The sequence below is a fragment of the Mauremys reevesii genome, linkage group 10 (genome assembly GCF_016161935.1).
Source record: "Mauremys reevesii isolate NIE-2019 linkage group 10, ASM1616193v1, whole genome shotgun sequence".
NCBI classification, from domain to species: domain Eukaryota; kingdom Metazoa; phylum Chordata; order Testudines; family Geoemydidae; genus Mauremys; species Mauremys reevesii.
Window position 1 is genome coordinate 34,844,739 of NC_052632.1, and position 121,571 is coordinate 34,966,309.

The 121,571-nt window shown below is 42.9% G+C and overlaps 2 protein-coding genes across 2 annotated transcripts; both read left to right on the top strand.

The window, feature by feature from the left end:
• The first annotated feature begins 19,629 nt into the window (after window positions 1-19,629).
• On the top strand, window positions 19,630-101,449 carry UBE2Q2 (ubiquitin conjugating enzyme E2 Q2). Its single transcript, XM_039491829.1, has 13 exons — window positions 19,630-20,090; window positions 46,016-46,120; window positions 64,275-64,379; window positions 68,349-68,405; window positions 70,719-70,859; window positions 82,884-82,968; window positions 86,070-86,130; window positions 88,633-88,723; window positions 89,453-89,511; window positions 91,153-91,201; window positions 92,328-92,423; window positions 95,425-95,491; window positions 99,730-101,449. The coding sequence occupies exons 1-13, from the start codon at window positions 19,905-19,907 to the stop codon at window positions 99,759-99,761; spliced, it is 1,134 nt and encodes a 377-aa protein (XP_039347763.1). The 5' UTR covers window positions 19,630-19,904; the 3' UTR covers window positions 99,762-101,449.
• Window positions 101,450-103,644: 2,195 nt separating this feature from the next.
• On the top strand, window positions 103,645-117,479 carry FBXO22 (F-box protein 22). The gene is made up of 7 exons (XM_039492961.1): window positions 103,645-103,905; window positions 105,014-105,146; window positions 107,551-107,638; window positions 111,182-111,277; window positions 112,517-112,666; window positions 114,191-114,356; window positions 116,361-117,479. The coding sequence occupies exons 1-7, from the start codon at window positions 103,700-103,702 to the stop codon at window positions 116,785-116,787; spliced, it is 1,266 nt and encodes a 421-aa protein (XP_039348895.1). The 5' UTR covers window positions 103,645-103,699; the 3' UTR covers window positions 116,788-117,479.
• The last annotated feature ends 4,092 nt before the right edge of the window (window positions 117,480-121,571 follow it).

Below are 121,571 nucleotides of genomic sequence, written 5' to 3' on the forward strand. Positions count from 1 at the left end.
TGGGCAGCAACAAAGTCAATATAGGCCCAGGCCTCTGGAGCAGGGGCTGGGCGGCAACAGAGTCAATATGAGCCCAGGCCCTGGAGCAGGGCTGGGCAAAGTCAATATGAGCCCAGGCCTCTGGAACAGGGCTGGGCAGCAGCAGAGTTAATATAAGCCCAGGCCTCTGGAGCAGGGGCTGGGCAGCAACAAAGTCAATATAGGCCCAGGCCTCTGGAACAGGGGCTGGGCAGCAACAAAGTCAATATAGGCCCAGGCCTCTGGAACAGGGGCTGGGCAGCAACAAAGTCAATATAGGCCCAGGCCTCTGGAGCAGGGGCTGGGCAGCAACAGAGTCAATATGAGCCCAGGCCCTGGAGCAGGGCTGGGCAACCGCAAAGTCAATATGAGCCCAGGCCTCTGGAACAGGGGCTGGGCAGCAGCAGAGTTAATATAAGCCCAGGCCTCTGGAGCAGGGGCTGGGCAGCAACAAAGTCAATATAGGCCCAGGCCTCTGGAACAGGGACTGGGCAGCAACAAAGTCAATATAAGCCCAGGCCTCTGGAGCAGGGGCTGGGCAGCAACAAAGTCAATATAGGCCCAGGCCTCTGGAACAGGGACTGGGCAGCAACAAAGTCAATATAGGCCCAGGCCTCTGGAACAGGGGCTGGGTGGCAACAGAGTCAATATAGGCCCAGGCCCTAGTTCAGGGCGAGGCAGCAACAAACAGAGGGCTCAGACCCTTAGGCAGGACTGAGCAATAGTTCAGGTAAGCCTAAGCCTGAGCGCTGGGGTGAGGGGGAGACTGCCACCCGTGAGTGGGGTGGCAGGGGGAACACAGGCCCACCCACTCCACTGTGTTCCAGCCCGGGGCCCTATTAGCGGCTCTCACGGCCGCTGGTCGGTGGGGTCCAGACCGAAACACACCGACATGGGTACCTCACTGTCCGTAGCCTGACAAGGGTCGGCTACTGGCTACACTCCATATCCCCGGGCCTACCTGCACACTTGTATCCGGTTCGCCAGCCAAAGGTCCTCGGCTCCTCCGGGTCTGGGCTTGGGAGGTCTGGTAGTGCCTCCGAAAGTCCGCCAGGCCTGCGTTCCTCCGGGAAGCAGGGCCGGGAAGCCCCTCCTCTTCAGGGGCGCAGGGGTGGTCCGTGGTCCCAGTACCTGTCACGGGCGGCTCGGGCGGCTCCTCCTCCTCGTAGTGGGCGCGGAGGCCAGTCTGGGCAGCTGCCTTGGTTGCTAGAAGGCTCCCGGTCAGGAGCTCCCGCCAGCACGTCTGCTCCCGGCGGCTGCTGGCTCCTGACTGAGCTCTGGTGTCTTCCTTTTATACTTCCTGTCCCGCCCCTTGACTTCCGGGGGGCGGGGACAGGAAGTGGTGTCTCAGCCCACTTGGGCGTCTGGCAAGGAGCTCCCTCTGCTGGACCGGAGGGAAGCCACACCGACTCGCTACATAGCCACACTTAAATTTCAGCCTTATACTCTCAGGCTGATATATGTTGTGCCAGGGACTAAAATGACCTCCAGGAGGGACATAAAGGAAGGCCTTGCACTGAGTGGAACTTGATTAGGCCTGAGAATCAAGCCCATGGTATTTATCTCTTTTAATCTCTCTTTGAAAATTTGTCCATCCAAGCCCCATGATAATTTTTGTTGTTGTTCTCTGATCTCTTTGCAATTTGTCAATAACTTTCTGTCCAGAACCAAGTGCAGTATTCCAGGTGGAGCTGCAGCACAGTGGTGTAGAGAGGGACCATCCCCTCTCTGTCCTATGATGGAATGACCCAGCATTTGCAGACTAACATTGCACTGACCTTTTTTTTACTGCCATGTCAAATTGCAAATTCATGTTGTTGTAGAAGCAGCAGTGATCTGTATGCTCTGTATAACTATGCTATGTATAATCTGTATACTCAAAAGGTCTGTTATACTTCCCCCACCCCCCTTTGTCTCCTCTCCCTCTCTGAATACCTGTGATGTGGCTTTCCTCCTCTCTCCTGGAATGCTTGAGGGATGAATGGGCTGGTTGAACAGCTGGAAGATTAGAAGAGCTTCCAGGTAGACAAGGTGTTTGAGACTCTAATTAGGTAGCATTCACACATCCAATGCATGGACGCTGCATGGACCCTGCCCGAGGTGGAATGTGACCAACCAGATGTGGCCAAGTCATCTCTAGTCACAGGCCATGAGGACCAGGTCCTTAAAAGGGGAAGGGGCCATGTGCTCAGGAGTGAACTCACAAGCTTGTACCTCCCATGAAGGCCTTTCGCCCAGACTGCCTGGCCAGTGGTTCACTGCATTGCATTCCATCGTGCCTCAGGAAGACTTACCTTCATCGCACCATCCATCGCTGTGCTGTGGGACACTTACCTTGAAGAATCCTGACATCTCCAGTGCTATGCCTGTCCTGGGAGCGTGAGTATGTGAGTGTGAGTGTGATACCCCCGCCCCCACATCTCTAAGCTTACTAGCTGGCCCAATTTCAGGTAACACATGTCTAATTTCTAGCCCAAAAGGACTTGTCTACACGATAGTTTAGTCCACACCAGAAACATGTGAATTTTTGTCTACGCTAGCATGTCATGCATTAACTGTCCTTTGTGGACCCTGATGTCATGTACTAAACGTTCCCTAGTGCATGTTAATGTAGTCCCATTTAAAGCAATACTACATTCATATGCACTAGGGAACATCAAGTATGTGCCAGCAGGGTCCACAAGGGCCAGTTAGTGCATGACATACTAGTGCAGACTAGTAGACAAACCCTTGGTGTCATCAGGCATCATTCTTTCCCAGGTTTCTACCTCCCTTTGGATTAATTTATTTTCTTCTCCTGTTTCTGATCTCTCTAGATCCCTTTGTGTTATTTCTCTGTCCTCACTAGTATTCACACTTCTACTCACTTTAGTATCCTCTGCTAATTTTATCAATGTAATATTCACTCCCTCTCACAGATCATTAATGAAGACATCAGATCAAACCTAACACAGATCCCTTCAGTACTGGACTAAACACCTCTTCCAGCTCAATAATTTGCTACTTATCGTCCCTTGTTCACTGTTCTTAAACCAGCTTTCAAGCCATGCAAGTGCTCAGTTATGTCCTAACTGATCTGAATTAAATTTAGTTAGATTTTTGTGAGTCAGTCTCAAATGCTTTATTAAATCCAAATATATTACTTCTGCCACTTTCCTTTCATCCACTGGTCTTGTAAATCTATCAAAACAAACATTAAAATTTGTCTGGCAAGATCTGTTCTTTATCAACTTCTAGTGCCAATATAATTGCTTGTGGTTCCATTATCCTGCAGATGTTTAGTGGAGATGGGAGGATTCTCTCTATATTTGTTCCATTGTTTTAGTTGGGAGAGAGATCAGATTTACAGGATGGTGATTACTAGGATCATGCTTCCCTTTTTCTGAAGATTGGCATTACATTTGCTTTCCTGTGACCTCTCCAGTTTTCTGTGACTTTTTTTCAGTAACACAAGAAAATAATTGGATCCTATACTTTTCGTATCATCCTATAAACTCTCTGTATTTAGACCCAGTTGTAATATCACCCTGATTTATAAATTATAGGGGCTAATTTTCCAAATGTTCTTGACTACACTTCTATTGCTACACTTTACAGGGCTAGTTATCATGCATTAGATACTTAAAAGTTGGTTGTAGCATGGTTATTGTGATTTAACATGTATGTACCAGATGTATTTTTATTACCTACTTAATTACTGTCATAATTCTGAACAATGCAGTGTGGTTTAGAGGAACGAGAACAGGAAGTTCTTCTTCGAGTGTTGTCCCTGTAGGTGCTCCACTTCAGGTGTTGGTGTTTCCCGGTGCCACTTTTTTGGTAGCAGTGCCTGGTCGGGACATGCATGCGCAGTAGCTGTCCCACAGTACCATTGGCACTTCATCTAGCGCTCGTGCATCCCGACCCACTCAGTTCCTTCTCAGACGTCCTCAGTTGCAGATGGAGCTCCAACGGCAGTGTCAGAAATTTACCTAGAAAAGATTTAGAAATAGTTATTGTTAAGTTTAGTTCTTAGTAGTCAGTAAATAGTTAGTCTTAGGTTTCCATTTAACCACTTAGACTTTCCCTGTTTAAAAAAAAATCCTCAGAGAGCTCTCCTATCCGTTTCTATCTCCTTGTACCATGACAAAATTGAACAATGAAAATGCCAGGCTTCCCTGGTTTTAAACACTACACTTCATGTAAGGATGCTATGCCTGTCTCCGATGGACACTCACACTGTGTTCATTGCCTGGGGAAGGCGAACATCCCTCAAAAATGCAACCACTGCAGCAATCTTAAAGCCAAAGCGAGGAGAGAGAGGGATCTCAGACTTTAAATGATCCTTATGGAGAAATCCCTAACGCCACAGTCAACCTCGGGAAAAACCCCATCAGGGGATTCCCCGGGTGCCTCCTCACTGGACAGCGCAAGTTCCCTTTCTCACGGAAAACTGAGGTAGAGAGAGGCATCTCTGACCCACTGAGAACTATTGAAGAGAAAACGATCTTTAGCACAATCACTACTCTCGGTGCCGACGGCCAGCATGGGGAGCATGTTTGATGCTCCGGGCACCTCTGGCACCGTCCGTACCAGAACCTCTGCCAGCAGAGATAAGGAGCCGAGTAGTAGGCACAAATCAGCCTCCTACTCCATGGCACTGAATACCCCGAGGAAGGACACGATGCCAGCAGCGTCTCATGCCACCTCCACCAGTGCCCCGTAATATGGAGCTGATGCCTGACTACATTAAGTTGACACCAGCAGCCAAGGCCACACAGAAGTGGACAGCATCGACGGGATCGACCTCCCAGGTGCCTACACATACAAGCACAGCACCACTGCCCATGGCACCATGCTCCCTCACTCAATCAGCTGACATTGAAATTTCATCCATGCCGGGATAGCCTATATTCAGCACCAACAGTTCTCCGGTGCCGATGGCACTGGTACAGCCAGACTCATCGACTGCTACACGATTCTCCAGTGACAAGGAAGCTGATCTGGATGAGGCAGTCTTCTACTCCGGACATTCCTCTCCACCACCGCCACATGCAAGTGCCAGGGACCATCTGCATAAGGACATGCCCCCATGGCTGGCTAAACCGTGGATATGCCCCCCATGCCATTCCCAATGCACTGGGCACAGTGGGACCCATGGGTGGTCTACAGAGCTCAGGTCCAAAAGCCCCGCAGAGGCAACAGATACACCCTCCTAAAGCTACAGCAACTGAGCCTCGGAGACATATAAGGATTCTGTAGAAGACTTGGATGATTCCAGTACACAAGACACGTCACCAACCCACAACTCATCTTCATCTCCAGATGAGGTGGTACTTCCACTCCCGCCCATCGTTGCAGATGACTCAAAGCAATCTCAAGGCTTATTCCAACGGGTGGCACAAAGGCAGAACATCCCACTGGAAGAGGTGGCTGAAAACCAACATCAGCTCCTCAAAATACTACACCCAGCATCCTCGACAAAGATTGCACTGCCAATTAATAGTGTCCCGATGGAGCTGGAAAAATCAGTGTGGCAAACACCATCTACCATACCTCCAACGTGCGAAAGGGTGGATAGGAAGTATTATGTGCCAAATAAAGGTATGGACTTCCTATTTTCGCACCCTTAGCCAGACTCCTTGGTGGTGGATGTGGTGAACCAATGGGGGAAACAACCCCATTTTAAACCCATCCCATAGGACAAGGACTCTAAGAGATTGAATTTGTTTGGCTGCAAAATCTATTAGTCTGCGACCCTTCAATTTCACACAGCCAACTACACCACTGTACTGGCTTAGTATGACCATGACAATTATGAGAAACTTAACGAGTTAACTGTGGACATCCCAGAGGACAGAAGGGAGCAATTCCAATCTATACTAACCAAAGGACAGCTAGTTGCAAGGACAGCACTACAAGCGTACCTTGACATCGCGGACATGTCCGCTCGCATGACAGCTACAGCTATAGTCATGAGAGGGGCGTCATGGTTATAATCCTCCAGAATCCCAAAGGACCTCCAGATTAAAGTCAAAGACCTTCCCTTTGACAGAGAAAAATTATTTTCTGCAAAGATTGACAATTTCCTACACTCACAAAAGGACTCTCGAATGACGCTCCAAACCCTGGGCATATATACACTTCCTAATAGACATAGGAGATACCAAACTCATAACCGAAACTGGAACACATCGGTTCACCGACACAGAGACCATTTGACAATTCATGCCAAAGACAGCAGCCACAGAGACACCAACCACCTCAGTCCCAGTCAACTGCATCACAAGCATTACCGGCCAAGACGCAATTTTGAAGATTTGTCGAGGGTCTGATTGACCTCCCCTGACAACCAGAGCATGTTACACAACCTGCCCAGATGTTTGGCTACCGACTACAGCCATTTTACCAAGCATGGGCATCCATCACCACAGATCACTGGTTACTGGAGTTAGTATAACCAGATCATACTATCTCCTTCATCTCCATCCCGCCTCCCCATCCCCACTTCCCTGTCCCTCTTCAGGGACCCATTTCATGAGCATCTTCTACAACAAGAAGTAAACCATCATGTACAGCTAGGTTTCAAGGAACATGTTCCAGTACAACACAGGGGGAAGGGATTCTACTCAACTACTTCTTGACTTAGAAGAAAAATGGAGGATGGAGACCCCATTTTAAGATCTCAGAAAACTCAACAAATTTATATGTTCCCAAAAATTCAGAATGGTCATGCTGGCATCAATAATTCTGGTGCTGGAAGAAAGGGGCTGGTTTTCAGCCCACGACCCACAAGATGCATATTTCCATATCACTATACACAGACGATTCCTGTGGTTCACAGTTGGGAGAGACCACTTCCAATACAGAGTGTTACCATTAGGACTCTCGACAGCTCCAAGAGTCTTTACCAAACCCTGGCCATAGTAACAGCACACCTACGCAGACAAGGGAATTATGATATTCCCATACTTGGAAGATTGTCTATTGAAGGGTCGTACTCAAACAGAAGCAATACATGTCACACAAATGACTATGACACTTTTCCACACCCTAGGGTTACAAGTAAATGAGAAGAAATCTACCCTAGATCCAGTTCAAAAACTAGAATTCATCGGCGCTTACCTAGACTTGATAGAAGCTAAAGCTTCATTACCAATTACCAGATTCTCCACAATGACCACGCTCATATCGGTATTCACAAACAGTTCAAGGGTCTCTGCATGCACCTGTCTACAACTATTAGGACACATGGTGACCTCTAGCTTTGTGGTCAAACACGCATGACTACACATGCATGGTCTCCAGGGATGGCTGAGCACAGTCTACATACCATGCAAGCACAGTCTAAACAGACTCCTGTCACCACCACCAAAAGTCATACAATCACTACAATGGTAGATAAACAAATGCAATTTGTATGCAGGGGTCCTGTTTCACCAAGGCCCAGCATCCATCCTGATCACTACAGCTGCATCACTGATTGGAAGGGGTGCACATTTGAACCAACACACAATACAAGGGAAATGGTCTCCCGCGGAGTTGTTATTACACATCAATCTACTCAAACTAAAAGCAGTCCGAAATGCATGCCAACATTTCCTACCAATGATAAGAAACAAATCAGTAAGAATAGTGACAGATAACATAGCCTGTATGTTCTACATAAACAGACAAGAGGGAGCTTGATCTCATTCCCTGTGCACAGAAGCCATACAATTATGTAACTGGTGCATTACCCACAATATTACCATTACTGCGTCGTACCTCCCGGGCCAGCAGAACACAATGGCAGACACATTGAGCAGACAGTTTTCCCACAAATGGGAACTAAACGCTGACATTACACAACACATATTCTGCATGTGGGGGTCATCGCACACTGATCTGTTTGCAACTTCACGAAACCACAAATGTCCAAGGTTTTGCTCACAAGTAGGACTAGGACTGCAATTCCTAGGTGATGCCTTTGTCATCTGATGGAATGCTCCCTTCCTGTACATGTTCCCACCGATACCGTTATTATTCAGAGTGATACACAAGATATGGCCCGACAGAGCCTGGATCATACTGATAGCTCCGACATGGTCCAGATAGACGTCGTTTCCATACTTGAACTGCATGGCACTTTGCACCCCTTCCTCTCCGGCAGGATCTTCTCTCTCAGGACAAGGGTCATGTTCTTCACCCAAATCTAAGAAAACTCCACCTGAACGCATGGCACCTCCATGGCTCCATCATGACAAACTAACTTGTTCGGAAGAGATGTTGCTAAGCAGCAGGAAACTTACCATGCATATCATTACCTCCATAAATGGGAAAGGTTCTCCTCGTGGTGTCACGACAGACACATACCAGCACTTACAGGGCCAATACATTCGATTTTGGAGTACATGTTGCATTTGAAACACTTGGGGGTTATCTATTAGTTCACTTCAGGTACACCTCACAGCCATAGCTGATTTTTGCCACAAGATAGATGGTTTTTCAGCCCTTGTGCACTTGATTACAAAATGTTTCCTCGCAGGCATTCAGAACATGTACCCTGAAGTCTGCAACCCTACACCAGCATGGGACCTAAAGCTAGTCCTTGGAGGCCTTACTAGAGCCCCTTTCAAACCATTTGCTACCTGTTCTCTACTACATTGATCAATGAAGGTTGTGTTCCTGGTCACGATCACCTCAGCATGTAGACTGGGTGAAATTGGGGCCCTCATGGCCCATCCTCCTTACACCATATTATTTAAAGACAAAGTGACTATGTGACCACATCCTAAATTAATACCGAAGGTACCTTAATCATTCCATCTCAATTGACCTATTCATCTGCCTATGTTTTACCCTAAGCCACATGGGTCTACACAGGAATCTATTTTCCACACTGAAGGGCACTAGTATTCTACCTAGATATAATGAAACTTTTCCATAAGTCACCAAGACTCTTAATTTCCACGACTGAATGATCAAAGGGTGCAGCCCTTTCGAAACAAAGACTATTGAAATGGTGTGATGGGTTGGATCACAGAAACCCCCTTGGGAACTGCCAGCTGATGTGCCAAGACTACTTCTGCCCGAGCTTTCCCTGCCAGCCTGGGACTCCAGCACCCTGTCTTGTTGAGCCAGACATGCCAGTCTGCTCCAATACAGACCCAGGATCTGAACTACGTCCCCTAACAGCTGTAGGCTTAAACTGAAAGCAGCTTACAGAAGTGTTCCTGTCTTTAACACTCTGATGCCCAACTCCCAATGGGGTCCAAACCCCAAATAAATCCGTTTTACCCTGTATAAAGCTTATACAGGATAAACTCATAAATTGTTCGCCCCTCTATAGCACTAATAGAGATATGCACAGCTGTTTCCCCTGCCCCAGGTATTAATACATACTCTAGGTTAATTAATAAGTAAAAAGTGATTTTATTAAATACAGAAAGTAGGATTTAAGTGGTTCCAAGTAATAGCAGACAGAACAAAGTGAATTACCAAGTAAAATAAAATAAAACACGCCAAGTCTATGTCTAAGAAAACTGAATACAGATAAAACCTCATCCTTAGAGTAATTCCAGTAAGCTTCCTTTTATAGACTAGTCTCCTTCTAGTCTGGTTCCAGCAATCACTCACATCCCCTGTAGTTACTGTCCTTTGTTCCAGTTTCTTTCAGGTATCTTTGGGGGTGGAGAGGCTATCTCTTTAGCCAGCTGAAGACAAAATGGAGGGCTCTCCCAGGGGTTTAAATGGACTTTCTCTTGTGGGTGGAGACCCCCTCCTCTCTCCTATGCAAAGTCCAGCTCCAAGATGGAGTTTTGGAGTCACATGGGCAAGTCACATGTCCATGCATGACTCATTTTTTACCAGCCAAGCCACATTCCTAGGAAAGCTCAGATGTGGATTGGCATCTTCAAGTTCATTGCTGGCTTAAGTGGTTCTTGATTGGGCACTTAATTTGCACATTTCTTTCTCAAGAAGCTGACCAAATACTCTACTAGGCTAGTTAAAATCAAGCGAGTACACAGCCAATATTCATAACTTTGAATACAAAAATGACACATGCATACAAATAGGATAAATATATTCAATAGATCATAACCTTTACATAGATTCAGTAGATCATAACCTTTACATGTTACATGGCATATGTAGCATAAAACATATTCCAGTTATGTCACATATACATTCATAAGCATATTTCCATAAAGCCTTATGGGGTGCACTGTCACAAATGGATTTTGAATTGCATCCATTGATATTACCAACAACAAAATATAGAACCTCTGACAGGGATCAGAGCCCATTCAACGAGATCAATTTCTACCTCAACCACATTCTTACATAACGTTCCAATCAGAGAACTATGCCAAGCAGCCACTTGGGCTTCCATACACACATTCATAAACCGCTACACAATAACTCAGAGTTCAGAGGCTGATATGATAATTGGCCTTACGGTACTAGCCTCAACTGTACAGCCAACTCCAAAACCTATCCTTCCATAATGGAGTACTGCTCTAGAGTCACCTGAAGTGGAGCATCCACAGGGACAGCACTCAAAGAAGAAGAGAAGGTTACTCTTCTTGTGCAGTAACTGAGGTTCTTTGAGATGTGTCCCCCTCTGGGTGCTCCACTACCCTCCCCTCTACTTCAGAGTTCACAGAAAGGACTCTTCAGTAGAGAAGGAACTGAGGGGATCGGGACATGCAAGCGCTAGATGAAGCGCCAATTGTACTGCAAGATAGCTACTGCACATGCACTGCTACCTAAAATCTCCAACCAGTGGCGCCAGAACGCACCAACACCTAAAGTTGAGCACCCACAGGGGGACACATCTCAAAGAACCTCAGTTACTGCACAAGGTGAGTAACCTTCTCTTCTGTTGTGGTGCTGGTGAGAGCAAGGAGCACAGAGAAGCACATGTGGTTACAGGAGAGGGTAAGAGCTGTACTAATGGTAACCCAGAGTTATACAGAAGAACCAGCACTATCTCTAACTGGAGTGAGACCTTCTACATTAATCCTATAAGGCCCAGTCCTGATTCCTGTTCAACTCCCTTGTAATCAAATCTCCTTTGCTGGGGGTTCCCAGAATGAGGGAACTACCAATAACCATAAAGCATGAATAGACAGCTTCTGTGGTATCTTCTTGACAGCCTTTGGCCTAGGGCAGTGGTCCCCAAACTGGGGGGCATGCTCTCTAGGGGGGTGCAGAGGAACATCCAGGTCAGCCCCCATGAAGGGGCGGGAAGGGAGAGCCACCCAGCCCTGCTCTGCCCCGAGCTCCACTCCAGCCCCACCTCTGGCCACAGCCCCCAGCCCCAGCTATAGTTCCAGCTGCAGTCCCAGCTCTGTTCCCAGCCCTGGCCCCCGCTCTTGGCTCCCGGCTGTAGCTCTGCTTCCAGTCCTGGCAGCGGCCCCCAGCCTGGCTGCGACTTCAATCCCAGCCCAAGTGGGGCACAGACACATTCTATTACTGGTAAGGGGGGGACGCAAGAGGAAAAGTTTTGGGGACCACTGGCATAGGGGGTGTGTTGGAGTGGGGGGTATGATTTGCCAGAGACTGCTGGTGTAGTAGAGCAGCTACTGCTCTTATCTATGATGAGGCCAGGGCTGGGACTTGTGGAATTAGGGATCCTCTACCAACTGTGTTGCACCCTCCCCTCAAACAGAAGCAGAGCACAGCTGAGAAACTGGGACTAAGTTTCCTTTAGCATGAATCCCAGCTTTGCTCACTGAGTCAGATTCTCATCTCACTGTCAGGAGCCACTCAGATGGAATCAGCTGAGTTACACCATTGTTAGTGAGATCACAGTTAGACTCTTTGGATCTGATTTTCCCCATCCAAGAATGGGATAGTAATACATGCTGTGACTGCTTCACAGAGGTACTGGAATGATTAGTGTTTGTACGGCACTTTGAACACGTACATTCAGGACTTGGATTAAGCCAGTATGGTGACTGGCACCTCATTCGTGCCACAACCTTATGCTCCAAAATTGAAGCTTACTCTTGTTTTTTTTATGAGAGATCCTAGCTGTTTTGGTTGCTGAGCTACATTCAGTTCATGTTTTCAAGGCTAACTGATGCAGTGATGTCTGGCTGCATTTGCAGAACTTGAAACAATAACTCTGTGATCTGCCTCATTCATCTCAGTGGGCACCAGCTCAGATGTCCGAATATGATACATGGTTAACTATTTCAGTGCTCATCAGAGCGTATAAGAAAGGAGAGGGATGATCACAGTATGAAGAACTGCATAGTCTACTGTGCAACAGCTTATTTTGGCACCTCCCCTTCCCCACCAGTCAAGCCCAAGGAATCTAACAGAACCCAGCATCACATCTGAGCTCCTCCTTTCTCCTCTTTCTAAACTCAATAAGCCCCACTGGAGGTATGAGCCTCACCAAGGGGAAGACAAGCATGAGGAGTCTAGCAGAGCCCATGTATGTAATTTGGAACCCAGGGAAGAGGAGCCATGCCTGAGGAACCCAGATGGCATATGTGATAATATTTTGAACATCTTTACAATCTGTTGTGAGCAGCATTCCAGGTGGTTATTATGGGGGTGGAGTTTTTCTTTTTTCCATTCTACCTTCTGATTACATTATTACAGTATTAATCCGCACACTTAGGATACGACTGCATAGTCTTTGTTGTTACAGAGCATTTTTTATCCACTGTTGAGATAGTGCATCAGTTTTTTAAATACTAAGGGAATACTGGGCATATTTGATGGCAAACCTGCATTTTTAAGCTGGAACATGCCCAGTTAGGTATATGATACATTTATATAAAGGGGTCTAATCCACATCTAAAGCATCTTGATATTGTGAGTAACATTGCTTTGCATTTCTATAACACCTTTCTAGTAATGAATTAAACTCCACAACCTTCCTCTGGGGCAGAGAAGTATCATTAGCCCCAGTTTGCAGAGACCTACTGACTATTTCAGCACTTCACAAAAAATAGTCAGAGCTACAAATCTAGGGGTACTTATGAAATCTTTAAAAAATGTTTGATGTTTCCTACTTAGAGTTGTGGAGTTTACAAAATTCTTCCATATTCTGAGCAAAAACTTCCTAGCTAAGGAGATACTTGACACTATTACTGTTAGCCACAGAAGGAGCAAGAAAGGGCTAAGAGAAAGTGTAACTGAAATTGTCTTCTGCAGTCCTTTGACCATTCTGCCTATCTGTCTCTCTGGTTTTTATACTGAGCTCATCACCATGGTATCCAAGTGCTTGCTGACATCTCCCCAACACCTCTGCATGAAAGCCTGGGCAACAGCAAAACCAGCTGCCCTAGCTGGGTGAAGATGTAAATAGGTTTTGAAATGTCATTTCATTAGAACTATATCCTTTGTGAGTAATCCAGTTATTTGAGGGGCTAAGCTATTGCATGTCCATCATATGCATGGAGTCACCCAGTGTTTTTTGGAATTACATTGATGCCCTGCGCAGTAGTTTCAGTGCCTTTTATGCAGGGGCGGCTCCAGGCCCCAGCACGCCAAGCGCGTGCCTGGGGCGGCAAGCCGCAGGGGGCGCTCTGCCAGCGCCACAAGGGCGGCAGGCAGGCTGCCTTCGGCGGCTTGCCTGCGGAGGGTCTGTTGGTCCCGCGGCTTTGGTGGACCTCCCGCAGGCATGCCGGAGGAAGCCTGCCTGCTGTGCTTGTGGCGGCAAAATCCCTAGAGCTGCCCCTGCTTTTATGTCTTGATCAGTTGCATTGGTGTCCTCAGATTATTTGAAAGTGCCTTCAGTATCCTGGCAGAGATTTTGATTCTCCGAGTCCTGGGCAGCGGTTCAGAGATTTCAGTGACCTGGCTAAAACTTGAGTGCCTGAAGTGACCTGGACAGCTTGAATCATCATAGCCTGAGCAAGGAGGATCTTGGCACTAGCCTTCTTGGCTCCAAGTTGGGCTTGTTCCACTGCTTTTCTGTCCATGATGGAACCTTCCTGTGCCCAAACTGCTAGGTTCTTGGCTTCGTCTGTTTCTACATGGGCCATAGCAATTATTTTTTTCTGTCCTCAGGATTCTGCTGTTGCCTCCATAAAACCATAATAGTGTGTGTTCATGTTCTGGGATCCAGCTATTAGCAAGTGGTCTGATAAATAACCTCCTCCTTCATTAAAACCAATTTACTCCTCCTCAGATCCCATAATCCTCTCCCTTCCTCTTCTCTCCCCCTCCTCCATGACTCAAAGGTACTAAGGGAGGGAGACTTGTTTCTAAAATGGCAGCTCTTTCCTCAACAACTTCTGTTGTTGAAACTCACCAACCAATTCAACTCTCTCATAGAGCTGCATTGAGGTCCAGAGTGTGGAAACCTTTCTAGAGGCTGGGGAGTGATTGGACAAGCAGCAGCAATCTGTAAAATACTCCCAGAGAAAGAAATAGATTCTGTGCCAGGTTGCAGAGTCTCAATAAAAAGAGCAGCCGCTCTGCATAAAATGTGTAGGAGGTTGAGGGGTAAAAGTGGAAATGCAACAGAGCTGGCAGAATTCACAGGAAAAAAAGACTGACTAACCATGACATTCATCCCTTCACTGATAATTCCCTTCCCAAAGTCCCCTGAGAACCCCCATAAAGCTGTGCTACTCTGCCTCTCGTGTCTACATCCACTCACCTCCTTCCCATGGCACCCCAGATTCCCATCTCTTTCCCAGAGATTCCCCTCCACAAACCCCTTTGCTGCCTAGCCAGCCTCATTTGCTCATTAGAGATATGTGCCACTGATGAGTCAGGGACAGAACTGGTTGTAAAATTTTGATGGAAAGAAAATTTAAACAAAAAAAGAAAAAAGAAACCAAAATTTCTGATGATGTTTTTCCTGTTTTCTGGTCAGCTCTAGACAAGAAAGCAACAGCAGGAAAAAGTAGCTGATGGAGCTGAGCAGTTTCTTTGGCTACTCTTAGTGAAATTCAGTTAAATTACCTTAAATAAGGGGAATTACCTTTTTTGTGTTTAATTTTGGGTGGGGGCACAGGTTGTGGCGTCTGTAGCTATTTAGCTGGATGAACCCAAAGAAACGCGATGAAAACAGGACAACATTTCTCAAAGGGAGAATTTCTAAATTTAACCTCTACAAAAATTAGTAAATATTTACTTTATAAATTGTATAATTGTTCTATGAAGTCAAAACTGTCCACTGTGCTAAATTTTGAGACTAAATTCAATCACTGAAGTGTGCAAAAAGGAATTTTAGTCTTGCTTAAAATAATCTCAATGCAGCCTTGACTATGGAGTTAGTAGAGATGTCTCCATAATGCCAGGAGTGATTGATAGAATCTCACACAACATTCCTGAGGATCTCCTCATGGATAAGCCGCCCCCATTCACTATCTATCTCAAGGCCTATCTCCTCATGCGTGCTAACTTTAGACACCAAATAATTAAAGGCTTCTGTGTTACCTAGATGTGGCTCTCAGCACACAATCCCAGCCCAATAGGGATGAATCAGACACGATGAAGAACTTCATACACCTCTAAAGCAGTATACTTTATTCCAGAGAGCAAAGGATCCCTGATGTGTTCTGAAGGTCTTTATCACAGGAATGAATTCACAGGAGGTCCTATTACATTGCAGCTTGAACAATGTAGAACTAAATATAGATAACTGTGACGAGAGATTTATAGAAGAGTGGAGTCTGTGTAGATGTGTATTGTTTCTTTAAATCTGTAGCAGGAAGGCAGGCAGAAGGGGGCCAGGAAGGATCTAGGCAGAAACTCTATAACAAAGCTAAATAGATCAGCTTTAGAGATAATACGGTTTTCCTTATTCTAATAAAGTTCCATGTTCAGTCTTAGAAGAACTCAACTCTGTGATTCTTTTCTATTGTCATATGGCTGGACCAAGGAATGGGGTTTCTTTCCAATCCAGTATTGTGGTTTGGCCTGCTAGAGAGAGTTTGTATCTAGATCTAACTTTCCTCAAAGTTTGGGAGTGTTTAGAAATGGAATTTGGTTTGGAACTTTATTTCAAAATGGGACATTTAGAAATCTCAATTTAAAATAAACCCTCTTGTGTATTATTTATATGGAGCATTGCCCCCCATGTACTAGGTGCTTTCAAAACACTCAGGAAGTTTTTGACTTGAGGGGCTCATGATCTAAGGAATTTATATAGATTGTGAAATATAATAATCTAATGTATTCATATTGTCACAGCTTCATACAGTGTTAGAAATACAAATGAACCTCATCAGATCCGAAGGTCTTTCAAATGAAACCTGAAAAATTAGGTCTTGTCCACACTCTAGATGCTAAAAAACTCCATGCCACCTTTTTTAAAAGTAGGGGTTTGCCTTTGGCCAACATTGCCCTGTCCTGCTAGTGTAGAGAAGCATGCTGGGTACTAGTTCCATGCTCCTCTGTATGCTGGAGACATATCTGTGGTGGAAGAATATAAAAGTGCTGAGCACTCTGGTCCTAATCTGATCTGAGTTCAATGGGACTACTTATATGATTAAAGCTAGCCAGGTGCGCAGCTGTTTTGTTTGATAAGCGCTAGAGTGCTCCTCACTTTACAAGATTCAGCTCATAGTTTGTAGTGTACTGTCAGACCCTTTTTCATTCAAAATTTGAGACCTTTACTTCCCTGCTTCTGCTGGAGGACCTTTTGGAAGACTAGAGAATTAATGGGATAGTGAAATCAACGTAAAACATTAATTTTGCTTGAAAAGCTGCAATTCAAGTCCATTGAGAAAGGAAGATTATGGGCTTTTTGATGGAATGGGGAAAGCAGTGGGAGAAACAAACATGTTATGTTAGACAACAATAACTGTGTTTAATAAAGGATAACTGAAAAGCTGCTAATAAGCAGAACAGGATGGGGGGGGGTGTAACTGGGAAGCTTGCAAAAGCAGCCCAGTAGAGAGAGAGAGAGAGAGAGAGAGAATGGGGGAGCAGTTAGAGGGAAATTGGCAACCTGGTGGGATTAGCAGAGCAGAGATGGCTGGGTGTAGGGTGACCAGATGTCCCATTTTTAAGACCTCCTGCAGATGTCCTTTTTCTTAAAAATGGGCAAATTGCCCTATATTTTCTGTCTCCCCCTATCAGTACTGGTGGATCCTGCTGCTGGCCGGATCCCTGCTTGCCAGCCGCCCTCACACCAGCAGTGAGTGGGGGTGTCCAGTGGCTGAAGATGATGAGGGTGAGTGTGCAATGCTGGTGGCGGGTCCGGACTCTCCCCCTGCTGGTCCATCAGCGCAGCCCCAGCTGCATGCCAGCTCTTGGCCAGCAGGGCCTTGCCCCCGCCCCCATCCCATTTCTGGCTGGAACTGGCTGTGCACTGCAGTGGCTGGTAAGTGCAGGCAGGCTCCAGACAGCAGCTGGTTACGTGTGGCCTCTGCTGCCCACCCATCAGCCCTTTATGTGCTCCCCCCCTCACTGTCGTCTCCCTGCTTTTGCCCCTTTGCCTCCCCCAGCCCTGCTGCTCCTCCATTTCCTCCCTCTGCCCCCCAGCGGGGCGCATCCTGCTCCCAGTGCTGTGCGGAGAACCAACCCTGGGTCAGAGTGCTCAGCTCACTAATAGCCTGGCCGACAGGCTCCTTCTTTCCCCCACTGCCTCTGGCTGGGCTGATGCCCCGGAAAAGCCCAAGACCCTCTGGCCTGGGGTGCTGGCCAGGAGGAGCCAAGCCCTGCATGTGCCAAAGCCCCACACAGTGCTGGCTTGGGGAAGCCTCTCTGTCCCTCATCTAAGCTCTGGGGTGCTGGGGGGAAGCGATTTCTAGCCTGTTCAAGCTCTAAGCCTGCAGTCTCCACAGCAGCCCCCTGGGGCAGGGGCTTAGCACTTGCTTCCCCCCACAACCGTCTGACCTGGGTCCTGCCGCCAGGGAGCATGGGTCTGTTCCATCCCCTAGGCACCCTGCCCTGCTGAGCCCCTCTCTGGCCTGGTTTGCTGAAGCCCCTGCAGTCAGGTTCCCTGGGCCCTGGTGCACAAAGCTTCTTTAGGGCTTAACCCCTTCCTGCCTGTGCTATAGCCAGGGGACAGGAGGCAGTTGGGTTATGTCGGTGGCCAGCAGCAGCCTGGAGGTGTTAGCTGCCTTTCAACACTGTGTGGGCAGGAAGGGACAAGCTGCTTCCAGCCATGGGAGGGTGGGGGTGGGAAGTAGGGGGAGGAAGAGATGAGCTCTGCAAACACAGGGGCCAGGTCATCCCTTCCCCCTTCCCTCCACCCCTGTGACTGGAAGTAGCTTCCATCCCTTCCCTCCCGCACGGTGCCGAAAGGCTGCTGCTGGCCACATGCTGGTGTGAACCCTGGCAGAAATCTTGGGGGGGGGGGGGGATGCGAATTGCAAAGGGAAGACAAGGTGCCAGGTACCGGGAGAGGCGGGTCCATCCTGGGGGCCCAGACAGGCATAGAGGGCAGAGAGTGCCAGGCAAAGAGGTTCAGCTCGGTCAGTCACCCCCCCCCCCCCAGAGAGGTGTACAGGAGTGTGTGTGTGTGTGGGTAGGGGGGGGTGTGTCACCCCTCCTTGTGTGAACCCTAAAGCCTTAAAGATAAGAAGGTAAATAAAAGAATGCAACTACACAGTATTTTTTAATGGGGGCTCAGTCAACTTAATGTTAATTTGAACGTTTGTACTGCATAGTTCTTATTGATTACTGTTGAACTCACTTGAATACGAGTAATTTACTAGGTGGTCCATATTCAGTATAGGAAAATATGGTTACCATAGCTGGGGGAGAGAGTGGGAGGCTGGTAAGGCTAGTGAGTTTGTCAGGCATGATAGGAGTTGCTGTTACAGAACAGTGAACCCTTTGCTGTTAGCATCAAGGGGTTCTTGGGAAGCTGGTAGGGCTAGTGGATGGGGATGGAGTAGGGAGTCAGGTCAGCCCTGATGTGTGTAGCAGACCTAGTGGACCAGGTTGGACCAGACCTAGTATATATGTCTTTGGAGTCGGAAGGCAAGTAGGGACCCCACTCTGCCCTGTGGCTGCTGGGTGAGGGGGGGTTGTAAGTACAGGGCTAGCCCTACTCTGGTGTGTATGAGTAGAGAAGTAGGGAGGCAGGTAAGCTCTGGTGAATGTGTCTGGGAGGGGGAAAGATTAGGGGGTGACACAAACTTGGCACATATGAGAGTGACTAGAGAACTGGATCTACACTGGTGTGTGAGTGGGAGCGGGGAGGTGAGCAAGGAGGATGAGCCCTGCCCTGGTGTGAGGTGTGCATGGGGCAGGGCTGGAGTGAGTAAGGGCCCTGCCTTGTTGCCTATCTGGGATAGGAGGAAGGAGGCCAATCCTGCCTGCTGGGTCTGTGGTTGGGAAAGTGAGCAAGGAGGGTGGCTGGGCCCTGCCCTGGCGAGTGAGGTGTGTGTCTCGTTCAGGGTAGGGATGAGTTAAGTGCCCTGCCCCAATCTGTGTCTGGGGTAAGGGGCCAAGCCAGCCCCAGCTTGAGGGATGAGGACATCTGGGGGCAAGGATGGCCCAGCCCTCTGGGGGGCAGGGTTGAACCCTGCCCTGCTGGGGAGGAGGAGGAGGGTGTGTGTGTGAACCCTCTCCTAGGGGAGGGGAGTGAGTAAGGGGCTGGCCTAGTGCTGTCCTGGGGGAGGGTTACAGACCCTGCCGCTATATGTGTGGCGGGTAGGGAGGCCCCGTGTGGAGGGAGCCCTGCCTGAAGGCAGCGGAGCGAGGAGAGGCCGCCCTTGCACTGTTGCGTGGGGCGGGGTAGCTGGTGGGCCCGGCCCAGCACGGTTGGGGAGGGGGTGGCTGGCTCCGCTGTTGCCCTTTTAAATGTGTGAGAGGGTGCTGGAGGCTGGTACAAAGGGAGCTGCCGCCGCTCCTGCTCCCTCCACCGGCTCAGGCTGCTCCCCGCCATCTTCCGCCCAGCAGGCGCGGCCGGGTCAGGCCGGGCCGGAGCCGAGCTGCGCGGGGCGCGTGAGGCGAGGTGGCGCAGGCCCGGGCCCGGAGATGAGGCCAGGATGTCGGTGTCAGGGCTCAAGGCCGAGCTGAAGCTCCTCGAGTCCATCTTCGACAAGGACCACGAGCGCTTCCGCATCGTCTCCTGGAAGCTGGACGAGCTGCACTGCCAGTTCGTGCTGCTGCCGCCGCCGCCGGGGAGCAGCCCGCCGCCGCCGCCGCCGCTCACCATCCACTGCAACATCACGGTGCGGGCCGGGCCGGGCCGCTGGCGGGGGAGGGGGCGCGGCACCCGCCGTGCTGAGGGGGGCACTTGGCACCCACTTAGCCGGGGGCAGGCAGCGCTCGCGCAGGGCGCCCGGCGCCCACGGGAAGGGGGTAGAGGTACCCGTTGCCCCTGGGGTATGGGGCACGGCCCCCTGGCAGGGGGTGACTCAGCACCCCGGGGTATGTCGTCCCCATTGGGAAGCGGCATATGGCACCCAGGTGAATCCATCGCCTGCAGGGGCGAGTTTACCCAGTGCCTAAGGGGGCACAGCACCTAGCAACCAGTACACGGGGGCATGCCAGCTGTGTGCCAGCGGCGTCTTGTGTCGGGTCCTCCGAGCTCGGTCCTGAGACACACGGGCTGCCGCTGGCGAGACACTACGCGTGTAGCCTGCCTTCTTCAGAGCCTCGTCTGTCTCTGCCTTGATTTCCCCTACAGATGGGGAGAAACACCCCTTTCTCCCCCCCCCCCCACGGACTGATTCGGGCTGCCCCTTTCTTTCCTCTTCATAAAGTATTGAATCAGCACTCCTGCTTTCTGTTTCTCAGCTGAAAATGTCGCCTCTCTTAGCCTGGGGGCATTCTGCGGGATGAGGGGAGAAAGGGGTTTTGCCTACCACTTGATTAGTTATGCTGCGTGTCTGGTTCTTAGTTCGGGAGTTAGAGAAGCTGGGAGCCCTAAACAAAGAGAGTGTAGGCCCTGGAGAGAGCGAGAGCCACCCCCTTGTGTATCCCCACCATTCCTGCTGTTAGTTTTGTGCCCTAAAATCCATGGGGTGAGGAGAAGGAAAAAGGAGATTGCAGGGGAGAAAAGTACCTCTCCCTAAAGGATTTTAGTGGGACGTGTTAAGTATTTTGCTCCCTCCCCCAAAAGGTGGAAGCCCAGGAAGAAGGTGGAGTGTGTGCACATTACTGAATACGCAATACAAAACCAAGGCCTGAGCTGAGCAACTTGCTTTTCTGTGTGACCCAGCCAAGTGAGTGCCACAGAAAAGCTAACTGTTGTTTTGGGGCTTGGAGGGCAGAAGGCATGCAGATCTTTTGGTTTTCTTCTAGGGCCTGGTATTTACTTTATCTGCATTTCTAAAATACAATTTTAAAATGTGTGTAATGGTGAAAGTGACTGAATTAGCAAGGAGGCTGAGGAAACTTAATTATTGCCCATTTAAAGAGAGAAAACTGAGTGCTTGCTGAATAAAATACTTTTCTTGCATAATTTATGGAGGGGGATGTGTTTTGAATAACTTATTTGTGGGGTTTTTGTTTGTTGTTTAAATGAGTGAGTAAAACTGGGGAGCAATCTCCTTATGGTAAAGATAGATAAGTAAACTTTTTTTGTCTAAAATACCCCTTACCAGCTTTAGAAATACTATAGACCCTGAGCATGCAAAAGGATTTGAACATATGGTACTTTTACTTCATGTGGAATGCCATTCTAGGTTCACTTTGCAGCATTGGGACCACGTATAGGTAAATGTACCTGTCTATTTGGCAAGACTGTTCTTAAAGGTAGACTGTTTTTAAGGCTTGACTGGGTGAAATTGGGGTTTAGTATGTTGGGGGTCAGAGTAAAGATGACAACATAATTCATTGTCTCTCAGAAAAGGATGAAAGCATCTTCAAACAGATATCAAAGGGTCTGACTCTGCAAATGCCTGAGTACTGAAAGCTGAAAATGTAATTAAATTACCTGTATCATCATTAAATTAGCTTAGAATAGGAAAAAAACCTAACTACATATTTTTAAAAGAAGGATTTGCAGGTTTGACAGTTAAATGTCATGGAATTTGTTTTGTACTTACAAGTAGCTGAATAGAAGGGCACTTAATCCAAGTCTACTAACTTTTTAAAAAAACAGTAACTTTTTATAATGCAATAAGCAACATGTTTTGGAGCCCTATGTCTAGAAAAATCAGATGAGTTGCATGACTTCCTATAAATAACTTTACTTCAATAGAAAACTACTGCTCTTTTGCTGAGGAGGTTGATTGCTACTTTCCACAGAGCATGACCTCTTTTTCATAAGTTTCTGAGAAGAATATAAAAGATGATATTACATGGTGCAGAAATACTAATTCAGGATAATGGGTTGTTTTTCCTGTCAAATTATAAGTAGTAAAGCAGCCAGTAGCAATGCATTCTGGGTTTGTGCTGTGGTGTTTCTAGTCTTTTTCTACCTCTAAGGTCACTTTCGGCAGCAGCACATACATCTTTTTATTTCAGGTTGAAATATGGTTAGTACTTTTTGGTAGTTGCTTAATTGTCTTATGTCAGAGCATGAAACCAGTAATGTAAAGTGTGACCTAAGCTTTTCCCAGCTTATAGTGGTGTCTGTTTACTGCGTTGTGCTGTTATGGTCACTTGCCCCAAAGGGCTGAAGCCTCAGTTATGCTGGTTTAAGTGGCATGTGACCTTGCCACAAAGGAACTGAAAATGGCTGTTTCAGACCGAAAAGCCAAGGCTTCTGCTTTGCACAGTGGTAAGAGTTGAAGCATCTTGGAAGTTATATTTTGCACTTCTGCCTAAGGAGGTTGGTGCTGTACAAAACTAATTAAATTCTCACAGTATGAATAGAGTGACTTATTCAATCAGTTTTACAAATCGGGGATGGAAACTGAGGTACAGAAGCTAACTTTCACAAAATCAAGTGGGAAGTCAGTGGGACAGCCAAGAATAGAATCCTGGTCTCCTGATTCCCAGGCCTGGTGCTTTGCCACAAGTGTACACTTGCCTTCCTATTAAGGCTTGAAGTGGTGAAGGGAATTCCCTGTAGCAGACTCATACTCACTCTTGTGGTTTTAATTCCGAAGTGCTGCCAGCTTTGTCTCTAGATGTTGTATCTAGTTATTCTTACCCCTCATCCTGCATGGGCTCTAGAGAGCTGGGTCAAGGCATTCTAGGATCTAGAATATATTTTCTGATAAGTGTTCGCACACACAAACTTGTAATGTTATAAAAAGCTGACAGTAAACATGTGTGGTTCTCTGGAGAAACTCAGCCATTGCTATTGGAGGAGTTATCTCCAGGCTCTGAAATTACAGTGCAAATATGTAACTTCTAGTCTGTTTGCCTTTCCTAGAAAACTTAACCCTCACAATACTGAAAATCCTCAAGGATATTTTCTTCCACTTTGGAAGAGGACTCCTGGCAAGTGCTACTGTAGTTCCATAGGCCATTAAACATTTATTTCCATCCTCCTTTGTGATGTCACAGACTAACATTAGCTGATTACTTTTTAAAAGGTGGTGGTAAAAACTTTCTCAGCTAATTAGTTTGGAATATATGCTTGCTACTTAACACAGTAGTGGGTTTCTGAATGCCCAAAGACTCCTATTTATAAGAGAAAATAAATAGCAACTAACCATGTGATCCTTTGCATAGTGTCGGTTAGCAAAAACATTCTACCTTGTGGGACCATCATACCACATCTACAGTGTGGTGGTTATATAAACACTCGTGCATTTTGTATGGGCATGAAAACTATTAATATTTAGAACAATCTCTCTCTTACAAAGGAACAAAGTTCTTTCAAGAACTTCTGGACCAAGACCTAAAGGAGATCTGATAACTTACATTTCTTTCTAATTAATCTTAGATAATTTCTTTCCACTCTCCAATCTAAAGAGAGACAGTAGAGGGAATACAGCTTAAAAAAAATTACCTCTGATTAAGAAACATAGGTTCTCACAAGGAATTCAGTGTGCTGAGTTAGCATACTTTGACTAGCAGAGTATCTCCTGGAATTTTCCACTGAGATGACATTTTCACTTTGAAGGCCTGGAATAATATCTCATTAGAAAATCGGTTTGTTGAACTATCAAAGCTCAGTGTTTTCTACAACTTCCCAGGAATGTTATCCATCTAATTCTTAAAGACCCCTGAAATAAAATCAAGATCTAACTAAATTAATAGCTTGCCCACTCCTATCCTATATCCAAGAGGTGATAAGTAGGCATCCAGTCACATTTCGAGGAAACTGTTTGTTTGCTTTACCCTTGCCAGGAGAGTGATCTATATTGGACCTTAAATAGTTAATCCTATTAGTTTCAAAGAGGCATTTTAGGGTGGAGTCATCCTTGTCAGAAATACTGATTCTTAGGCCTTAGAACTATCTAATTATTGAACTTGTTCAGGCTGTGTACCTTTACATTCCCACTTGTTGTGCCAAGAGCAATATCTCTGCTCCACAGTTGTCATCTACCTTTTTTGTGCTCCCTTACTGGTTAGCGACAGCACCTCAGTTAAAGTCAGGCTGAACAAAATTTGCGTGTTACAAGTTCCATGTGGATTTACTCTTCTCCCCTTGGGGTGTTTTGTATAAAAAGCAAATCAATGGACTTAAAATCAGTAGTTTATTGCATTTTTTTTATAACAGTGCTTCTAACTTAAACATGTCTTTATTTGAGAGCTGTAGAGTTTCAATTCAAGATGACACAGCCTAAGTCTGGTAAGGTACCAAAAGTTAAGTGTTGTGACTGGATGTTCTGCTTTCTTTTCACGGAAAGAGAAGGAACTACCCATATGAACCAGTATCTGAAATGCAGAGACTGAATTTTAGGTAGAACTCTTTATTTTATTTTCTGCAAGTGTGTGTGTTTGTGTTTAAGGATGCTCAGTTTATACACAACTCATTTCATAATGAATGAGCTACCAACTCAAAAGAAACTACCAAACTTCTCGTACGATGGTAAATCCTTATAGTGATGGTTAGAGTTCAGATTATTTCCTGTGCAGCATATAAATACCAGGAACAACCTGGAAAAAGTTACTGGATATGTTTCCTTTTCTTCAAAAAGGAAAATTGTAATACCCAAATTCTAAAATGTATAAAACTCCAAAGAGCTAGACATGTTGCAAGGAGGCAGAATAATCTTATTTATGCAACAAATTATGAGAATAATAAATTAGTAAGGTGTTCCTCCTTTAAGGAATGAACTTCTGAAAAAAAAAATCAAGAATGCCGAGTTTTCTAGCTGCATAATATACTTCTACACTGCAAAGCTCAAATTGGAAAAACTAAACTTTGCTAGAACAATATTTTTTGGAAAAAAATCCAACTGCACCAGAACTGAGTGAAGGCTTATAAACTTCTATGGTTTCTATAATTTCTGTTTTGTTATTTACAGCTGCTCTGTAGCAAGAATCCATGGCCTAAAGATTATATTAAGAGTTTTGCAGATAAATTGCTCTCATTCCCCTCTATACAATGTACCTCTAATAATATGATAAATTGCCCCTAACATATCACATGATGTCACAGTGACAGGCCCCAGTGCTGCAGATGTTTATTCCATGTGTTGAATTGTAAGCATCTGAGTAGTCCCATTTAAGTCTAGGGAACTACTCATGCATGTGTGAACTATAAACATGTAAATATTTTCAGGATTGGGGCCACCTGACCCCCCAAAACAGGCATTTTAAAAAAAATGCTCATTGAAATTAATGAAATCAGGTGACAATGTAAAAGTTTGATCTGCCTTAGGTACTTATATGGCCCCCATCACTGTAGTATCTGAGTGCCTCACAATCTTTAATATAGTTATTTTTTAAAGCACCCCAGTTTGGTAAGGAAGTACTACTATCCCCATTTTACAGATTACAGGGGAACTGAAGCACAGTGATTTTCCCCAAGGTCACACAGGAAGTCTGTCCCAGAGCAGAGAATTCAACCCTGGTCTCCATGTCTTGGGTTAGTGCCCTAACCTTTGGATCATTCTTCCTCCTAGCCTACATACTTGCTCAATCAGATTAGAATTAATGCTTCCCAATGTTAACATGGACAAAGTGGTCTCTGTAAAACTTAGAAGAGTCAGTGGTAATCTTTGCAAGTTTATTAACATTATTCACTGTTCCTACAGAAACTAAAATGTAGTTTAGGATTACTTCATTGGATAACTAGAAAACATTTAGTGGCCTAGGGTGGCCATTTGTTTCATGTTATCAAAAACATTGCATTTGAGCCAGAATTTGAGCAATAGCTTTATGTGCTCTGTGGCCCTACAAGTGACACTCTCTTTGTAAAGAGTATTACTATTTCTCCATTTAATTTGTCAAGGTGTACACCGCAAGGATGTCTACTTTTGCTGCTTCTGTTTGATGTGGTATTGGAACTGATAATAGCCCTTATGTCAGAGAACTAGCAGTTTTATTTTACTTGCCACAAATCATTCTAGTTGACTTCCAAATAATGAATCTAATAAAACAGTTATTTCCTACTTTGTTTCAAGGAAACCTATGATATCTTGGACACCACTGTGTGATAACTGTTGGTAAATGTTTTTTACATAGAATTAACCCCTCTATACTTGTTCTTCATAGACTAGCTGCTTAAAATATCTAACAACTTAAAATGCTTTGGTCAAAAAGTTTAAGTAACACTTAACTTTCAAACGCCTGAACAGCAAATGTAACTTTTCTTATCTGCATAGTAAACACTGGCATTTTTATCTGTTCTGAATAATCAAAGTGGTGCTTTCTGTGCCTTCTTGGTTACAAAGATTTGAACTGCTTCCTGAAGGTCCACAATCTGGGCAAGCTAATGCTCTATGGGGATGGTTGCAAGGCCGACCAGCCTGTCCTGTGTCATTGTGGAGCATAGATGTGTTCTTAACTTCAGCTTGGAGAAGCTGCGTTCTCTACTGGCAACTGTTACTCTGCGCATACTTCTCACACTTCCTGTAACAAAAGCATTTGGAAAGAGGGTGGTCATCTTATTTGTGCATATATATTCTTCAGGTATAGTGAGGAGTTTTGGAATATCATACAACATCCCACATATACTGTGTGTTCCTTGAGCTGCATGAAATGTTCTTCAACTGACTGTATTGCACAATCTAGCACCTAGTTAAAGAATTCAACTTTGAATTGCTGTTTGGGGTCTCTTATGGGATTATCTTGTGCCTTGTAATCAAAATGTCGTCGTCTTTGGTGACTCTTGTATTCTTGAATGGGTGGGAAAATAGCCTCAGTTTGAAGTTCCTTTGCCAGCTTCCGTGCACTCTTCAGAATGTTTTGAAATCTGACCAGTAAGACTATAGGTATGACTTTGCTTTGTCCAGTTGTTCCATTGCTCCAGATATATCAAGGTCACACCTTGGAATCTCTTGCTTACAACATTTATTTCAAACAGTGTTCTGGCATGACATAGTAAGCCACACAGAAATTTGAAGTTATGTATGTTTCTGGTGATTCCATTTCCCTTGGCCACTGTTCTCCCACGAACAGTTCCCATCATGGCATTATCCTCCATAATGGAAACTATGGCATCCTCTGTCTTCCCAATTTGGTGTTTGATAGGCTTTATCACCTCCACTCGACTTTCCCATCATGTGGCATTCAGTGGTTTCAGTGTCAGAGAGGATGTTTCCAGATGTTGCTTCAAAATTTGCCATCGATGAGTTGATGCAGAGAAAAATGCATAGATGCTTTGAATTACATTAAAAAATTCAGCAGCCTCACTAGAACCTGATGCCTCATCACTAACCACCAAGTTCAATGAATGAGAACTGCATTAGACAAAAAAAGCTCAAGGGTTTAACTCTCAGATCTGTGTTTGCACTTCTCTGTTCTTTCCTCTCATATTGGCACCATTATTGTAGCCCTGACCTCTCATGTCAGCTATCGCAATTCCCACATCTTCCAGTTTTTTAAGAAGCATATTTGTCATACCAGCTCCTGTAGTATCATCAGTGTCAATACATTTTAGAAAATAGCCTCTGACAGTCACCATTGCAGGGACATTTTCACTAGATTCTGTTGTTGTGTTTGTTACAAAACGCCCCATTAAAGTAATTTGTTCCGTATGGCTGATGTCAGGTGTGCAGTCCAGAATAACAGAGTAATATCTTGCTGACTTCAGATCTGCCACAATCTTCTGTTTGACTTTTGTTGCCAGTAACTGTATGATCTCATTTGGAATTGTTTTTCCAAGGTAGTGGTGTGTGTACATTTCTTGGGTGGTGACTCTTCTTAGTGCTCCTGGAGTACAGCATCAAACTCGGTCATCAGCTCCACAATTTTAAGGAAGCTTCCATTGTTTGGCACATACAGCTGATCTGAAGTGCCACGCAGTGCTAGGTTTTGGGTAGCAAGCATTCTCACAATGGCAATGAGCCTTTTCAGAACACTTTGCCAGTAAAGAGACTCTGATGCAATCTTCTCTTGATGCTGATCATCTGTGGTGGCCTTTAACCTTACTCTCATCTCAAGCTCTTTCCACCTATGGAATGCTCTCTGGTGATTTGCTGCCTTCTCATGGCATGCTGGATTTCTAGCCAGATTTTTCCAGTCCTTTGTTCCGGTAGAACCCAATGTGGCTGGAACATTAGACTGGAAGAGTTTGCAGCAAAAACAGTATGCAGCATTCTGGGGTTTTGAGTACATAAGCCATGGCCTCTCCACTTTGTCACCATTGGGGTTTTCATGCCAGTAATGTGTTGGATGGAAACTTCTATTTTCATTGTCTTTGGGGAACATGAAGTTTTTCACTTGCTGTGGCCCATGCAGTAGGAGGAAGTCCCTCAGGCTACTGCTCAAGTGGGTCCACAGTCCTGGATCATCTAGACTTCAGGAACTAAACTCAGCAGCAGCTGTTTCTTGTGCCTCCATCACACTCTTCTCTGATCTACACTTTTCTTCAGGAATGTGCATGGTTACATCCATTTAAGATGGAGATATGGATGTTGCAGTAGCTGCCAGGTTACCTGCATTCTGACTAACTGGAAGATCTCCTCACCACTCACATCCTCACTGGGGATGGAAGGCTCACCGTGAACATTTGTGTCTATGTATCTCAGGAGAGCTCCTTCCTGCTTAGATAGAAAAGCTTCCTTTGCTTGCTTTCTTTTTCTGATTGCTGCCCCAAAGGGCATTTTCTTCTTTCATTCATGACTGCTGTTCTGTGCCAGCTATAGTGGCTCTCTACACTCAGTTGAAGGGGATAAATAAGCAGGCTGATAGCAGGGCCTGAGTGAGGAAAGATATCAGCAACTTAAGGGTCTTACTGGCTCCTACTACTTCAGTTGACTGCGTGTTCTCCTCCAGTGGGTTCAGGGAAGCAGCAGGAAATGGGAAGCTCTCTGAGAAGCTGGTGTTAATCAGTCCAGGCTCCTGGGGGTGCTAGAGAGGTAGATAAGAGGCGGCTCCTCCTCCTCCTCCTCTCTCTCCTGCTGCTTTCTCTTATTCCCTCTCACCTTTTTGCCTGCCTGCCTGTTATGTCTCTTGTGCCTTCCTTCCTCCAGCACAGCACTCCACCATCTCTGTGCATCTAGAGCAGAGATAATACATCTGCGCCAGCAGCAGACACAATTTTCTACACTTTGGGTCCGGGTGGGGTGGGGTGGAGTGGGGGAGGAGGGAAGGATAAGGCCACACTGCACTTCAAAACTTATTGAATGCCAGCCTTCTGTTGCTTGGACAGCCCTCTGGGGTGGAGTGGTTCGGTGCCCAGAGGGCTCCCCCACCCCACACGTTCTTGGGCATCTGGGTGAGAAGGATATGGAACTTAAACCGCCGCTGCAGCCCCTGTGTGTGCTCCTGCTGCCTTTCTTGCAGCTCAGCCATACACTGGAGCATATCAGTTTGATCCTCCAGTAGCATCAGCATTGCATCCCGCCACCTCTCCTCTTGCTCCCACCACCTGTCCTCTTGCATGTCCCTCCGTCCTCACATTCATTTTGTGCTTTCCTGGACTCTGACATTGTCTACCTCCTTGCATTTTGCTAAGCTCTTTCAGTGTGGGAGGACTGTATGAGCTCAGAACACTTCATTGCAAGTGCTTTCCCCCCCCCCCCGCCCCCGCCTTCTTATCTAGCCTCTGGGACGAAGATGATAGGGGGAGCGTTGAAACATTTGCAGCTGCAGGAGGGAGGGGAAAAGGGAGAGTAGTATTTTAAAAGACTTTTTTTTTTTTTTTAAGAGAATAATGGGTAGACTCTTTCACGGTGAACCAAGCTGTTAACATTACATAGCACATGTACTTTCGGTACAAGGTTGCATTTTGCCTCTGAATGTCCCCTTAATAAAATTCCCATATTTCAACCAGGTGACATGAATGATATCACTCTCCTGAGTATCACACAGAGATAAAGAACGGATGTTGCCTGAATGCATTCCAGTAGCTGTACTGGCCGCGAATCCATCCCAAGTCTTCAGGGCAAATAATCATTAAACACGTTTGCTTTTACACCATGTATTATATTTACAAAGGTACACTCACCAGAGGTGCCTTCTCTGCCTTCAAGGTCTGGGAGTCCACGTTGGGAGGGTATTGTCTCCAGGGTGATAAAAAGTTCCTGGTTGTCGGGGAGAACGCTTTCTCTGCTTGCCTGCAGTGCGCTACCCTCATCTTCCTCATCCCCAAAATCCTCATCCTTGTTGCGTGAGACACCCCCCCTTGTAGGAGTCTACAAACTGGGGTGGGGTAGTGGTGGGGGCACCCCCTAGAATTGCATGCAGCTCATCATAGAAGTGGCATGTCTGGGGGTCTGAACTGGAGCTGCCGTCTGCCTTTTTGTTAGACTTGCCTGAGCTCCTTAACTTTCACGCGACACTGCTGCAGATCCCTGTTATAGCCTCTGTCCTTCATGGAGATTTTTTTTCAAATATTTTGGCATTTTGCTGTTTGGAATGGAGTTCTGATAGCACGGATTTGTCTCCCCATACAGCGATCAGATCCAGTACCTCCCATTCGGTCCATGCTGGAGCTCTTTTGCAATTCTGGGACTCCATGGTCACCTCTGCTGATGAGTTCTGCATGGTCACCTGTGCTGATCAGCTTGCCACACTGGCCAAATAGGAAATGAAATTCAAAAGTTTGCGGGGCTTTCCTGTCTACCTGGCCAGTGCATCTGAGTTGAGAGTGCTGTCCACAGCAGTCACAATGGAGCACTCTGCGATAGCTCCCGGAAGCCAATACTGTTGAATTGCGTCCACGCTACCCCAAATTCGACCCGGCAATGTCGATTTCAGCACAAATCTCCTCCTCATCGGGGAGGAGTACAGAAATCTATTTAAGAGCCCTTTAAATTGACAAAAATGGTTTTATTGTGTGGACACGTGCAGGATTAAATCGATCTAACGCTGCTAAATTTGACCTAAACTCGTAGTGTAGACGAGGGCTAAGAGGGTTGGGTGGAACACTGGTACAGTGGCAAGAGAATGTAGAGAACCTAGTGAGCATTACTCACCAGCTCAAGTGGAGATAGTGTCTCATGGATCACCTCCACAGACTAGCAGGATATGGTCCACCCATGGAAAAATCAGAAATCCTTGAGGAAGAGATAATAAAAGTGAGAAGGCATGAATGTTAGAATAAGAGCAGAAGGGAGACATCTGACTGAATGATGGATGAAGGAATTGTCTTAAAGCAGGGGTTCTCAAACTGGGGGTTGGGACCCTTTGGGGGTCATGAGGTTATTACATGGGGGGTCACGAGCTGTCAACCTCCACCCCAAGCCCTGCTTTGCCTCTAGCATTTATAATGGTGTTAAATATATAAAAGTGTTTGTTTTTAATTTATAAGGGGGGGGGGTTGCGCTCAGACTTGCTATGTAAAAGGAGTCACCAGTAAAAAAGGTTGAGAGCCACTGTCTTAAAGGGTGGGGAGAAGATGAGAACATTGCCCAGTTTCTTGAAATCCGTAAGGTACAGGGAAGTGAAGGGGAACTGGATACCAGGTATATAATGATTCAGCTTTCACCACTGAAATGGTATTTTGACCTTTAAACCTGATGGTGACCGAGTAAAAGCCAGGCTTAGCTACTTCGCTACTGATATGGCTAATACTTCTCTAGTGAAAGCTGTTCATGTGGCCATAGAAATAAAGTGTGAATAACTCTTAAATATACAAAGAGTTGACTATTCATTTCAGGTAATCTTTTTTTCTTCCAGACATCCAAAAATTAAGCTGTGTGGTATTCACCATGTCACAGACTGAATCATACTAACTCCTTTAGAACCTGATACAAAAATCCATGCCTTAAGAATAGAGCTTAAAAGTTAATCAAAATGTTTATTAGACAACCTAGTGACAACACACATGCAATTGGATAACAGACATTAAGCAAGAGGAATACTTGTTGAGGCGCCTGAAACAAAAATTCCCTGTCAAAATTGCAGCATCAGGATCAGGGGTTCTCAAACTGGGGTCAGGACCCCTCAGGGGGTCATGAGGTTATTACATGGGGAATCACGAGCGGTCAACCTTCACCCCAAACCCCGCTTTGCCTCCAGCATTTATAATGGTGTTAAACACTTTTTAATATATTTTAATTTATAAGGGGGGTCATAGTCAGAGACTTGCTGTGTGAAAGGGGTCACCAGTTTAAAAAAAAAATAAAAAAGTTTGAGAGCCACTAGTCAAGATTGTCGCACAAACATGACAAGTCAGAAAATTCAGGGCTCAAAATTCCTACTGGGTAATGAGCTTTCTTGTATTATAATTTGATCTGGCTGACTATTTTGTAATACTCTATTGGCATATAAACTAAAGCCAAGATTCTGTGCATTTGTGAAGTCTCTCTATTTTGTAGGATGATATTGTGGTTAATAGAAAAGACTGAGAGTTGGAGATCTGGGCTCTCAGCTCTGCTACAGGCTTCCTAGTAGTCTATATGCTCTTGGGAAGTCACTTAACCTCTCTAGTCTTGTCTACACTGACAATCATCTGTTGCTGACAAAAGTGTTAGCTAAAGGGTGCCCTTGAACCTGATTTAATTACAGTGTAGTTGAGGACTAATTCCAGTTTAAAAGCAGTATTTGACCTTGACTTCTGAAACTGCATAACACTGTTCATCTTTGGCTATACTTGATGGTAAACAAACTTCAGCATGAAGCTGCATCTCTTGTAGATGTATTAGCAGCCACAGCTTAATTACTTATTTCCTGCCATGATGGGGGAGAAGTGTGCGTGTGGAGGAGGGTTTTGTTCTTTCACAAAAGTTTAGTGGTATCCACCTGAACTGTGAATATCTTTTGTATGAACAGTATCAAAAGCATAATATTAAAGTGTACATTTTGGTGACTAGATGTTACAGAGAATAAATATATTTTGCTTTACCTCCTCAAAGTGTACCTTTTAAAAATTCCAGTTACTTTTTTCTTCTAAAAAAAAAAAAAGTGACCTTTCATTGTTCAAATGAATAAGAATATGCTCTTCTTTTAGGTGTCCTCCCCCCCCCCCCCCGGCAAAACCTGGCTTGCTTTAATTATACCACTCAGTATTAAATTTCCTGTAGCACTACTACAAACCCATAAGCAAGATACTTTTCTTTTGTTTATTGTTTATAATCATTTAGCAAGGGGATGTGCCAACTGAAATGTGTGCAGTCTGGCAGACTCACTTCCTAGATTGGTTTACCCAACCCATAATCTCCCCAAGGTTGATGTGGTGTTTCACACATTGCATTCATTAAAACAGTAGGTATTAGCCTGAATAATAAACCCAACTTAAGGGGCTATAGAACTCTGCCTACAAGAAGCCTAATAACTGTATCCTATGACATATGTCTACGTTCACAACCATGACAATTTAACTGAAATCTATTCTTTTTTGACTATTACCTTCCATTGCACATACCCTGGCTTATTGTAAGATGTATTTATACTAGAGAACTGTGGGTGGTGTTTTTTTGTGTGTGTGTTTTTTTTGTTTTAGGAAAAGCTTATGGGCTGGGGTGGGAGGTTACATGTGTGTCTACACAAGGTAGAGAGACAAAGCTGATTGCAATTCTGAATCTATCCATTTTATTTTACAGATTTCAGAATTATTACACTTTAGACCATCTTAAATTGAAAACCAAGGTTTTTGAAAAGTTTTTTCCTTTGGCATAAGGAAAAGTAATCTTGATCTCTAAAATATTTTACTTACTGCCTTAACTTTTTTTTTTTTTTTTTAAATTCAGCTACACTTATAGATTCTGTAACAAATCCAAGAAAATTCTGTAGAACTAACTTGTACTTGCTATAAGCTGCATGGTTTTGGAATAGCTTCCAGCACATATGAGAACTCTCACCCAAATATTAGCCCACTTAATGCGTGTATATATAGTTACTCTGTGGTCACTGTCCTGTGAATACAGCCCTGGCACGCGCCACTGATAGGGTGACCAGACAGCAAGTGTGACAAATCCAGATGGGGGTGGGGGCGGGGGGGGTAATAAGAGCCTATATCAGAAAGACCCAAAAATCAGGACTGTCCCTATAAAATCAGGACATCTGGTCACCCTAGCCACTGAGTTCACCAGCTGCTGCAGAACTGTAATCCATAATCTAAGCTTTCATTTTACTTACAAAATATTTCTAATCTATACGCTTGCAAAAAAACCACTGAAATGTGTACAGTGAGATAATGGTCTGCCTGAATCTATAAAAGGCTGAAATGATAGCTGAGAGGTGTGAACTGCTCCAGTCTTCTTAACAGGGTTTTAATTGTGAAACTTAAAAATGATTTGGCTAAATATTTGCTGACTATTTTCTGCTTATTTCAAGCAGAAACATCTAACTAATGTTAACAAAACTTTCTACAAGAGTAAAGCTTTTCTGTGTGGAAGTCAGATCTGACTCACATAGGCTGGCCCAAGACTGGAATAAACTCCCCCAGGACCCTGAGTACCATCACAGACCTCACCACGTCCCACTTTTAGTGCAAGGTACATTTCTTTGACCCTTGACTTCTCAAACATATAGCTGAGTGTGGATTTTTTTTTTTTAAATGAACAAAACACTCTACTACACACACTTCTCCCCCTAGGGAGAGAGTAAGAACAAATACGTGACAGATATTAGTCCCATTGCTTAATGCACTACTGAAAGGTGCTTGGGTACTATCGTGATGAGCACAGTATTAGAACCTATATAGAACAGGATTATGGGATTCTTCTCTAACATGCCTCCTACACCTCCCCAGATGACTAAAGCCCCCACTGTCACCTGCATAACTTCAGAAACCTCCAGTTACCTTCATGACTCTCTTCCAGTATAGTTATACCTTGTCAATACAAAATCTGTATAGGAACAGCATCATATTGAATTTTTTATAAAAATTAATGAACTGAATATGAACATATGAAACAATTACTATAATCTATATTTTTTTTATCTTAAATGAAGCTTTAACAGAACTTCTAGTCTTCTGCACTCCTGCCACACAATCCAGGGAATCTCCCACAAAACACTCTATGGCGAGCAATATATATGTGGGCTTTTGACTGTAGGGAGGGTGAAAGAAAATAACATTTTTATTGTCATAAGCATTCTGCCTATATTATGTGAATACTTTTAAAATATCTATATATATATCTATATATCTATCTGCTTAACTGAAATTGTATGAATACAGTTGGATTTGTATATTGTACATTAATGGAAAGGTAGGTGGTAGGTATTTATATGGCTTGTGTAAGGGAACCCTGATGGAAAAGCAGTTAAAAATCTCTGCCTTTTTCAGGGCGGATACAAATCAATTTTTTAAATTTTGTTTTTTTTACACATGCCTCTCTTCTAAAAAATAAATCTGGTTAAAATTTGAAATGAAAACCTATGTTAAGGCCTAAAGCTATTGTAATCTATTAAAAACAGTTTAATGAAACATAATACACTACATTAATGAGCACACACGCGCACGCACACACCTCAAATTGTAATGAGTAAAAGATGCTGCTTTTTTAATACAGAATCGAGGTGGAAAATCTCCAACTTTTGAGGTTAACTCAAGGTTTATAAATGTCATTTTCCATCTGTCAACTCACTGATTCTACAGTTAAAACTTTGTTTAATCAGTTTTTAATTTTTGATTTTTTCCTAATGTATCAGCACATTTAAAGTAGTTTTAATTAATAAAAACAGTTTTAAAATGTTTTTGTGCATCCTCAATTGAATTCCAATTTCCATCTAAATGTAACTTACACAAACTAGATGCCAATTTTCAAACAAGAAACATTAATATTCTAAGTTATGTTAAGATATATAATCTAATGATCAGAGGGGTAGCCGTGTTAGTCTGGATCTGTAAAAGCAACAAAGAATCCTGTGGCACCTTATAGACTAACAGACGTTCTGCAGCATGAGCTTTCGTGGGTGAATACCCACTTCTTCAGATGCAAGTGGTGGAAATTTCCAGGGGCAGGTTTATATATGCAAGCAAGAAGCAAGCTAGAGATAACGAGGTTAGTTCAATCAGGGAGGATGAGGCCCTGTTCTAGCAGTTGAGGTGTGAAAACCAAGGGAGGAGAAACTGGTTCTGTAATTGGCAAGCCATTCACAGTCTTTGTTTAATCCTGAGCTGATGGTGTCAAATTTGCAGATGAACTGGAGCTCAGCAGTTTCTCTTTGAAGTCTGGTCCTGAAGTTTTTTTGCTGCAGGATGGCCACCTTAAGATCTGCTATTGTGTGGCCAGGGAGGTTGAAGTGTTCTCCTACAGGTTTTGTATATTGCCATTCCTAATATCTGATTTGTGTCCATTTATCCTTTTCCTTAGAGACTGTCCAGTTTGGCCGATGTACATAGCAGAGGGGCATTGCTGGCATATGATGGCATATATTACATTGGTGGACGTGCAGGTGAATGAACCGGTGATGGTGTGGCAGACAACCTGCCAACCTGAAGCATATTCTCACCAGTAACTGCACACCGCACCATAGTAACTCTAGCTCAGGAACCAACCCATGCAGAGCTAGAGTTACTATGGTGCGGTGTGCAGTTACTGGTGAGAATATGCTTCAGGTTGGCAGGTTGTCTGCCACACCATCACCGGTTCATTCACCTGCACGTCCACCAATGTAATATATGCCATCATATGCCAGCAATGCCCCTCTGCTATGTACATCGGCCAAACTGGACAGTCTCTAAGGAAAAGGATAAATGGACACAAATCAGATATTAGGAATGGCAATATACAAAAACCTGTAGGAGAACACTTCAACCTCCCTGGCCACACAATAGCAGATCTTAAGGTGGCCATCCTGCAGCAAAAAAACTTCAGGACCAGACTTCAAAGAGAAACTGCTGAGCTCCAGTTCATCTGCAAATTTGACACCATCAGCTCAGGATTAAACAAAGACTGTGAATGGCTTGCCAATTACAGAACCAGTTTCTCCTCCCTTGGTTTTCACACCTCAACTGCTAGAACAGGGCCTCATCCTCCCTGATTGAACTAACCTCGTTATCTCTAGCTTGCTTCTTGCTTGCATATATAAACCTGCCCCTGGAAATTTCCACCACTTGCATCTGAAGAAGTGGGTATTCACCCACGAAAGCTCATGCTGCAGAACGTCTGTTAGTCTATAAGGTGCCACAGGATTCTTTGTTGCTTTTACATAATCTAATGAGTTTATATTGCATCCTCCTGGTTTAGTGCAAAATCTAGTTTGAGTATATTTAGTTTCAAATAAACAGTGGTTAAACCAACCACAAAGAATGAACCTTTCTTTAAGAAAGTAACTAAAAAGTACAAATGCAAAACCAAGATTCAACTTGATGACTTAAACTAAGGTTTTTTGCTTGCTGACTTAAATTTAGAAATCACCAGTTTTAATCATCCACCATGGCTTTGGTAATAGTACAATAGTTCTAGTGAGGGATAAACCCTGTGCATTTTAAGGGTACATCTGCACAAAAGCTGGAAGGTGTACTTCTTGCTCAGGTGGATGTATGTATACCTACTCCGCTGAAACCGATGCACTAAAATTAGCAATGTAACTGTAGCTACAAGGCAGTGGCTAGGCCAGCCTTCTGCCTATGTAGCCATGGCTTCACAGTGTGAATTTTATCACACTAGTGAAAGCAGTAAAGAGTCCTGTGGCACCTTATAGACTAACAGACGTATTGGAGCAAGAGCTTTCGTGGGTGAATACCCACTTGCTTTTACAGATCCAGACTAACACGGCTACCCCTCTGATACATCACACTAGTGGTATCTCAGTGTAACCTCTCATCCTTCCTTGTGCGGTGGCTTTATGAAAAAGCATTATACCAACTAACAGACATGTAGTTCTAAAATTGTGCTTCAGTGGCAAGCTCCTAGGAGCTCTTCCCTCTCATGTCCTGGGCTTTTATTAATGGGCCAGATTTAACAGCTATCTTGATATTGTTTAGCTATTGGATGCTTTATATAGCATGGGAGCTAGACAAAGGTTTGGGGTTTCTCACAACAAATCTGGCCTCTTGTTAGTACAAAGGCTCTCCCAAATGTAAGGATACTATGACTTGTAACTATCTACGTTGGCTGTGAACATTGAGCCTTTGTCTTCAGGCCTCAGTACACTTTAGGTGTGACGTAATTGCTCAGTATGTCAAGTGTTGTTGTTACTGAGCAATTTTTACAGTACACAGATTAGCTTGTAAAAAGCTACACAAATTTAAGCATGCAGGCTTTACTTGTAACAAATTCATGCTCTCATTTTTAATAATAATAATAATTGGAGATATACCAATCTCCTAGAACTGGAAGGGACCTTGAAAGGTCATCAAGTCCAGCCCCCTGCCTTCACTAGCAGGACCAAGTACTGATTTTTGCCCCAGATCCCTAAGTGGCCTCCTCAAGGATTGAGCTCACAACCCTGGGTTTAGCAGGCCAATGCTCAAACCACTGAGCTATCCCTCCCCCCAAGAAATTGCTCCCTTCCAGAACTGCTATAATAAGACAACCAACCATTTAATGTGAACAGTAACTCTGCATCTAAACAGTATACAACCTCATCTCGGGTGAATTGTATGGCAAAAGGCCCAAGGTAAAGTACCCTTCAGCCACCTGAGAAATAACAGTAATTTATAACAGTTAGGTATCAATACAGTGGTATTTCTCAAATTGAAGGGTTGCTTTCCTAAAATGTCATAATTGGGCAATTTTTTTTTAAAGAGATGCACAGGTGAAGCTGTTGTCCCTATACCACTTGGATATTTTTTCTTTTCTTCATCTTCACACCCCAATGCTACCCCTCACCCCCTTACAAAAAACAAAACACCAACCCTCTCAGATCAGCTGCTTGTAGGTAGGTTTAGTCATCTAGTAAATTTTACAAGTCCCGGTTCTGCTGAGTAGTTCAGATGACCTCCCAAACCATGAGTACAGTTGAATTTTTTTTGCCATATCCTAAGTACCATGGCTTTTTGTTTCATTACAAATCTCAAGTGGGCGTCTTTATATTTACAGATTGAATGTTTGAAATGCTTGTTTATATTCCATATTCCAAAATGGGTGGTGACTCATCTCTAATATAACACAAATGATGTCACAGAATAGTTAATATTATCTGCTCAGCTATAGAATCTTTTGATGCTATTTATCTTTTTTAAAAAAGCTGTTACACTCACACAAAATTGTGACTATATCCGTCAAGAGTCAACTTTAAATACCTTGATTATGTGCCAGACTGGAATATACAATAAGTGTGTGCATGCACAATTAGTTTAAAAACTAAAATGTTAACTCACTAAGTTTTTCTCATGCACTGACTGCATAGGACTAGTATTGAACTTGAACATCCTTTTTCCTTTTGCATGTTCAACTCCCATTAATACTATGCTTAGTATATGGTCACTGTAATCTGCTTTTTCCACTCTTTTAAAAAAAAAAAAGCGAGTAACACAGAGCTTGAGAATATAGAAGAGAAAATAAAAGTACCTAATGACAAGTGTATCGTGCCATACAAAAACAGGACTGGATTTCTTAACATGCTTCCTCACATAGAGTGAGATTTACTTTACTTGCAGAAAATCCAGTTAGTTGAGTTAAATGTTGGAGTGGGAAGGGAGGATGAGAAGGTGAAAATCATCCAATGCAGGATACCTGCATATCCTATCAGCCACTCAACCCAACTTACATATTAGGACCACCAGATCCACAAATCTAGTGTTCTCCTCGGAGGCTGCCCTGCTGTCATTTCTCCTCCCCAACACACTGGTTATTGTAAATGGTGCAGAAGGTATTGCATGGGTCCTCCAGACTGGGGTTATTTTGCTCACAAAGCTGAAGAAGTCTACTCTGGATATCTTAGTACTGCTGGGGGCATGCGGTGGGGTGAGAGAAGAGCCTTTAGAATTCTAGGGAAAGAATATAAATAAACTACTGTCCCACAGATTCCAAATCCATAGTTTGGAAGAATGAATTGTGAGTAAGATGTTGTCTCCTCCCATCCCCCTTTGCACCCAAAGGCAGGTTGACACAACTCTGGGCAAGTAACTAATCACTCTGATATATGGAAGATAATTAAATAGGGAGATTCATATTTAAGATTTGGATTAAATTACTTAACCAAATGCCCAGCTTCCATGGAAGTTGACAGTGTCTTTGTCATGAGCTCATTTGCCTGGCTGGAATAAACATGTATATCATCCAGGTCTCTCAAATAGCATTTAATGTTTCTAAAATCTTTCCTTCTCTTTACCAAGGCAAGAATACAATTAGAAAGGTTCAGTAAATCCAAAAATTTTTGGAATTTACATGTCTTCTCTGCAGTTTATAATGAATGACTTATTGCGATCACCCATGGATGTAAAGAAAATACAGGACTTTAAAAATTTCCATTTGTTCAAGAACTCCTATCTGTATGTACACTTTCAATTGTAAACCAGGAGACCAGTGGCTAAATTCAGTTACAGTGGGTGCATAGGGGGCCTGGTGGAAGAAAATTCTAAATTCTGCAGACTTGTAGCAGCTATTTTAACAATTTCTAAAACTTGGTAATATAGGCTATATTTTCAAGCTACGCTTCTCAGTCCCCTCCGTATCAGATAGGGAATGCCCTATGGTGAAGACACTCTCTGTGGCACTTGGAGGCAGACCAGATCTTTGCTCTGAGCCAGTGCTTAGGACTGCCCCTCAGAAAGAACATCCCAGAATAGTCTGCCTCCAAGCAGAATACATTTTTCTTTTCCATATAATCAGATTGAGTTACATGTCAGAATCAGTGCAGACCTCTAGCCCTCTTTTGTTCCACCTTCAGTGGGTTGTCTTCCCCCTCATTACAATGACAGATGGATTTCTAATGTGCTCATCTACAGAATCTAAATGATTAGTTTTTTCATGGCGTTGTATCAGAATTTTCTGGAATAGAATCACTGTCTAGCTTAGTATATGAAGTCTGTGAAGAAGACAGTGACATCAGGTCTCTTCTTGGCAGGATTTTTGGCATATTTACTTCTCCCATAGGGATTGTTGAAATATTGTTGACCCCTCTGTTGGTTGCTCAGATCTTCCTCTCTATATCAACTTTTCTGTTAGGGTTGCCAACTTCCTAATTGCACAAAACCGAACACCCTTGCCTCGCCTCTTCTCCAAGGCCCCGTCCCCCACTCCATCCCCCCTCCATCTGTCACTTGCTCTCCCCCACCCTCGCGCACTCATTTTCACCGGGCTGAGGCAGGGGGTTGGGAGTGTGGGAGGGGATGAGGGCTCTGGGCTGGGGGTGCAGGCTCCAGGGTGGGGTCAAAATGAGGGGTTCAGGGTACAGGAAGGGGCTCTGGGCTAGGGCAGGGGGTTGGGGTGCAGGAGAGGGTGTGGGTTCCAGGTGGCACTTGCCTCGGGTGGCTCCCCAGAAGTGGCAACATATCCCTCAGCTCCTAGGCAGAGGGATGGACAAGGGGGCTGTGTGCTGCTCCCGCCCTGAGCACCAGCTCCACAGCTCCCATTGTCCAGGAACTGCAGCCTATGGGAGCTGTTAGGGTGACATCTGTGAGTGGAGGCAGCGTGCAGAGCCACCTTGTCCGTCCCTCTGCCTAGGAGCTGAGGGACATGTCATCACTTCTGGGAAGCTTTGCAGAGTCAGGTAGGGAGACTTCCAGCCCTGCGCCAACTGAACTTTTAGTGGCCTCGTCAGCAGTTCTGACCAGAGCTGCCAGGGTGCCTTTTTGACAGGGTGTTCCAGTCAAAAACTGGACACCTGTCAATCCTATTTTCTGTAATTACTTAATATAGTAATTAGTGGAAGCTACATCTCAAGTCACTTAAAGCTAGAGTAGGCAGACCCCTGGAAAATATTCTGCCGCAGGAAAAGCTTAAGGCTTCATCCTGCAGCCATGGTCATGTAAATGCAGATTCCAGGATCAGTCCCTTGCATTGTGTCTCTACCTCACAAAATGCTTAACTCATTCATGAAGCACTTTGAAATCTTAAAATGGAAGGGTGTTATAGAAGGGCCCAATACTATTGCAGGAGGATGGGACTATTACTAAAGAGATCTCCATTACTACAAAGTAGAATATTTTAAATGCAGTATAACTTCTGATTTTATCAGTTTGTATAGTGTGGTATTGCTTATCTTCCGATAAAATTGCTTGTCTTATGATAAAAATTGTAACCCTTTGCTAAAAGGGTGTCTAAAATATCCTTAAGATAGGAAGACATCTGACATATGATCAAAAACTACCACATTCAGTGGCTTTAATCTTGGAAAGAATTGCATCTTTCTCCCTCCCACTTTCAAATTGAAATTGGCTAGGTTGCCATTGGCTGAGAATGTCAGATGTAAGATGTTGGGGGGAGGAAGAGTGCTATGTGGTGCTCAATAATAAACTTGCTCCTTAATTGGAGGTTAACAGGCTCCACAAAGAACCTGTTTGTGGATGAAAAATTGAATTAAGATGACCACTAAACATACAAATATCTTGAGAAAAGGAAGAAAGTGAATAACCAAACCTGACTGTTTTGGACAATTTATTTAATAAACACAAATCTACTTTTGGAGATTTGTTGGCCTGATTTCACCTTCGCTCATTCCCAGAAAGCCCCCCAAACTCTGGGTGCCTTGGACAGAGAATTATTTCTGTATCTTGGAAAACACTTTCAACTATTTCTGGGAGCTAAAACTTGATAGACGTCTCAGGGACCCTGCTTTATTTACAGCATGCTTGAAAACAAAGTGAAAAATGACTTTTTTTTTTTTTTTAAACACTGCTTCTCACTATGTAACATACAGTCTTCCTGTAGGATACTCTTAAGCAATTCCTACATTTAGGGAAAAGTAGCTTCTCTGGAGTCTTATAAAACTGAGTTTTACAAAACTGTCAGTTACTAGTAGAATTTTGTTGCTGTGAATTTGTCTATAAAGCAGTCTTATCTACTGACACTTTATAAACTCTGAGGTTGGAGTCTTTTTGTTGTATGATGTTGGGGATGAATTCTGCACTCAACTATCTTTATTGCCAAAACCTGCTGCACCTTGTCTAGTCCGATGACCTCTTGAAAAAATCGGCTTTTCTTCAATTAGAAGGGTTATCTGTGAAGCAAGTCTAGTGTTAATAAGAGCCAATTCTACTATGCTAGTATTTCTCTATTTAAAAGTCTGGCAGTCCATACTCTGCACTTCTGTTTTAAAAACATAGTGATTTTGGAAATGATCAAAATGCCTAACCCTAAGTAGGAAGATCTAGAAAAGTCTTTTTATCCATGATATTCACTTCCAAAGCTTGTTCAAAACTTTGGGGTTTTAATGACTGAATGGTAGCATTAGATTCTAAACTTCAGAGGCAGGAATCCTGTCTTCTGTAAAAATTCCCGGCACACTCTGGGGTACTGTAAAACAAAGAATAAATATCACAAGAAGGAAACCGTGTAAGGACATAGTCATAGCGCACATTTGAATGCTACCATTAATTTCATTAGTCACTAAAACAACCAGTAATCTTGCAGTAGCAATGGGAATCTTAACTGCAGTTAGTAAGCTGTGAAATAAACTTTTACTTAAGCATAGTGATTGTGCGGATACTGGTGCACTCACAGCCTGGAAATGATATTTTGTGGTGTTTCCATGGCGCTTCAGTGAATAAAAAAACCTTAATCTGTTTTGTTGTACAAAACTGGGTGGGGGAGGGGAAGGAGATGTGTGGTGTTGATAGGTTGCAGATGACAATGTCTGGATGTCTAAACTAGTGAAGTTCAGTGACTGGCTGAGGAGGTGGAGCATGGAACTTGGCCATCAACAGAGGTCTCCTGGGCACAATTTAGTTGTGCTTAGCCATGTGCTCATGATCAAGGAAATGGGGATGGGTGGGCAAAAGTTTACTACTGACTTGCATAATTTGTCTCTCTTTCTGGGAGAAGCCACTGATTTCCCCATATCTCAAAGACTTCTGAAGAATGGCAGAGGATTGAAGTTAGGCCTCAATATTTCATTACTTACAAATGCAAATACACTTCAAAAATATTCTAAATTTTAAAATTAAACTACAGTTGTGTAAGTGATGATAGTGTCTCAAAACTTATTTTGTTATTTGATTTATTTTGTTTACTATGAGGTTAAATTGTGGCTTTGTTTATTTTCTGAAATATGTGGGAGATACAGAAGTATACTGAAGGTGCATGTGCCTATGCATAGTGTATGTCCACAGGGTTAGAGGCAGGTAGAATGCCTTGAAGCACTGGGGTATGTGCTGTATAGTGTATAGCATTTATACACCTTCTCTTGGAGTTTCTCGCACCTGCCTTCTCTCCTCATTCCAACACCACATCTACTGTAAGATGCTGTCTTGCTTTGGGCTTGGCAGACCCTGGCAGTACCAGCCTATGGCTTTGTCTACCTTGGACTTTCATCAGTAAAACTTTTGTGGGGGGAAAAAAACACACACCCCTGAATGACAAAAGTTTTACTGATGAAAAGTGGCAGTATGAACAGCACTTTGTCGGCCCGAGAGTTGTCCCACCAACAAAGCTACCACTGCTCATTGGGGGTGGAAGTTTTTTGTCTGCGGGAGAGCTCTCTCTCTCCTGCCAACAAACAGTGGCTATACTGCGCGCCTTTTAGTGACACAGCTGTAGCGGCACAGCTGTGTCACTGAAAGTGTAGTGTACTAGACATAGCCTTAATTGTGCCTCTGTTTTGTGGGGAGTGCACAAAGCTGAAGAGACTCCTCTTTTACAAACTTATCTATGCTGGGACAGATGATCTGTTGATCCTAACTACCAGGGTTATTCAGTAACTCACAGCAGGCTGCTTCTGAAGATTCTGAGAATTTCCTAAAAAGCTGCAAAAACAATTTGTAGGAATATTGAATGTTAAGTAAGTGGAGGATGGAGTGGTAAACTTGTCTTATAAGTAGCGTAGCAGTTTTAACTTTGAGTTAGCTTTGGTAGCCTCTAAATAGCATAAAAGACTTGCTTTATGATTGTGCAGAATTCTTTTTATTCTAACTAGCTATCAAACAAAACAAATTTAAAACCCTTTTTGGGTCATAGTGGTGTCTTGAAATGAGCCTTGAAGGAGGTTTTTGAGACCCTGCTCTCCAGGAGGCAGTCCTTTAAACTCTGTCTCTGGAGGGCTTTTCATAAGCCCACAGTAGCAGAAGCATAGATAAAATTGGTGCCTCTGAAAGTCCTGGTCTTGGAGGACATAATGGGGACTTGTTACATGAATTATTTACTCATGTACACTAGAGCACACTTCCAAAGCAGTTAGGAGAAACTTGTTCCAGGTTTAAATGTTGTTTCCTCTTCTGCGGTACTGTCAGTATTGTGAATAGGTACCAAATGCTTTCATGTTTTTATTTCACTTACTTGAGTGAGTCTAAAACTTTGACAAACAGGAAATTGGGATGTAGGTATATTTGACTCTTGTCCCAAAATATAGGTCTAGCTTATAATATGTAATGACTCTGACTGTACTAGGTTCATTGACTTTCTGTAGTGTCCACTGCCCTCCAGATTTAAACTTCAGAAGCGAAGGAAAATTACTTTTAAACCTCAGTCTTATCTCTGTCCATTGTTGGACTGATAGAAAAACAGGCTGAAGTTTAAAACTGCAGGAAAAGGCTTTAGTAACAAGTTGAGGTAGAGGTGTTGGGGAAAAGGTGTGGGTTTTTTTTCTCTTTAAAGTAAATCTGAGGTAAAAGCTATAATCTAACAGTTTTAAATGAGTCTGACACTAATATTACTTAACTATTGGTATGGCTGTGTGTTAACTATCATTTCTATTACAGGAGTCTTATCCCTCTTCATCACCAATATGGTTTGTGGAATCAGATGACCCAAACCTGACTTCAGTGTTGGAGCGATTAGAAGATATTAAGAAGAGCAATACTCTGGTGAGGAACTAGTGTTTTTTTTTTTTTTTTTTAACTTTAACTGCAGTTCAGATTAAATAAAAAGTGGTTTCAAATGGGAAGGCTCCACTCCCACCACAACACTTTTGGCTGTTTTGCATATACTTTCACATCAGAATACAGGCAGCTCTTTTTAAAGTACTTGAATAGTAATTCCAAAAGGCTTGAGTTTTTTGCATGACTTGAAACTGTCTGAGAGAACATTTGTTAAATTGTCAGTGATGTAACTTATGCACTCAAAAAATAGTTAAATAGATTTGCACATAAGAACTTAAAACCTATTAAAATTTCTTAATGGAAAGCATTTGAATATTAGTCATTGGTATTTCCATTATGCAGAAATTATAATTATTTCATTACTTTTCGGGGTAGTTTAATGTGTGGTTTTAGAGTAAATGTGCTCCAGAATTCAGCTGGAACTATGGTTTCAACAGCTGTAAAATTTCTCAAACTTAAACCTGAACATTTTTCAGACTCTTTGCTTTCAGTAGGAAAGATTTTAACAGATAACTAATTTGTCCTAGACAGGTGGTAATGAAATTGGCCACTGACGTGATGGACTTGGAGGACTGTAATGTACAGATTGTTTAAATTGAAAACTGCTGGAGTAAAAGTTCTGTACCAGTAAAGGCTGTTTGGTGGCATTATTTCTGGCATGAGAACCCTTTGGTGCAATTATTAGAATTGTATGGAATCAAAACATTACTTTCTTATACTGTGCAAGGAAGGAATGGCTTACTTTAATATAATTTGGAAGAACTATTAATTTTTGATACATATATGCTTAGTGTTTTTTGTAATGCTATGAACTCTCTCTACAATACAGTGAAGAAAAACCTGATGATATGCCAATCAAAATATATTTGTAAAAATCAGAAAACATTATTTTTCAAGGTACACCACTACCCCAATATAACGCGGTCACGGGGAGCCAAAAACCCCTACCGCGTTATTAGTGAAATGCTGTTATATCGGGATAGCGGTGGGAGGGCTGCAGCGGTGATTTAAAGAGCTCTGGGCTCCGGATGCTGCAGAGAGCATTGCAGCCAGCCCAGCCCAGCCCCGCTGCCTCAGCCCGGGGTGGCAGCAGGACCCTTTAAAGCACCGCCGGAGCCCTGCTGCTACTGCACTATATGTGAACCTGTGTTATATCGGGTCACGTTATAGCGGGGTAGCGGTGTATTTAGTAAGTTTTCTATAGGCTAAAATATAACTAACTGCCTAACAAAATGAAATTTTCTTGTATTTTAAGGAAGGTGACTTTTGATTGCTACAGCGGCTTTTGATTGCTACAATGTTTTTGTTTTTAAAAAGGGGGGGTGATCCTAATTTTTTTTGCAGGATATTAGTTGCCGTGTGGATTAATATTGGTTATATATGATTCATCATATATTCATTTGTTTGGGGGTGGGGGGGAATAGGGAAATATTCATGTAATCTGGCTGAAATGTTCAGCATGTAGACTTGGTTCTTGACATGTGACTTTTTTAATTATCTGGATGTAAAAATGCACAGTATAAATTACATTTAGGAGACCGTGCAGAACTAGCAAGGAAATTAACAATTGAAAATGAAATTTATCATATGTCTTCCAATTAGACATAAAGGGTATGTCAACACAAGCATTTTGGAACCTGCAGGAAGAAGGCTCCCAGCTCAGGCCAACAGACTTGGGTTAGTGAAGCTTGCATTAATGTACTAAAAATAGTCTAAGGGCTTGGCTACACTTGAGAGTTACAGTGCTGGTGGTGGCTTTACAGCTCTGTAACTTACTCCCCGTCCACACTGGCAAGGCACATACAGCGCTGTAGCCAGGGAGATACAGCGCTGGCTGTACTCCTCCTCGGCCTGGGGAATAGCTCTTGCAGCGCTGGGCTGCCAGTGTAAACAGTGATTAATCTTACTACGCTGTAACTGACCTCCGGAACCTTCCCATAATGCTTTTTAAGTAAAGATAACACTCTGTTTTGTTTTTGTTTTGTTGTGAACTTGGGGCTCCTGGAGCTGCTTATCTAAAAAACAAACACAGCTCCTGTTTGCTCGAGCAGAGGCAGGCAGGGGGATCCCCTAGTGTTTGCTTGAGGAGAGAAGCAGCCCGGAGGGGGGGTCCGTTTTGGAGCAGCTGCTTATCTGGTCTGAAGGCTATTTGCATTTAGTGAATGAGAGAGGGGTGGGGGAAGGGGTCAAAACTTTTTAAAATGATTGAAGGTTGGTGCTGTGCATCTTGAAGTCCTTAGAACTTGCAAAGCAGGGAGCTGACACAATGTCAGCTCCAAAAATCCACTCTCTCTCTGTCTCCCCCACGCTCCCTGTCACACTCCACCCCACCCCCCTCTTTTGAAAAGCACGTTGCAGCCACTTGAACACTGGGATAGCTGCCCATAATGCACCACTCCCAACACCGCTGCAAATGTGGCCACACTGCAGCGCTGGTAGCTATAGAGTTGTACAAAGACAGCTTTAACTCCCAGCGCTGTACAGCTGCAAGTGTAGCCAAACCCTAAGGAGGGGGATGGGCTTCAGAGCCTAAGGTCCCGCCCAAAGTGCTGTCTATATGGCTGTATTTAGAGCGCTAGCATGAGTCCTGCTAACCAGGCTGATGCAGGCAGCAAGGTTCACTCCTGGAGGCTCCAAAATGCTATGTGCCCATGCCTGAAGGGGCACCCCCTTAACGACTTAATGCACCCTGTTTGACCTACTTATGGGAGGAAACATGGTAAACTTCACCTTCAGTTGTGGATTTCCTTGTTGTTTTTGGTATAAGTGGAACATTCTTCTAACTGTAGTTCTTGGTTTAGTTTTGAATAATTTAGCTTTTTAATACAACCTTTAGCAGGAGGGGTTTTAATGATGGTTATGTGTTCAGGTTCTGGCAGTGATCATCAGTAGACCATATGGCCAAACAAATGGTATCCTGGGATACAATTGAAGAACTTTCCAAAACTTGCTTGGCTTGTTTAGTCTCTTTGTGAATTCATCATTGTTCAATAGTAACAAATTATTCAGTAAGCATGGAATACTTTTGCTTTTATGTTGAGATTCGGGCTGTCAAGCGATTAAAAAATTAATTATGCTGTTAAGCAATAATACTATTTTTATATAAATATTTTTGGATGTTTTCCACACTTTCAAATATATTGATTTCAATTATAGCACAGAATACAAAGTGTACAGTGCTCACTTTTTTTTTTAATTATAAATATTTGCACTGTAGAAATAAAAAGTTGTATTTTTCAATTCACTTAATACAAGTACTGTAGTGCAATATCTTTATCATGGAGGTTGAATTTACAAATGTAGAATTATGTACAAAAAATAACTGCACTCAAAGCCAAAACAATGTAAAACTTTAGAGCCTACAAGTCCACTCAGTCCTCCTACTTGTTTAGCCAATCACTCAGACAAACAAGTTTGTTTACATTTACAGGAAATAATGCTGCCCGCTTATTATTTACAATGTCACCTGAAAGTGAGAACAGGTGTTTGCATGGCACTGTTGTAGCTGGTATTGCAAGATATTTACATGCCAGATGCACTAAAGTTTCATATGTCCCTTCATGCTCCAACCACCATTCCAGAGGACACGTGTCCACGCTGATGATGGGTTCTGCTCAATAATGATCCAAAGCAGTGCAGACTGACGCATGTTCATTTTCATCATCTGAGTTAGATGCCATCAGCAGAAAGTTGATTTTTCTTTCTTGGTGGTTCGGATCTGTAGTTTCCGCATTGGAGTGTTACTCTTTTAAGAATTCTGAAAGCATGGTCCACACCTCGTCCCTCTCAGATTTTGGAAGGCACTTCAGATTCTTAAATTTTGGGTTTAGTGCTGTAGCTATCTTTAGAAATTTCACATTGGTACCTTCTTTGCATTTTTGTCAAATCTGAAGTGTACGTGTTCTTAAAATGAACAAATTGCTGGGTCATCAGTCTAAGACTGCTATAAAAGGAAATATATATGGCAGAATGCGGGTAAAACACAGAGCATGAGACATACAATTCTCCCCCAAGGAGTTCAGTCACAAATTTAATTAGTGTATTTTTTTTTTAACAAGTGTCATCAACATGGAAGCATATCCTCTGGAAGGGTGGCTAAAGCATGAAGGGGCATACAAATGTTTAGCATATCTGGCATGTAAATACCTTGCAATGCCAGCTACAAAAGTGTCATGTGAATGTCTGTTCTCACTTTGGGCAGCATTATCTCCCATAAATGTATACAAACCTGTTTGTCTGAGCAATTGCCTGAACAAGAAGTAGGACTGAGTGGACTTGTAGCCTCCGAAGTTTTACATTGTTTTGGCTTTGAGTGCAGTTATGTAACCAAAAAAAATCTACAGTTGTAAGTTGTGCTTTCACAATAAAGATATGCACTCTGGTACTTGTATGAGGTAATTAAAAAATACAGTTTCTTTTGTCTATCATTTTTTACAGTGCATATATTTGTAATAAATAAAAAGTGAGCACTGTACACTTCTTGTATTCTGTGTTGTAACTGAAATTGAAAATGTAGAAAAACATCCAAAATATTTAAATATATTGATGAATTTAAATTGGTATTCTATTGTTTCGCAGTGTGATTAATTTTTTAATTACAATTAATTTGAGTTAATCACGAGTTAACTACATTTAATCAACAGCCCTAGTTTAGAGAACTACATGAGAACTTGTGACAAGGCAGTAAACTTGTCACAAACTTGTCCATGGTTTGTCTTGTTGAATTGCACTGCATATATGCACAGTGTCTGTTTGTGTGTGCAAATAGAAAGCTCATGGCTGGAGGAGTGAACACAGATTTTTGGTTATGCACTTCATCAGGAATGCTACCTTCATAGGGAAAGAGTTACTTATTTTGTTAGTCACACCTGGCAGTGACCTGTTCATCTCACCATTGTAGTTTTATAGGATATACTGCCTGTCTAGGGCCTCAGAGGGACAGGCGAGTGGTTTAGTCAGACAGCCAGGGATTCCAAGCAGGGCCCAGAAGTAACTGGGGCCCGTTAGCGTCTGTGGAAACCATCCTGGACCACACAAAAGAAAGGAGCTAGCTACCACAGGCAGGGAGTGGCTTAAGAGTAAAGTAGCCATGCTGAAGAAAATCTGCAGGGACTCTAGACATGGTAGGGAGGTGGCCCTAGTGTCAGGTGTGTCTTTTGCTGCTATCCCTGTGTAAATTTTCCCCCAACTCTGGTCAAGTTGTAAGCCTCAGAAAAAATGCAGTTTGTACATGCACAGGAGAGGCTTGTTAGAGTTAAGTCTCTAAATGTTCAGTCAGCACCAGGCATGCTCCAACCTGGGGTGAGCAGGAGTCTTCCTGGCAGCCAGAGGGTACTTATCTGGGCAGAGGCACTGAGAGCAGGGAGACAATTGCTCCTGTGTTTTCAGTGCTCCTCCTGCTGGTGCCCAATCAGAAAGGAGGAGGAAACAGCATGACTCAAATGCAGGGAGTGTGGGGGTGGAGGCGTTCATAGGAGGGGAAGGTGCATGAGTGGGTTAGCTGGGGTATATGGCAAGGGGCAGAAGGATGTCTGAACACACTCTCCTCTGGGGCTCCTGGGTGCAGTTCTAGGTCCTTAGTCTCTTCTTTCCTCTGTCAGTCCGTAGCTGTAAAACCCACTGACAGTCTCTCATCCCTTTCTAGTGCCTTATCTACATAAAGGAAAACAGACTACTAGAGCTACTAGTTAGAGTGGTAGTATGCTGTGCATCTGAGGATCTGGACCCTGCTGATGACCCAAATTAGGCATCAATATGGTTCCACATGATACCAGTTGTTTGTTTGTTTTTTTCAGTTTGTTTCTTTAAAAAGTGGGAAACTACTATTTATCCAACTATACTACTTCAAAAATTTGTGATTAAAGACCATCATAATTCATATGCACAAGGGAGCCGAATGAGGGTTGCATGAACAACTTTATTTCTGGCATTTCTGAAATTTTGAGTGCTTGACTTTGCAACCTTGATTTTTTTTTAAAATATTTTTGATACATTAACTTATCCACATTACAGACATCTGTATTGTAACTATGAGCATATTAAAACGTCCTGATTTATGAATTAAAACACTTTTTAAATGAATTTTCTTATTTCAGTGAGGAACATATAATCTCCCTCATACAAATTATTCAAACAGTAGCAACTGTGTTTCTGCTGGGATCACTAAGGGTATGTCTACACTACAGTTAGATGCGGCTGGCCTGTGCCGGCTGACTTGGACTTGGGGGCTCAGGATAAGGGGCTATTTAATTGCAGTGTAGTCATTTGGGGCCAGGATGCAGCCCAGGGTCCAGCCAGAGCGTGAATGTCCACACTGCAATGAAACAGCCCCTTAGCCCGAACCCGAGTCATCTGGCATGGGCTAGTTGCAGGTTTTTAACTGTAATGTAGATGTATACTAAGGGATCATGTAGAATGGAAGCTTCATTTTTTGTTCTGCTAAAACTTTAAACATCTATGGAACATGCTTGGACACAATATTTCAGTCATAGTAAGAGTTGATGTTTCTCTAAATAGTGTGACACATATGAAGCAAGATATTTTCTACTTTTTTTTTCTCCCTCTTCCCCTTCATGCTGTCCCTCCCCATCATATTCTCTAGCTATTTCCTAGAGTGGAAGGTTAGCACTTATTGCTGCATTGCTATGTATTCTTTTATCCAGTGTGTTTCCTAGGTGGTCAAAGGCACTATGCTTCCCAGTGGAGCCAGGGAATACATTAATTTTACAATTAAGGATCTCTAAAATTCCTTGTGCCTTTGTGCTGTAATGGAATATCTCTAAAGAACATATAAAAGGGCCTCTTGTGTGGGCCAGAGTTAAATAAAACTTATTGTCATATTCATAAAATGTGAACACAGGAATTTGAAATAAATGTCTCTAAACACCTCTTAGAACTATAACACCATCACAGCAACTGCAAAAACAAGTTTGCAGAACCCCAGAGGGGTATAAATAATTTCATAGCTCTACTTGGAGTCACTCAGTTACCATGATATAACTCAGGTGTGTGCAAGACTATTTCAGTTCTCCTGTGGTGTTTGTGTTTTTAGGAAAACATCCTAATGTCCTTCTGCCTCCTGCAGAATCTTTTTTGATGTAAGATTCTGCTAGCAAGAAAATCTACTTTTTGTTCTTTTAAGTTTAATATCAGGATTAACAGTCAGGTATTGAGATATGAGAGGTGTCTCAGTCAGCCTACAACTGAAGTTTCCATTAAAATGGTGCACAAGTTGGGGTAGGTAGGTCTCATCAGCTATGGTCATAGCCCTCCAAGAACTTCTAAGTCATCCTGTTATGGCACCTCTCTCCTGAAGATTCTCTGGCTTCTCAAATCTAGACTGTACTCAGATACCTGACAGGGAAGAGGAATCTAATGCCTTAGAGATTGCATCTTTCTTGGATAGCCTGGATCTATAATATCTAGCCCAGATTTTCTGAGAATTTGGGAGCCGTACATTTAAAAAAACAAACAAAACCCCCCAAAACAAACAACTCAGTGACACTAAACATAGATTGACTTGGACAAAGCAGATGATAGACTGGAAGGTCCGTTCTCTCTCTCACCTGAAAAATGGCTTGACATGGCAGCCAGAATAGCGCAGGATGAAAGCTGACAATGATTGTTTCAGAGTAGCAATTTGGGGCAGAGGGAGTGAGGGGAAGGTATCTGACTGTGGCCAGAGTTTCTCTTTAGTGTGTGTTAGCAGGGAAGTCTCTCAGAATACAGCTTCCTCTTTGGTTTTGAGCTGTTACCCTAAGAGGAAACACAGAGTTATGTCTACACTACGAAATTAGTTCAATTTAATAGAAGTCGATTTTTTTTTTTAGAAATCGATTTGATACTGTCGTTTGTGTTTCCCCACTAAGCGCATTAAGTCGGCGGTGTGCATCCACAGTACCGAGGCTAGCATCGACTTTTGGAGCATTGCACTGTGGTAGCTATCCCACAGTTCCTGTAGTCTCCACCCCCCATTGGAATTCTGGGTTGCGCTCTCAATGCCTGATGAGGTAAAAACATTGGCGTAGGTGGTTCCGGGTACAGGTCGTCAGCCCCCTCCCCTCCCCCCCGCCCCCGTGAAAGCAATGGGAAAATCGTTTCTTGCCTTTTTTGCTGGGTTACCCGTGCAGACTACATACCATGGCAAGCATGCAGTCCACTCAGCTCACTGTCCCGTACGTCTCCTGGGTGCTGCTGACAGACTCAGTACTGCAGTGCTACTCAGCAGCAGCTCCTTGCCTCTGCAAGTTGGCAAAGACTGTTACCAGTCATAGTGTACCGTCTGCTGCTGTCATGGGTGCTCCCGGCCAGCCTCGGTGAGGTTGATCGGGGGCGCCTGGACAAAAATGGGAATGACTCCCCAGGTTCATTCTCTTCTTTAAGTTTTATCTAATGGAGATTCAGTCCTGCCTAGAATATCAGGCAAGCCTACTAAAGAACCACAGATGCAAACGGCCGCTCCGGGTCAGAGCCCCAGATATCCCGCAGAAATGATGAGCTGCATGCCATTCTAGGGGGTGTCCCTGCAACAACCCCACACATTGCTTCCCTCCTCCACCACCCCTCCGGGCTACCGTGGCAGTTAGCCCCCCATTTGTGTGATGAAGTAATAAAGCGTGCATGAATTTGAAACAATGACTTTATTGCCTCTGCAAGCAGAGATCAAAGGGGGGAGGGGAGGGCGGTTGGCTTACAGGGAAGTAGTGAACCACCATTTTGCACTTGCTCAGCCTGTAATTGGACTGCTCCTTACTACTGTCCAGGCTTCATGAGCCATGAGAGCAAGGGGTAGGCTGGGGTAGGTGCGACCGTGCAGTGCTGATGACTGGGAGAGCAGCCTGAGGCAGAAGCCTCCAGCTGGCATGATATTCCAGGCAGGACTGAATCTCCATTACACAAAACTTAGAGAGAGAATGACCTGAAGTCATTCCCATTTTTGTCCAGGTGCCCCCAACCAACCTCACCGAGGCCAGCCAGGAGCACCCACGGGATGACGATGATAGCTACCAGTCATACTGTACCGTCTGCCATCTGCAAGGCAAGGGGATGCCGCTCTGTAGCGCTGCAATATGTCTGCCAGCAGCATCCAGTAGACATAATGGTGACAGTGGGGGAAAAAGGCAAGAAATGATTTTTTTTCCAGTTGCTTTCACGGGGGGGCGCTGACGACATGTACCCACCCACAACAATGTTTTTGACCATCAGGCATTGGGAGCTCAACCCAGAATTCAAATGGTTGGCGGAGACTGCGGGAACTGTGGGATAGCTACAGTCGTCAGTCGCCCCTCCCTCGCAGCCACCTATGAATGTCCCCTTAATTAAAATCCCGTATTTCAACCAGGTTACCATGAACGATATCACTCTCCTGAGGAGATAAAGAACGGATGTTGCTTGAATGCCAGCAAACACCGGGACCATATGCTGCCAGGCTTTGTCATGCAATGATACCAGATTACTTGCTACCAGCATGGCGTGGTAAAGTGTCCTACCATGGAGGACAGAATAAGGCTGCTCTCCCCAGAAACCTTCTGCAAAGGCTTTTAGAGTACCTCCAGGAGAGCTTCATGGAGTTGTCCCTGGAGGATTTCCGCTCCATCCGCAGACACATTAACAAGAGTTTTCCAGTAGCTGTACTGGCCACAACTGCATCCCAAGTCCTCAGGGCAAATTAATCACTTTAAAAACGCTTGCTTTTAAACTATGTTTTATATTTACAAAGGTACACTCACCAGAGGTACCTTCTACGGCTTCATGGTCCGGGATACCGCCTTGGGAGGGTATTTCAGTCAGGGTGAGAAAAAGATCCTGGCTGTCGGGGAGAACGGCATGCTGTTTGCTCTCCTCAACCTCCCCATTGTCGTCGTCATCCTTCTCATCTTCCCCATCCGCAGAATCCTCAGGCATGGCGACTGAGAGTATCCCATCATCACATTGGAGTCCACAGACAGGGGTGGGGTAGTGGAGGCACCGCCCCCTCCCCCAAATTCCCTGCAGCTCAGCATAGAAGTGGCATGTCTGTGGCTCTGTCCTGGAGTGTCCATTTGATGCTTTGGCTTTCTGGTACGCTTGTCTCAGCTCCTTAAGTTTCATGGGGCACTGCGAGTCCCTGTTGTGGCCTCTGTCCATCATGGACTTGGAGATTTTTTTTTCAAATGTTTTGGCATTCTGTCTTTTGGAAAGGAGTTCTGACAGCACAGATTCATTTCCCTATACAGCGATCAGATCCAGTACCTCACGTACGGTTCATACTGGAGCTCTTTTTCGATTCTGGGACTGCATGGTCACCTGTGCTGATCAGCTCTCCACGCTGGGCAAACAGGAAATGAAATTCAAAAGTTTGTGGGGCTTTTCCTGTCTACCTGGCCAGTGCATCCGAGTTCAGATCGCTGTCCAGAGCGGTCACAATGGTGCACTGTGGGATAGCTCCCGGAGGCCAATACCGTGTAATTGCGTCCACAAGAAAACTAATTCGAACCAGCAATGTCTATTTCAGCGCTACTTCCCTCGTCGGGGAGGAGTACAGAAATAGATTTTAAGAGCCCTTTATGTCAACAAAAATGGCTTTGTTGTGTGGACAGATGCAGGGTTAATTTGATTTAACATTGCTAAATTCGACCTAAACTCGTAGTGTAGACCAGGCCCTAGACTTGTCAGAGCATTAGTACAACCATTTGTGCTGCTTGCTGGTTAATGCCAATTAAAACAATTGTCTGATTCTAATGCCTTTCAGAAGTAGCTGCATTCCTTCTGGAATAGTGGTTGATTTTTCTGTCTTCTTTTCAAGCCCTTGAAACAGAACACGGGAGTTAATCACAAGAGATGTCTATCCTTCAGTCATGATGGCCAGCTGCCTCATTTGTGAGAAAGATTAAGGACTCTTAAGTGAAGAGCTGATCTGCAGTAGAAGGCAGAATGCAAAGTTGTAGTAATCTTTCTGATGCCTGTGCTGCTAGTAGAAAAATGAACATGGTAAGGTACAAACAGGTTTCCTGTGGCCTAGAGAAATCAAACTTTATGAACTATTCATTTCCAACCCCTACCAAGTGCATGTAGCAGGGAAAATGTTAATGGCCTATTTGTTGGCAAGAAAAGGCTGCCAGCCTGTTGGAATCGGTGTCACTGCTAACCTGTAAATGGCTCTTTGAGTGCATCTCTTTCCCCGCCCCCCTCCAAACACACACTGGTGTCAGGCTTCTACCTTTGCTTGAGTGGAATTCTACAAGTCGTCCACACTGACCATGATTGGGTTACAGCCCCTTGGGTACCAACAGTGACTGATTCAGCAGGTCCACCAGGGTTTATCCTTTGGGAGCCTGTGATAGTATATATTTGCTGTGAGATCGAAACAGCTTCTTCAAAACAAAGCCTGGCTTATTTTAGCCAGAATGGATTTTAAAACAGATCTACAAGTGTAGTCTCTTGCCTAAACTTAGCCTCTATGCCCATCTCAGGGCTTGGCTACACTTACGGTTTGCAGCGCTGGTCATCCAGCTGTGTAGGAGCAGCGCTGGTGTGTGGCCACACTCACAGCTACCAGCGCTGGTGTGTGGCCACATTTGCAGCATTTCCAGCGCTGTTGGGAGTGATGCATTATGGGCAGCTATCCCAGCATTCAAGTGGCCACAACGTGCTTTTCAAAAGAGGGGGGTGGAGTGGGGTCTAGTGTGACAGGGAGAGGGGGGAAAGAGAGAGGGGATTTTTGGAGCCAACACTGTGTGTTTAGCTTCCTGACTTGAAAAATCAGAACATTTTTCTGACCCCTTAGTCTTAACTCTTAATTGCAAACAGCCTGCACGACTCCCCGCTGTTTCCCTGCCTGCCTCTCATTTGCAGCGAGTTGCAGCGCTGGTTGTGCCCTGCAGGTGTGGACGGGGTGTAATTGCAGCGCTGGAAAGCCTCTACCAGCGCTGCAACTTGCAAGTGTAGCCAAGCCCTCAGGCAGGTTTGTCTTATTCCACATCTCTGATTTGGGAGAAGCAGCTTACACTGCTTGCAGCCTTCTCCCTGTCTCTGACTGTCTGTCGATCTTTTCACTGATACATCCTGGCCAGTCTCTTTCAGCTCACCCAAAAAGAACGCCTCCTTTTTCTAGGGTCTGTGTGGTTTTGTAAATCTTCTTTGATCCCAGGTTTAGTCTTGGGAAGAGTAAAACATCCTAGCATGCATGGAGCCAGCGAGGTAAATTCTCCTGCCACTTGATGGCCCAACCATCATTACCTTGCCTCCTTTAAAGCTGTGTATGTAAGTCTCACTTATTTCTGCCATGGCTTTATCTCACGTGCTGCGTTCTGTAACCCCCATCCCCCCTTCTGTAGCTTCCTCTGATTTAGCACTGTGCATTCAGGCAGGTCACAGTACAACACTGGCCAGAGAAATTGAGTCACACACAAGTAATACAGACACTTTTCATCACAGCATCTTTATACATTGTTCTGATTGCTGGGGAATTTGTGGCTTGCTAACCTTCTGGTTTTAAGGAAGGTGGTGGTGATCCTTATCGGGGGAGCTAGTGTCTGAGACAGATTGGTGCACTCCTGGAAATAGTCAGACTGGATGGGAAAGAATTGCCGTGTGGTTGACATGTCAACTGGGGTTCAGTTCCCAGCTTTGCTGCAGCCTTTCTGTGTGACCAAGTAAAACTATTTGCTCTAGATGTCTGTTTCTCTTTCCGTAAATGAGGTTACTTGCATACCTCACAGGGCGGTTGAGATAGAATTTGAACTGCTCCAGAGGGAATGTGTTATTGAATTGCTAAAGCAGCAAAGAATCCTGTGGCACCTTATAGACTAACAGATGTTTTGCAGCATGAGCTGTGGGAATATACCACTTTTTTTCGATGCAAGCAGAAATTTCCAGGGGGGGCAGTGTGTGTATATAGCAAGCAGGCTAGAGAGAATAAGAGTCAATCAATCAGGGAGGGAGGATGGGTTCCAGCAGCAGCAGCTGAAAAAAAGGAGGGAGGAGGAGAAAATTCTGTAATTGGCAAGCCATTCACAGTCTTTGTTTACTCCTAAACTGATGGGTGTTAAATTTGCATGATTGGCAGCTCAGCTCTGTCTCTCTCTCTGGTCTGGTTTTTTTTTTTTTTTTTGGAGGATGGGGCTGCCTTAAAATTGTGGTGTGGGGTGTGAGGGTTCTCCTTTTGGTTTTTGTATATTGCCATTCCTAATGTCTGATTTGTGTCCATTTATCCTTTTCCTTAGAGAATTGCTAAGTATTTTTTACTATCCAGAAAGAAGGGGATAAGGTAGGAGATAACTGGGTCTATGAGCAGCACATGATGAGACGCCTATTGTACACTATTTCCATAGCTCTTGTGATGGGTTCGGTCACAGAGACCACCTTGGGACTGTCACCTGATGTGCCGAAACTACCTCTGAGCCCATTTTCTCTGTCAGCTTGGGACTCCAGAACCCTGCCCTGCTGAGCCAGACATGCTAGTCTGCTGGAACACAGACCCAGGTCTGGTCCATGCCCCCAAAACTGCAGTCTTTAACCAAAAACTGCTCAGCAAGTCACTTATCTCCAGCACCCAGACACCCAGCTCCCAGTGGGATCCAAACACCAAATAAATAGGTTTTACTCTGTATAAAGCTTATACAGGGTAAACTCATAAATTGTCTACCCTCTATAACACTGATAGAGAGATATGCACAGCTGTTTGCTCCCCAAATATTAATCACTTACTCTGGGTTTACTAATAAACAAAAGTGATTTTTATTAAGTATAAAAAGTAGGATTTAAGTGATTTTATGTAATAACAGACAGAACAAAGTTATCAAGCAACATAAAACAAAACACACAAGCCTAATACATTAAGAAACTGAATACAGGTAAATCTCACCCTCAGATGTTCCAATAAGCTTCTTTCACAGACTAGACGCCTTCCTAGTCTGGGCCCAATCCTTTCCCCGGTATAGTTCTTGTTAGTTCCAGCTAAGGTGGTAACTAGGGGATTTCTCATGACTGGCAGCCCCCATAGTTCTGTTCCACCCGTTTTTATATCTTTGGCACAAGGCAGGAATCTTGTCTCTCTGGGTTCCCACCCCTCCTTCTAAGGAAGGCTTGCAAGTAAATAGAGCCATTTATAACCAATTGCCCTAGTCAGTGGGAGCCATCAAGATTCTAAACTACCATTAATGGCCCACACTTTGCATAATTACAATAGGACTTCAGAGTAATACTTCGTATTTTTAGCTTCAGATACAAGAATGATACATTCATACAAATAGGATGAACACACTCAGTAGATTAAGCTTAGTAATGATACCTTACAAGAGACCTTTTGCATAAAGCATATTCCAGTTATATTATATTCACACTCATAAGCATATTTCCATAAACATATGGGGTGCAATGTCACACCTGTCTAGTAGGGATTAAATTTGCAAGTTGTTTCAAGGCGCCCCACTTCAATTGCTGGAAGCAAAGAGGAACTCCTCTTCATCCTCTTGGATGCAGGACAGTGGGAACCTTCTCCATTCCAACCCCTGACTGGGAGATTCTCTCATCCTTGTATCCCATTGGGAGGGGGAGAGGCAGAAAGTGTCTTTTTATTCTCTCATACTCCCCTTTATTTCCCTTTAAAAAGGGGTGGAAGGGGGGGAGCAAGAACAGAAGTAATGAGACTTTTGTCCTCTTTTCTGCAATCACACCCCACCCTATGTTGCTGCTCATAGGCTTGTTCCCCGCCCCCATTAGTAATAGTTGAGCTAAATCTTAGTCCTTAGTCTACACTACTGAGTTAGGTCAACGTAAGATGCCTTGCATGGATCTTACTGTTGAAGTGTCTTCGCTTAAATTTGGCTCCCGCTGATGTAAGTGCTTTCCTATGCTGATTTAATAACACCACTTCCCCCCAGGAGTGTAGAGTCACAGTCAATGTAATTAGGTTGACACACTGTTCAGTTTACACACTGCGTTACTTACATTGATTGTTACTGGCTTTCAGGATTTGTCCCACAATGCCCAAAACTGATAATACAATCGATACAAGCGTTCCTGGTGAGGACGTGCACCGCTGACACAAGAAGCTAAGTGCATGCACGTGCACACAAGTGATATTAAGTAACTACAGTGGCTGTATGCCGATGTAAGTTAGACTGACATAATTTGGTAGCATGGACATTGCCTTAAAGTCCATGTGCTCAGAAGCTATAGATAGCCATGTGAAAAATGACCAGACTCTTTAGAAGTTTAACTACAGCTCTTGGGCTTTTAGAAATGCTCCTACTGGGGAGTGGTCTCTTACAATAAAATTCACTTTTTAAAATAAAATTTTAAATGTTGACTCATTTATCCCTGAATTTTAGTGCTTTTATTCTATTCCCAGGTGTATATACACACAGGCCCTCTCAGAGGTGCAGACAGGCCTGGGCCACTTCTAGCTGTTGAGGCCACTAGCCATAATAATATCATGTGTCATCATTTTTTATTTTGTGCCATCAGAACTGATATATTTTATTAATATTTATGAACATTTTTAACTCTTTATGACTAAATCTATATCAGTTAACAAAATAAATTGTCATTTACCAAATCACATCTTATTTGCTTAAATTTGCAGCTCTGTGCTGAGAGAGTCACATTTTGATCCAATAGGGATGCGCATAAAAAAAGTTGTGAAACTTATCAAATGCCAAAAAATTAACAAGTGTCTAAATTTGCCGCCCCCTTTGAGTTTGAGGCCCAGGCCGAATGGCCCTCCTGGGCCCCCCTCTGATTGGCCCTGTATACACATGTGGTAGAGACATCCATGTGATATTTATCATCTGCCTTTGGCTGCCTCATCTGCACTCCACCCACTAATCAATCTCCTTAGGCCTCTTAATATTCAGAATACATAGAAGTGTCAGCTGCTTTTAGAAAATAAAAAGCTACAGAAAAATAGCACAACTCATGAGGAGTGCAGTCTTCCCAGCTGTGTTGCCAAAATCTTTCCGCCACACACGGTTTTCCTCTAGATGTATGGTGGTAGTACACAGGCTTTATTGGCATGACCTCTGTTATTCATGAGGAGTTGTCATGATGACCTGCAAGTCTGAGACATAGGAAATGTGACATAAATATGATGCAAAAGAGCTATTTTATACTTTTTATTAATGTACTGATACTGTAATTCATAGCTTTCTGCCTGCAAGTAACTTTCCTTTTTAAGGAAAATCAGGGTACAAAGTGGGAAAACAATTACTCATCACATTTTTTATAAACTTTTTGAAAGCAGCTTTTTCTGTCAGCTAAGAGGTCTCTTAAAAATCACTGTCTTGCTACTAGTCTGAGCTAGAAACAGGTGCTTTGTGCCATTGGACAACCTGGATTTTCAGCTCCAGTGGGATAAGTCAAGTGTATCTAGCTCAGCTAATCACAAGGCCTTGTATCTTTAAAATGGTTGCCAATTCCAGGACTAGCGATGTAAAGAAATATAATTACTAATCACCAGGGCATCTAAACACCAAAATAAACTAATTGAAGTATCTGCATTGTCCTGACTGATGGTCTCTTCTGCACCCTTGATGAAGCTGGATTGCCTCCTTAAAGGGAAATACTTAAAGGGAATTGGGGCTTTTTGGCCTAAAAATAGCTGCTTCTACTGCAGGAAGACCTGTGTAAACAGATATCTTGTTTTGCACTCTGAAAGTGGCAGGAAAACTTTTTTCCTAATATCTTGCAGAAGGGAGATCTATTCCTGGCTGCAATTTAGTACCTTATCTCCAGCTCCTGCAGGTAGGGTTGCCACTTTGGTTGGCCGTATTCCTGGAGGTTTTGTCACATGATGTAATCTTTGATTAAAGATTTATCTTTAATTCCTGGAGACCCCAGGACAATCCTGGAGGATTGGCAACCGTATTCAGATTTCATCTTCTGTATTATAGTGCATAGTCCTTGTTGATCATATAGCAAATATATTGTCTGCAATCCCTGCTTCTTTGCCTAATTCATGTTGTTTGAGGGCTTGGAAAGAGGAAGGAAGGAAACATTTTGTGATTGTGAGTTGCTCAGAGGTTTGGAATGTTAGTAATCATGGAAATGAATTCATGCGCACAATTCAAGTGTAGTGGTAAGAGGCAAAATTAATGCCACTATTCCTCACATGGAGAAATAAAGGAATTTATTCTATGCAGGGAAGTGGGAAAAGGCATAGATCTCCTCCCTCTTCGCCCCCCACACCTGACCCTCCTCTTCCCCTTCCTCCACCATCAGCAGCCTGACATGAGCCATGAATATCTACACCTGCCCCCTGTGAATTTTAATGAGTGTGACCTGGTGAAAATCTGAGTGGTGTGGCAATCCATATGCCTGGTTGCAACACCACTCAATCGCATTGTCACTAAGGTTTGGCCCAGCCAAAAGGTGGTCAGACCATGATCACGGTGGCCTCACCCACTCCCAGTTCTGCAGCCTATGCTGTGGATACCATGACCATGTGAAATCTCTTCATTTACATATTATAACTTTATTGCAAGATACAGTAATCAATAGCACATTAACTACTGGAATCCACTAGTTCTAGTAATTTGGGCTGAGATTATGCCTGAGCCTATTACAGGAGGACCGGTGTGAGGAGAGGAGATTACTCTTCCTCTTATCCCTGTACAAGGGCCAGTCTTATTGCTTATGCTGGGACTGCTAGCTCCCACTGCTCCAGGGGTGTTACACCCCAAAGTGGGTTGAAAAAGGGTAAGGCCCTGGCCACATGGCTCTAGGCTGTGTGGTAGTAGGCTGCATTCATATTTAAAAAGCACATTTCTCCAAGACAAGAAGCTGGGAGATAGATTGTGCCTCTTGAGATGTAATCCATTTCACTGCTCTGAGAGTAGAGCAGCTTCATGGATGTTGCTGGCACAAATTTGATACTTGAGCTGTGAAACCCAGAAGGCTTCTACAGTTTCCATTGTTGACTTGCCATGCTGGTGTTTTTTCTGATTTAGGAATTTATAGAAGTGTGATCATTCTAGAGAAATGAGTGTCTGAAAGTTAATTACTCATGTTACCATTCTGTAGACTTTATACTGTGTGGACTTAGTTCTGTACTTTTATATGTTAAAATTACAGGCTGAATGTTCAGTATCTTCCGGTGTAGAAACTTAGAAATGTGTTAAACTGTGTTAAAATAAAACTTTTGTCTTTTTAATTTTTATAGCTTCTTCAACAACTGAAGCGATTGATATGTGACCTCTGCAGATTATACAACCTTCCTCAACATCCAGATGTTGAGATGTTAGATCAGCCATTACCAACAGGACAGGTAAATCCAAAAGATCTAGACCTCTACTGGAAATTAAAAGCCTGTTCTTTAATTCTAACAAGATTATATACAGCAAGAAGGAAAGGAATGATCTTAAAGTAGCCAGTGTTTGGACACAAAGCACTATTGCTTTATACCAAAATTTAGGGCACCTGTCCCTCCTTTTTTAATTTTGTTGTAGGATTTACTTACCTTTTCTATCACTGACAGAATAATGTACAGCTCCCCCTTCCCTCTCTCTCTTCCCCACCCCCCCCACCCCCATCCCAATTCCAAATGAGGGGGAGGTTATGGGGAAGTGTTCGGACTGTCAGTTGTGAACTTGGCCCAAGATTTTAGTTTGGGGACTCAAAAAACCCATGTAGAATATTTTCCATGCTTCTGGAACAACTTTGAGTAACTATTTTCATACTCTTACTCTTAGTGAACAAAGGACATTCCTTCTCTATCACTCCATGCCCTGAAGCATCTAGCAAATGGCATGTTGACAATGATTTGCCTTTTTTATGTTGTTGTTCTCCTCCTGTCTATTTGCCATCCTTTGGGCTCATCTGTCAAAATTAACTCCACCATTCCCCTTCCACTCAGCTGTCACCTACTGCCTCACAACTCCTGGCTCCCCTCTCTTCTTCATCTGTCCTCTATTCTTATCCATGGTGACTTTAATTTATTATATTGACTGTCTCATCTGACCCATTGGCCTTCTACCTTTTTCTCTTGCCATCTCATTCAGTCTTCAATCCTGACTCAGCTCTGTCATATGAAATGACAGCCATTCCTTGGACCTAGTCTTCACTAAGCATGGTTCTCTCTATTACCTCTCTTGCCGAATTCCTGATCTCAGGCCAATACATCAGCATCCCACAACTGTCGTTTGTGACTTTCAGACTATCAACATCTCTGAATTTTCCACTGTTCTTGTTGCCCTTCACATCTCTAGTTTGTCCTCCCAATCTGACTTTCACCAACTGCACTGCTGCCACCGCTACCCCTCTCCACAAATGTACTTCGCTCCAGCTAGGACCCGTATTGCATTCTCCCATGGCATTGAAATCTCTGGAGAGAAAAAAATCTAGAGAACTTCTGACAATGCAGACTTTCCCTTAATCTTTTGCCATTACTGTCTAGCTCCCCAAATGACTCTACTACTTCCTCCTTGAATCCATTGTCTGTCTGCCATCTTCAACTGCTTTCTCAGTCCCCTCTTCTCATCTAACATGCTTCTTCATCTTCAAGGAGAGAGTTGTATTTTGTTATCTTCATTTATTCCTACCCTCCTGCTCTTGCTAGTAACCGATCTTTATCTCTCACCTATTCTCTTCCGACTCATACTCCTCTGACAGCCAGCCTTTCATCTTAAACCATAAAAGTCTCCTTTGTACACAGAATGGAAAGGGTCAAATAAGCTTTGGTAAGCCACATCATCTTAAAAACAAAAGCTTTGACTCTGATTAATCAATTGCCTCCCCCTTCTACTTCATCTTTCAACTTAAACAGTCTGCCTACAAGCACTGCATTAACTTCCTCACCTCAAACCACTGGATCTACTGTAATCTACCTTCCACCATCTCCATTTCATGGAAATTGATGTCACTACTCATTCTCTTTCTGGCTGTCATAGGGGGCCTATGTTTAGTCCTCTTTGATCTCTCATGTGCCTCTAATACTATTGATTCTTAACCTGCCTTTTCTTAGCTTTCATTACTGTTCTTTCCTGGTTCTCCTCTTACCTCTCCAGCGACTTTGTCAGTGGTTTCTTTGGTGGCATCTCCCTCTCTGGAAGAGGAGTCCAAAAATAGAACCCTGAGAGATTCCACTCACATGGGCCTGTCTACTCAAGTGTACTTCTCCACTTTGGATGTCATATCTGGCTGTCTTAGACATCTCTGCCTGGATGGTTTTGTTATCTCAGGCTCCCCAGGGCCGCAACTGAGCATATCTTTTTTCCCAGATGCTTTGTTACAATTAACCCCACCATTCTCCCTGTCAGCATGGGCTCTTACCTGGAATTTTCAACTCCTCCGTTCTCCACCCACATACATAAACGTCCAGGCTGTGCCAGCCTGTTGCTCTTTCCTCTGATGCTTCAAAAATTTACCCACTCCACTTTCTGGTCCCCATAGCCAAATTGCTTAGGCAGCCTAACTGGCTCCTGCTTTAGCTAGTCTAAGCTTTTGTTAAATAATTTGGATTCATTTTGTCTGTCTGACTATTGCCCACCACAAATTGAGTCACTTTTCTACTTCCCCATGTATTGCACATAACATCTTGGTCCTATCTCACAGAGCCTTTGCCTAAATCTGACATGGCTTTCTCCTTTTGTGTTTTCAGCTATTTAACTCTGAAATGTAATGGTGTTGTAATTGTAGGGGTCCTGACCCAAAAAGGATTGGGGGGGGGGGGCTTGCAAGGTTGTTGTAGGGGGGATTTGTGGTACAGCTACCCTTACTTCTGCGCTGCTGCTGGTGGTGGCGCTGCCTTCAGAGCTGGACAGCTGGAGAGCGGTGGCTGCTGGCCAGGAGCCCAGCTCTGAAGGCAGAGCCACCACCAGCAGCAGTGTAGAATTAAGGATGGCATGGTATGGTACTGCCACCCTTACTTCTGTGCTGCTGCCTGCAGAGCTGGGCCCCCAGTCAGCAACTGCCACTCTCCGGCCACCCATCTCTGAAAGCAGCAGTGCAGAAGTATGTATGTCATGGTATGGTATGGTATTGCCACCCTTACGTCTGTGCTGCCACTGTCAGGGCACTGCCTTCAGAGCTGGGCTCCCAGTCAACAGCTGCTGCTCTCTGGCCGCCCAGCTCTGAAGGCAGTGCAGAAATAAGGGTGGCAATACTGTAACCCCCTCTAAAATAACTTTGTGACCCCCCCCCCCCCCGCAACTCCCTTTTGTGTCAGGGCCCCCAATTTGAGAAACCCTGGTCTCCCCCATGAAATCTGTATAGTGTAGGGTAAACACACACAAAAGACAAGATTTCATGGGGAGAGACCAGATCTCATGGTTCGTGATGCATTTTTCATGGCCATGAATTTGGTAGAGCCCTAAGTATATGTAATAGGCTCTGAGAATATTCCTTTTATTTGTATGTGTTAAGATAACAACGTGGCTTCTAAACTTCTGTAGAACAGCAAATGTTGTCATGTGGTAACATAACTTACAGTAATATAGTAATGACTAAACTGGAATATGACCAAAAATGAGCAAGATTTTAGTTGCATAGTGTATCTGTCTTTCCCCAGTTACACACAAGGAAAATGAAACTCCACTCTGGGATGGACTTGTAAGTCACTAGATCATCATAAAAAGGAAGTAGTTTCACAGAACATTTCTGGTCACACCAGGAAGCTCGAGGCAAACCTGAGATAATCTACAGCAAGTTACTGAAGAATTGATTCAACTTGCTGTTCCCTATAATATGCGACAATTCATTAAAAATTCAAACTAAACCACATAGTCAATACCTTACAATAATTGTTGCACAATTCATATTTACTATAGAAGTAAACAGATTTTAGTTAGCTCATGACTTAATTGAGGCCATCATAATATCCATGTGGACTCTGAATGTTCTGAAAACCTAGATGACTGTCATGACATCAGAAAGCTATTTCATTTTAGTAGGTTACCACTGTCTTTAAATAGATATCCTTGTATCATATCCTTTTAAACTCCCACTTTGTTAGATTTTAATGTTACAGCTAAACTAATAATGGCATGGCAGCATTTTAACTTGGACTTTGCACAGAAATGTCTGTACCACTTTTCCTGGTAATGGAATAAATAAGACTGGGCATGCATCACCTTTCTGTTTGATCCATTTAGATTAAGCTGCAGTCCTGTGTGAATCTTGGTAAATGTAAATGTCATATGTACTGCATTTCTTTCCTGCCATACCAGAGCTGCTAATGTGATGCTAATTTAAAAAAAAAAAATCCATGCAATTCATGAAACCTAATTTTGTATTCCAGAATGGAACGACAGAAGAAGTAACGTCGGAGGAGGAGGAGGAAGAAGATATGGGTGAAGTATGTGTATATGAGAATTTGTTATACTGTAAATCTGATGTTTTGTGTTCAAGAGAATGCACGATCCTTGCCTTGATTGCTAATGAAAACAAAATGCACATATTCTAGGCAAAAATGGCCCTGTGAAAAGTGCTGCAGTATGAACATTGACCAAAAGTTCAAAGCTTTGCTGGTGTTCTCAGATAACCCTTCATCCATGAAAATATAGCTTCTCAAAGTCTTCTGCTCAGAATGAGGTACTTGTATTTTAAAACATGGACATCTGTTCATTGTTTATTCCAACAATATATTAAAAGCTTGTGCCATATCGGCAAGTTTGCATTGTGAACCCTTATTTCCAATAGTCTATGAACTGGCTTTGTTTATGTTCTAAAAAGTTTCCCAAGTTGAAACTGAGGCTTCATGTTGAGAGCAAATTTGCTCTCAACAACTCTCATAAATAAGCTGAACCATTTTAAAAAAAAACTTAACTTGAGATATATTGAAGAGATGGAGCACAGTGTGAAACAGCAGAGACCAAACTTTAAGTGGGTAATATAATTGTATAGCAACATGATACTAATTTTAATAAGCTCCTTCATATATGCAACTCCCTCCTCAAATTACTTCCATAATATGCTAGAATGGCTCAAAGAGAAGCAAATGTCTGTATTTAAACAATATAAAGGTTTTATTAGACAAGAACTGCTCAGGCTTAAAATGTATATTTTTTAATAAAAAGGATATTAAATACAGTTCCCTTTGTTTTTGGAATTGAGAATTAATGCAACTTCTTTTTTCAAAAAGAACCTAAATATACGTACCTCATGGAATGGAATAACTCTAAAGGAGTCTGCTGTGACCAGCTACTAGGTAGAGCAGATTTAACTAGTGTTGGAGCATTTCTAGAAGTGTCTTAGAACTTGCTTGCTTTCAGCCAACCCCGTATTTCTGTATAAATGGACAGTGGGCAAAAGGGTTGTCTTTATTATATGGAAGCAATACATTGCTTCTATGAAGACAGATGAGTGTCAGAAATAATCCATTTGAAATCTAGTCCAGTTTTTAAAACCATATAATTTGTGGTATTATACTAGTAGCACTGCTTATGATTATATCCTTTTTAAAAATGTTTCATCTGAAAGAATCTCACAGATGGGAAATGCACACACAATGCTGTCAAATGCACCAAGTAAGTGAAGACCCTTCTAAAACCTTTCCTAGTTTTCAGGTCATCTCTGACTACCTCAAGGTTTCCAGCATATAGTTTATACTCCCAGTCTGGACTCTTGGGTAAATAACACTTACTTTGGAATCCTTCAGTACAAAATTATATTACATCCTGTATACTTGTGGCGTTACTGAAATTCAGCCTCCTTTTAGCAAAGAGGATGTCATTTGGGCGGATGAGGGGCGGGGGGGACAAATGAAGCACAACAGTGGCAGGAGGGAAAAACTTGGACATGAACTCTAGAGCAAATCCTGCTTTTTAGTAATTTATGAACTCTTACCTATCTAGGTATTTGCATGGCCCTCATAATCATAGTACTTGAACAACTTACAAATAATGATGTTAGCTTCACAACATCCTTTGAGGTAGGGAAGTACTATCCCCACTATTTTTAAAGGCACAGAGATTAAATGACTTGTCCAAGGTCAGAATGACTGTAGAACTGAGATTTGAACCCAGATCTGAGTTGAGATCTAATGTCTTCAACCGTGACACATACCTCCTTTGTCCTTTTTAATGTCCATGTAATGTAGATGCTCCCTCTGGCCTCTTTCAGATGAAAGCTTAACGTAGTGAACTACATGCACTTTGTTTTTCTGTCTTTCATGTTTGGCAAGCACCAAATGTGGATTAGTAAAAGTCTTACAACTGCTGAGTTTCTACTGTGGAAGTGGAAAGTTGCATTTAAGATTCTGTAGAGGATGCTCTGGACAGGTTCGTTTCCAGCTTCTCTGGTCACGTTCCTTCTGCTCCCTTCAAAGGCGTTCTAGACCTCTGTTTTCTACCTGTCTTAGTGGACTGGTAAACTGCAACCTCCCCTTCCCACAAAGATGCTTTTTTGCCACCAAAGTCTCTGCCAGCAGAAGTGTAGATGAGTCTGGGCCTTGTGTACAATCATGCAGCCTCCCTAAATTACAAGAGAATGTCCTGTTAATGGTGATAGCAAAGGCTAGGCAAAATAAAAGTAACATCAAAAGATGACTAATTTGGTACTCTTCACAGTACACCATCTATGCCCCCAAACCGCAGCATGGAGAGCAATCTTTTGTGCTAACTGGACTTTACAGTTCATATGTTTCAGTGAATTTTCCTCCATCTTGTAGGATATTGAAGACCTAGATCACTATGACATGAAGGAGGAAGAGCCTGTTGATGGAAAGAAATCTGAGGATGAAGGCATTGAAAAAGAGAACCTTGCAATTTTAGAAAAAATCAGAAAGAATCAAAGACAAGACCACCTAAATGTAAGTGTCCCTAGGTATTGGACTTAATACACTTACACTGCAGCAGAACCCAGTGCTACATATATCTAGCAAATAAAGTTTGCTACTGTGTATGCAAACATTGTAGCTGACTTTTACCATGTGTTGGGAAAAGAAGCCTCAAGTCCTGAAACTTAAGAGGAGAAGCTGAACTTGGTTAAACTGGTTTGGTAAAAGACTTCTAAAACTCCAGAGTGAACTGATCACTACCCTAATGTCTTCTCAAAATCCTTCGCTCTGAAGGGGATCTGCTAGAAGCCTGGGTCCCAGAGAGGCACTGTGACCACTTCAAAGTGCTCCATGGCGTGCCCTCTTTCATCTGAGCTGGAAAATGCCAATTTAAATTTAATTTGTTTTGTAAAGTAGATTAAAGAATTTCTGGCATTTCAGCTGAAAAACGACTTTCACACTGAGAGTGAAGAAACTTACACCAAATCCATTTTTCACACTTCATAACATTTCTTGGGTCTCTTGCCAGAGGTATCTAGCTTCCCTAGTCTGTCTCCTACTTGCCTCCTCTGATAGAAGGACTGTTTTTTCTGCAGGATCAACAGGAAGCAGCTAGGTTGTAAGCAAGAGCTGTTGCTCATACCTCTTTAGGACAATTAAAGATACAAAAGGCAAAGTACAGTAATCTCTACAAGTACTGACTGAGTTAGTTTTACACTTTTTTCTGAAGTATTCTTACACATTTTGTGTACTTTATTTAAATGTTTTTTTTTTTTTTTTTTTAAAAGTGGAGTCCTATCACCTTCTCCACTTTGGCACAGAGTATATCAAAGAAGCTTGACTATTAGCAAAATCTATTTGATAACCACAGAAGGCAAGCTGTAGGCTGCAGAACACCTTCCTTCTTTCTGATGGTGGAAATCTCACTGCAGTTGAGGTGTTAGTGTTGTAGGTGTTACTTTCAGGAGGCAGAACTGGGAGCAGTTGTGATCTATAGTATCATCCTTTGGAAAGCCAGTAGAAATATCCCTAGAAAATCTAGCAGTAAAAGCACTGCTTAGCCTTGTAGCATCTATCCTCTCCTCAGAGGCTTGGGAACTTAATTTAGTGAATCACACTGTCTGCCAAATAATCTTCCATCTCCACAGGTTCATTCTGGGAGGGAATTCTATGACCTGTTAATGAAACAGACCATTCTTTTTATGGGGGAGTTTCTTTTCTTAATAAAAATTAGCATAACATCTCTAAGTCAAGATTTTTTTTTCTTGATTTTTAAATTGAGGTGATTCAAATAAAACAGCTTTTGAAACCTTCTATTCTTGGAACCAAGACTCCTGCTAAAGAAATGGAAATTCGATTAGAGACCACGGCATGCTTGCTATAAAATAAAATATAGTTGGTTCAGTATAGTATCTTCTTTTAATGCTTTTCTGAGTGGGATTTTTGAGGACCGTCTACATACTTCAGCTGTTTTGTCCCTAAATCTTTATCATGACTGTCCCACTCATAAGGCATCTTTGATTTGCTGTTGGTATTTCAGTAGCTATGGGTATTTGGAGACTGTCATCTGTCTAGAATGAAAATATTGGACAAAAAGTGGTGCTGCTTTTGACTGGAGCCAAATAATACAATCTCAGTAGCTGGGCCAGGGACATATCCAGATTTATTTTAAGCTTTTCTTGTGATTGTTAGCCTATGCCACCTGTGAAAGTCTAAATAGTTTAGGATCTGGCTACTTGAGACAGCTTCTTCCTGTTCAGTACCATCACACTTTAAAATAAGTGGAGGCACTGCACCCTGCTTTTCAAAATGGAGTGATTCAGTTGCAAGGTATTCACCATGAAGGTTCCTCAACTAGAACTGCTCCTGTCCCCGCATCAGTCTGATACTGGTTGAATTTGTTAAGCCTGGTGGAGCATTCTGAGAGTTGTGCTTTTCTTGAGGTGGTAGATTGAAGGAAATAGGGTGGCTGAATGGAGGGCACTGTGCTTCTTGAGTGATTCTTCTATATTCCCATACCCTGACTTCAGGTTCTTGGGTCAGAAAGTTATGCCGTTCAGAATGTTATCCCTAACTTTCTGTCTTTAAAATATGTATAGGCCAGCTATCTCATTGCAAAAAAATAGCAGAAAGTATCTAGGAGCAAAAAAGCAGTATTAAGCATAACGAGTCAAACTGGACTCTGCTTTTGCCATCCAAAGACTTGACCATTGAAGCTTAATTTTGTTTTTTAAACATTTTTAAAAATGTGTACAACCCCTTAGAGCTTCAGGATAGACACCACTTAAAGGAATATGTATATCTAAAATTTATGATCTTATGATGATGGTACAATAATTGTAATTAAAAAACCAAAAACTTGCACAACAATGTGAGGTGACACAATCAAGTCAGTCTGACTGTCCGTGGAGATTAAATGGAGTTGAAAATAGGCCCTGTAGTGTTAATTTTATTCTTTATGGTTAAGCTGTGAATTTTCTTTCCTTACAGATTTTGTACTTACATTTGGCAAACGTTGGCTTTTCTCTTCTCTCTTTCGGAGCTGAAATGAACATTGCTGTTTTTCACAGCAGCAGCTTCAACTTACATAATAGCTTTCTCATGCCAACACACACTTGTTTATGCACAAGCATCAACAAGGTCATCTGGGCCCAGGGAATGGTGTATTCAACTCCTGTAAGGAGCCACAGTATTTTTGTGGGTCACCAGAAATAGTAGCTCCTGTTCTGGTTAAATGCCTTAAAAGATTTTGTTCCTTCGGAGTTGAGATCTGAAAGCTACAGATACACCACTGAGCCAAAATTGCATTAATTAATCTCCTACTTGCATTAATGTCCACTGCTGCACTACTAGACAACAGATGGTGGAACCATAGCAGAATGTTGATTCTAAAATGGTATGCAATGTGCCCTACATACTAAGAAAAAATGAAATTTGACTCTAAACTCTTTGGCATTAGGCTTTCTTTTCTTATAGCACAGTATGATGGAGCATTCTCTCAGTGCATTAAGGCACAAAGGCAAATCCCAAATTCCTACCTTGGTTTTTATGCAATTACTGTTGCCATCCTCTGAAGAAGATAAAGTCAAAACAAACAAGTACATACGGAATTAGAAAAAGGAATCACATTTTTAATACCCATCAAACCTTCAAATTCAAAATAATTTAATGTTACAAGGAGGAGGCAGACGATAACTAGTTGTAGTTTTATTTGGGATCGCAAATAAAACTATGTACCAGTCCACCCATATTTGTTATGTTTCAAGTTTATCTGCGGTTTAATTTAGTAAGGGCTTTCTGACAGTCAGCACAGCACCAAGTGGGTATTGGAATCCAGAGTTTCACTGGTTGCTTTGTGCTCTTTTTCATAGATTGATAGATTCCAAGGCCAGAAGGGACCACCATCATGATCATCTAGTCTGACCTCCTGTATAACATAGGTCATAGAACTTACCCAAAATAATTCCCTGAGCAGATCTTTTAGAGAAACATTCAATCTTGATTTTAAAAATTGTCAATGATGGAGAGCCCACCACAATCCTTGGTAAGTTGTTCCAATGGTTAATTACCTTCACTGTTTAAAAAAAATACATATTATTTCCCACCAGAATTTGTCTAGCTTCAACTTCCAGCCATTGGATCATGTTGTACCTTTCTCTGTTAGATTGAAGAGCATATTATTAAATATCTGTTCCTCATGTAGGTATTTGCAGACTATTATCAGTTCACCTTCTCTGTAAACAAAATAGTTTGAGCTCCTTGAGTCTTTTGCTATAAGGCATGTTTTCTAATCCTTTAATCTTTCTCATGGCTCTTCTCTGTAACCTCTCCAATTGTTTAACATACTTCTTGAATTCTGGACACAGCATTCCAGCAGCAGTCACATTAGTGCCAATTATAGAGATTATTTAATCTGTCTACTCCTGCTAGAGTTTCCCCTGTTCATGCATTCAAAGATTGCGTTAGTTCTTTTTTGGTCACAGCATTGCACTGGGAGCTTGTGTTCAGTTGTTTATCCACCATGACCTCAATCTTTTTCAGAGTCCCTGCTTTCCAGGATAGTCCCCCATTGTGTAAATATGTCCTATATTCTTTGTTCTTAGATGTATGCATTTATATTTAGCCATATTAAAATGCATATTGGTTTTGTGCCCAGCGTACCAAGTGATCCAGATTGCTCTGCATCAGTGCCCTGTCCTCTTATTTATTTACTACTCCCCAATTTTTGTGTCGTCTGCAAACTTTATTAGTGACTTTGTTTTTGTTCCAGGTCATCGATTAAAAATGTTAAATAGTATGGGGCCAAAAACCAATACCTGTGGAATCCCACTGGAATCACACCTGTTTGATTCCCTGTTTACAGTTGCATTTCAAAATGTATCAGCTGCCAGTTTTTAATCCATTTAATATGTGCCATGTTAATTTTATATAGTTATAGTCTTTTAATCAAATGTCATGTGGTACCAAGTCAATGCCGTACACAAATCTAAGTATGTTTCATTAATACTATTACTTTTATCACCCAAACTTATAATATCATAAAAAAGATAACCAGTGAGTTTGACGATATTTTAGTTTCAATCAACCTAAGTTGATGGGCATTAATTATATCACCTTCCTTTTAATTCTGTATTAATCAAGTCCTGTATCAGTGGCTCTGTTCTCTTGCCCAGCATTGATGTCAGACTGACAGGCCTATAATTACTTGGGTCATCTTGTTTCCCCAACATTAGATTTCTTCCAGTCTTCTGGAACTTATTGAAAATCAGCATTAATGGCCCAAGCAAGTCCCTTAACTTGCATCCAAGAGTACTGAAAAAGCTGGAGATCTGTATGTGGATGTTGCACTTCTTGATGATCCCTTCTCATTCACTATATATTGTTCCTATTCTGCAGCACATGAGGTAGTGCTCCTTTGAACCCACACCTATCAAACCACACAACCCTGTATGATAACTCTGTCCCCTTGTGAGTTCAGGTTGCACAGACAACCTTAACTTTGCATTTACAGACTTGAATGCTTCATTTTGCAGTCTGAACTTTCATCTAATACAGCTTTTTATATGGAATCTCTAGTGGGTATCTTTAAAATTCCATCCATATGCAACTGCTAAACAGCAATAGAAATCTCTTCTCTGCCCAGTTATGTCAACTAGTGAGGCAAAGGCTACTGGAGAATGCCCCCATTGCATATTAAGGGGTGGGCTCTTTGTCTGGCTTAATGGAGACAAGTAGTCAGTTGCCACTGTAAAGGCTTTGCTTCTCTCTTCCCCCCTCCACCATGCACACAGAAGGTTTACCTGCTCCACCTAGGAAACAGGGAGGGTCTAACCAGGTCAGCAGAGGGACTTGTGCCCTTCCTCCCTGGGTGACCAGAAGAAGAGGGTATTTGTAAGGAGGGAGGAGGAGTCGGAAAAGCCCCTTTTTATCTGGACAATGAACCATGGTTCCTTTGAAGTATTACCTCCTTATTGTGTACCTGTGCATACCAAATGAAAGGAGACAGAGCTTCAGAGGAGCCTCTGCCTCTGTCTACATGCCTAATTGCAGACCATATTTCACAGATTCTGTGTATTAAGAAAAATGAGTGGTATTTCAGTTTGTGTATGCAGATCCAATGGAATACTAAGATGGATGGCCCAAGAGTAATATCCTTTGGCTATTTCTACACTATGAACTTCTGTTGACATAGCTGTGTCTGTCAGGGCTGAGAAAAGCTGTGATCCCTGACTGACATAGCGGTGCCAGCAAGAGCTCCCAGTACTTTTTGCTAGTGTAGCTTTTCCTCACACAGGAGGAGGGTTATGCATTCACGAGAAGAATGCTTTGCCAACCATAAGCTCTTTGGGTTTGTGTCTTACTTTTTTTATTACTGAAAAGCTCCTGGGTTTTACAAAAGCTGTTTGGTTTATCCTGATTTTGCACCAGAGTTTTGGACCAATCAAGTACAGGAAAATACTGAATGTTAAAATCCATAACTTTAGAGTACGTAGATGTGTTTTATGCTGATAATAAATTGGTCTTAAGTGGAGTGCTAGGTAAACATGAAATTCCGCTTTTTCTAGGTTTTGCTTTGAATTCTGGTTATCATTTAAAAGTTCTTAAAGACATTAAAGTTTGAGTTTTACATATTTATCCTGACTATGTTTGCATGTATTCTAGCCCCTACATCAGGGAGGATAAACTATGACTCGTGGGCCAGATCTGGCCTGTCAGGTCTTTCAGTCAAGCCCGCAGGATTGCCAGCCCCATAGTGCAGCAGGGCTAAGGCAGGCTCCCTGCCTGCCCTGGCCCCGCGCCGCTCCCAGAAGTGGCCACTACCATGTCCCTGCGGCCCCTGGGGGATGGGCGGGAGGGCAGAGGGTTCCAGGCGCTGCCCCCGCCTGCAGGCGCTGCCCCCGCCTGCAGGCGCTGCCCCCGCCTGCAGGCGCTGCCCCCGCAGCTCCCAGGGGCCAGGAACGGGGAACCCCGGGCAATGAGAGCTTCAGGGGTGCCCCATCCCCAAGAGCCACTGCCAGACATGCTGGCCATTTCCGGGAGCGGCGCAGAGCAAAGGCAGGCAGGGAGCACGCCACTGCCACTCCGGTGCTGCACGAGGTAAGCGGTGCCAGGCCGGAGCCTGCACCCTGAACCCCTCCTGTACCCCAACCCCTTGCCCTGAACCCCTTCCTGCACACCACACCCCCTCCCACACTCGGCACACCAACCCCCTCCCCCAGCCCTACATTCATGGCCCTGCATACAATTTCACCACCCAGATGTGGCCCTCGGGCCAAAAAGTTTGCCAATCCCTGCTCTACACATTTTGTGTTTGGGGGAGAGAGGACTGGGGGGAAAAGCTAACATTACCAGGTGTGGCTTTTTGAGTTTTCAAATTTTGTCTTTTTCATCCCAAAGTAAGGAAGCCAGTGTGACGGATTGAACCCCCCTTCTGGGATGCCACCTGATGTTCTGTGGTTTAACTGAGCCTCCCCTGCTTAATCAGCCTGGGTTCCCTCTTACTGCTTTGCTGAATTAGGCTCTCTCTCTCTCTCTCTCTGACATCCGCTCTGTGTGAGATGGCTTCCCCCAGCACTCACGTACCCACCCGTTTGGGGAGACTGACCCGAAATACTACTGTCTTGCACTGTAGAGAAACATTTGTACAGTGCAAGCTCATAAAACTTGCCCTCTTCCCCACTGTGAAGAGAGATGTGCATGACTTTTTGCCCCCCTAATTAGAAATTACAGAAACTGGGTTAATAAAATTTGTTTTGTTTATTATTTAACTAAAAAAGGTGAATTTTAAGTGAATATAAGAGATAAAAGACAGAACAAAGCAGTTTACTGAACAAATAAAACAAAGTATGCAAGCTAAGCTCAATATACTTAAGAAACAAGTTACAAAATGTAATTTCTTATCCATAATATTTTAGGCAGGTTGCAATGTTTCTGTAGTTTAGAGTTCCAGTTATATTGTCTCAGGCTGGACTCCCCCTGCCTTCTCTTCAGGTGGCTTTAGCAGTTTCTCCTCTTGGGCAGACAGGCCATGGAGAGGAGAAGTCCCGTTTGCCTTTCTCCCCATCCTTAAAGGATTTCTGCCTTATGTAAATCCTATTTGTTTCCCAAACTTGAACCACCCCACTCCTTCCCTTCCAGAGGAAAGTTACAGAAAGTCCCAGGTAACGTTTGATATCAGGTGACAAGACCACCTGACCTTGTACTATCACAGTTGTCCCCGATGCCTCCCAGAGGGAGAGAGATTAGTATCGTCATGGCTTCGTTGTTCCTTTCTGATGGCTTATCAGATTTGATGGCCTGTCATCTGGTGAATGTCTTCACCTAGTTGTAACTGTTACATAGTTCATATTTCTAACTTTAGATACATAAATGAAACATGCATACAAATTGGATAATAACATTCAGTAAATCATAACTTTTCCAATAATGTCTTACAAGACCCATCTTGCATAAAGTATATCTGTTATGTCACAGTCATATCATAAGTATATTTTAATAAAGAATATGGAGTGAAACATTACAACCATTATACCTTTTCCCCCACATCCTCTGGATCTTCAAACACCATTAATTTCTCGCAGTTTTAGGTAGCAGCCAATTTCCTAGAGAAAGTTTATCCTATCAGACTCATTCAGACTTCTGCTATCTGAGTTCAGCTACTAATAAACTGAAAAGTGTGCCTGTATGCTTGGCTCTTCTTAATGGAAATGTAACTTGAGTGAAACCACATTTTATTTGCTATCCCCGACTTTGTGCTCCATTTCAGGAAGAGGCTTCTAAATAAGTCCCAATCTTTTTTTTAAATTCACTGAATACGTGTGGTAAAAAGTCCCTCTGAAGTACAATATCCAGTTGAGTTTGCCGTAGCTTCATAAAGAGGTAGATACCATATATACTTGATCATAAGCTGGTTCATTTATAATCTGACCCCCCTCAAGATGGATAAGTAAAAATGGAAAATTTTTATAACCCTTTCATAAGCTGACTCTATAATTCAGGGGTCAGCAAACTTTGGCTTCCGGGCCATCAGGATAAGCTGCTGGTGGGCTGACATGGTTTATTTACCTCGAGCGTCCACAGGCACAGAGGTAAACCTAAAGTAAACAAAGTGTCCCGGAGCGCCAGCTGCTTACCCTGATGGGCCAGGACAACAACTGGTGGGGAAATTTTTTGCAGGGGAGAAGCTGGGAGTCAGGAGAGTAACCCCTATGATCACCCCCCACATGTTTTGAGGCGTTTGAATGAGGTATCAGGTTTGTAAATCTAGGCAAGAATCTGAAATGTCATTCCTGTGTGTCTTAAGTGAGCAATAATACAATACACTTTGCATAATCTTAGTAGCCCTTTTCTAAGGAGCTGATTACTTCTGAAAAGGGGAATTAATAACAGTTACATTTTATGGGCAATTTTACAGAGCCCCTGCATTTTCTTCATCTGATGTGCTCATTGGTACAATATAATAGATTGGGTTGAAAGACAAGAGCCATGTCTGCACTACGAGTGTTTTACTGGTATACTGTATAGGTAGGCTTGGAAGGATAGATTATCAGTATATTTCACTGTACACACAAACCGACAAAATATATTCCCATTGATATAAGAAATTTACAGATAAGCAACTTTTTTTTTTAAAACTCTGCCTAAGAACTTATTGAAGTTTGACTTAAGGATATACCGTATTTTCTGCACCATAAGGCGCACCGGATTATAAAGCGCAGTCTCAATTACGGGATCTATTTCTGTACTTAACCCATACATAAGGCGCACCGTATTATAAGGCGCATGCTAAAACATACGGTCTACAAAAAAAAGGTAACTGTGTTCATAGTGTAGTAAAAAGGTAACGGAAGCAAAACAGTGAGTTTAGTTGAACTTTATTCTACTATTTAACAATACATTCACATTTATTTTTTAATCAATCTTCTCCCACAAATCCATCAAAGTCCTAATCTTCTGTGTCTGAATTGAACAGCTGGGCAATTTCACCATCAAACATGCCGGGTTCTCTCTCATCATTGTCGGAGTCAGTCTCGTTGCCAGGTGGCTGTTCAGCAATCTTGTTACTGCAGTAGGTGCGGAAGATGGCCAGCTTTTCTTTGTAATCCGCCGGCAGTTGCTGCGCCACGGTAGTTCTTGCGCGGATGGAGAGATGACGCCTTTTCATAAAACGAAAGCACCAAGACGGACCTCCTTGAAAGTGTTCGATCTTCATGTCTTGTGCTATCGTTGTTGCCTTCAGTCGAATGGTGACTGTAGAGACGCTTCACCCGGCTGTTCTTTGTTCAATAATCCATTGTTCAAGTTGGTCTTCTAACTGTGGCCACCTCAATTTGTTCCCGCGGAAACTCTGTTTCGTCTTCTTAACTTGGCGCAGTTCATTTTCTTGCTTCCTCCACTTCCGAACCATAGATTCATTGATGTTGAATTCTTTCGCAGCTGCTCTATTCCCATTTACAACCGCGTAACTGATAGCCTGTAGTTTGAATTGTGCCTCGTAAGCATGTCTCTTCACTGGTGCCATTTTCGGGGGTCCTTAGACAAACAAATGTTGTTTTGCAGCATACCGGTAGTATACCTACCGGAGGAGTGGAGAAGGTAAACGTACGTACTGTACGTATTACGTAATGTTCTCTGATTGGTTTATCGCTGCCAGCGTACGTAGTTTACGTATTACGTCCCTGTGTCAGCGAAAAATGGTCTGACAGTCAACCAAGCAAAGCGCTTACCAAAGTCGCACAACAACATTTTTACAGATTTTGGAACTCAGTGCACACATAAGGCGCACCGGATTATAAGACGCACGGCCAATTTTTGAGAAAATTTAAGGCTCTTAGGTGCGCCTTATAGTACGGAAAATACGGTAATATAGTTTGTAAATTGACATGTGATATTGACAGGTTGTGTTTTTAACAAAGATAAAGCTTTAACTTTTTTTAATCGCAACATCTGCTGTTACAAAACAATGGGGGTTGACAATTATTTTACCACCACCCCATAATTTTCCGCAACTGTGAACATTTAGATATTGTAACTCCTCACTTAACATTTGTAGTTATGGTCCTGAAAAATGCGACTTTAAGCGAAACGATGTTAAGTGAATCCAGTTTCCCCATAAGAATTAATGTAAACGAGGGTTAGGTTCCAGGGAAAAAAAATTTCACACACCCACCCTGCCCCCCCCCCCCACACACACACTGTTTAAAACTTATAAACAATTTAATACTGTTGTGAAGCTTGGTTGAGGTGGAGGAGTCAGAGGGTGTGATATTTCCAGGGAATGCCTTACTGCTAAATGATGAACTAGCAATTGGCTGAGCCCTCAAAGGTTAACTCTCACACTCTACTGTACAAGGCAGCAGGAAAGGAGGAGGCAGACAGAGACACTGTGTGTGTGTGTGTGTGTGTGTGTGTGTGTGTGTGTGTGTGTGTGAGAGATGCGCGTTTCCCCTTTAAGTATGAAGAGTGGGGTCAGAAGTGCACTGCCTTGTTAATTAGATCAGCAAGCTGAGACCAGACCGAAGCTGCAGCTGCTTGGAAGCTCCCTCTGTCATGTGTTGCCTTTGCTCTATGGAAGATGGGGTAAGCAGGGTGCAGGAGCAGGGGGGAGGGAGACACCCTGACATTAGCCCGCCCCCCCCCCTCCCCCAGCAAGCAGGAGTCTTGGGGAGCAGCTCCAAGGCAGAGGGCAGGAGCAGCACATGGCAGTTTGGGAAGGGACAGCTGCAATTGCTAGCCTGCTGGGTAGCTGCTGTACAGGGAACTTAGAGAAGTGGGGAGCTGATATGGGGGGGGGGGGGGACTGTCGGTCCACCCTGGTTCCAACCACCCACCAGCTAGCTCCACTGGGCTGCCCTTCCTGCAAGCAGTGGACAAAGCAGGTGGCTGCCAAACGAACGTTAGAAGGGAGCATTACACAACTTTAAACGACCATGTTCCCTAACTGATCAGCAACGAAACAACGTTAACCGGGATGACTTTAAGTGAGGAGTTACTGTATTTAGACATGTGGCTAGTTTTCTACAATATTTGAAAACAAGCTACATGTATAAAAAGATAGATGTTTAAAGCCAGCAGCTTTGTGTAGAAGCATTAGTATTTTTTGTTTTACCTTGAAAACTGGTAAGCATTTTGAAGATACTGTGGCTGCAATCCAGTGGTGCTTAGGAACTGTGCAGCCACAGTATCTGAACTACATTGAAGGAACTTGGGTTTTTTCCTTAAATTTGTTGCTGCAATCTTTTGCACTTCCCTAAAGCATTGCCACATGTATATATTCTTGTATTGCTGTTTTCTTTGTTAAATGTAAATACAATGTACCATACTATTCCGTATGTGAAATGTTGCTAAACTAGGATTGTGGGACTGACTTGGGGATTCTGACTACATTGGTACTTGACTTCTCAACTTGCATGAATGCTAGATCTGTGAAATTAATATACTCTACCATTTTGTGGTACCTTAATAGAGTTGCATAGACTTTGCGAGTATACAGATTTTTTTTTAAAGCATTAGTAATACAAATGAAGCTGTTAACTGTTGCCTGTTTTTTAATTTTAGGGTGCTGTGTCTGGGTCAGTCCAGGCTTCAGATCGGCTTATGAAAGAGCTCAGGGATATATACAGATCACAGAGTTATAAAACAGGTAAGGTGTTCTACATTTCTCTCCTTAGAAATGCAATTCAGAAGCTTTTTATCTCTTGGTAAATATCTTCTGCTAATAGCTCTTTGTTTTGTACTTTATTTCATTATGTGCATTTTTTTTAATCTTAGCTTCAGATTTTGAAGTTGAATTACTTGAATTTTCTTTAAACATTCCACCTATACAATTTCTTTTTACTGGCTTTCATATTTTTCTAACCTGGCTTTTTTGCTACATACAATTTCATGTTAACAGTAGTAGCATTAATATAACCGCTTGAGTGCCGTCTAGAGGTGATGGTGATCTCCACAGATCACATTGACTTTAGTGGGAATTGTAGTTTTTCAGCATCTCTTGGGATCTAGCCCTCCCACGCCAGGTACATAGGGCAAAAATATTGCAGTGCTGTCCTGGTCACATGGTACTGCATGTTACATCTGAAGCAATTTAAATATTCCTGCCACACAAGGGATTGCACTTGATTCAAAAGCCCTTTTCTATTGAATGCAATAAGTGAGATTTAGTCTTAGCCATATTTTTATCTATCAGTTCCCCTTTGATAACACACTCTGATGCTCAGATTCTGTATGCATAAAGCTGCACATACACGTCCTGCCCTTTTAACTACTGAAACTATTGGGAAAAAAACATGGTTGTATGTTTATTTTGTAAACAAGTGTTCATCATTTACCCCAATAGATTAGCTTAGTCAGATAAAGGCTGGCTATCCTCTTTGTGCCATATATAGAAATTGCCTGAAATAACACAACAATGGGGTGAGTGGATTGTGTTGTCTGGTCGCTTTCTGTAGTGAGTAGAAGTTTTATAATATGGTTGTTATAGTAAATTCATCTGGTGTAACTTCCTGAGCAGAACATAGCCATACTGGCTCAGCCCTAATGTCTTATTTCTTGCCCACACAAGGGACAAGAGTACAAGTACAGGTCAGGGTGGGAATAGGGGGAATTCCTGATCAAAAGTCTTCAGATTTGCTTGTCTGACAGGAAAATGCCTGTCCCAGCTGTCAGGATAGGAAGCCTTCTTCTCAAGTAAATTAAAAAGAATGAATGCTGCTCTGATTTGTCTAAAGGCATTTTTCTGCATTTTGCCTGTCCTATTTTGAGTTACTGTGCCAGTTTTCTCATTCTAGTGTGCCTGACCCTCATTCAGTGGCTTTGGTATTTTAATTTATATTTAAGAAAGGACAGAACTGAACAAGTAAGACCACCAGTCTGAGACTGTCTCAGTTCCATTTCAGAATATTTACTTTAATGTTATTATGGATTTCCTATATTTATCTGGTTTTGAAATACAGATCTGATCATACAGAATAGTGCTAAGCTCATGCTACATGCTGCTGTCGAGTGTTCATTTTGTGACACTATCCACCACTGTCTTTTTGTTCAGATTACCCCTTCAAGCCATCAGAGACTAGTCAGTGAGGCTGAGAAGAATCTACAGTTAGGCCATTTGCTCTAATCTGCATTAAGTCATGGAGTGTGTTTTGCTGTCTATGTGGGGATTTCAGGTTCATTTTAGGAAAGCCATTTCCATCAAGAGCAGTATCCTTTTGAAAGGCAGGAAACCCGGTTGCTAAAGTCTTCATTAAATATGCATGTGCACTGTCTCAGGTGGATTTAATGGTATTGAGTCATTTTAGATGCAACTACTGACCCAGGGTGCCTTATTTCATTGCCTCTGTGAAGTGTTTAGTAGATTGGCCCATTATGCCAGTCTGTAGGTGGACAATTAGCTAAGATTATGCTACTTTGTGGAGTGAAAGTATTGAAACCATGTGATTGTCGAATGCTGTAGCCTGAGAGCCCCATAGATAATTTTTTTCCTCCCTACTGATTGCCTTGGTGTTAGAGGGCTGAGAATGTACAATTGTGGTCTCTGAAAGTTCTGCATGCAAATGTCTGTCTTTGCTGTGATGCCACATATCTAGTTTGAACACAGTTTTATAAGAAATCTGTCAAAATACACTCTGACTTCTGAGTGACTTGGTCATCCATAGCTCACAGATTTGCACCAACGCTAACAATTCCAAATGCAAAGATACTAGAATAATAACTCATAATTGATTACCGGTGATAAAATCACAGCCTTTGGTATCAAAGAATCAGATGGTGGAAGTGATTACTGGAGTTGTATATTCCTTCAGAAAGGAATGAGATTTCTACAGATTGCATAAATTACCAGGCTCGCCTGTTGGAATTATAATCTTCAGAATATTCCTGCCTGGATAAAAATCACATCTTTAAAAACATACCAGTCTTGCCTTATGCAGTGAAAGGTTTATTTGACTGTTTATGTATTCCCTGTACTTAATATACTGACTCCTTAAAATGCTGTGGTGAAGTTTAGTTATGTAAGGCAACAGGCACATTTTCAGTATAATCTGTAACTCTAATTTGTACAATAAACAGTTTTTAAACATACACAGATCAGAGTCCCAAATCATGCTGTTTACAGGCTGCCAGAGACTGACATCCTTTTGGTCTGCCGTTGGAGAGTCTGTCACTACCCACTGTGATAGCAACCCCCTTTTTTTATTTTCTATTCAGTGGTTACCTTTCTGGCAACATTGATTGATTGGATCAGCCCCCACCTGCAAATTAGGAAATTGTTGGTTTGGATTAACATGCATAATACTAATCTTTGTGCATACGTACAGGAGATGGAAGCCTGTTCAGCATTGAATGAGATGTGGCTATATATGTTAGGAAATATGAAGAGAACAGAAGTGGAAAAATTCTAGAATGGGAAAGGACACCCTTGATTTGTGTGGTATTCCCATTTGAAACTATTCCGAGATACAGATATTGAATTTTTTGCCACCTTATTCTGAAAGTACTTGTGCTTTCCCTTAGATAACCATATCTTGAATTGTGGCTTTTATCCCTTGATGTATCTGATAGATTAATTCTTGCTTATAGCCACAGACTGACCTGGTCAGGCACGTAAAAGGATATAACAGATTTTATATGCTTTTCCTTATTAATGATGATAAAACATAATCTGTTTGGGATGGTGTTACACAGTTAATTCAGAACAGTACATTCTGGTTCCTAAATAACTTGTCTTGTCTAATGCTTCCACAGGGATTTATTCAGTGGAACTTGTAAATGACAGCCTGTATGAGTGGCACGTTAAACTTCTAAAGTAAGTTTTACATTTATTTTTTAAAACTTTCTCCTAAAGAACCTATGTTAATGCTGTTACACAGATTACAATGTGGAATTGACACTGTCTAGCTAGAATGTACTATGAAAGCTTCCTAGATAGAGGTCTTTGGAATTAATGCAGACTGAAGTGAACTGCATTGGTAGAGCTGGCACAGAATATATCTGAATTTACACTGTCAAACCAGTGCTCTTTTACTATAATATTTGACCACCACGATTCTCTCCCTAAACCCTTACAAAATCAGGGCTGCCCAGAGGGGGGGGCAAAGGGGGCAATTTGCCCCGGGCTCCGCAGGGGCCCCCAAGAGAACAGCGGAGGCTCCCGCCTCCACCCCTCTCCTGGAGCCTCAGCGCATCAAGCGCCGAGTCTCCGCCGGGGCCCCTGAGCCCCGCCCCGCTCAGAGCCGCGTGGGGAGGGGGCGGGGCTGGGAGCTCTGGGCTGAGCTCGGTTCCCTCCGCTCGGCGTGGAGCGCCCCGCCCCGCCCCCTCCCCACGCGGCTCTGAGCGGGACGGAGCTCAGGCCCCGCCGGCCACACGCTGCGGCTGTTCCGGCGACGCACTGAGACTCCGGGTGAGGAGGGAGAGGTTGGGGGCGGGGGGGAAGCGGGACCCGCCGCCGCCGAAGCGCAGCCCAGTCTTCGGCGGTAATTTGGCGGCGGGGGGGGGGGCCCGCCGCGGGTCTTCGGGGCACTTCGGCGGCGGGTCCCGGAACGGAAGGGCCCCCCGCCGCCGAAGACCCCGGGCCCCCGGAATCCTCTGGGCGGCCCTGTACAAAATGGTGACCCTGTCATACTGAATAATATTTTAACTTGAAGAATAAATAGGTTTTGATCCTTTTTGAGTTATACAAAAGAACAGAACTGCTTTACTGGCTTTAGCAGCTTTTATTTTTATGGCTCAACAATGACATATGCCTAAAATAAAAAAAATACAGTTCCAGGATATAGTCCTAATCACTGTGTGTGAACTATGAAACGTTAACAAGATAGAAAATCTTAGGCTTTTTACTACACACGTTGGCCAATATTACTGACACAGCTATACTTTTAATGTGTATATATCTTTTACCTGAAAAAATATTCCCAGAGCAATTCCCTTGAAATCATCCCTGGTGATAGGGTAACATGCTAACCTACAGATTAACCTCTAAGAAGGAAAAACATACCCCAAACCAAGCTAGTTACATCTGTCCCCTAGAAGTGGTGGAGTGGATTTCATCACAGTGCTATGAAGTTCTCCCAGGACTGGATGGACACACAGGACAACTGCTGTGAGGGAACCCTCTCTGGATGGATCACTGACCCACCCCCAGCTGCCATGAGCACAAGCCTTGTTGCCCTCTCTGAGGGCTTGTCTATACTACACAGCTTTTAGCAACAGAGCTGTGATGCTACAGCCGTGCCGCTAAAAGTAGGGGAGTATAGCCGCTGTTTGTCGGCTCTTCTGCCGTCAAAAAATTTCCTCCCGCAACGAGTGGCGTTTGCGTTCTCCTGCTGACAAGGCTCTGTTGTAGCAAAACTTTTGTCTTTCTGGAGGGTTTAACACCTCTGAAAGACAAAATTGTGTCATTCAATTATCAGTGCAGACATAGTCTTAGTGTGGTTGTAGGCATTCAGAGAAGTGCTACTGGCTTCCAGTGGAATATCTATGGTCTTCAGCAAAGTGCTTGATGCATCCAGCCCATATGTAAACAAACTTACAAGGGACTCTGTCTGTGTTCTTACTAAAAAGTTTATTGGGATTCCAGTTCTTGAGGTAGGAATAACCTAGCACTGCAAGAACTGATAACCAGGCTGCTTTTTTGTAATCCTGCCATCAGTGTCTGCCTACAAACAGGGTTGTTGAAATTGTGCTGATAGCAAACACTGTTGGCTTTACTAATGCCACAGACGCAGAATTTCTGATTCTATGGTAATCCGAAGAAGTGGGCTGTAGCCCACGAAAGCTTATGCTCAAATAAATTTGTTAGTTTCTAAGGTGCCACAAGTACTCCTGTTCTTTTTGCGGATACAAACTAACACGGCTGCTACTCTGAAACCTATGGTAGTCTAGAACTCTGCACTATACATCAAATGTAACTAGTTCAGTTAGTAAACATTGAAGGTTTGAGTACAAGTGTAAAAATCCCTTCATTTAAAAGCATTTAACTTTTATAGAAGGATACCAAATTTCAGTGACGAGAAAATGAATTACTATTTTCAAACAAAAGGGTTTTTTATTTTGAATGTCTGCATTTCAAATCCTTGAATAACATAAGTATGGTAAGAACATGATACATCACAGTGAATCTTCTTGCTACTACTTTCAACTGCAGAGTGTACCTGGCATTTGTGCTTTGATTAAGAATTGTAAAAGTTAATTGAAACTGCAAGAACATTAAAGGAGATAAAGGAACTCTTAAAGGATAACTTTCTCTTCTGTAGAAAGCCAAATGATTCATTTCATTTCTGTTTGCTTTTCCCACCTGTTTAATTCCTAGAGTTGATCCTGACAGCCCGTTACATAGTGATCTTCAGGTCTTAAAAGAAAAAGAAGGTGTAGAATACATTTTGCTCAACTTCTCATTTAAGGTAAATGGGTATCAATAGAGTACTGAGGAAATTTTTACTATCTGGATGTAGAAACCATTTTAAATGGTAATAGGCCATGTGCTCTATTTCAGGGGTTCTCAAACTTCATTGCACTGCGACCCCCTTCTGACAACAAAAATTACTTCACAACCCCAGAAGGGCAGGGGAGGGGGGGACTGAAGTCTGAGCCTGCCTAAGCCCCACTGCCCCGGGTGGTGGGGGGGGGGGGGGCGGCGGCAAAGCCCGAGCCCACTGCTCTGGGCAGGGGGGCCAAAGCTGAAGCTCAAGGGCTTCAGCCCCAGGCAGGGGGCCTGCAACTTGAGCCCTGCTGCCCAGGGCTGAAGCCCTTGGGCTTTGGTTTCGGCCCTGGGCAGTGGGGCTCAGGCTTCAGTCCCGGGCCCCAGCAAATCTAAGCCAGCCATGGCAACCCCATTCAAAGGGGGTGGCAACCCACTTTGGGGTCCTGACCCACAGTTTGAGAACCACTGCTCTGTTTGAAGGATGATGGTATAGCTTTCAAAAACAAATACGATTTTTAATATATTACTATAACATTCCAAGGCTGATGTTCTGCTAGAAGTGATGTAAACTTCTACATGAATGCAAGATGAAGATTGAACTTTTTTAACTCTATAAACTATGCATTTCCCAAAGAATAAATTGAAATATCCTTTTCCTACTGGAAATCAGTGTTGCAGCATAGCTTTTAACTCTCTACTTTGTTTTCAGGATAATTTTCCTTTTGATCCACCCTTTGTGCGAGTGGTATCTCCTGTGCTCACGGGAGGGTAAGTTTTTAACTCTGACTTGTATAAAAAGGTTTTGTAGTAGAAACTCTGCTGAAGACACCCTTGATTTCTGGGAACTACAACTGGATTTTAAGGCAAGACCCCACAATGTATATTGATGAACTGCTGTAGGACAGGAAACTATGACAGCGCTCAGGAAATGAGACAGACAGACACAGAGACTTGCTTCTCAATCACTGCTAATTCAGACCAGTCAGCCAAAGTAGCTTCCAGCTAGCTGCCTATATGAAATGTGTTGGTTTAGTCCACTGTGTGTAACAGTAAGGATAACTGCCAGTGTCGTTACCTCCATGTGATTTAATCCTGCTGTGCTCAGAGCAGATGACGTGGTGGTTATAACGCTGCTGGCCAGTCTGTACTGGCTTTCACACTGGTGGAGCTGCATCTCTGTAACAGTGGGGAGTTTTAGAGGAAAAGTTAGTGCAAGCATAGCCCAGAAGCATTTAACTTGATGACCTTCTTACTCCTAAGGATGATTCCTTTAGAGTATTACTTAAGTACATTGGCTGGGCGGTGTTGGGGAAGCTTATAGATATTTATTGGGACGAGATGGAATTCGGCGTCAGTGTTGTAGGAAGGTAAGTGACAGTTCTTATAAAAAAAAAATAAATCTGAATTTAGTGGAAACTGGCACTGATTCTGACTCTGCCGTAACCTATTGTCAACATTAATTCGAGAAATATAGTAATTTTGAATTGTAGACATGACTGCTGCTGTCACACAAATATATAAAAAGTAATATGAAAACAGTGCACATTCATTACCCATTTAGAAGCGTACTCTCTTCCTTAAACTCATTCTTCCTGGTGCAAAATTGCAGGAAAAGAAAAGGTTAATAGCTCTAAAGATCTAGATTTTTCATGACTATCGCAGAGGAATGTAACACAATTCCAGCTTCAGAAATGTGTCCAGCATGCCTCTGATAGTCCAGATGAAGGAGAACAGTCTGCACTTTGGGGCTTAAAACTCGTGGTACTCCATCCCATTCCTTTTTGTTCCCCTGGCATGTTGTGAATTGCTGATGTTCATTCAGAGTGACTTCACAGTATATATAGTGCATGCTGGGGAGTTATTTGGTTTAGAAGTGACAAAATGTTTGAGAAGGTGAGTTTTAAGATTAAATAATGAATGCCCCTCTAGCCTGTCTCTTCTGTGAAGAGGAGGCCATTGCACATACTTGTAAAGTTGCTGGAGTTATGTTAAATTCCTTTTTGGAAGTAACTCTAAAAACTATCCATTTGTACTATGTCCACAATAGAGCCATCAAAAATACCATCCCTCTGCCACATTTTTCAATTCTGACTGTGTAAACTGTCCAGACTAGCTGAGTCACTGATTCTCACTAAGACTTCCCTTGTGGTTGGACAAAGCAGATTAGTTTCTCTTGTCTCTAGACGACATTCTGCTCTATATAAATAAATGTATATGGCTAACATACTGCAATATATTGCCCTTGAAAGTGCTCTCTAATTTTTTATAGCTGAGCAAACAGCGTGACAGGTTAACTCATAATGGCCCGAGGGTATGACTGCATAGTAATCTCTTTACTAACTGGTCTTGAAAGATGCCAAATAAAAGCCATGTTGAATTCAAAATTTCTAATCTAACATTTATTTTTAGGTATGTCCTGGGTGGGGGTGCATTATGCATGGAACTTCTTACTAAACAGGTGAATATAAAATCAAAATCTTTTGTATTTTCTGTGTGTGTGTTTTTTTGTTTTTTTTTTGTTTTTTTAATTGTCAAGAGTAATGGTGAAAGGGTGCAATGCTTAGTTTCGGGGAGGGGGGAAAGGTGATTGTAATAGCAGTTAGCATCCTGACTAGAACAAAGAATATTTCTTAAGAATAGTAATAAGAAGGTGTTTTTGTATGTTTGCTTAAACACCACTGCCTGTTAGGAACAAAGGGCCAAATCATACACTCCTGTGGAAATGCTTGCCGTAGGGGAACAAGGTCCAGGAAGCTTGAGCTCTGTAAGGGTCACCTTACTGAACTTGCATCAGATCTTCCTCTTCACCCTGGAGGGACTGGGGAGGGAGAGGAAACAGGAAGTGCTGTTCTTTCTCCCCACCCCTAAATTGGTGGATTCCTGGAGTCTGAGAGGGACCCAGATCCAGTAAAAGGCGAGATCACTTTGTCCTGCTCCTTTGAACCCCCCCGCCCACCTTCTACCCTAGCAGCTGCCCCACAAAATCTGATAGGGGGGTGCAGGTGCTGAGCTTCGGTGAATGCTGCTTGAAGCAGTGTTAATTTAGGAGTAGATAGCTGCTGCCTATGGAAAGAAGATTGCAGTGGACAGCATCTCCCCTACAAAAATAGCTCCTGTAAAAGTCTGGAGACTTGTGTGAACCCTGGAAAGCTAAAACAGTACCAGAGAGGTGCCCAGATGTGTGTGGAAACAGGATCTTTTTGCTCACTTAATTAATTAATTGAGTCATTAAAAGCAGTCTTTTAAAGCTGTAATTGCTATTGTAAAGCTAGCTGAAAATGAGTAGAATTCTATAATGTAGTTGTGTTTTTTTCTTTGTTTTTTGTCTTACCAGATTCTGGAAATGTGTGCAACTTGGCTTTTTCCTTTTTCCTACAAGCTCTTTATGCTAACATAGTTTACTTTAGTTTCTTGTGTTTCTCTTGGGAATAACTAATTGTTTTATAGTTTTAAAAGCTATTAACCAAAAATACCATGGTTTGCTAGAGTTTAGCAAAAAGCAACATACTTTCCAGAGTGGATTTGCAAGGTGAGCGTAAGAATACAAGCACATATTCTGTAGAAGTATTTCCTTCTTCCTTTAGGGCTGGAGTAGTGCCTATTCAATAGAATCGGTCATCATGCAGATCAATGCCACTTTAGTCAAAGGAAAAGCCAGAGTACAGTTTGGAGCCAATAAGGTAAATATATTATGTATAATTATTGAAGTGACTTTTGTGTTGTGTGTAGATACTTGTTTTATTTTCCATTTTATGTTGACTCTTATAGAAAGCTCAAATATAAAACAACCATTTGGTTTTAAGATTAATTTAATGTCCATATAAACTTTTGATTCACTTTTGTGTGCTGAAATATATTGGTGTATTTGTGGCTAGTTTGCTGGAAATGAACGTTATGAGTTTGTTAGGAAACAATTTGTGTGAGCCGGAGGACAAATATTTTTTTACATGGAAGGGTCAAAGAAGCAGGTGAAGCTCCTACTGTACTCATTCTGGCTTCTATTAGTAATTTAATCCAACATAAACTTCAGCCTGAACTTTCTCTCAAGATTGACTCTTCTTAAGGCTTTCTCTGCCAGTGCTCTGTCACTCTGTCCCTAGTTCTCTGTACTCCTGAGGACAGGCTCCAACCCTTCTTAAATTCTGAGTAGTGCTAACTGAATCCATTCTGTATTTTCATACTAGGATGAGTAGGGAGCGCTGCATCCCTATGCAGGATTCTGGAGCATGTCACTCTGGTACAGGGAGATTGTTGTATCCAAACATGATGGGGGCTAATTTAGCTACAACGAGTCAGGAAAAAGATCTTGGAGTTATCGTGGATAGTTCTCTGAAGATGTCCACGCAGTGTGCAGAGGCGGTCAAAAAAGCAAACAGGATGTTAGGAATCATTAAAAAGGGGATAGAGAATAAGACTGAGAATATATTATTGCCCTTATATAAATCCATGGTACGCCCACATCTCGAATATTGTGTACAGATGTGGTCTCCTCACCTCAAAAAAGATATTCTAGCACTAGAAAAGGTTCAGAAAAGAGCAACTAAAATGATTAGGGGTTTAGAGAGGGTCCCATATGAGGAAAGATTAAAGAGGCTAGGACTCTTCAGTTTGGAAAAGAGGAGACTAAGGGGGGACATGATAGAGGTATATAAAATCATGAGTGATGTTGAGAAAGTGGATAAGGAAAAGTTATTTACTTATTCCCATAATACAAGAACTAGGGGTCACCAAATGAAATTAATAGGCAGCAGGTATAAAACAAATAAAAGGAAGTTCTTCTTCATGCAGCGCACAGTCAACTTGTGGAACTCCTTACCTGAGGAGGTTGTGAAGGCTAGGACTATAACAATGTTTAAAAGGGGACTGGATAAATTCATGGTGGCTAAGTCCATAAATGGCTATTAGCCAGGATGGGTAAGAATGGTGTCCCTAGCCTCTGTTCGTCAGAGGATGGAGATGGATGGCAGGAGAGAGATCACTTGATCATTGCCTGTTAGGTTCACTCCCTCAGGGGCACCTGGCATTGGCCACTGTCGGTAGACAGATACTGGGCTAGATGGACCTTTGGTCTGACCCGGTACGGCTTTTCTTATGTTCTTATGTTCTCAAACTAACTTTAAACAACTTTTTGCCTTCTCTTGGTAGTTGAGAAAAAGTATCTGAAGAAAGCTTTTTGGTAAAACACTAAATATTTTTAATAAAGGATGAAAAATTAATGAAATAACTATCATAGATCTTTGTATGTGACTCTAAAAGCTATTAAGGGGACACCTGCATAGGAACAGACTAGTAATTCACCATAAAATATGAGAGACAAACCATGTTAGGTATTCTTAAAAATGTTTACCCAGGTCCCACTTTCAAAGTGGCTTAAGCACTTAATTCTAAGTCACATGGACCTTTCATAAGGGCTTAAGTTATGAATGAATTAGGAGACTAGATCACTTAGGCACCCTTAAAATGCATTTTACCTATTGCTTCTACTTACCCTGTGGCAGGAGACTGCTGTCCTATTGGTCCAGTCCATTGACTGTTAAGAACAACAAAACTGCTTAACTTTTATCAACCTAAATTTAATTTCCATTATGTCTGTCTTAGGGTGTTATAATTTAACACTGATCAGATGTGCATTGCTATGGTCAAGTGGAGTTCTAGAGTTTGCAGGCTATTTAGGCCTCACAGTTCCAAACTGTAGCACAAATTTGTGAACCATCTCAAATTTGTGAGCCTGTTAATGTTGGAGCCATTTCTGATATTGAGTGCATGCAAACTGTGCCATTTCTACTTCTGCCTGCTCCACTTATTTTAAAAAGAATTTCTCACTCTGAGAGTCAGGTTTTTAATATTACAAGCCTTGTATGGAAGATGGCTAATTAGTTTGACAGTAAGAATCTTTTAAAACATATGTTAGGTAGGTTGACTTTTTTGAAATCTATCCACCTGGAATGTCCCTTACCCTAAAAGTCATTCATCTATGAAATGTTATGTCTACACTGCAATAAAACACCTGTGGCTGGCCTTTGTCAGCTGCGGGACTTTAAAATTGCAGAGTCTAGGCTCAGGCTGGAACCCAGGCTCTGGGGTCCTTCCCCCTTTCAGGGTCCCAGAGTCCAGGCTCTAGCCTGAGCCCAGAGGTCTACACTGCAATTTTATAGCCCTGTAGCCTGAGCCCCTCAAGCACAAGTCAGCTGACACAGGCCAGCCGGGGGTGTTTTTATTGCAGTGTAGCCATACCATTACTGTCCTAATATTTGCCTGTATTGGCACTATGTGGAAAATTTTTTTAACTTTGTACATGATTCAGAATGCAGTGGCTTAAGATCGCATATTTCACGTCCCCCTAAAAAAAGACTAGGTGCAAGAACAGCACTTTAATACAATGTACTTTGAAACCTGAAGCCCTGTATTTTATCAGTTAGCAAGTCCAATCACACAGCCACTGTACATGGCTTTTTAGTATGATGAGAGCCAACTCTTCAGTCCCTGAGGCCATGGATTTTGCAGGTTAAGACTGCAGTTGGTTTTCTTGCATGGCACCTCTTAATAGACAATTTTTTGTTCTACTTATAGTACTGTCTACCTTTTCAAACAGTTACTTTGTTGTTTTGCTTAAGTATCTGCCCATTTTTTTTGGTCCTGCATGACTTGATGGTAGTATTAAATGACTTATTTTTATTTCAGAACCAATATAATCTAGCAAGAGCACAGCAGTCCTATAAGTCTCTAGTACAGATACATGAGAAAAATGGTACGTAAATATTTACATTTTGTAATTTTGTATGTTCTTGTCTGTACAAATTGTACAGTGGCATGGAAAAGATAGTAATGCTTGAAACTTAAGGGTACGTCCATGCTACCCGCTGGATCGGCGGGTAGCGATCGATATATCGGGGATCGATTTTTATCGCATCTTGTGTAGACACAATAAATCAATCCCCGAATGCGCTCCCCGTCGACTCCAGAACTCCACCAGAGTGAGAGGCTGAAGCGAAGTTGACGGGGGAGCCGCGGCCGTTGATCCCACACCGTGAGGATGGGAGGTAAGTCGATCTAAGATATGTCGACTTCAGCTACGCTATTCTCGTAGCTGAAGTTGCGTATCTTAGATCAATTGCCCCCCCCCCCCGGTGTATACCAGGCCTAATATAATTGCCATACAATACAAACTTTTACCTGGTTTATTTGGGATAAAGCAAGAATGGCCTATGCCTCTTCCCAGGCATTGAAGGGCCTATTTTGCATTTTGTTTCCACCCTGGTTATACAGAATTTTTTGTTTATGCCTGAAATGTTTAGATGCTTCTCTAGCAAATAAGACATCTCTTCCATTCTCCAAAGAACTTATCTAAATATAGTGCAAGACATGTGAAAGCAATAATCAATGAGAGAATGGAGTAGAAGGGCTGGAAAGTACAAATTAAAATGTGTAGCCTGAAAACTGTTCAGTCTGGCTCTGAAGGTGGGGAGATATGCTTTCCCCCATACAAAACCAGTTGCCACCAGCTGATGCTGCTGTTCACCTGTTGTGTGGTAAAGTGGACATGACTCCCTCTAGAAATTAGTATTACTACTTTCCAGCTTGAGTGAGCCACCTGGGAGCAGATAATTGATCTAACATCCCACATCATGATTTGGCATTGTTTTGCAACTAGACAATTCACCTAGACTTGTCAACTACTTTCAAAGTTGACAAGGCTGTTAAAGAGAAGTACAGTAACTCCTCACTTAATGTTGTTGTAGTTATGTTCCTGACAAATGTGACTTTAAGTGAAACAATGTTAAGTGAATCCAATTTCCCCATAACAATTAATGTAAATAGGGAGGTTAAGTTCCAGGGCAGCTTCCCCTACTCTGCAAGCACCAGGGGCAGGGGGCTCAACCCTCAGTCCACCCACTTCACCCCTTCCCCCAAGCCCTCCCCCTTGACCCACCTCCTCCCCCTTACTTCGCATGCTGTGTCCTGGCTCCTTCTCCCCCCCCCCCCCCATGCCACAAGCCAGCTGATTGCCATGGAAGGAGGGGGCAGCCTGTGCTCCTCCCCCTCCCTCCTGCCTCCAAAACACAGCAAGCCAGCTGATTGCCATGGGCAGGAGGCGGGGTTGAGAGGGGGGTGGGGCTGGGGAGGCTGCCAGCTGTGGAGAAAGCAGGCAACCAAACAACGTAAGAGTGGAGCATTGCACAACTTTAAATGAGTAAGTTCCCTAATTTGATCAGCAACGTAACGAAACATGCATTTAAGTGGGACGACTTTAAGTGAGGAATTACTATTTATACTGTCTTGCTTTGCTGACTTATTTATCAAAGAATCTTCATCTAGGGACAGGGTATGATCCAGTGGTTAAAACCTGGTACTGGGAGCCAGGAGAGCTCTGTCTCAGTTGGACCTTGGATATGTTTTTCAGGGAAACTGAGGCACACATCTGTACAATAAGCATGTCTTCTGTACCAGAGGAAGAGATGTGTATTGGAAATAGTTGATTCTAAAACACTTTGAAATGTTATGATTAGCTGCTATTACTTGAGCTTTTTGGTTGTTTTCATTCTAAAAAAGTCAATATGGCTCTTTTAGTTCTACCTATACACTACACTGATTACCAGTACACACAGCATCCACAGTATTAAAGATGTTTAAAGGCTTCTTTGTTAACTTATGGCTACTGTAGGTCCTCAGGAATAGCTTAAGTAGGCACTGTACTAATCATACAAAATTTGAGGCAGATCTCTTAAAACTTTTGCTAGTGTGGTGGGTAGAATTAAATAGATACTTTGATTTTGGCAGTGTCCATTTAAACAAAACCAAACCAAACCACGCACACCTTGGTCTCACAGACTGAACCTTCACATGATCACAGGTTATTCTGGGTGTGTAGCAACTGAAATATATATTGAAAGGTAAATTGCTTAGTTGGCATTTCTGAACTTGCGGTTATAGTTCATCATTCCCATTCCGTCCTCAGCAGGATGAAACAGACTTGTAACACCAGGAACGTCTTGGTCTATATTTTCAAACACTTGTGCAAAAGTTGAGCGTGCACTTGCAAAATGGGATATTCATATGCGTATACCAATATAATCAAACAAATGACTGTATGCAAGGCTTGCCGGATTGAAAATCATAGAAATGTAGGACAGAAATGGACCTCGATAGGTCATCTAGTCTAGTCCCCTGCACTGAGGCAGGACTAAGTATTATCTAGACCAGGGGTCGGCAACCTTTCAGCAGTGGTGTGCTGAGTCTTCATGTATACACTCTAATTTAAGGCTTTGCGTGCCAGTAATACATTTTAACATAATTAGAAGGTCTCTCTCTATAAGTCTATACTATATAACCAAACTACTGTTATATGTAAAGTAAACAAGGTTTTCAAAATGTTTCAGAAGCTTTATTTAAAATTAAATTTAAAATGCAGATCTTATCAGTTTAGTGTGATCCTTGCTTTTCCTTGCTGAGTTTTCCAATGTCTGGTGGCACGTATTTAGATACTTTAAGCTGCACACAGGCTTCTGAGTTATATGTTGATAACCGGCTGGCAGGAGGTCAGCGGCTGGAACCCCAGATAGGCAGCTGAGGTGAGTGGAGCTGGCGGCTGGTAGGGCTGAGCAGGGCCAGAAGCCTGGACCCTGTCTGGCAGGGGTCCTGCGCTGGAAGCAAGGTGAGTGGGGCTGTGGCGGGGACCCTGGCTGGTAAGGGGCCAGCAGACGGAACCCCAGAGCGGCAGCGGGCTGAGCGGGTCAACCTGCCAAGCTCTGGGGTTTCAGGGGTGGTCTGAGTGTCTCTGCCAGCCCCCCTCTGGGGTTTCCACCACCGGCTCCTGCCAGCTGGGGTCTTCCCCCAGGCCAGCAGCGGGTGCTGAGTGGGACCCCAGCTGGCAGGAACCGGCAGTGGAAACCCCAGAATGGCAGCCTGCCGCCACTCTGGAGTTTCGGCTGTCGGCTCCTGTCAGCTGGGCTCACAGCCCGCTGCCAGCTTGGGGTTCCTTCCCCCAGGCCAGCAGAGTGCGCTGAGTGGGACCCGTGGTGGGACCCCAGCTGGCAAGGGGCCAGCAACAGGAACCCCAGAGTAGCGGCGGGCTGAGCGGCTCATCCCGCACATGCCATCAAAAATCTGCTTGCGTGCCACCTTTTGGCACACGTACCGTAGGTTGTCAACCCCTGATCTAGACCATCCCTGACAGCTGTTTGTCTAAACCTGTTCTTAATAACCTCTAATGACAGAGATTCCACAGCCTCCCTAGGTAACTTATTCCTGTGCTTAACTAACCTTACAATTGGGAAGGTTTTCCTAATGTCTAACCTAAATTTCCGTTGCTGCAATTTTAAGCCCATTACTTCTTGTCCTGTCTCCAGTGGTTAGAGAAAAATTTATCACCCTCTTCTTTATAACAACCTTTTACGTACTTGAAGACTGTTATCATGTTCTCTTCGCCAGACTAAAACACAGTTTTTCAATCTTTCCTCAGTCATGTTTCTAGACCTATAATCATTTTTGTTGCTCTCCTTTGGACTTTCTCCAACTTGTCCATCTTTCCTGAAGTTTGATGCCCAGAACTGGTCACAATACTCCAGTTCTGAGGCCTTGTAAGTGCTGAGTAGAGTGGAAGAATTACTTTTCATGTCTTGCTTACAACATTCCTGCTAATACATCCCAGAATCTGGACCTTTGTCTTAACTAAAGCAGAAGGAAACTAGATCACATTACTCTTTGCTGTCTATATTGGTGTCTTAAGATTTGTCTAATTCAGCAGGATGGCTGCTGCCAACAGGAGCTCAATATTAATGCTTTATTTTCAAATATAAATACTGGGTCTGATCTTGCAAGGTGATGAGTGCTTTAACTCCCACTGAAATCAATAGGAGTTTAGGGTCTGTGGTGGATTGGTCTGGTTTTCAAATACAATTTAAATTTCAATTATACATCAAAATAGAGCCTAAAGCTGTGTTGCACTAAAGTTAAGAGTGCCTAATGTGTTTCTTTGTTCTTCTATAGGCTGGTACACTCCTCCAAAAGAAGATGGTTAATATTGTGGACTGTTGTACACCTGGACCAATGTCAAACAGCTCTTTTTTATTTCTTTCCAACACACACACAGACTCAAGCTACGAGTGCCCCTATAACAGCTATAGCTGAAGACTTTAGCTATTAGATAAGTTAGTGGATAATCTGTCAACTGACACATCCAGTATAATTTACAGCCTTACCATTTTGCTCTTATTAGGTATCTTGGACTGAGCAGTTTTGGCCTTTACTGTATTTGTCCCTATGGATTAAGCATATTTGGGCCACTCCCTCCCTTCTCCATTTTTGTTTAAAAGTAAAAACTTTTTAAAGCTGGCTATTGAGTTACTAAAAGATCATCATTCAATAGGAGTCACTCACTACTTCTTACCTTTTGCAGAATGTGGACTGCAGAGACTTGCATTGTAATGTTTCATTTAAAGCCAACAAAGTTTAATACATTGTTTAATACTGTTTTAGGAAATTTCAGGTCTTGTAAATCACAGTAGTTTTTCTGGTCTAAAATGAAAACATTTGTAGTATTGCCAAATTAAAGATATAGGAAAACAACATGTATGTTAAGTCATTAAACTTTTTTCATGGCTGTGTGAGGATATGAACTGTTTCTTGGAAGAGATACTCTTTATTAGATTGTTGTATTTTTAAGCAGAGCAAGGCTGTGCCAATAAAACCTTGTAACTAGTCACTTCCACTGGGGCATCAGAATCTTGCTGGGCTGTTTCTGCTACTTGTTGGCTCAAGCTACTTAACAAAAGGAGCCACAGTATGAAGCTTGAAGTTATTTAAGATACTAAAAATCTTTTTAGGTGTTCCATTTTATTAACGGGTTGTTGCAATCATTTGTAAACTAATGAACTTATAAAGTGATTGGCACAAATCAAAATGAAAATCCTTGAACAAAAGTTTTTATATAAAAGCTACAATAAAATACAAAAAAGACATCACCTGATTCAGAGTTGTAAAAATAATGTTGCCATAGTCATGACAGTGCTTTTTGTTATTGAAAGACTAACAGGAACTATTCTTTCATTATTAGGAAATGAATCTGGGTCTGTGTAATTACTATATTTCATTGCCTTACCTAAATCAATTCTATTTTGGTTGTAGTATTAGTGATTAGACCTTTGTACTGCCAGGGATTGATATAAGGGTGTGTACCATGGATTAAGCACTTTTTTAGCCCAGAAGCATGTGGTTTTTAGTTACAACTATCAAATCTGTGCTCTTGTTCTTTTCTCTATCAGGCACCCATGGGCCTTTGTGCATTTATTTGCTTCTAGATCCAGTTTTTAAGCTTGAAAGAACAGATTGAAGGAATTTGGCACTACTCCTGATACGTACTGTTTTGTTTCAAATAGTCCTTCTAGGGAGTATAGTGGATGACTTGCCAGCCTTTCTGCTTACTTGGTTGTACATATATTCATATAGAATCCTGATAACCAATTGCTCAGATAGCAACCTTAAGTGAAAGGCAGAACTCTTTAAGCATTAAAGTTCCTTAAAACCTGAGGCTAAAATCTTTGAATACATTATTGAATTCTTTAATATTCTAATGGGCTAGCAGGTTGACAGATGCACATTTGGCATGCTTTGTTTTGGATTTCATTTTTCATTGCAGAATTATTTGGCAATGTACAGTAATTTGTAAACTTGCATCAAGTTTATGAATAAAGAACCATTTTAAGAATTAGTCTGTTTGTGGTTAGTCTTTGAATATAGATAGCTTTCTGTTCATGAACATGCGTGTGTTCCCAAACAATGCAATGTATAAAAGGAAAAATTGGTCAACAGGTCAAAACCTCTTTTGAATTTCAGGCTCATAAGCACAGGTGTAAAATGCTCATATGAAAAGCACCAGTAAGTATGTAGACCAATGCATTCTGCACTAGATGAAGTTCCTAAGTTGACTTCAGGTATGGCCCCATAAAGTACAAAAATCACATGGATCACTGGTAGTAATGCCCGTGGGGGGGAGGGGGAAATGGACTTGCACAGCCACAGATGAGAAATACTCATTCACTCCTGCTACTTTATCCTCTAAGATCAGTGGGACCTTCAAACTGCACATCTTGTTAATGAACAAGTGAGCAAATGGGAGGAAAGCAATCAGATTCAATCATCCACCTCTCTGAATATCTTCCTCCTCATCCAAACACCTTAACTTCCTTGGAATCAAGCCTCCCATATCAGCCCTCATCTAATAGTCTAATCTTGAGTGAATGCTAGGAAAGCCAAAAGCCTACACAATCACAGTCAGACAGAGTTGAAAATCATTAGCCATGTAGCCAAACCTGCCTCATTTGGTAAATAGAAGCAGACAGCACTGAATGCTGGGCTACCCCACAGTTGCCCTTTGTCAAACAACCAACACAATCCCAGCCTTGAGTTCACAATCTAAATCAGAAACAGGAAACAAAATAATTGTTTTCCAGGAAGAGCATATGAGAGTTTGATCCCCATTTACCTTGCAAAAATTGGAAAATCTTCCTAAACCTAAAGAATTAAAAATGCATTAGAGTGCACCTCACCTCAACTCCACTCTAACTTAGTGGCAATGTCATATGGCAGTCTAAGACAAAAATGGTTCTATCCTCAGCAGTTTGAGCTGCATGTGGGCAGAGGAAATGTCACCTTCAATATAGGTGACACTAAAGTAACTTTCAAGTCTCATTCTCCATATAGAAATCTCCTGCATTAAATGGACATTAACATAGTAACTGCTGACCATTTCTGAAAGTTGTTTACAGTGTTGTAGTTGTGTTAGTCCTAGGATATGAGAGAGAGAAAAGATGGGTGAGATGTTCGAACATCTTTTGTTGGTGGAAGAGACAGATAAGATTTTGAGCTAAACAAAGCTGCTTCAGGTTTCTAAAAGGACACTTAAAAAGCAGTGTTTGGTACTACAGCTGCCCAGATCTCCCTTACCTGCTTTTTTTTTCGTATGTGGTTTTAATGTTTTCATTCTCTCCACTCTTCCCCCCCACTTCCTGCCAGAGAGCTGTGCAGTTGGCTTAATAGTTACTCTTCTATAAAGTAAAATGTTGTGCAGGGTGGGGGGGGATTTTACCTTAAGATGTGCTGCTGGAGGTTTATATCCCTTTTTCTTATTCACCTAGGTTGAGAAGGGCTGTTGATCAACTCTAATCCAGCTACAGCCTGTGCCTTAAAATCACTCACTCACATATGTAACTGAGCCTGGAACAAACACCTTGAAACAGGAAGTTGGGTTTTTCCGGTTTTTTGTTGTTTTTTGAGGAGCAGAGGAAAATGTGTAGCTTTTACTTTCTCACATCAATCCACGTGTTCCAGGCCCAGTTAACGCAGCTTTTAGGCTGGACTCTTGTTATGCCAGTGGTCTGACCCATAGCTGATAGATTTCCCCTTTCCTCGTACAATGCTTGGACAGGATGTAAAGGGAAGGCATCCAGGCATGAGGCACTGCATGCTTTTGAAGCCTGTCTGCCTCTTGTGGGCTGGAGCTTAGGCTGCCGCATCCCCTTTTCTTCCCCCTCCCCACCCCTAATTCTAAAACTGCCTCCACCCAGCCCCAGGCATCGCTGTCTCTCCCTCCCCGATCCCCAGCAGCGTTAACAACAAACCACACCACAAGCTTTCAGGTATTCCTCCTCAGCCCCTGTCCCCAGAGTACAACTGGGCAGGAGTCACGGCGACGCTATGAGACGTGCCCACGGTCAGACACGAAGGCCATAGCTGAGCAGGGAGCCGAACCCAGGGCTCTGCAAGCTGCACCAGTCACACATGCCCCAACCCCCATCGCCAAGAACCGGAAGTCACGGCGCCAGCGGCTGTCGTAATGTCACGTGGTCATTTCGCAGACGTTAGCCGCCCGGTCCGCACATGCACCAGCCCCACAACAGGGAAGCGCTTTGTGGCTGGTCACGTGCTCTAGAGGCAGAGACCGGAAGTGGGCGCCGTGCGGATGACGTACTCGGAATGCGCCGCTGCCAGGGCTTCCGGCTTCCCGCCCGCTTCTTGGTGCGCGAGGCAGGCGCCGGGAGCAGAGGCGTGGGTGGCGGTTGCCATGGAGTCGGACGGCAAAGGGGCCTACGTGCTGAGTAACCTGGCTGAGGTGGTGGAGCGGATCCTGAGCTTCCTGCCCACCAAGGCATTGCTGCGGGCGGCCTGGTGAGGACCGGCCCCGGGCTTCCCCTCGATCCGCACCGGGGGAGCTGGGGTCTGTCCCCGTGGGCTGAACCCGCGCCTCCCAGCTCCTTCCCTCAGACAGCCCCGGTGTCGCCCTGGGAGCTGGCTGGGCCCTCGCTGTTCCCCGCCCCGTGCGTAGGGGAAGCCCGAGGACAGTTTGGGATCCAAGAGCACGATCCGCTCTTAGGCGCGCGTGCCCGGGCCCGTGACGCGAGCGAGTCACTCCCCGCGCAGGCGGGGGAACGGCTGGGCCCGGGGCCGGGGTGACGTGAAGCCAGCGCACAGGCTCCAGTCCCGAGAACAGTGTGAAAGAGGAAGCAAATCGGCCCTGCTCCGGGCTGATCAGGCCTCGCTGCTTCTGCAGGGAGGTGGGCAGGGGATGCGCTACGGGAACAGCCCGCGTTACCCAGCCCCTCTTGAAGTCAGCCCCGCCCTCAGAGCGGCTTAAAACCGCGCTCTTTACCTCAGCCAAGCAGCGACAGAGCCCGCGGTGCCGCCACACCGGGGTTGTTGCTTATCTAGTTCTCTGTTGCTGTCCCACGCAGCCGCCCAGCTCTGGGAGAAGCTCGTGATAGTGCTTGCCACGTTTGTAAATGTTGACAAAGTATTTTGAGCTCCCCAGATCGAAGGAGCCCTAGCAGCATAAAACAAGGTTACCTTCTCTGTACTCTGACAGCGTTTTGTTTTGCTAATTTATATATTTGTGCTGTAGAGAGGAGCTGGGAATGAATTGTTCATTATGCTCTTTTGACCAGCTGCCCCTGACAGATTATTTCCTTAATTTATTGTGACTGGTACTGAACAAGGCAATTCATTATCAAAATTGCTGGCATTTTTTGAAATTCAGAAACAAATCTTAAAACAAAACCCATACAAATAATGCATTCAGTTTGTTCTTTAATAGATGTTAGAAAACCAATCAACAATTTACACTTTGATTTAAACTTGATCTTTTTTTTTTAAGTGCAAGAGTTTCTCATAACAATGTGGGATAGATACTTCCAAGACAAAAAATAAAAAAAAAACCCAAGGTCGAATGACAGCTGCTAAAATTCCTTTTTGTATATTGTAGTAAATTTTTGTATTTTAGTGTTTGCCGGTTATGGAGAGAATGTGCCCGTAGATTACTGAGAACACAGCAGAGCATAGCGTGGGTCTCTGCACTTGAGCCTGGTCCATCTGATAGTCATTCACTGGTCCGTGCATTAGCCGAAGAACTTGAGGTAGGTAAAATACCACTGGTAAATGCATACATTGGCCATTCCAATATGAATTTCTATCTACTGTGGTATAATCCACATGCACACTTGTGAGTCTGTGGTGATACATTTTTCTAAAGTCAGTTCTTCCATACTGTTGTTGTAGTGCACATTTTAAGTTTCAATTCATATCTATACACAGCTGTATAAGGATATAACATAAGAGCGGCCACATTGTATCAGACCAAAGGTCCGTCTAGCCCAGTATCTTGTCTTTGATAGTGGCTAATGCCAAGTGCCCCAGAGGGAATGAACAGAACAGGTAATCATTAAGTGATCCAGTCTCTGTCACCTACTTGATTACCTATTCTGTTAATTTCCTCTGGAGCACTTGGCATTGGCAACTGTTGAAAGACAGGATACTGGGCTAGATGGACCTTTGGTCTGACCCAGTATGACCGCTCTCATGTTCTTATGTCCTTATTCAGCTGTTTTATGGTTACGGAATGTTCAGCCGTTTGGCCTTAAGCATCACATTATGCAGTTTCATGATTTGTCTGACTCTTTCACTAAAAAGACATAAAGCTTGGTTTGGTCATACAAATCAGACATTTCAATTCATTTTTTCTGGTCTTGATCCCTTTACCCATTGAAGTCAGAGAACCCCATTTTGTTTTGTGATCCCCATTGTATTTCAGGAGCTGTGCTTTGTATTGTAACCTTCATTTTGAAGTGTGACCTTAATGTTGTCTTGCAAGTTCTTGTGTGGATTAGAGCATCTGCAGGAGTGGGAAAAGCTGCCCTAGAGTGCTGTCACAATCAACATTGAATGACTCTTCCCTCTGGAAGATGGCGGGGTTCTATTGGTAGGACCATTGACTTTAAATTTGGGGGGAGGAAGGACTGCATCAGCTGAAGCACGTGGACCAAAGGAAGCAGAGACTGTTTTAAAAGAGGGGTGCTTCGCTAAGCAAGGGGGCCAGTCCACTGGCACAGGTAAAAAGACCAAACTAAAGAGGGCAGGAAGGGCTGCCATGCCTAAGGACACTGTCCAAAGCCAAGACACTCAGAAGGGGAGAGATCAGACTTGGAGTGGGGGGGGCTGTGGTCAGGATTTTGTTAGTTTTTGTGTTCTTTAACTCGCTAATGCTTTTTAAGAGAAAAATGTCTATAGTTCAGAAGTTCCTTTGCTAAGCCTGTGTTCTTTGCTTCTCTGCCACATTGTCCCAGAATAGTTTAGCTAGCAGCCAGAGCTCCCAAGCCAGATGAATTCTGGAGGTAACATGTCTAAGCAATTGGGAGTTCAGGAAGGCTGTGGCACTGATTCCCAAGTCCAGGCAGCTGGAATGCAGAGTCCCACTACCCAAGAAGAGTGCCAGACATGGGGTCTGCTCTTGGGAGTGTGCCTGAGAGATATACAGCTACAAACTCTGACTGGTCACTGCTGAGACCCAAGGGGGTTAGGTCCACTCACTCCAGACTGGTGTCTATTCAGAGAGTGGGACTGGGCCAGGCTGTAATAGGCAGGATTCCAGTTTTTAAACTGGATTGTAAATTTTCATTTGAGTTTTAGTAATTTAAGGTGATTGTGATAGCATGGTAAGGAAAGTTCGTTTTAAAATATATTCTTTTGTTGACACTGATCCTTAATTTGAGAGAATTTTAAGCAACTTTGTCTAACCAGGCAGACAGCAGTACTGACTAGCAAACAGTGGCAGCTAGTAAGTTATCTGTGACAAGTCTGGGGTCCCATTTTTTCAGCATTCTGGAGAATATAAGCCATCATTTTTCATCTACAATTTTTAGAAGTTCTAACACCTTTCTTAAATATACACTGGAGAATGATCAATGCATGGTTTACAGCACTTTAAAATGAGCGAAGCTGAAGCAGGTGACGTTCACTGCTACTGATACAAACTTCAGAGAACATGGACCACCGAATATCAAAAGAGTAAAGTATTTCTAGTTCCAAACATCAGTGAATATTTAAATAGAATATTTCTCTAGAAACACAGGTGTTCAAATCACGACAGTTGGACAGATTTATTGTTTCTATAAATCAGCTCTTGAAGTGGTAACTGGATGGCTCTAGGGATTTACAACTGGACGTGGAGTGCTCTGCCTTTAGGGCCAGAAATGTGGTCTATATCAGTAGTGACAAAGTTGTTCCCATCTGACAACTGTTTGGCCAGTTACAGAATTAAAGTCAGTAAAGTGCACTGAGGTTCTTTGATAAAAGGCACTAGGAGGTGTACCCATGCTTGTCATAGCCAGATCTTTCCTATCACTGACTTCCAGGAATCTCCCTCTCTTGCCTCTAGTTCATTTTGATTTTCTTTGTGGGACAAAGGTGTGGCAGCCTGCAGTTAGGTAGCAGAGTCTGCTTTTCTTATACTGTGTTTTTCATTTATCTTTTTGTACTTTACAGAATGTGCATGTGCTGCCACGAACAGTGCTCTACATAGCAGATGCAGAGACTTTCATTGGATATGAAGAGTGTCACAGACAAAAGAGGGGTATGTATAAATCCTCCTATCTATACTTTTTTAAGAGAACCTTGTCATGTACAACTGTAATGGAGTAGGATGCTTAAAGGAAAACAGTCCGGTAATGTGATATTGTCAAGAGGGCATTGTCACCTTGTTTGCATCAAGAGATGTGATCCATGTAAATGTAGGCAATTCTATATATAGAGCCCTACCAAATTCACAACCATGAAAAAACATGTTGCAGACCATGAAATATGGTATTGTAGGAGGGTTGCAGAATTGCCACCCTTACTTCTGTGCTTGCCTTCAGAGCTGGGTGGCTGGAGAGTGTAGAGCAGCAGCTGCTGGAGAGCCCAGTTCTGAAGGCAGTGCCACCACCAGCAGCAGCACAGAAGTGAGGGCAGCGTGGTATAGTGGGGGGCAGGGTTTGTCATTTTTTGCAGGGGGTCAGGGAGGGCAAATGCTCAGGGCACTTTGGTTCTGTGTCCTCTTCCCTTCCCCTCCCAGACACACACACAGACAGACCAAGGCTCCTTAAACCCACAAGTGCTGGGGCTGGGCTGGGGGTGCACCGGCCAGGCGATCCTGCATTGCGCCGGTCTCCAGCTGCTAGTCCAGCTGGACTGAAGATGGATGGAACTTCCTCTTCCCCTGCATGTTACACTCCTGGGGCTGGGTCGGACCCACCTCTGGGAACCTCCCCTGGCTGCCGGAAGCTCTGTGGCTGCTGGCTGGGAGCCCAGTTCTGAAATTTGCCTTGCCGTCAGAAGCGGTGCAGAAGTAAGGGTGGCAATATTGCATCCCCACTGCAGTAGCCTTGCAACTTCCCTCCACAATACCCTTTTGGGTCGGGACCACCATGGCTAAAACACCATGAAATTTCAGATTTAAATATCTGAAACGGTGAAATTTAAAATTTTAAAATCCTATGATCGTGAAATTTACCAAAATGGACCTTGAATTTGGTAGGGCCCTATCTATATAGGTTCATATAATAATTAAGGCTGTTGATTAATCACAGTTAATTCACGCGATTAACTCAAAAAAGTTAATCACGATTAATTGCACTGTTAAACAATAGAATACCTAAATTTATTAAATATTTTTGGATCTTTTTCTACTTTTTCACATATATTATTTTAATTATAACACAGAATACAAAGTGTACAGTGCTCACTTTATATTATTTTTTATTACAAATATTTGCACTGTAAAAATGATAAAACAAAATAAATAGTATTTTTCAATTCACCTCATACAAGTACTATAGTGCAATCTCTGTATCGTGAAAGTGCAACTTACAAATGTAGATTTTTTTTGTTTTACATAACTGCATTCAAAAACAAAACAATATAAAACTTTAGAGCCTGCAAGTCCACTCAGTCCTACTTCTTGTTCAGCCAATCACTAAGAGAAACAAATTTGTATAATGCTGTCCACTTCTTAATTACAATGTCACCTGAAAGTGAGAACAGGTGTGTGAAATTTCTAAAGGTAGCTACAGCACTCAACCTAAGATTTAAGAATCTGAAGTGCCTTCCAAAATCTGAGAGGGCGAGGTGTGGAGCATGCTTTCAGAAGTCTTAAAAGAGCAACACTCTGATGTGGAAACTACAGAACCCAAACCACCACCAACAACAAAAAATCAACCTTCTGCTGGTGGCATCTGACTCAAATGATGAAAATGAACATGCGTTCATCCGCACTGCTTTGGATAGTTATCATGTATGTCCTCTGGAATAGTTGAAGCATCAAGAGACATGTGAATCTTTAGCACATATGGCATGTAAATATCTTGAGATGCCAGTTACAATAGTGCCATGTAAATGCCTGTTCTCACTTTCAAGTGACATTGTAAATAAGAAGCAAGCAGCATTATCTTCTGCAAATGTAAACAAACTTATTTGTCTGAGTGATTGGCTGAACAAAGAAGTAGGACTGAGTGAACTTGTAGGCTCTAAAGTTTTACATTGTTTTGTTTTGAATGTGAGGGTTTTTTTGTATATAATTCTACATTTGTAAGTTCAACTTTCATGATAAAGAGATTGCACTACAGTACTTGTATTAGGTGAATTGAAATACTATTTCTTTTGTTCTTTACAGTGCAAATATTTGTAATAAAGAATAAATATAAAGTGAGCACTGTACACTTTGTATTCTGTTGTAATTAAAATCAATATACAGTAACTCCTCACTTAATATTGTAGTTATGTTCCTGAAAAATGCTATTTTAAGTGAAACAATGTTAAGCAAATGCAATTTCCCCATAAGAATTAATGTAAATAAGGGGGTTAGGTTCCAGGGAAATTTTTTTTGCCTAAGTTTGTGTGTAAGTTTTAAACAAACAATTTAATGCTGTTCACAGCAATGATGATTGTGAAACTTGGTTGAGGTGGTGAAGTCAGAGGGTGGGATATTTCCTAGGGAATTCCTTACTTCTAAATGATGAACTTGCACTCGACTGAGCCTTCAAAGGTTAACACATTGTTAATGTAGCCTCACACTCTGCAAGGCAGCACGAATGGAGGAAGGGGAGACAGCATGGCAGAGAGAGACAGAAACATACACCCTGTGTGTTAGAAAAAGAGAAACGTGTATTGCCCCCTTAAGTACACTGACCCCACTCTAAGTACATTGCCGTTTTAAGTTGATCAGCAAGTTGAGACAGCAGCTGCTGCCAGCAAGCTCCCTGCGTCCTGAGCCCTGTCGTGTCCCCGCCACTGATCTGTGGAGATGGGGTAAAGGAGCGGGGGAGCAGGGAGAGACGCACCCTGACATTAGCACCCGTCTTTCACACACACACCTATCCCCTTCACACAGCAAGCAGGGTCCCAGGAGCAGCTCCAATGCAGAGGGTAGGAGCAGCTCCAATGCAGAGGGTAGGAGCAACACACAGCAGTGCGGGGAGGGACACCTGAACTGCCTGGCAATTGATAGCCTGCTGGGCGGCTGCTGCACAGGGAACTTAAGGGAGCGGGGAACTGATTGGAGGGGGTGGGGGGAAGCTGCAGCCCACCCTGGTTCCAAGCCCCCACCAGCTAGCTCCAACAGGCTGCTTTTTCTGCAAGCAGTGGACAAAGCAGGTGGCTGCCAAATGATTTTATAAGGGAGCATTGCACAACTTTAAACAAGCGTGTTCTCTAATTGATCAGCAGCGTAACATCATTAACCGTTAAGTGAAGTTACAGTATTTGAAAATGTAGAAAACACCCCAAAATATTTAAATAAATGATATTATATTATTGTTTAACAGCGCAATTAATCACAATTAATTTTTTTAATTGCTTGACAGTCCTAATAATTATACATCAGGGCGTACTAGAACTCATTTTTTACCTCATCCTATTCAGGATCTTTAGTTCTTCATATTCTGTGTACTATAGTTCTGTAACGTACATTAGCTGTATAGGATTTGTCATGTGCTGAATGAGATGGCCAATGAGCTGCATTGTTTGATCACATTGGTTTGATGGTAAGGCACTGTTTTAATCGATATGCAAAGTCAGTTCTATTGCATATGAATTTGCAATTTAACCTTTCTGTGCCTTAGTTTTTCCTCTTTTGTTACAGCAAGGAAAAGAAATAGTAAAGAAACAGCAATTGCACTAGAAAAGCTGTTGCCAAAACGATGCCAAGTTTTGGGACTGGTCGCTCCTGGAATTGTAGGTAAGAGGAAGCGAAATAACAACCTGATTTCAAGATATAGTTCAAATGGTTAACTTTTTCAGACTACTAATTATTAGACTCCCAAATGCTCTCAAATTGAGGCACAGTCCTACAGAATTGTATGTAGACCATACTAGTATCTCACTGTCTACTAATTCCAAATTGCTCAATGTCTACCAGAGTTTAAAGAATTCATGACAGTGCTGCTTAGTTACATGATGTGACTTGAAAATTCTTAAACTTGCATTTTTCAGTTTGCATAGAAAAGATTGACTTTGGAAAAAATTGGATGTGCTAGATATTTGAACAAGGATCAAAGGCCTCAGTATCAGCTGATGGCTATTATGGAATTTCTTCTGGAGAAACCTGCTCAGCAGTCAAATATAAAGGTCAATGGTATAGCAGACTTGACCAACTCTGACATGATTTCTGGGATTTCAGACACAAATTTCGGAAAGCACTATAAACTCTATCCCAGTTGTGATCATATTAGCTTCCACACCCAATTATTATGGTGTTTTCATTATTTTAAGATCTAAGTGATACTTTGTGTCCAAGCGAGTTGTACAGTATTCAGATTTCTTAATCTTTGCTATGACTGCAGCTACAAAATAAGAGGTGACTATGCAGAGAGGTCATAGGCTGTACTCTCTATATCTCCTAGGCAGGGGATGGCATGAAGCACACATTACATTTTTTGGTTGAGGTCATGTTTCTAACCAGTCCCCTAGGTGTATGTTAAGAAAATCTTCCAAATTCGAGGAGTCTATCTCTAATAAACTCATTGATCCAGACAACTTGGCCAAACTTCCCTGGATCTGTTTGTTCAAAATTTAAAGAAACACCATGGATTTAAAAATGGCACTTCATTTTTTTTTTCACTTTCTGTGTTACAAGGGACATGCAATGGCTATCACTGAAAGAATTGAGGGAATTTTCCTTTATTTTTAGTTTACTCGTGCATTTGACTCTTTGTATATATTTTCCCCAGTTTGAATGAGTCATCACATTTTAAAAGTATGAACACGGTTGTAAACCTACAGAAATTTACAGGGGTCAGCTGTACCAAATGAGACTTTTGTTTTTAATTTGACTAGCTTTCAACTTGACCATAGGTAATATTTTCAAAAGCACCTGCATCCTATTGTTTTACTCCGTTTCCCTTTATGTATGTCATTACGTAGGCAAAAGTATTTTTATCAAAATAAACAAGATATTCACGTTACACTTCTTTATCAGTTACTCCAATGGGCTCAAGCAGCAATCGACCTAAAGAAATCGAAGACGGTGAAGCTGGCTTTGCTTTATTGTTCCCTAAAATTGATGGTGTGAAAATCCATACCTTCCACTTTTTTAAAGTTTTTGATGAAAGCAAATTGACTGAAGCAGGCAAGTCATTTAATTTTATATCAAATACTTTGTGTGCTGTAGCCTCGGTTTTGTAGGGGCTCTGTGTGAAGTGAGTTGTTGTATTTGTGACTGCAAAACTCAAGTTGCCTCCTGGCTGGGTGGGTGGGCACAGGTTCCCTGGAAGCATGGACCGCCATATAAATGCAAGGCTGCCAGTGATTGAAAACTTTGTCCCCCCAGCAGGGTACTAAAGTACAAAGTGTAATCTTGAGAGGTGATCTTGGATCTCTTCAGTTAAATTTGAGCAGTCCTGTTGTTCCAGCTCAGTGCATGAGTGGGGATGTTGCAATCCTGGGTACAGTCATTCTCTTTTGGTAGCTTCCTCCATTATTGAACAGTCATCACACAATAATCAGGACTGTGCAACTGGAAATATTTCAGATTGTTTGGGTTTTTTTAAACTGGGGCTCGGGGTGGTTTTTTCATACTTCAACATCCGTAGTCCCCAAATTGTATGCCATGGTGAGGAGCAGCGGTGTGGAGAAGAGAGCAAGAATCCCCCGGGGAATATAAAGTACAGGTCTCTCGCAACTTACGCGCATTTAACATGCGCGATTTCAGCTTTACGCTGAAAGGCCTGGAGTCCCGGAGGGGGCGTGGCCTCAAGATTTAAAGGTCCTGGGGCACCAGCTGTGGCTGGGAGTCCCAGGGCCTTTAAATCACTCAGGAGGCTCCCAGCTGCAGAGGTGGTGGGTAGCCCCTGGGGCGAATTAAAGGGCCCGAGGCTCCAGTCACCGTGGAGCTGCGGGCCCTTTAAATGCCCCCACCCTGTCCCACTGCTGGAGCTGTGGGCGGGATTTAAAGGGCTCTTCCGGGCTCCCCACCAGGGCGGGAAGCTTGGTGGAGCCCTTTAAATCCCGCCCGCAGCTCCGGCGGCGGGACGGGGGCGTGGGGGGGCATTTAAAGGGCTCCCCGCTGCGGAGGGAAGCCTGGCAGAGCCCTTTAAATGCCCCTCCCCCATCCCGCCGGCCGGAGCTGCAGGCGGGATTTAAAGGGCTTGGGGTTCTGACTATACTCGGTTTTCGCTTTACGCGATAACCGCGGAACGGAACCCCCGCCTAAGATGCGACAGACCTGTAATGTACAGTCAACACACTATGTGCTCAGCAAAATGTCTTGCTTGTGAATTGTAATTTGGCCAGTTTGTGTTTATGAGCTTGCTCATTTTTGCGAATTGACAGGTACCTCATCTGTGACTGGAAACACCCCAAATGCTAAATATCGATGAGAGCTAGAAGGGGTTTGTACAGTCCTCCTGCTAACAGAGCCAGCCTTTGAGCACTATAGGGAGTGTGGTGTGTGTGTGTGTGTGAATGCAAACTGTCCAGCCCACCACTTGAGGGCACAGGATTACTGCGAAAGCAGTGAGCTAGGCAGCATTACCGAAAGTGTTTGTGGGTAGGTGTAAAATAAATATGAGAATAATTCAAATGCTTGGATTTCAGAGACTGAGACCCTGCCTTAAAGGTAAAAAAAAATATTTTATTTGTTTTGTATTCCCAGGTCTTAAAAATAATCCAGAGCTCCGTGTGGTTCTTCTATTTGTCTACAATTCTTGGAAGCCGGGAGCTAATCGGTTTCTTAATCAGATAATCAATCCTTTAAATGAAAAAAGTATCATCTTGGCTGGGGGGTATGTGGAGAGCTTGACGTCACTGACCTCTGAGAAGTGGGTATCTCTTTCAAGTTAATTTGTGATGAAACATTGTGGAATCGTAGCAGGGTACAGACTGAACATGAAACCTCTGTGAATAGGGCTGAGTCAGACATCTGTGAAAGGCACCATCCAAGCACAGTGATGTCATTTTTATGCAGGGAGAGGAAATACCCAAGGACTTCCTTTTTCTAACCAGTGTTGTTTTTCATAGTAGTAATGAAGTATTAAGGAAAGTCTTGAAATCACAGTGAAAAATGATACAGGGCTGCTGCTGCTGTGTACTCCAGTAGGAAAAGCTGGAGACTTTGTCATATGGCTTTGCTTTGTGGCCTGTTACAAAAAGTAGTTTTAAATCTTGGATTCTAGAGAGCAACTTTCAGGTGAATTAGACGACATTTCCTGCTTTGAAGATTCTCTGCTGGTGAGAGTTTATTCCAGTTTGGCAGTTCTTTGCTTGAAATCGATTCTGCCTTCTGTATGCTTTAACCTTCAGCATTTGTGCTCTTTTCTTTCTCATTATGCATTATATAGTAACACTGTAATTGCTTGGTCATTTTTAGGGAGGCCAGTCTTGCCAGCCAGTTTATAAAGGCTTTACATTTCAGAGGTGTGTTTGTGTGGCTGGCACCTATCATGTCTTCCAATTTGTGTGTTAAATTATTCCTTAAGTGTATTACTTCCATTTTTGTCCATTGTAATGTGAAACAAATACAGCAGACCCTCACTAGAACGTGTGTCTTTATAGCGTGAATTCGGTTATAGCGCGAGCGCGCATGAATCCCAAATGTAATTACCTTCATTGGAATCCATGGTAACGCGGTCCCTGCGTTAACGCGGGACTGCGCATGGATCCAAAAACCCACGTTCTAGCGGGGGTCCATTGTACTTAATTTCTTCCTGTCAGGTGTTGAGATGTCAGTGATATCCCCTGGGTTTCTGAAAATTCTGTGACCTGGGATTCCTAACATTTGAAAAATTGTAGAGACTGAGGCTAGCAATAAGATGCTGCTTCAATATGTAGCTACTGGGTCTGTCAAGCGATCAAAAAAATTAATCTTAATCACAGTTTTAATCGAACTGTTAAAAATATTAGAATACCATTTAAATATTTGGGGTTTTTTCTATATTTTCAAATATAGGATCAGAGCTGGGGGTATGGGGCTTCAGTCGCTCTTGAGGTTTGAGGCGCTGGGCTCCATTCCCCTCCCCACCGTCCGGGGAGCTGCGGGCTAGGGCTGCTCCTGCCACCAATGCTTCCCACCCCACCCACAGGTATGCGATTAACGTGTTAATTTTACTTTCAGTTAATCGCAGGCTTTAACTGCAATTGACAGCCCTAGTAGCTATAGTAATGGATGCTCAGACAATGTTCTGATTTGAAGTACTCTTTAAACCCCATTGTGCGTAGGTATTGCAAGTCGGAGAATGCTGTGCTATAGTATGTTTGCCAAGGGAAGGGTTCAACCCAGGCAGACATCAGTATATGTCCATTATGGCTAAGAGAAAAGCCAGCATTTCCTGGTAACTAAGAAAAAGGGTGAAGCAACAGCCATCACGAGCTTTTACTATCTAGCTCCTTCCTCCTGCTGCCCAGTTTGGTTACTTGAATTCTGAGTACTAATTTGTCCAGAGCGTATCAGACCTATATAATTTCAAGGACTAAATAGATAGAGTCCCTGCAAACTACTGAACCTGGCACCTAGTTAGATGATCCCACAGATCAAATCACTATTGGTGCTCAAAGGTGGGTTTATGCCAAATGTCCAAGAAGGACATCTTTCCATTGCTGAGGCATAGGAAAGGTTTGCCATTGGCTTGTGAATAGGAGGTGTCTGCCTTCGACTTGACTTATTGGAGCATCTTTGTTGCTTTTGTGGGTGACTGAAAAAATCTCTGTAGAATATTGTCGTCTATACTGGGTGTTCAGTTTGTATAAAGTTCTAGTGCAGCCTTTTTATTTAAATGTAGACCAGTTGCTTTGGAATCTTTTCTAATTTGGTGCATGTTGTCTTTCAGTAACACTGAGGCTGGCGATTCCTATGGTCTGGTTGGATTGGCTTTCAGTGGACCCCAGCTACAGAGTGCTGCAGTTTTGTTAGACCAGGATGTAATTGATGAACGGACTGTAGAAGCAGCAATGCAGCGTCTCAAAGCAGCAAATATTCCTGAGCACAACACCATTGGGTTCATGTTTGCATGTGTTGGCAGAGGATACCAGTATTATAAAACCAAAAGGAATCTTGAAGCAGATGCATTTAGGAAATTTTTCCCTAATGTTCCCCTATTTGGCTTTTTTGGACATGGAGAAATAGGATGTGATCGAATAGTCACTGGAAATTTCATACTGAGAGAATGCAATGACATAAAGGATGATCTACTCCATGGTTATACTACAGTTATGACTCTTATTCATCTTGGTTCAACTAAAGCAAACCAAGTTTAAATATGTTTTTAAAATACACCAGCTGAGCTACTTGGTTGGTTGTTTCCATTCCAGAGAACTGAAAAATCTGGAATGATGTACATACATACTATAAAAGCACCTTCCAAAATCTAAAGTAATCACTTTTGTAATGTTGTAAAATCATGTAGTCAGGATAGTGTTTAATGCAGTAGGTATGGGGACGCTTTGCATTTTGTGTAATGTGCAAAAGTCAGAACTGCAGGTAAATGTACATGCGTTCAAATTTTACAACAGAAGGAAGCTTCTTTCTTTCTCCTAAGGCTAGAAGAGTGCACAAATGCCAGTGTAGTCCAGCAAAAACGCTCAACAGTATAGAGAAGTGAACCATCAGTATTTTGATGTGATCTCTATTATACATAAAAACTACTGATGTGTACGTGTCCGGTTCCACCTTTACCTGAGTCTTCTCTCAACAGAGATATGTACATTCCATCCAGATTCAGAACTGGGCCCTGCCTACAAGCAATAATACCTCTTTATTAGGTCAAATGAGTGAGAATATTTGGGCAATAATCATGAAGTGTTCATTAAATAAAATACAAAATATATGTAAAAGGTACAGTGTCTTCTATGTTTAGAGAAAAAAGCCAATTTAAAGGGACACTATCAGGTTACAAACTGAGTCCCTTCAAGAACACCTTGGATTAAAACAATTTTAAGTATCTGACATACTCTTTACTGTGTCTGCTGTTTTACTTTTGCATTTCTCAGCTTGGACAATGAAAATGGACCAGTCGCCTTTGCTCTTAGATTCTCCAGTACAAGCACAATGGTGCATTGTGGAGGTTGCAGATGCTGCAAAGGGCTGCTTATTCATTAAAAAACATCCCGTAGAAGCTTAAAAATAAAAATGGAAACGTTTCCATTGGCCTCAAGTTCCTTAAAAGTTTTGGACATTTTTACTGACCCTAATATGTGGGCCAAGCCATGTCTCTTTTATAAATTAGTTTTGACAAAAAGAACTTTGTTGTTGCATTTTGCTCACTTTTACTATAATGAACAGAGAATTTTTCCCAGGCTTCTTTGGGCGTAAGTTTTTAAACGCAGTTTTTCTTTTATTACCCACTCGGAGCAATACAGCTGGATTGATAAAATATTAACTTTACTAGATACTGAATTTATACATTCAGAATTTTATACAAAACACAGTATAGCTTTATTATAACAGATATTTTGGTAGTATTTCATGCTGTCTCTAAATTCCAAATCAGGCAACTATCCCTTATGTTGTATGTTGGCATCAGGGTAGATTGGGAAATCTCACAGGAAGCTCTAAAATGGGAGGAAAATTCTGATCCATTATAGTTATTTGATCTTTAGTAGGAAAGGGATGCTTTTTTTGTTCTAGGACATACTGCCTGCTTTTCTGGAAACTGTTGGAAAATAACTATCAATAGTACACACCTTGAACATTTTTGGCAATATGGCATGTCAAGGTAAAAATTGTCACTGAAATTTATGCTCACAGTTACATCAGGACTAGCTTGTTTTGTCCTGAGGGAGGAGTCAGCAGATCATTTAATTCTCTACCATGTTACTTTGGCATTTAGAAAACATCAGCTTTCTGCATTTCTTCCATCCTGAGTTTGGTAAAGCCTCAACATTGTACTGCTTTGCTGTGAGCATACTTAACTTTGGATGTATATATTGTATTTCTTCATCCTCAGCTATTTATACTTTTTTTTTTTTCCTCTTCTTCTTTGTGCTCCCACAGACATTTGTCACAGGTTTCTTCAAAAACTTTATGGTATAAAATTATAAACCTCTCCCTAGTCAATGATGCTGAAATTCTTGCTGAATCAGCAGCAGTATAATTCAGCAATAGCCAAAGGAAAGCTTGTATAAGAACTTTTTAAAGGGCACATATTTCAGATCACAAGAGCTGCTGAGCACTTGCAGCTTTTATTCTCTTCATTAATCAGACACTTAATGCAGCAGATCGGATTTTTTTTTCCTGAAGAGGATATCTGGAGTTTCAGTGCAGGCATTTGGTATTCATTTGTTCTACGATTTAAATTATTATAGAGGAGTTTATAATGTGTGGTCATGATTCAAATTCAGTTGATTCAATGGGAGTCTTTCCATTGACATCAATGGGCTTTAGGCAGAGCTCTTGTATTGGCTGTTTGTTCGGGTTTTTTAAAACTAGAAGAATTCATACTGTAACATTAATTGACACAAACTGTGACCATATAGATCATTGTTGCAACCAAGGTCCTATTGTTGCACCAAAACTTGTACAAAGGAGGTTGTAATTTGCTGGTTATGATTGTTGTCTGTATGCGTGTATCATTTTTGTCCTCTCCATGGATGATCACCTTCTAGTGATGGAGAGGTTTGCGTGTCTCCATGATCCCGAGAGTGATGCTGCCTGGAGCATTGATCTAACTAAAGCCTTTAATACAGTGAATCGCCGTGCCCTCAACTGTACTTTCTAAGATTGGATGTCCTGATAAATACATCAGTGTCCTAAAATTGCTGCATGATAACATGAAAGCGACTGTTCTGAGCAGCACTGGCTCCTAGAGTGAACCTTTTAAAGTACAAACAGGAGTCAAACAGGGATGTATCATCGCTCCAACCATGTTTGCGGTTTTTATTGCCATCATTCTTTGCTGGGAAGTTTACAGCTGGCGTTGAAATCATTTACAGAATGGACGGAAAGCTGTTCAGGCTTAGCAGGCTGAAAACCAAGAGTAAGATCTCCACAACATCTATTGTGGAACTTCAGTATGCTGATGACAACACAATCTTTGCCCACTCTGAGAAGGATCTTCAAACTATCTTGAATGTGTTTGCCGATGCTTACGCATGTCTTGGTTTCACTCTTAATATCAAGAAAACTAAAGTGCTCTATCAGCCCTCTCCAAATGAGGTATTACATGCAGGGCCGGCTTTAGGCCGATTCCCCGGAATTGGGCCCCGCGCCTTAGGCACCTGTTTAATTTTTTTACTCACTCAGCGGTGGTCCGGGTCTCTGGTGGCGGGAGTTCCTTCACTGACTCCGGGTCTTATGGCAGCATTTTGGTGGCGGGGGGTCCTTCAGTGCCACAGAAGATCCGGAGCGAGTGAAGGACCCCCCCCCCCCGCCTCCAGGTATTCGAATCGGGCCCCACAGTTCCTAAAGCTGGCCCTGATTACATGCCCCATTTATCAAAGTCAGTGGAGTGGCACTGAAGAATATCGATCATTTCCTCTATCTTGGAAGTCATCTTTCATCCAAGGCAGATATTGATGCAGAAATTCACCATCACCTGAGCTGTGCCAGTGTAGCTTTTTCTCGTTTACGGCACAGGGTTTTTGAAGATTACGACATTCGAACAGACACCAAGCTTCTTGTTTATCAAGCTGTTATTCTCCCAACATTGTTGTATGGGTCCGAAACTTGGACAACCTATAAACATCACTTGAAAGTCCTTGAGAGGCACCATCAATTCTACCTTCATAAGATTCTGAAGATCAAATGGGAAGACAGGTGCACCAATATTGGTGTTCTGGAAGAGGCAAAGACCACCAGTATTGAGGCAATGATCATCCATCAGCAATTCCATTGGACTGGTCGTGTCCGGATGCCAGACCATCGCCTGCCAAAACGGGTCCTCTTCTCTCAGCTGAAAAAAGGGCACCATAACGTGGGTGGACAAGGGAAAGCGTTATAAGGACTTGCTGAAGGACAACCTAAAAAAGTGTAATATTGACATTGACACTTGCCCAGGATTGCTTAAAATGGAGTGAAGTCCTACAAGATGGTCCCCTGTATTTTGAACTTGCTCGCCGACAAGCTGAAGAGGACGAGGCGTAGGAGGAAGGAGAGACTGTTCTCCATTCATGGTCAGCAGCCTCCTGCTGAGCCTGAAAACATCTGCCCTCGTTCTAATAGAACTTGTGGTTCAGGGACTGGCCTTATTAGCCATTTGAAGACCCATAACTCTTATGGAAGATGATCATATCAGTAAAGAGTGATTGCTCATCATCATCATCATCATTTTTGTATTTGAAGTTATGCATATTGGCTATGCACTTGTATCTCAATATGTTTGAGTCTAAGTAGCCTCAGTGAAGCATTTGGTCAACTTCTTGAGAAAAGACTATTCTTAGTAAGTGCCCAATCAAGAAACACTTAACTGACAATGGAATTTGGGAGATGCCAACCCACATCTGAGCTTTCCTGGGAATGTTCAACTAACATGTAAACAATGGCGTCAGCCTGCAAAAAGCTGAACCATTTATGGACATGTGACTTGTCCAGGTGGCTACAAACTCCATCTTGTTGCTGTGATTTTGGACAGAACAAAAAGGTTTCTGCTCACGAGAGAGAGAATAGAAAAGGCCCTTGAAGCCCCTCCATTTTGTCTTCAGCTGGCTTAAGAGATGGCCTCTCCACCTCAAAGAGATGCCTGAAAAAAACTGGAACAAAGGACCATTAACTATGGGGGTGTGAGTGATTGCTGGACCCAGACTAGGAAGGAGTCCAGTCTGTGAAAGAAGCTTATTGGAACATCTCTGGGGGTGAGATTTCATCTGTAATCAGTTTCTGTAATCAGCTTAGATTTGCGTGTTTTGTTTTGCTTGGTAACTTACTTTGTTCTGTTCTCCAGCCACCACACTCAAAACTCACTTAAATCACTAGCAGTGTCTCAAAGCAATCAGCTGTGCACAGATCCTGTTCGACCAGTCCACTGTGATGGGTTCAATCACAGAAACCGCCTTGGGACTGTCACCTGATGTGCTGAGACTACCTCTGAGCCTGTTTTCTCTGGCAG

What these genes read in the sequence shown, in the direction of transcription:
- UBE2Q2 (XM_039491829.1), top strand. Translation starts at nt 19,905, where the DNA reads ATGTCGGTGTCAGGGCTCAAGGCCGAGCTGAAGCTCCTCGAGTCCATC. An exon ending in TTAAGAAGAGCAATACTCTG is followed by an intron (nt 46,121 to 64,274) that starts GTGAGGAACTAG and finishes TAATTTTTATAG; the next exon opens with CTTCTTCAACAACTGAAGCG. An exon ending in TGGAACTTCTTACTAAACAG is followed by an intron (nt 91,202 to 92,327) that starts GTGAATATAAAA and finishes TTCTTCCTTTAG; the next exon opens with GGCTGGAGTAGTGCCTATTC.
- FBXO22 (XM_039492961.1), top strand. Translation starts at nt 103,700, where the DNA reads ATGACGTACTCGGAATGCGCCGCTGCCAGGGCTTCCGGCTTCCCGCCC. An exon ending in GCATTGCTGCGGGCGGCCTG is followed by an intron (nt 103,906 to 105,013) that starts GTGAGGACCGGC and finishes TTTGTATTTTAG; the next exon opens with TGTTTGCCGGTTATGGAGAG. An exon ending in AAGCAAATTGACTGAAGCAG is followed by an intron (nt 112,667 to 114,190) that starts GCAAGTCATTTA and finishes TTGTATTCCCAG; the next exon opens with GTCTTAAAAATAATCCAGAG.